This window comes from Bos grunniens, chromosome 8 (genome assembly GCF_055505025.1).
Source record: "Bos grunniens cultivar Pamir isolate PY7600 chromosome 8, Bosgru_T2T1.0, whole genome shotgun sequence".
NCBI lineage: Eukaryota > Metazoa > Chordata > Mammalia > Artiodactyla > Bovidae > Bos > Bos grunniens.
In genome coordinates, this window is record NC_141172.1 from 46,534,976 (window position 1) to 46,679,154 (window position 144,179).

The following is a 144,179-nucleotide window of genomic DNA, read 5'->3' on the forward strand; positions in this document are numbered from 1 at the left end:
CCTCCTGCCTTCAATCTTTACCAGCATCAGGGTCTTTTCAAATGAATCAGTTCTTCACATCAGGTGGCCATAGTATTGGAGCTGCAGCTTCAGCATCAGTCCTTCCAATCAGTCCTTCAGGACTGATTTCCTTGAGGATGGACTGGTTGGATCTCCTTGCAGTCCAAGGGACTCTCAAGAGTCTTCTCCAACACCACAGTTCAAAAGCATCAACTCTTTGACACTCAGCTTTCTTTATAGTCCAACTCTCACATGTATACATGACTATTGGAAAAACCATAGCTTTGACTAGACAGACTGTTGGCAAAGTAATGTCTCTGCTTTTTAATATGCTGTCTAGTTTGGTCATAACTTTTCTTCCAAGGAGCAAGCGTCTTTTGATTTCATGGCTAGAGTCACCATCTGAAGTGATTTTGGAGCCCCCCAAAATAAAAGTCTGTCACTGTTTCCATTCTTTCCCCATCTATTTGCCATGAAGTGATGGGACCAAGATTCTATTTCAATATAAGATCACATTTACAAGTCAAAATGACTTGGACAGATAGTTTGGGGCAATACTAAACAATGCTTATGAAAACATGAGAACAAGAATTCTCCCCCTGCTCCTCTTCTATTCTAGGAACTGTGCCAGGCACCAGAAATTCATAAATGAGTAAAATCCTTGCAGTCCCTGTCCTTGTGCTCATGGTCCATTCTTCACTTTCCCTACTGCCAATGCCATAATAGAATGGTCTCCTAATTTTTCTCCCAGCCTTAAGTCCAACTGATCCGTCAGATATGAAACAAAATTAGGCAAAAAAAAAAAAAAGAACCTATAATAGCAGAAACAGGCAGTAAGCATTGTATCTCAGTGTCTTATAACAATAAAACCTTGCGCCTTATTGATGTCTGTGACAAATAGCCAAGGGTCTTCTTTATGTCATTCTCACTCAAGGACCAAAATTCATGCTTCTAGGAGAGCTAAGGCCAGGACTCAATGGCAGATCAGATAGTGTCTCTTCCAGTTTCTGAAGACATGGCATATATTAGTATTGGTAAAAGTAAGTTATGTGCTCATACTTCAAAGGCAGACAAGGAAGTATAATCCTAATAGGGGCTTAGAAGTGGGAAGAACTGAAACTATTTGGTGAGTTGTTCGAATAACTACCACAATCATTTCTTCTGTTTAAATATTTTTAATGGATCTATCTCACCTAAAGACGCAAGTTTACACTCCTTAGTATGGCATTCCAGGCTCTATAGGGTGATCCCAATCTCAGTTTTCAGCCTCATTCTCCCTCCTTCACTGCCATATATGCTCCAGCTACCCTAAATTTCAGGGCTTCCCTGATAGCTCAGTTGGTAAAGAATCCACCTGTGTTGCAGGAGATCCCAGTTCGATTCCTGGGTCAGGAAGATCTGCTGGAGAAGGGATAGGCTACCCACTCCAGTATTCTTGGACTTCCCTTGTGGCTCAGCTGGTAAAGAATCCACCCACAATGCAGGAGACCTGGGTTGGGAAGATCCCTTGGAGAAGGAAAAGGCTACTCACTCCAGTATTCTGGCCTGAAGAATTCCATGGACTGTAGAGTCCATGGGGGTCACAAAAAGTCAGACATGACTGAGTGACTTGCACTTTCACACTAAATTTCACTACTCAAAATTCCCTGCTGTTCCCTGCTCTCTAGCCTCCAGGCCTTTGTTCTCACTGGTCCCTTTACCTGGAACAACCTTTAATTCACTTTCCAAGTTTTTTCTTAAAGTTCTCTTCTTCTTTGAAGTGGTCTCTAAGCTTAGGTATAATTAATCTCTCCAGCTGCCATCAGATTTCATTTTTACTTATCTCATTCCTTCACTGATTTATTTACTCAAGAAGCAAATCATATGCCAGGCAGTGTACTGCAATAAAAGAAAAGAGTACAGCTTTAGTCTCAGAACACTTACTACATACCAGAGGAGAAAGGAAAGTAACAGGCAATTACAATTCAGGTGTGCACGTGCCACTGTAGGAGAAGTATGAGGTGCTACGGGAGCCCCCGGCACAGTGACGGTTTCTCAGAGGATAAAATGGTTAAAATAAGATCAGAGGTAGTTAGCCAAGAAAAGGAGTGGGGAGGAGAAAGATGTGGTGGGTAGAGAGAAAAGTTTGTATGAACCTCAAGAGAGAACACGTGTTAAGTTTGGAGAACTGAAAATATGTACTTAAGAAATACAGGGGAAATATGTGGCATACACTGTAAAGCAAATTGGAGACTGAACCACAGTTCCTGAATTCAAGAGCAAATGAGTGCCTGTTTACTACTTCCATGATTCACCATAGGGACTGGTTCCTTAATTTGGCTTTCTTTATCTATCAACTTTTCTGAGATATTTATTTTTGTCCCTTAATGCTACCTCCTAACATTAAGTTTCCTTTTTTTTTCAATATATATTTTCTGCTTAATTTTCTGCAGTATTCTATTAATATTATTCAATATTAATATTGTTACATCAACTTTTTATACATAATTTTATTTTCTCTTTTCATTTGTAATTATTCCATAATATTTTGTGTAAAGCCTGACTATAAACAGCTTATATTTTATTTCTTTAACCAGATTTTTAATCCAATATTAGAAAAGTGAATTTAATCTGAAGCTAATTACTGTAATTATTGATACATTTGAATTTCTGCCATTTTACTCTATTTTATTTTTTGCTATTTATTTTTATTGGTTTTCTTTTTTCTCTCTTTTTTTTTTGTGGGTGTGGTGCTAGCTTTCATTAAATAGATTTCTCAAACTTTTCTTTTTACTTTCCAGTTTGGGAGTTATGCATTTTGTGCTTGATTTTTAGCAAGCATTTATAATATGATGACAAAGCCAATCAATCTCTCTTTTCTCTCCTGAAAAAGACAAGGACCTTAGCACTTAGCACCTTCCTCTACCTCATAACTTTCAAGTTAGCATGTGGTATTTTATTTCTAGTCTGTTTTCAAACACAAACACAAATATTGTTATGCCTGTTACTCTGTGGAAAGTATTTTTTAGAATTATATGTTTTACTGCTTCCTTTGTTCATCATCACTTCTTGTACCCCATAGCTTCACTTTACAATCATTTTTCTCTTTCCTGGAGTATGGTCTCCCTGACTATTCAGAGTAACACCCTCGGACCTGGGTATATGGCCCTGATGATGTGTGACCTAGCACTTTAAAGGGTCCCTCTGGCCTTCATCCAGGAGTTGAAGAAGATATAGCCATCTGGGCATGCACCTCTTGTCTTCTGGACCGTATTTCAAAGATTCAGGACCCTGGAATTTCCTGCCTGGATGGCAAGTGTTAGGGGCAGACTAAGTTTCTGGTTTAAATTTCTGGTTCCCTTGGAACTTTAGCTCCTGCTCTTTGATACTAGTTCCTTTCCAGTTCCAACCTGTATAAATTTTCCTGTATTCATTTTGAGTTCAGCTGTGTGTATATGTGTGTGCATGCATGCACACATGCACAAAACATGTTACTTAATAAAACTATATATTTTGAGTAGAAGGATTGTTGGGGGCAAGGAGACACTATTTTCCATGTGCTAAGCGCACTCTCTTAACCTTAACTTTACGTGTAAATTAAATGTAAAATTTAAGTGAAATAAAATTAACTGAATCACATTGATTAATTTTAAAATTAAATTACATGAAGTAAGCCTCTTACTGTGGCCCTTGGATTAGGTATAAGTAACTCCATGAGGTAAGGCAAATTACATCATCATTCTGAGCTACAATTTCTCTTTTAAAAAGGAGATTAATGTAAGCTGCCCATAGTGACTTCCATGCAAAAAGTACAGTATAGAGAGAGGGGACAAAGAGACAACTTTACAGCTGAGAAACCCGGCGAACACGACTTCTACCAGATGATAAAGATTACCACTTAATGTGATAAGTAAATGTAAATAATAGGCACTCTTGATATAATGTGATTAGAACGGTACTTTATCTCTGTGGTCTTCTTTTCCAAAACCCAATCTAATCATGAGGAAAATATCAGACTCCAATGAGGGATTCTACAAAATACCTGAGCAGTACAACTCAAAACAGTCAAAGTCATTAACAAAAAAAGGTCTGAGAAACTCTACAACCTGTAGGAGCCTAAGGAGACATGACTAATAAATTTAACATAGCATCCTAAATGGGATTCTAGAACCAATAAAGGTATTAGTTAAAAACTAAGATAATCTGAATAAAATATGAACTTTATTTGACTTATTATTTAATTAATTATAGCAGATATAATATACTAATAATGTAAGATATAATGTTAATAATGGGAAAAACTAGATGTGAGGTATATGGGAAATCTCTTCACAATTTTTCAATAAATCTAAAACTATTCTAAAATTAACAGTTCATTTTAAGAGTTTGTAAAACAAAATACAAAAGATTGGATGTGATAATACCATATGAATGATAAAGTAATTTTAGCCTGAATGTTCTGATATCAAAATACAAGATAATTAATTTCCAAAGTTAGCAAGAATAGAAAGAAAACCTCTTGTAAGAGGAAATTGGATCATGCAACTTCAACAATATTTTGTATCCATCAGTTCAGTTCAGTCATTCAGTCGTGTCGGACTCTGCGACCCCATGAATCCCAGCACTCCAGGCCTCCCTGTCCATCACCAACTCCCTGAGTTTGTATCCATAAAGGTTATCATTTCATATGTATCAATTTGTACCTTGTCTACCCAGCATTGCTGTTGCTGCTGCTAAGTCACTTCAGTCGTGTCCAACTCCGTGCGACCCCAGAGACGGCAGCCCACCAGGCTCCCCCGTCCCTGGGATTCTCCAGGCAAGAACCCTGGAGTGGGTTGCCATTTCCTTCTCCAATGCATGAAAGTGAAAAGTGAAAGTGAAGTTGTTCAGTCGTGTCCAACTCTTAGCAACCCCATGGACTGCAGCCTACCAGGCTCCTCCATCCATGGGATTTTCCAGGCAAGAATACTGGAGTGGGGTGCCATTGCCTTCTCTGCTACCCAGCATTAGGTTGTATCTATATTGATGCACTAAGACACAATTCATTCATTTTGACTGGAGTATGGTAGTCCCATGTATGAGTATAGTATTGATATGATGTATTTATGCAGTCCATCAATGATGAGTGTTCACATTCTTCCAATTTTTGACCCATATAAAAACAGCAGTAAGTATCTCTACATACCTCTTTTGCACACATGAACAGAAATTCATAGGCATATATATAATTAGGATAGCATACACACAAAGCTATTAGATATTTATTGCCAATTTGATCTCCAAAGTGTTTGTACCTGTATACTTTCCAGCCAACAGTGTTACCTAAAAAATTTATTTTTTCTACATATTCATGAACCCTTTGAATAATATTTCACTTTTTAATTGAATCCCCCCTAAATAATCATACAGTTAGACATCTTTTCATATATGTATTTGCTTCAGATTCCCTGTTCTGAGTTAGATATGATTAAAAACCTCCCTTGGTTTGCTTTTATTTTTCTTAATGATTTAGAGAAGTTCTTAGGTTTTTTATACCAATTCTTATTTGTTATACTTGTTAGAAATACCCTATCCACGTTTGTAATGTTTCTCTTGACTGCTTATTTTATCTGTTGTGACACAAAATTATTAAATTGTAATTTAGTAGAATTATTTTTTCATGTTTTGTATCTTTCATGTATTTAAGGTCATTCCAATATCAAAATTATATTCTTCTATATTTTCTCTAAATGCTTTATATATTTATTTATTGGCTGCACTGGATGGCTGTGGATTGAATCCCAGCCCATGGCAGTGAAAGCAGCGAGTCCTAACCACTGGACTTCCAGGGAATTCCCCGTCTAGAAGTTTTAATGGGTTTCCCTCGTGGCTCAGATGGTAAAGAATATGCCTGCAATGCAGGAGATCTGGGTTCAATCCCTGGGTTGGGAAGATCCCCTGGAGAAGGGAAAGGCTACCCACTCTAGTATTCTGGCCTGGAGAATTCCATGGACAGTTCTTGGGGGACACTACTGAGCAACTTTCACTTCACTTCAGAAGTTTTAATAGTTCTACTTTCTACATTTAAATATTCCAATTACATGGCCTTTATTTTTCTTCATACTATGAGGTAGGGATTTAACTGCATTTTTTTCTATGTGGAAAATCAACCTTTCTCACATGTATTGGATAGTGTATCCTTTACCCATTGGTTGTAATGCCATCTTTGTTACAAACCTGCTTCTGGGTTTTTTGGTTCACTTCACTGGTTAGGTTGCTTGTTTAAATGCAGACTTCTGGGTTTTAACCAAAGATTCTAATTCAACCCATTTAGAATGGAACCTACGAATCCACAGTTTTGACAGTAAACCGCATAGTTCTGATAGAAACGGCCCACAAACTACATTTTAAGAAGGATAATCCTGTACTTTGGGAAACAATAGATAATGGCAGAATCCATAACCAGGATTCCTCCATCTTTAAAACCTGTTCTTTTTCCGTGTTGTATCTGAAACTTTATCATTCATAACTCAACAGCCCATTTCAAGGCAGTTTGACTCACAGAAATCTAATCAGAGAGAAAGTCTAAACCCTCTTTATCTAGCTTTCAATTTAATACCAAGCAGGTGAGCACATCTAAATAGCTAACTTCCCCATAGTAATTAACAGTAAACTTACTTTCACTCTTGAACCACTGACAAAGGCTCTTTCCATGACCAAACTTGAGTCAGGCTCCTCTGGGTCTTTTTTCTGACGAGGTTCCTGACCTTGGGCTCTGTCCTCGGCCTTTTTAATCCAGTTTTAGCAACACTCCAATTTACTGAAAACTCCCCATCCTTAATATCTAATCAAATTTCTCATTCCCCTTCCCGACTCTTTAGTATTTCATCACCTGGGCCCAGCTTCAGCAAAACTCCTGTCAAGCCAGAATCCCCCAACCCCTGCTGCTTTTTCTTAGTCATTTTACATCCACCAGTTCCCACCCTGCTCCTTGGGTATAATTCTTCACATGTCCTTGTTATATTTGGAGTTGCACTCCATCTCTCTCCCCTACTGCAAAACTCCATTGTAATAGCCCCTTTGAATAAAGTCTGCCTTACCATCTTTAACAAGTGTCTTGAATATTTTTCCTTTAACATCATAGTCACCAGTGTAATATTCTCTTTGTAGCTCTCACCAAAATAATGATATTGGTTCAATGAATAAACTTTCAGACATATGAGAGCAAAACACACACACTAAGAAGGAGGGAAGGATTTGTTTAAAATAGTGTTATCTCACTAAGCAAACTCAGAAGTTCAATGACTGGATAGATTCAACTGGCTCTGACTGGTTAACTTAAGTACAGAGAGAGCTTAAGTAAAAAGTTAAAGAAAACCAGTGTAGAGTCATTCCTCTCTCTCCTCACCCTTTACTTCCAAGTCTTTCATTGGTTACCTTTATGCTTCATATTTATCATTTACCTTCTGTAAACAGATAAAATAAAGAACTAAATAAAATTTAAAGAAACTCTCGTTATTTTAATCTGATAGGTAGCTGCAATATAGGTGTTAAGTTGATAAATTAGAAGTTGACTACCCAACAGTTATACTTAATAGATTTTAAATGTAATATTTGTAGATACCATGTTAAAAATTTATAATTGAAATAAACTAACTCATTTCAAGGAATTGTAAGCAAGAGACAGAAAGCATAGATTATTGGTTTAATAAAACCATACACCCTCCAGCAAAAAAAAAAAAAAAAAAACCAATTTGGGGTTTGTATTATAATTGACCTTTTTCTTCTGGATAAAACTGCACAGGAAGCCCCTAATCCTCATGATTCCTAATCTTGTTTATATATCATCTATCTACTTGGATTCTTACCTAACCTTGTTGGCATATGTTTTCAATATAGAGCTGCAACAAAGGAAAGCTATAATTACCAAATCTCTTCCTTTCAGCTATTGAAATAAGGTGATTTACAGAAATGCAGGATACCATAAACAAAGGGGATTTTCCAGGGCTCACAGAGCACAGCTTCCAGGAAGATGTTGGAATAAATACACTTTTTTGTGGCCAAGACCCTGGGCCTGCAATCCAAATAGATTATATGTTTCAGAGCCAGGTAGAGTTACTCATCTAGTCTCCATGTTCTGAGAACATTGCTTAAGCAGGAGGAAAATCACAGTATTATCCATAACCTTCCTGAAGCTCATTGGAAGGGACTCCGTTCAAATACAACTATTCATATCCTGTAGATGGTAGTGACTCCATTACCTAATGAATGATTATCCGGTTTGTAAATTTTCCAGATTTGTAAACTTTCTCCAGGCTTCAATGGAATCAGCCTCATGTGCGGGTGAAGTATGTAGGAGGGCAAAATTGTCTTAAAAACCAACCAAATCAGTTAAAACTTCAAGCAACACACACTACTTTTAGCATTATAGGCACTGTGGGCAGATATGAAAATGGCTTTTTTGCCTGAGAAGGAATTTGTTTTAGACACATGAACCAGTCTGACTTTGAACTAGTTTACAAAGGGCCAAGGATGCTGAGGGTTGGACATGGAACATGTGAGCAATGATGGGGAATCAAAGGTACAAAGAGGGTTGGGAACATGGTCTCGCCCAGTGTGACAAGGCCATAGCAGTGGGCAGTGAAGAGGAGATGGAGGTGGAGTTGTGCTAGAAAGAAATGGGGTACCATAAACATAGTAAGATTTGTTGCCAAAGGCACTCACTTTCCAAGACCTCTAACTCAGCTTCAGCTCATCACATAAACCTTCCCTCTGAACCATTTCACTGCACAACAGCATTTTTCCTACTTGATAAGTAGGAGTGAAATGTGGATAAAGTATTGAAAAAGAATCAGAAATGAGTTTTTTGCATTTCATGTTAGTTTATGCTGAAAGGGATTAGAAGAGGCAAACCATTAACGATAGTTTTCACTCGTGAGAGTGCAGAGCAGGAAACTGCACACGCCAGCGACAGAGCAGGGTGCAGCCGCGTGTTTCCACTTCACAGTGGTCTTTCCACGTTTCATAGCTGGAGTCTGAACACAGCTGGTTTGCTGAGTTATGGTGCCAGTCCAAGGAAGGGCCTAAATGCAAACCTCATTCTGGATGCTCAAACCAACTCACTAAACAAGCACTGCCTGCCCTGGGGGCCTCTTTTCTAGATACAAACAACTGAGTACAGGAAGTGTGTTAAAACTAGGGCAGGGGCTTTCGTAATGAGTTCTCAGTGGTTCCCAAATCTCACATTATCTCTGAAGTTTGTTTAAAAAATACAGATTCCAGATTCCCAACAGCAGAAACTAACATAACATTGTAAATCAACAATATTCCAATAAAAATTAATTTTAAAAAATACAGATTCCCTAATCCTTAGTCCTCAAAAAAAAAAAAAAATCAATATGAGTGCTGCACTCAATATGTCAGCAAATTTGGAAAACTAAGCAATGGCCACAGGACTGGAAAAGGTCAGTTTTCATTACAATCCCACAGAAGGGCAATGCCAAAAACGTTCAAACTATAGTACAGTTGCGTTCATTTCACATGCAAGCAAGGTAATGCTCAAAATCCTTCAAGACAGACTTCAGCAGTACATGAACTAAGAACTTACAGATTTACAAGCTAGATTTAGAAAAGGCAGAGAAACCAGAGATCATTATCAACATTTGTTGAATCGTGGAGAAAGCATGGGAATTCCAGAAAAAAACTACTTCTGCTTCATTGACTATGCGAAAGCCTTTGACTGTGTGGATCACAACAAACTGTGGAAAATTCTTTAACAGATGGGAATACCAGACCACCTTACTTGTCTCCTGAGAAACCTGTATGCAGGTCAAGAAGCAACAGTTAGAACTGGACATGAAACGATGGAATGCTTCAAAATTGGGAAAGCAGTATGTCAAGGCTGTATGTTGTCACCTTGCTTATTTAACTTCTATGCAGAGTACATCATCAAAAATACTGGGCTAGATGAATTACAGGCTGGAATCGAGATTGCTGGGAGAAATATCAACAACCTCAGATATGCAGATGATACCACTCTAATGGCAGAAAGTGAAGAGGAACTTAAGAGCCTCTTGATGAGGGTGAAAGAGCAGAGTGAAAAAGCTGACTTAAAACTCAACATTCAGAAAACTAAGATCATGGCATCTGGTTCCATCACTTCATGGCAGATGGAAGGGGTTAAAGTGGGAGCAATGACAGATTTTATTTTCTTGGGCTCCAAAATCACTGCAGATGGTGACTGCAGCCATGAAAGTAAAAGAGCCTGCTCCTTGGAAGGAAAGCTATGACAAACATAGACAGTGTATTTAAAAGCAGAGACATCACTTTGCCAACAAAGATTTTTATACTCAAAGCTATGGTTTTCCCAGTAGTCATGTACGGATGTGAGAGTTGGACCATAAAGAAGACTGAGCACCAAAGAGTTGATGCTTTTGAACTGTGGTGCTGGAAAAGACTCTTGAGAGTTCCTTGGACTGCAAGAAGATTAAACCAGTCAATCCTAAAGGAAGTCAACCTTGAATATTCACTGGAAGGACTGATGCTGAAGCTAAAGTTTCAATACTTTGGACACCTGATGTGAAGAGCCCTGGAAAAGACTCTGATGCTAGGAAATATTGAAAGCAAAAGAAGGTGGCAGCAGAGGATGAGATAGTTGTATGGCATCACTGACTCAATGGACGTGAGTTTGAGCAAATTCTGGGAGATTGTGAAGTCAGGGAAGGCTGACTTGCAGTTCATAGGGTTGCCAAGAGTCGGACACAACTTAATGACTGACCAACAACAAACAGGACAACAATATTGACCTTTTCTGACCTCAGTCAACTAAAGCTTGGATTCGGTCTGCAGCCAAGCCCCTTCATGACTGTGCTTGTACCCTTAGCTTAAAACTTCAGTTTTGCTGTTCCAAGAGACACTGCTTTGGGAAAGACCCCTGGTGTTCTTCTTACTCATCACATGTAATAAATTTTCATTCTCCCAATCTGTAGCTTGGTTGTGTCCTTCAGCTTAATACCCAACAAGAGACAAACCTAGTTTTCAGATAACAAATTGTCTGGAAATCTGATTTTCTTTGTAAATAAAACATGTAGGTTTGTTGACTATTCTTAGTTGATCCCCTCTGTAATTTTACAAAACTGTTAGTGATTCCACTTAATAGATGAAAAGGCTGAGGATCAGGATTAGGAAACAGTTTGAAGAAACACAGCTGGTAAGAGCCTTAGTGGCATCAGATAAAACACCCACCATACCTTCAACAATGAACCCTATCAGACACGTCACTCTGTCTGGAATCCATTATTCACTGAGCTGTTTTCCTGAGAAGACTGCTACATGCATAATTTTGAAAGAGGCAACAAGTCCTGGCATGGTCTTTCCCCCGTCGGAACTCCCTTCTTCTCTCACCCATGTTGGAAGTAATGATGCCCCTTGTCTCCCAAGTTTGAAGATCTTAAATTCTCCCACATCAGAAACCTATCTGACCAAAGCCTTCCTCCCTCAGGAACTGGGTGTTATGATCAATGAAAGCTGGTGGGAGAAGGTGGAACAAGGTAAACCTTCTATGCCCTCCCAGAGAGTATATTACCCTCCTTCCTGGTAAGGACTCCTCAAATCCATCCAACCGTCTCCAAAACCTCTCCATGAAGCTCACGTATTAAGAGGCTTTTGTGTACAAAGCGACTTGCTTATATGAAATAATTCATTCTACCGTTAAAAAAAATAGACCTGCAATTGCCAATCAGCACTTTGATAAATGTGGGATAACTAGGATGAATACAGTTCCATCCAAAAGCAAAGAAACTTATGTTTTTGTTAGTCATGCAGCCTGATTGTAGCTTATTGTACATTTCCCTTTAGACTTCTTAAAATAATAAAAAGAACTTTCAAGGGTGGCTGGGATTTCTTTCTAGAAGTAATTTTAGTCAAAGGAATAATTCTAACAGTGAGAATTTCAGGCAGTGAAGAGACTTTATTACAGGCTCCAAACCTTTGCCCCAGAAACAACCACATACTGTGTTGTGCACCAGTTCTGCCCTGTATTAGTCACCAAACATTGTGGGGAAGACAGTGTAGATGGAGCTGTCAGAGTTTAAAAAAAAAAAAAAAAACACATTTGTTCAGCTGTATCCTCTATTAAAGGAAAAGAGAGAGAGCGATAACAGGGGCTTACTACTTGTTATGGGGTTCTCGAGTGTTAGTGCTCATAAGAAACACCTGGGGAGCTTGTTTTTATTGTTACTATTATATTTAATTTTTTGGCTGTGCTGTGCGGCATGTGGGGTTCCAGTTCCTCAACTAGGGATTGAACCAGTGCCCCCTGTACTGGAAGCTCAGACTCTCAATCACTGGACCGCCAGAGAAGTCCCCTGAGAAGCGTGTTATACAATTGTATTTCCAGCTGCAATTCCCAAGAATGCCAATTCTCCAGTCTGAGTTGGAGCCTGGGATTTTGCAGGTTCATCGAGTACCTCAGGTGATTCTGATGAAGATTTTTCCCTTAATTTTGTTTTAAAAATTCTCAAGCCTTAGGAAGTTTCCAAGAACAGTACAATGAACACCAGTATACTCTACACCAAGATCAAGGGTCAGCAAACTCTTTCAGTAAAGGAATACAGTTCAGACATACCTCAGAGATACTTCCAGTCTGGTTCCATATCACTGTGATAAAACAATATCACCATAAAGCAAGTCACACAAATTATTTTACTAGTGCATATAAAAGTTTACACTATACTGTTGTATATTAAGTGGGTAACAGCATTACTATGTTCACTTATTAATTTAAAAACTTTATTGCTAAAAAATGCTAATCAACATCTGAGGCTTCAGGGAGTACTGTAATCCTTTTCCAGTGGTAACATCAAAGATCACAGATCACAGATGATAAAAAATATAATTTGTTAGAAAAAGTTAGAAATGTTTCAAGAATTACCAAAATGTGAAACCCAAGTGAGTAAATGCTACTAGAAAAATGGTACCAATAGACTTGCTCCATGCAGTATTGCCACACACCTTCAATTTGTTAAAAAAAAAAAAAAAAAACATATATGGTAAATGCAATAAAGTGAAGCACAATAAAACAAGGCATGCCTGTAAATATTTTCAGCTTTGCAGGCCATGGTCTCTGGGCAACTACTCAAACATGCCATTGCCATATGCAAGCTATACTCAATATGTAACAAAATGAACATGACTGTCCTCCAATAAGACTTTATTAATGGATACCAAAATATAAATTATACATAATTTCACATCATAAAATATAACTCTTCTTTTGACTTTTTCTAATGTGTTATATTTGAAGATATGAAACCATTCTTAGCTCAAAATTAGTACAAAACCAGTCAAGGGGACAGGTTTGTTCGATAGGTTAGTTTTCCAGTTCTTGACTTACCAATTTTGATGAAAAAGTCTAAGCTTTTCTGAGGACAAATCTTAAATCTGTTATTACTTTCATAACCAGGCTAATTACAATGTTCATGTTAGAAAAAAATTTTAAATGAATCTATGAAGTTGTTTTCTGACCCACTATTTGCTGGATTTTCAGATATTGCTATGGCTGATATTTTTGGATGCCCTGTGGGGCACAGTTTCTCATTCAGAAATCTTCATAGTTCAATCAGTCATTCTTTAATTTTATCATATAAAAGCAGTGTTGTGTGCCCTTCCCTAAAACACCAAGGCCTAACTAGCATCCTTTTTTTCAGCTTCTCTCTCTTATCGAAGATAAATTTGAGTAAAACCTTCGGTCTTACAAATGATGCCAAGAATCCAGCAAGAAGTAAACAGCATTTTGTTATTTGTGAGCAAGGGGCTGGCGATGCCTTTTCTTAACTTTTTTCCCTCCCTTTTGTTGAAAATGAGCTCCAGTCCAGAGTTTGCACTCATATTTCTAAAAGTCTGGATTATTACTGAGTTAAGACTAACCATAAATATACAAATCTGTTACCCAATTACTCCCATTCATGGTGTTCACTTCTAGGGGAATTTCTCAGGTTATTAAACTTGATTTCACAAGTATCTGAAAGCCAAACAAGAATTCTGGAGGGTAAACTCCAACCACACATCATGAAATCAACAAACACTGTCACAATGGAATTTAAGTAGTTACCTACTACAACCAACTTAAAAACACACACACACACTTAAATTAAGTGCATACCTGCTTACTGAAATGCCTTTCAACTGGACTTATCCAAACATTACTTCATCCCTTAAGGAATGAAAACTTAAGTTATCTGAAGCATTCAAGCCTCTATCCATCACTGCATTGCTCACCCCTCCTCCAAACCAAATATTCCATCTAATGGTACAAGGATATGTTCTCTTCTGATGGAGCTGGAGAACAGAGGAGTCATAAACCTCCTCCCCACGCTCAGGTCTAAACATCAGTTTAGTGGCTGCTTTGGAGTCCTATTCTGTAAGACCATGAGCCTGCCTTTCATCTTCTCACAAGCACTCTCTTCCAGCCTCTGAAGATAATATACAACATGCTGATTCAGGTGGAGAGGGAGAAATCTCACAGGAAAGACTTAAAACCCAAGTCTGTCGATATATGAGAAGGCCCTGTGTTTCTCATCAGCTGGCCAATTCGTGGACGGCCACATTTCTGGAACTCAACCAACTGCCTCACCTGATGGAAAATGCTTATGAACTTATAAATCACCTTTGAACACATTTTCCCAGTAGAAATAAAACAGACTGCAAGCTCCCAACTGCCTGAAATGTGTATATCAGCTTTGATAACCAATTTAATAATCTGAGACAACTAAGGACTAAAAACGCTATCTGAAAGTTCAGACAACAGCAAAATGTTTTGTTTAGGGCTGGGAGTTCCATAAGCAATATAGGAATCACAAATAAAAATAGATAATTATTTTGTTTTTATCACACAAAAAATTATAGACTGAAGTTAAACAGTGGGCCTATTATATTAGTGCAGTGATACCTAACCCTGGCTACATGTTATTAGCATCACCCAGAGAGCTTTTAAAAAAATTCCAATGGCCAGGCTGCACCCCACACCAATTAAATGTGAAGCAGGAGCTGGAGTGGAGGGAACAGACCAGGCCATCATAGGTTTTAAAGCTCCCAAGCTTTCTCCAATGCGCAGCCAAAGTTAAGAACCTCTGCACCGGCCTTCTGAAGTTACTTAGTCTTACAAAATCTACCTAGTGGATGAAAATTTCTTCATTATTTCTGCCCATAGCTTCTTTACAGATGGGATATGGAATGGAAAAAAAAAAAATTTCTTGCTAGATAGATAGTCACACACATACATGAAAAAATACATGCACACATATTTTTATTTTATTTAAATTGGGCCCTGACCATTAGCATATAAATCAGAAAAACTGAGTGCTTTAGAACTTACATATCCTCTTCAAATCTTTAAAGAGCCAAACTCTAAAAATCACACATAAAAGATATTTGTCATTAAAAAAAACACACACACACAAACAAACTTTAATCACCTTGAGGAACCATGATCCAATAATATATTTAATAGGTAAGATTTCATTCATCAATGTACAAAAAAAACACCCCAAAACCTAAACTTTGATTAAGACACGTACTCTTTTAACAAGAGTACTTACAGTTAGAAAGGTTTATCGGTAGCACTTTGAGGTAGCATATTTTGTAAAGTAATGGAAATAGTCACAGAGCTGCTCTGCAGTTTCTTTTGGGCACAAAAGGACAGGCTGTTAGCTGTTGCTCTTGATAGAGAAGAGTGAATTTGTCTGTACTCATTGCCAAAGTCAGCCTGACCATATTCCTTGCTGTGGCCATCCCCACGTTACACTTCATACATTGTGGGTTTAGGAAAAGATAAAAGCGTTTCAACACCTCTTTCCTCTTGGTGTAGTGACATCCTGGCTTTGGCACCAATCTCCTTTAGCCACATGCAGTCCTCACTGACAGGAGATGCGCACACCCAGTAGGAAGAAAAATAGGGCATCACAGTGCCTTTTTTTCAGTGGGCTCTAATGATTTACTTAAGAGTGATGGACTCCTCTAAGGCTAAAAAGAGGTTTGTTTCTGAATATTCTCTCCTTGATTCTGGCCCTTAAAAGGTTCTCCTGTTTTTCCTCTCCCTGAGTACAATATTTTGGGGTATCATTAAGTTTTTTGCAATTGTCCTGCCAGGTTGGTGAGCAGAGAAGCTTTTTTAAAAAAATCCACACGGGTGCAGAAGTACTCCAAGAACAGACTTCCTCTGTGCAAGTTGAAATGACACAAGTTAATAGTTCAGGAAAATGGCCTGCTTCTTTTTTAAAAAAATGTAAATATTTAGCTCAGCTCTTGCATTTTAAATACAAATATACAGTCAAACAGGCTAAGGATTAAAGCTGCAAAAATGGTCCCACCAACATCAGACCAAGGTGCGGGTCCAATTTTTGCCCAATGGTCACAGATTAAAGGGATGTCGAACCCATAAAAGCCCTTTTTTTCCCAATAATACTTGCTGTTTTAAAGTTGAATCCTTAGAAGGAATCAATATACAAATGAATAAAAATAGCACATGTCCAAGCAAAAAAGGGCATGAGCTGGGCCTGAGTTGCCACTTAAAACTCCATCATTCAGTATCATACAAAATCCTCAAAGGCTGCCTGGAATCAGGGACCAAGGCATTCCTGAACATGCCAGCCACCCAGGTCAACTGCTGACCCAAAGTCAACGACACAAGTGAACATTAGACTTCAAGTATCCAAGGTGCTACAAGAGCTGGTCCTCTCAAGGACTCAGGCTGACTCTCAGAAGCTCCCCTTCCCTCACAACATCCCATTTTGTACAAAAGGTGAAGCACTGCTTATGGTCACTACAAAACACAGGAGTGGGATGTGAGGGATAAGAGAACTGATCTCTGAAATATACCAGCCTAACAAATACATATAAATTCTTTAACATTTTGTACAACTAGAAGGTGCATGAGCTGGTATTCAAGCAATCACTTTAAACTCTTACTTTTCTCCCCTTTCTGCCTCAAACAGGAAAATGGTTCCATTGGGTTAACAGTGTCATTTTAAAATGCCATAAATTAAATAAGTTAGTTCACATTTTATCCCCCAGCACTTAAGTTACAGTTCAATCTCTAATGTGCCTTTGAAGTTTGCTTCAACAGCTCCAGGTCTCTTCGGCGGATAGTGTCAGCTCTGTGACAACCATATTCGTCCAGCTGCAAAGGTATGAATTGTTCAAGCAGCCCGAGGCCCTGTCTAGCAGGGCTGGTATACAGCTTAGTCCAGGATGGTTTAAAGTTTCCATTGAATCCCAAAAATATGGTACTCCCTTTAAAAGAAAAAAAACAAAGTTCAATTTGTATCTCTACTAGTTTCAGGCAAGATAATGTGAAAGGTGAGGTGGAGGTGAGCGAAACAAAAAACAACAAAAAAACTATACTTCCTTACGTCAGAGAATGAACTCTTACCACCCACCTCCTGCCCCAAATAACAAACTACATCCCAACACACTTCCTCTAACACTGTCTCCTGATTTAGAAATTACTTCATAATACCCACCCCAGCCTAACAAGCTCATGAAAGCAGGCTGATACCTACACTCCACCATAAAAATGTATATGTTGCTGCTCTCCTAAAAACTTTTTATGGAAGAATACAGATACAAACCTTTGTTATAAAGATTGGCTGGCTTGGCTAATCCCAGAGGTACTAATGAATCCGAAATATTGAACTGCTTTATCTGTCCTCTTGTGCTCAACAGGACAACTGACCTGTAAAAGTTAGAAAATCAGAGCAAGTTTCAGTAATTCAGCATGTGTTCACTGAGTACCTTTCTGAAGTATATACTAGATAAAAGCAGAACTCAAAAAACAAAAAGCACTCCACATGCCTTTTCATCCTTGCTGTCACAAGGGTCCACTTCAATTCTGCACCTAGATCTTAACGTTTCTGTTACAAGGAGGTCTCTAAATACAGGGAAAACTAGTGAGAGTTGGACTGTGAAGAAAGCTGAGTGCCGAACAATTGATGCTTTTGAACTGTGGTGTTGGAGAAGACTCTTGAGAGTCCCTTGGACTGCAAGGAGATCCAACCAGTCCATTCGAAAGGAGATCAGCCCTGGGATTTCTTTGGAAGGAATGATGCTAAAGCTGAAACTCCAGTACTTTGGCCACCTCATGTGAAGAGTTGACTCACTGGAAAAGACCCTGATGCTAGGAGGGATTGGGGGCAGGAGGAGAAGGGGACGACAGAGGATGAGATGGCTGGATGGCATCACCGACTTGATGGACGTGAGTTTCAGTAAACTCCAGGAGTTGGTGATGGACAGGGAGGCCTGGCGTGCTGCAATTCATGGGGTTGCAAAGAGTCAGACATGACTGAGTGACTGAACTGAACTGAACATCTTTACAGTATTAACTTTTCCATCCAGAAGCAGGGAGAGCCTCTCCTTTTACTCTTATCATATATCCTTTAATAAAGCATTTCTTTTCTTAATATATTGGGTGCCTTGCATGACTATTGTGTTGCTCTAAACATCTGTAGTGAGCTTTATGTTCCAGATTGTTTTAGGTGAAGTGACTGTGTTTATTTTCCAACATTAGGGAAAAAAATCTTTAGATACATAAAGAAAATTGAGGCCTTGCAAAGTAAATACCTACAAATGTATTAAACCAGAAGATAGAGCTATATGTACACAAAGAATGCTACACTCAAAGAATATAATGACTTTACGGGACTTGTTGAGATCTGGTTCTTTAAAGTTTAAGGAGCGGAATTGACCAGATCAGTTGATGATGATTCAAAAGCTACATAGGACTTTGCGGGAAGCCTATGTTCCTCACTTTGGGGCTTCATTAAATGAAAGCCTGTGTGTAAATCAATGTCCGCAGCAAAGCAAAGGGGGCAGAAAGGGGACTGAATTTATCTTCTTGCCTCCAGTCAGGGTCTGCCTAACACAAATACAGCAAGGTGCACCTCTGTTCAGACACTAAGAACACTGGAGCGGGTTGTCATTTCCTTCTCCAGTGCAGGAAAGTGAAAAGTGAAAGTGAAGTCGTTCAGTCGTGCCTGACTCTTAGGGCTCTTAAAAAAGAGATCACACACTCATCTACTTAAAAAATCAATTTAGTCCTTTCCAGTCAATTCCAAGTGACCCAGATGGCAACTTCCTATACCAGAGTCATAGCCCAATGCTGTCCAAGGGTTCATCAGCAGGATAGACTGTTACAAAGGCAAAACTCAATAAAATTGTTTTAAAATGATACTGAGCCTTCTGAGAGAGTTGGGTACAATGTAGATCAGCTTAATACTAAGAAGTGGGATAGGAACGATCCAAAATGTTGAGCTTTTCCTCCTTCCAAGAACCTTCCCATCATTTGCAAACTCTTCTAACATCCAAGTCCTCACTTATCAATGATAAGCAACTTAGATCACACAGGCATCAACCTGAAACTGGGAAAAGAATGAGTATCCATCCTTCAAGAATCCTAAATACCCAGAGTAAAAAAGTAGACAAGCCAAAACTCAGAGTGAGCCAGGTGTCATCCTTAAGGTATCTTATCCCTTATACAGGGCAAGCTTCACCTACCTTGGAGGGATGCTTGTTTTTAAGTATTCTTCCATGCGACTGACATCAGTGAAAGAGAAAATCTTTTTTTCAGTCAACCGGAAGGGAACACTGCAGGCATCCACAATCAGGAGGAGGACGCCCACACTTCGTAAGGGAAAGTCGGTGCCGTTGATCTGAGAACACAAGATCGTCCTCTGCTGTCATTACCATTTCAGTATCTTTCCAGCCCCTTTCCCTCTGTCTTCTAAACCCAAGAATCAAAAGTAATAATTCCAAAATTCAAACTGCATGTTCCATCACTCTTCCTCTGCCAACATTTGAAATTGAGTCTGTGTTTTCATAGGCTTTTACCTTGACTGGTCTTTACTGATTGGATAAGATGCTCTAAGCAAGACATGGCAGCCTACACTCAGCTGAGTAGGATGACTCTGCAGGTTCAGGGCTTTCATTCTTATATACATACTCTATCACTGGGGTCAGTTTCCAACTCAGTGATCAGGTGACGGCCTCTATACTGAAGCTCAGATGTTGTCACATTGGTTCAGGAAAAAAATATATAACTGTATACAATAGGTATCTAGTCGTATAGGTAGGTAAGTAGAGAGATAGACTTCCTTAACCCACATAAACTCCCGCCCCGTCAGAGTTTAGGTTTGAAACATCAGAAGAGGCAGATAGTTTCATCTGCATTGTTCCATATATAGGTCTCCTTTAAAATCAAAATGGAAAACAGGAAATTTTACCAGGATTTAAGTCACGAGTAGTGATATCTTGTTCAAATAATTACTGTGAACTGAAAGTTCCAGTCGTTCTCTTTAAATTAATGGCTCGAGACATTTTCAAGAAAAAGGAATTCCAGATATACCCAAATCTCATAAATTCCTCAACCAAAAGAAAGAAAAAAATCTTGACTGAAAAATGATTTAACACTATGCCATAGGCACTGATTCTCTTTAAAATGTGTAAAATTATAAACTATGTTAAAAGTTAACAAAGGAGAGATGCTCTCTTCATTACACCTGTCCTCACTTGGAGAAGTTATACTTAAATTGTATTTCTAATCACTAATGATCTCACAGGAATTCAAAATGGCTATTTGCCTGTATTTAAACTGCTCTAGTCCAGAGAATAATTCTAGAAGTGCTTAATATATAGTGCCATTCTATATTTAGAAAGACTGAAAGTGACCCATTTTTTAAAATCCAAATACTTAGAACTGAGACACATTTGATTAAAAAAAAAAAAATCATGATCTTTAACACACTCAAACTGTCCGATTGAAAATTACCTCCAAAAACCTGCTGCTTAAAAGAAACACAAAATTTTCCATAAAAACTAAAGCAAGGCCACATCCAGCAAAGACTTTTCAGGTAATACATGTGAAAAGTAGTGGAGGTAAACATGACAAAACACAGTCCTCTGTGACCTCTTTTACGGTCCCAGACATGCAGTGACTCCAGCAATGGAGTCAAACAATGTCTGCACACCCAAAGGAATACCCTACCTGAGATGGTCTGGGCAATACCTTATCTTGTTTAATTACCTAGTAAGCTAGTAGAGCAGAGACTCAGCACCCAGTGGCATCCCTTTGCAACTGACACCCACCAGATTCCACACAAGGAGGCTGGGATGAGTTCCTCACACTGCTGACTTTATTGAGATGTTGAGCTAACAAACTTCCTACATCATGCTGCTGCTGCTAAGTCACTTCAGTCGTGTCCGACTCTGTGCGACCCCATAGAGGGCAGCCCACCAGGCTCTGCCGTCCCTGGGATTCTCCAGGCAAGATCACTGGAGTGGGTTGCCATTTCCTTCTCCAATGCATGAAAGTGAAAAGTGAAAGTGAAGTCGCTCAGTCGTGCCCGACTCTTAGCGACCCCATGGACTGCAGCCCACTAGGCTCCTCCATCATGAACATACTACAAAATGAAGACATGCTAACATAGAGCAATAGGTATATATATGTGAGAAACCTTGGAGTTATATTTAAGTAAGGATCTTTCTTTCTTTTCCTTTCTTCCCTCCTTTCTTTCTAATTGTGGTAAGAACACTAACATGAAATCCATTCTCTTAAATATTTTAAGTAGACAATATATTATTACTGATTACAGGGAAAATGCTGTAAAACAGATTTTGAGAGTTTATGTAGTATTTTACTCAACTGAAACTTTATGCCTGATGATTAATAACTCTGCGTTTCACCTTCCTCATCTTAAGTAGGGGTATTTTTAATTCAAAATTATTAAAAAGTTCTTAATTTAGAGTTAAGTTCTGGCGGTGGATAATGGTGATGGCCACACAATATTATGAATGTATTTCATACCACTGAACTATATACTTAAAAATGGTTAGGATGGTAAATTTTATGTTATGTGTACTTTAACATAATAAAAGAGATTGAGAGAGAAAAAAAAAAAAGATTTAAGTTTTCACATATATGTGAATTTGTAAATGTGTTGTCCACCACTTAAAAAAAAAAAAAAAAAAACAGCTCCCAAAGAGACCACATGAGACTAAGCCCAGGCCCTGGCTGGGTATCAGTCGGCTAGATACCTCCTACCCAAAGAGCCCTTTATACAGATGCACTCTGGTCAACTCAGTTTGGGACAGGCCACATGCCTAAAGTGGGCTTCCCTGAGAGCTAAGTTGGTAAAGAATCCGCCTGCAATGAAGGAGACCCCGTTTCAATTCCTGGGTTCCAAAGATCTGCTGGAGAAGGGATAGGCTACCCAGTCCAGTATTCTTGGGCTTCCCTGGTGGCTCAGCTGCTAAAGAATCCGCCTGCAATGCGAGAGACCTGGGTTTGATCCCTGGGTTCAGAAGATCCCCTGGAGAAGGGGATGGCTACCCACTCCAGCATTCTGGCCTGGAGAATTCCATGGACTGTATAGTCCATGGGGTCTCGAAGAGTCGGACACGACTGAGTGACTTTCACTTTCACTCCTAGAGCTGATTAACCTTGCTGGCAAACTTGGCTTTTAGGCCAAATTCCAATATTGACACTCAGGCTAACGTTTATACTTCCATTAACCTACTTAAAGACAGTTAACACTTTGCATTGTCACCTTCCTTATCTGAAAAACTGGGAGCCAAGCAATCTCAAAATGAGAGGCTGAATAAACCTGGGGAAGGATATGGCAACCCACTCCAGTATTCTTGCCTTGAGAATCCCATGGACAGAGGAGCCTGGCAGACTACAGTCCATGGGGTCACAAAAGTTGGACATGACTCAGTGACTAAAACACACATGACTATAAAATAAAATAATGCCATTAGCATTATATGTGAAAATCTGAGATCACAATTTGAATCATGGCTACTTAAACACTCCAAACTCCAACTTCCTCACCTATAAAATGGGGATAACAGTGATATCTCAAAAACTTATGGGAAGATTAAGTAAAAAATAGTAATTAAACCTATCACAATGGGAATAATGATCAATGACCTTTTCATTGGTGCAGGGAGGGGGCAGACAGTAAAAAGGAGCTATGAGATGTTAGAGTTAGCCCAGCCACAGTGAACCATCCTCTTTGTGTACTTCTCTTGTGGCTCTCAGACTATATGCTACTCTGCAGGTTGATCCAAACTCAGAATCCAGCTCTTCATTCTCTTTAGAAATTTTCCAAGTCCTCCTCTAAGTCTCCCTCACGGTATAATCTTTTCCTTCCTAAGTGAATTTTAACCTTGTACTCTCATTACACTTTTCCCGACCCTCTCTATCACTTAGTGTTCGAGTTGTTTCATGTATTGTTAACTACACTTCTCCCAAGTTTCATGTAATATAATTGGCTCATCTTTATGATAATAAGAATGCAGTGCAAGGCAAAAGGAGATTCTAAGGTGCTTGACTACTATATTTGGGAGCTTCACACCTGAAGAACATGGGATTAGCATTTTTAACAAACTCTCCAGAAATTTTATGTGTATGCTAAAGCTTAGAACTACTCATACAGGTGTTATTAATATGTCTTGAGTCAATCAATAATTGTATCTCTATGAAGATTTGTACATTTAAGATTTTGAGTAAAAATATTTAAAAGAAAAAAAAAATAAGAGGCTGAGGAGATTTTAAAATCTTCAACTTCCATATTTTAAACAAATAACTGGGGAGCTTCTTTAAGTTTCAAAAACTGAGGTTAAAAACAATTTTCTACATATTGATTACCAATGACTATTTTTTAAACCAAAAATACCTTTTCTCCTATAGAAAAGGAATCTGGGTCACCTGAATAATTTTAACATTTGCCTAAAAGTAATCAATAAACTTAACTGAGAAAAAAAATTTAATAAATTTCATTTATTTAAAAATACATATGTTTAGGAGTATTTATACCTCTGTTGTATAGCTCACTACAAACAATAAAAATGTGATTAGAAACAAGTGAATGTTGTCAGAGATAATTCATGTTACCAGGATAGAATGAAAAAGTGAGAGCTGAGGCAGTGCACACAGCAGATAGTACTCACAGAAATAACAGACGCATCTCCACGCTGAATCTCTGCTTGACTGGGTGACCGGAATTGCACAGGGAGGTAGCTTATATGAGGATCACTTGTGAACACCACCTACAAGGGGAAGAAGTTCCATATCTATGTTAACCTTCCAAAAAGATCCTTCAAAATAAACTCAACTATATCAAAGCCAGTGAATGGTTTTTTTGTTTTTTTTCCTCTGAACTTTCTGTACGTATTTCATGACCTGGAATTTTATTTTTTGATTTAAGCTTTAATAGGAGAATGGTTCAGTTCAGTTCAGTTCAGTCGCTCAGTCGTGTCCAACTCTTTGCGACCCCATGAATCGCAGCACGCCAGGCCTCCCTGTCCATCACCAACTCCCGGAGTTCACTCAGACTCACGTCCATCGAGTCAGTGATGCCATCCAGCCATCTCATCCTCTGTCGTCCCCTTCTCCTCCTGCCCCCAATCCCTCCCAGCTATCAGAGTCTTTTCCAATGAGTCAACTCTTCGCATGAGGTGGCCAAAGTAATGGAGTTTCAGCTTTAGCATCATTCCTTCCAAAAAAATCCCAGGGCTGATCTCCTTCAGAATGGACTGGTTGGATCTCCTTGCAGTCCAAGGGACTCTCAAGAGTCTTCTCCAACACTACAGTTCAAAAGCATCAATTCTTCAGCACTCAGCTTTCTTCACAGTCCAACTCTCACATCCATACATGAATGGTATGTTCCTCATTTTCTAGAGCAATCCCAGTTTCAAGTCATTGCAATCTTGTTAATAAGATAGCTCTCTAAATGACTATATAAATATGCTCTGTATCTAAATCTTTGTAAACATTTCATGCAAAAAAGTTACAAATCTTTTTGAAGGCTCTTTTCAAACCAGTTATCCTCAACTGTGACTCAGTCACTCCAGTATTGAGGAAAGAAGTATAGATGACAAGGATTACTCTGTTTAAAAACTTTTAGGGGCCTTGTACATCACCAATTTTATTTAAATTCCTCTACCTGACCTGCAAAATGTTCCACAAATAGAGCCACTATTCTATTCTATTTCCCACTATCCACATTCAACATGCAGGGCAGTTCTCTCAGTTTTCCATTCTTCTGCCACTTGCCTTTTCAGATGCTGTTCCTTCCCCAAGAACGCCCTTCCATTTTCCCTTCTACTTCAAACCACTTCCAGCCTCCAAATCCCACCATCTACCTCCTCCCTAAAGGCTATCTTCTCAATTAAAAGCACTCAACTCTTCACACAATTTAACACTTGAAAGTATATGTACCAAGGAATTCCCTGGCAGTCCAGTGGTTAGGACTTAACACTTTTACTACCTTGGACTGAGTTCAATTCCTGGTCAGGGAACTAAGATCCCACAAGCCATGTGGTACTGTCAAAAAATTAAAAAAAAAACCAAAACACTATATATATATATATATAGATATAGATATAGATATGTATATTCTTATAAATCAATGTCAGTAAGAATAAATAATCATGGCAAGAGCAGATAATCATTATATTAAGCATCCAGAAGCTGAACATTTGTTTGAAGTCTCAGGTCTGAAGTCAAAAATTCTTGTGAATTTTCCTACTTATCTCTAATTTACATGTGTTTTTGACATTAAAACAAAAATTCTCCTCAAATTTCCAAGTAAAAGTGGTGTCCATAGATGCTTCAAATACTTCTCAACTGCCAGGTCAGCAGTCAATACATTTTTAAGAAATGAATTCTGATCAATGTTTTAAGCCCAAAAATAAAGAATGCTAAACATCAATGCATGGAACCATTTAACAAGATAGGCCTAGAATAGTTTCGAAGATGATTAAGTTATCTTTACAAATTCTAGTATTTCTTATAACAAGTATAAATTATTTGAAGTCTTCTCAGTAATGAAGGACTTTCTTAACAAATTCAACTTGAGAATTAGGCTGGAAAATTTACTTCTCCACAAAGATTATCTGACAATTTCACTTTAACAGTCAAAACATTACACAGGACTCATATAAGCTTATTTATATACCTGGTTTATTTTTTGGTCTGTTGGTTAGTTTAGTTGAACTGGAGTATAGAGGTGGCTCAAGAGTATAAGAAACCAAGACCATGATAGTGAGTTGTCACCAGAAAAATAATCATCCTATATCACAACAGGAAGCATAAATCCCCCTTCCTTTCCCTGTTCTTACTGCCACCAACAGACAGAAACAAGAAAAATTAGAAATAAGAAATAAAAGAAATATTTAGAGGTTTTCTCCCTCTTATTAAAAGAGATCAGTCCTGGATGTTCTTTGGAAGGACTGATGGTAAAGCTGAAACTCCAATACTTTGGCCACCTCATGAGTTGACTCATTGGAAAAGACTCATTGGCCAATACTTTGGCCAACTCAAGAGTTGACTCATTGGAAAAGACTCTGATGCTGGGAGGGATTGGGGCAGGAGGAGAAGGGGACGACAGAGGATGAGATGGCTGGATGGCATCACCGACTCGATGGACATGAGTCTGGGTGAACTCTGGGAGTTGGTGATGGACAGGGAGGCCTGGCGTGCTGCAATTCATGGGGTCGCAAAGAGTTGGACACGACTGAGTGACTGAACTGAACTGAACTGATTACAGTATGCATTTCTGTGGCAGTAAGAACTTTTTTTAAAAACTCCTCCAGGCCCATGAAACTAAAATGTGAACATTTATCAGAATCACCTGCAGGGCCTGTTAAAGCAAAGACCATAAGCCCCACTCCTTAAGTTTCTGATTGTGTAGAACTGGGTGGGCCCCAAGAGTTCGAATTTTTCACAAGTTCCCAGGTGATGCTGATGCTGCTGGTCTGGGGACCACAAGTTGAGAACCATTCCTCTTGACCCATATTTGTTTATATATAGGTTAAATATTAATTAGGGCAATATTGATTCTGTACTTCTTTTTCTCCTGGAATCAATGTGACTTCCTATGGGGTTTCCCATGCCTGATTTTAGCTCATACTTTGGATTTACTTTCACTGCCAAGTTTTCTCAAGATCTAGAAGACTGTCTCATTAAGAATATGTCACAGGAAGCACTTCACTTCTGGCCAAAGTCAGTTTGTACTTTTAATTATAGGTAAACATAATAGCATATGCTTCAAATTAATAGTTTTTCATCTTAAAGGAAACAATCTTCATGAGTGCCTTTTCTGAAGATAAATTTCACACTGCCAAGAAAACAGATATTTCCACATCACTGACATGTATACATAATAGTGATAATGTACTGGAATCACAGCTGAGAAAGAAAAGATGACAACCAATAAATCCATAATGACCCAGGGCAAACTGATGTGTAAATACATTTTGATTGATTTTATTATAAATTTGGACCGGTTTGCTTCTTATGATCATTAAATTCTAGAGTGGGCCAAAATTCAGGAGAAACCATTCAATATTTATAAACTGGCAGCAAACATCATCAAAAAATTTATGATTTTACAAACAATAAATGCTGGAGAGGGTGTGGAGAAAAGGGAATCGTCTTGCATTGTTGTGCTGTGCTTAGCTACTCAGTTGTGTCCTACTCTTTGCAACCCCATGGACTGTAGCCCGCTAGGCTTCTCTGTCCATGGGGATTCCCCAGGCAAGAATTCTGGAGTGGGTTGCCATGCCCTTCTCCAGGGGATCTTCCCAATCCAGGGATCGAACCAAGGTCTCTTGCATTGCAGGCAGATGCTTTAACATCTGAGCCACAAAGGAAGCCCTGGTGCTTGCACTGCTGGTGAGAATGTAAACGATACAGCCACTATGGAGAACAGTATGCAGGTTCCTTAAAAAACTAGAAATAAAACTACCACATGACCCAACAATTCCACTACTGGGCATATACCCTGAGGAAACCATAACTGAAAAAGACACATGTTCTTTTTCACAATGTTCATTGCAGCACTATTTACAGTAACTAGGACACGGAAGCAACCTAGATGTCCATCAGCATGAATGGATAAAGAAGCTGTGGTACATATATACAATGGAATTTTAGTCATAAAAAGGAATGCATTTGAGTCAGTTCTAATGAGGTGGATGAACCTACAGCCTATTATACAGAATGAAGTCAGAAAGAGAAAAACAAATGTTGTATATTAATGCATATATATGGAACCTGGAAAGATGGTATTGATGAATCCATCTGCAGAGCAACAACGGAGATGCAGACATAGAAAAAAGATTTGTGGGCACTGTGGGGGAAGGAGGACAAATCGACAGTAGGATAGCAACATAAATTACCATACGTAAAATAGATAGCCAGTGGGAATTTGCTATATGATGTAGGTAGCTCAAATCAGGTGCTCTGTGACAACCTAGGGGGTGAGATGGGGTGAAAGGTGGGAGGGAGGTTCAGGAGGAAGGGGACATGTGTATACTTATGGCTGATTCACACTGATGTATGGCAGAAACCAACACAATATTGTAAAACAATTATCTTCCAATTAAAAATAAATTTAAAAAATAAAATAAATGGGCAGCATAGATGTTTCGGGGGTGGGGAGGGTGGAAATGTGCTGACTGCACAGAACCTTTTGACTTTTTCTCTTGGACCAAAGCCCACTTTTATTCCTTGTTTTACCTGACGGGTTCCACAGCCTTGACAGAGTCCTTTGAGCATGGACGGCATCGACTTGAGGGCTGATGGCTTTCTGTAATACCGGGGATATGCTTTGGCCATGCAGTTACTGATGTCTTTTGAGTCTGTTGCTGCCTGGATCTTGACTCTTTCGCATCCCTGAGATGAACAGTAACTGTGACCATCCCTATGGCTTTTGGCTTTAAGATACAGAAACAGCAACCTGCACAAAACAGACCAGTCCAAAGGGTATTAGATTTTGACTTTCAAAAACTTTTCAAATTAACTCATGGCCAGTGGGGATATTCCTCCAATAAAGTAATTTTTTTCTCAAAAGGAAAATAACTTATAAAACTAATAAAGTTGCTTCTCTTTCCTTTCTGTCCTCATAGGGTTCTAAGTCAAACACAATTCCACTTCAGAAAATATCATGAAAATCTGATTCCGTCATTATGGACAGTATCAAAGTAAATTTCTGGTTTGAATAACCTCAATAGGTAATTTGGGAAGATGGAATTTGGCTTGGCTCAAAAATTCCTTGGAAAACTAATACTTATGTTGAGTTTAGAATTTGGTAAATTAGGGTGGTTTATTCTTTCTTTCTTTTTCTTTTAGTTTATACATTATTCTGTTTTAAGGCACAAAACTGGAATAATAAAAATAGCAACTTTGAGACTGGTTTGTTTAAGGCCAAGATATGGTCTCAAATCAATTCCTGTGATGTATACTAAGAGCAGATGGGCCTGGAGTCCTTCTGTCTATACTTTGGCCAAAATCAAGTGAAATGATCAGTCCTACCCAGTCTGAATTCTCCTCCAAAATGAATGGAAAAGCAACTTCTAGGCAGCAGTCCAATGTCTTGTCAGCAAACCTAGGCCTTCTAAACCAAAGGAAGTCAAGATTCCAAAAATGACTTGATCAACTGTGATTGATTACTGGAGTTCACAAGTTCACATTTTAAAATGAAGTCAACAAACAATACAAAGTTGAGATTATGAGGTGAAAATCAGCCACTGTTCCAACATCTAGTAATTTTAACATATACATAAGGAATGACAGGGATCTAATTAGGCATGTGCCTTTTGATATATAATTAAAACCATCAAAATGAACAGAATTAAAAAGAATTTGAACCTCAAAGGCTGAAAGGTTCTAGAAATACCCAGATGAAGCAATATTTCCTATCATTGTACATATTAATCATTAATTTGTGATTACCAGACTGTCCTTACAAATTTGGGCCTTACATTTATTTTTGCAGAAAATCAACTGGGAATGTAGCTGTTCTGTCATCTATAGAATAAAACTCCAACTAGGTTTTTAAAGGTTAATTAGAAATTAAAAGTAAGAGAAAATGATACGAAAGGGTTTAAGCTAATCACACTGGCTGCTGCACCAGCCCTGGAGGGCAAATGAGTTGCTTCTTACCCAAAGGAACAAGACAATTGAGTGAACTCCAACCTCATTCCCCCACAGTCAGTCCTGCCACCCTTCTCTTCAGTCCAAAATTTTCTTTCCCCAAACATGTCATGCCATGTTTTTCATGCCTCCATGCATTTATCCATACTGTTCTTGGAACACTTACTCGTCTCCTCCTACTCACTCCTCAAGAGTTAGCCCCAGTGTCACCCTCGTGGGTGTCACTGACCACCCAAGGCTGAACTTGCGGATTATCTCAAAAGGCATGCTATAGGACTTACAGCATTTAAACCTTTCACCTTCTAACTACTTGCTTTACATGCCCACATCCTTCAGTGGACAGTGAATTTGCAGAAGAAATGCATCTTATTTACATGAGTATCTTTATAGTACCTAGACAATGGTATGGAGTAGAAATGTCAGCTTAAGGAATGGATATTGGAGGAGCATGCTACTTTCTGGAAGAGTACAGGAGATCAAGCCTACCATAACCCAAAGGCTGAGAGACTGTAACTGGATAAAAGCAGACAAAGCCAACAGGACCCCAGGTGAACAGGATTAGAATTAAAAAGTGGAAAGATGCAGCCTAGAGAAAGTTGAAAGCAAATATGCCATGGTTACACAGTGCTTTTTGTTTTTTTTTTAAACCAAGGTCAACTTGAGAGATAGCCTTAAAGGAAGAGAAAAATGAGCTTTTGCTAAAATATGAACTATATCATATGGAAATAATCATCTTTAGAGTTGTTATGGAAAACATTATTTTAATTTTCAACTGGGCCTACTGGTTCTTTATTGACAAGGATAATTTTTCTCTCTAAATTGCCTTAATAGGTATACGGCAAACATCTCACTCGATTCCTATTGCCAACTGTAATTATGAGTCATTCTAGTTCTTCTTAAACCTCTAATGGTGATAAGCAGAGAATTACCCACATCAGCTGCTTTTCTAACTAGCCGTCACATCACAGCCTATTCTTAGTTACACTGAAGAACTAGTAATTTCACCATTAAAGAAAAACAGCAAAAATTTTCGTTCCTGGGTTGCCCTGAATTACCCCGTGCTGGAGTCAAAATAGAATTTCCTCTCAGACTGCTGCTTCTGCAATTCCTCCAGCGAATGCACAGGCTCATACTCTTCCATTTTGGATAATGAGCCATTATGCCGCTGTAAAAAGCCAAAGGTAACCTGAAAACTTGTGTTTGGTGGATAGCAGAGACCAACTCGAATCCAGTCATTCCTATAAAGGAGAGACAATAAAAACACAAGTCCACATTTGAGCCAATATCTTTCGAGTATTACAGCATATGTAAATTTTAGCCATGATCTTCTCCTTCTTAAATTTCTACTGTGTATGGAGCCACTAACAATGAAAGTCCTGAACCCTAACACACATAAGTTATCCACCTTTCCACGTTACCCAGATTTCTCTCATCGTATATTTACAATGATACGGCTTAGAAAAATCTTGTTTGCAACAAGATTTCAGAGAATGTGAATAGATGTTGGATAAAATGTACTCAGATACTGTAAGCAGATAATAAAATTAAATGAGATGGTTGGGAATGGGTACACTAAGATGGAATAAACACTAATAGCCTGATTGTGGAAATGTACGCTGCTAAGTTTTCCAAAGGATTTTTTTATTCATAAATATATTTGTATCTTTTATAATAACACTAGGATAAATTCCTGGAGAAGGCAATGGCACCCCACTCCAGTACTCTTGCCTGGAAAATCCCATGGACGGAGGAGCCTGGTGGGCTGCTGTCCATGGGGTCGCTAAGAGTCGAACACGACTGAGCGACTTCACTTTCACTTTTCACTTTCCTGCATTGGAGAAGGAAATGGCAACCCACTCCAGTGTTCTTGCCTGGAGAATCCCAGGGACAGGGGAGCCTGATGGGCTGCCGTCTATGGGGTCACACAGAGTCGGACACGACTGAAGCAACTTAGCAGCAGCAAGATAAATTCCTAGTGGCAAAATTGCCAGTTGCTGTTTTTGTTATTGTTCAGTCACTAAGTTGTATCTGTAACCCACCAGGCTCCTCTGTTCGTGGGATTTTGCAGGCAAGAATACTGGAGTGGGTTGCCATTTCCTTCTCCAGAGGATCTTCCCAACCCAGGGATCAAACCCACATTTCCTGCTTGGTGGGCAGATTCTTTCCCACTGAGCCACCAGGGAAGCCTTAGAATTGTTAGAGACAAAGGATATGCATTTTTTAAGTCTTTGATAATATTACCAAATTGCAATAGTGTTTTTTCTTACCTAATGTTCTTGGATATAAAATTAATACTCTTCAAAAACCATTAAAAATATTTCTCCTTTTTTTATCATTTGCTTTTTTCTGATGTTCTTTAAATTGTGGTAAAATACAAAATTTGCCATGTTAGACATTTTTAACTTTACAGTTTAGTGGCATTACATACATTCACAAGGTTGTACAACCATCACCACTACTCATTTCCAGAACTTTTTAATCATTCTAAAGAATTTTACCACAATATGTAATGAGGGTTTAAAAGTGTTCACACAAATTTCATTCAGTAATCCCACTAAAGAATTAGAAACACAGACCAAAAATAATAAGAAAAATGTTCTATCCAGTATTATTTGTAATACTAAAAGGAGAGGAGGGACAGGAGAAAAACAATCTAAATGTTCATGGGGGAATGGAATAGTTAAACACATTTTGGTATGAGATATACTCAGAGAACCTTTGAGGGTGGAAAGAGACGAGAACCCTATACACATTTATAATGCCTTACTTTGATTAGAAGAATTATAGGTTATTGCAATTTTCTTTATGTTTTTCTGCATTTTCTTTGTGCAATAAGTATAGATTTATATCTTTTAAACTGTTATTTTCAAAAGTGCCACTATGACAAAATCCATGATCTCTCTGTAATTATCTTAAACATGGGGAAAAAAAACTTACATCTCCTCTTGCCTCTGCCCATGATATAATTTTTACAAACTTTTAGATGATTAAACAAGGAAAGTCTGACTGAATTTCAAGCCCATATGGAGTTTTGAAACTTCTGGCTCAGCCCTTTTTTCACTTTAAAATGTTTTTTACTTGCTCAGTATTTATTCAAAAAATTATGCTTGGTATGTACAGAACCCTGTTTACCTTTTGACTGTAATATCTCACCCTCAGATTCACAATCTGCCAGCTATAACTTTTTGGACTGCTGATCACTCTTTGGCATGTATCCCCCACCCTCTCTGACAATCATTTGTTCTTTCATTGACTTCTAGGTAGCTCACAGACGGGAGTGATATGATCAGACTGGCTTTTAAAAAGAACTACACCCTGGACACAATGTAGGCCAAGGATTGGAAGTGGGGGGAGACGGGGAGACCGAGTAGGAGGCTGCTGCAGGGATCTAGGTGAGATGACAATGACTCAGTCATAAGCAGTGAGGGTGGCAAGAGTGAAGAGATTTGAACAATATTAAGGAGACAGGACCAACCAGGCTTGGCCACTAATAGGATAGAGAAATGAGAGAAAATAAAGAGCCAAAGATGAGTCCTGAGAGTTTGTTTTCCTTTTCTGTCTTGGTTGACTTAGTAAGTGAAGGTGCAGTTCTTTGGCAGCAACAAGTATTACAGGAAAACAGTAGTAGTTCAGTTTAGAGCATATGCCAGAGGCCTAACATCTCAGAATAAGAGCATCTACCATATGTTCAGCCACTCTTTAAAGTGCCCTACTTAGAGGCGAATTCCTATATGATCTATGTCCATTTCTGTTCATTTCAGTTAGTACTTTAAGAGAGTTCTGACAAGTCAAGGTTTATGACCAATCAGGTAAACAAACCATTTCAATTTTTCAGGGACATATCTGAGCAGTTTCATGGAGTCCCATGGTTTAACCACCACACATATCTAGATAGTCCCAGCTCTGGTTTCTAGTCTCATCTCTGTCACTCCCCTAACCTAGGCTCCCACCACAATCAATAAATACATCAGTCTTTGAGCAGAACTAGCCCTTTACCGACTCTGCTGCTTTTGTAACAAAATGATCACTTACTGTCACTTCCTCAGTGTAGCCTGGCCCAACTCCCTTATGCAGAATAATTGCTCTTATCCTTTGTCCATTAAAAAAATAGTACTGGCTTATTTACTTAAATTTTATTCTACCTGTACACTGTGAGTTTCTAAAGGACAAGTATTTCTCTTGGTCATCCTTATATCAACTGGCACACAGTAAACATTTAAATTAATTAAATAAATAAACAGAGGTCTTGATTAAGTGATACTATAAAAAAAAAAAGTAATACTATGAGAGCAGACAATTGAGAAGTCAAGAGGGAATAGAAAGATGCTTTCACATACAGGCAGAGGTGCAAAATATCTGGCATTCATGCCACAATTTTCCACTCCGTGCCCACTGATGACATGAATAATCAATCATACCACTCTCTTCTGTCAAGTCTAAATTTGGCCTCAAAAACTTTTTTACTTTCTAGGTAACCAAGTGCTCAGCTGGAACACCAGATAAAAATGTCTTCCTATCCCAGCTATGGAGAATTAAAGTATTCAGCATACAGTATTAAAATCTACTGTTGGGGAATTCTCTGCCAGGCCAGTGGTTAAGACTGGTGCTCTCACCAGTGCTGAGGGCCCAGGTTTGGTCCCTGGGGAGGAACTAAGATCCACATTTCCACAGAAAAGCCACGTGGCACAGCAAAAAAAAAAAAAAAAAAACCTTTAATGGCTTTCTGCACAAAATACCTTGGCCATAGAGAAAAATACATGCTTTTAAAAGGAGAGGATTTAACCTATATAATCCCTTAAGTCCATCAATATAACATATATAGCCTTTCCACAGGAGGAACAAAGTACGTAAAACCGGCATTCTTTACTTGCTACAAAGGAGATCGGCTATTATTTCTCTCCATTAAATTACTACTTGCTCAACTATTTGAAATAACGGTAACAAAAGCATACTTGTTGAAGTTTATGAGGTATAGAAAAGCAATCTTGGGTGCTGGCCCATTCCAGTGGATGGTGTAGCCCTTCTCCAGCATGATCACAGGCTGGTACTGTGAGAAAGCTGCCTTCTGGTTAATTCCTCGGAGCACCATAGGGTAGTCTGGATACTCATCTCGTGTGATGGTCATAGTCAGATTCGGAGTGCTCCATGTCTGCACATAGACCTTCAAAAAATAATTAAGAATTAAAGAAAAGAGAATGAAAATTTAAATAGCTAAAAAAAAACATTTCCAGCAAAAGTCAAGTGTCTCTACTTTCAAAAGAGAGATTCTATGATCTGTGCCAGACAAAAATGAGTAGTAGCCAACTTCATCCTAAGCTCCACTTACAATGAAGCCTACTTAAACTGAAATGGTAAAAACAGACCATGTGTTCTACTAGCCAAGATCTTCATCATCTCTTCCACAACAGGCCAGCTTATTCATCAGAATATAAAACCTTTGTGGTTTACATAGCTTGTCAAAGAAATCCCTCAATCTGAAGTACACACATATAAAAAATTAGTAAATTAATGTGAAAACTGATACCCTCTAGTTAAATCTGAAAGGCTTTCCTCTGAAATAAGAGGTGGAAATTTAAAATATCTTAGAGCTTTGGCTTTCGATTTTCCATGACCTGCATCAACCCAAGAAGTCATTTTTCACCCATTAAAAAAAAAGTTATAAAGTGTTCTGCAAAAAAAATATGTTATGGAAAAACATATTAAACTGAGGCAAATTTGAAAGCTCTGGGTTTATTCCAGTGGCATTTGGGCCCTATGCTACACCAAAACAAAATCTTCCCCAAATGCATCCTCCAAGGAATAACCTCAGAACAATTTCCTAAAACAAATCTGCATCTGTAACAGAATTCCCCAGAAGTATCGAAACATCTGCAGAATGCTGCATTTAATCCACACAACTTCTCTGTTTTCTGTTTCTCTTTTCCACAGTTTTGTCCATAGTGATTCCTTAATTATAAACTCTTTGAGCCAGGAAGTCTTAACTTTGATTTGTGTTTGACTATTTTGATATAACTCTTCTCTAATGACACCATGTAAAGATTAAAATATAGATAGGAAATACATAGTTTGAGACTGATTGTCTTCATTTAAATATATATGTTTAATATATTATATTTATTTATTGTTTATTTAAATGTTTATATGTGACCTGTACTTCATTACATTGGGTTGACCAAAAAGTTCTTTCAGGGTTTTTTCATTATGTTGCAACAGAAAAACCCAAATGAACTTTTTCGCCAACCCAATAATAGGTTATATAAAGGTTATATATAAAATATAATAAAATACACACTCTACCCCAAATACATATCTATAACCTGCCTTCTTCCAAATCCAAAGATTTGAGGTGGCACATGCTCCTTATGAGGGCTTCCCTGATAGCTCAGCTGGTAAAGAATTCGCCTGCAATGCAGGAGACCCTGGTTCAATTTCTGGGTCAGGAAGATCCCCTGGAGAAAGGGCAGACTACCCACTCCAGTATTCTTGGGCTTCCCTGGTGGCTCAGTCAGTAAAGAATCTGCCTGCAATGTGGGAGACCCGGGTTCAATCCCTGCGTTGGGAAGATCCCCTGGAGAAGGGCATGGCAACCCATTCCAGTCTTCTTGCCTGGAGAATCCCCATGGACAGAGGTGCCTGGCGGGCTACAGTCCATGGGGTCGCAAAGAGTCGGACACGGCTGAGCGGCTAAGCACAGCACAGCACAGCATGCTCCTTATGATACCACCTTTCTTCTTGAGGACCTTTATCCTTGGGTCAGTGAAAAGCAGACATTCCATTAAAAATATTTACAAATAGCTAAATAATGATTATTCTATCTTGAGATCCAGTTGTTTCTAATTTTTGCTGAAAACGTACAGTATTATATATCATCCAAGGAACAACAAATGGCTGTAGATCTGGGCTCCCAGCCCAAATTTCAAATCCCCAGGAGAAAATTTCTATCTTACCATTCCCAGAGCCTCATGGGCAGGATTAAACAAACAAAAACAACAAAAAAATAGAATTACTGCTTTGCTTTGTAAGACAGAAGTATCAGGTTCACATTCTCAAGTATATCAAATTCAAATTACGGAGACATTTAAAATAAAATATAAAGTCTTCATTAGTGAGTACATACCAGGTTAAGAAAGACAAACAGATACATGTACCTTTGAATACACATGGCTAGCAATTTAACTACAACTGTAGCTATTAAAGAATTTAAAAGCTTCTTATTTTTGTTTTAATTCTCGAATTTCTACATCTTCTTAGGCATTAATGAGTCTACTTAATTTTAGAGGGCAAATCTGGTTAAGAATAAAATGAATGAAAAAATAAATCACATTTTTAACCACATTCTTTTCTTCTTTATTTTTTACTATAATTAATTCTCCATCCTTCCCTGGTCCTTCCTGGAACTCAGGCAAATATGATTCTTCTTGCTCCCATGGGGATGAGAAATCCCACAACAAAGAAGCTAGTATTCCATTAAAATAAACCAGAAAAATCTCTCTAATCTTTATCCCTCTTAAGCCCTTTGTCTTGTCTATTGATGAGAATCTTTTTGAAGCTGTTTTTTTATTTTTAAGAATCATAGCATTCTTTAACAATGATGATTCAAAGTCTGAAGAGTAATAAAGAAATCTGCTATAAGAAACTCCCACTAGAGAAGGCTTATTAAATGGCAGAAACCATAAGACTCCAGGGGCTCAAGAAATTGAAAAGCAGGAGCCACAAACACACACTTGATGGGTAAAGTAGCCAGAGTTCAGCAAAGGTACTCCATCACCAAACTGGTCCTTCCCCAGGAAAAACCCATCCTACAAATAAGAGAATTCAGCAGCACATCAGCAAGTGAGGCTTCTTTCTTGCCTTTGAGACTATCAGAGCCCAGTCTGCCTTGGAGAATACCTTGCTCTTCCTCTAATTCTCCTCCTCATGCTCCAGTTATCCTTTTCCTTTATTCTTTTATCTCCCTCAACATTTATAATTAAATATGACTATGTAATTGTCTAAAATATGGAAACAAAATTCTGCTCTCTTCAAAATTCTGGGCAACTGGTACCTTCATTCTGCAATCTTCTATCCATCCAAAATGTCACTATTAAAATCATCTTTGCAACTTAGAGCCCTGTTCTTCAAATAATACTAATTGCAGCAAGCACTTCACTATGTGCCAGGCCATGGGTGAAATGTATTATCAGTACTCATGCATTCTATCTTCACAACAGCCACATATGAAAGAAACTAATATTATCCTCACTGTGCAGAGGCACAGAGCAGCTAATTAACTTACACATCTCGTATTTAAGAAAATAACAGAGCCAGGATTCAAAGCCATGTGGTCTAGTTCCAGCATCTATTTTCTGAACATTATACCTCCCAAAGTATTCCATCCTCTTAAACTTGGCATCCAGTTAATAAATGCACACTAGCTTAATGTTTTCAAAGACATGTTTCCCAATCTATAGCATCTCCTTCATATTTTCATAGATACATTATGATTTGCAGAATTTCCTTGAATTCCTTCCTTGTCCACTTATTTCCAATTCCCAACTCTGTTTCTGAGAATATATCACTTTCCATGTGACCTACTGATATTCTGCCTCACAAGCTAGATTCCCTAATTTAGAGATAAATAGAGATAATAACTCTGAAGGGCTTCCCAGGTAGCACTCGTGGTAAAGAACCCACCTGCCAGTACAGGAGCTGTAAGAGACACGGGTTCAATCCCTAGGTTGAGAAGATCCCCTGGAGGAGAAAATGGCAACCCAATCCAATATTCTTGCCTGGAGAATCCCATGGACAGAGGAGCCTGATGGGCTACAGTCCATAGGGTCGCAAAGAGTTGGACACAACTGAGGCAACTTAGCATCAGTAACCCTAAAAGCAAAGAATAAAATGCCTTCTCAGGGGGCATAGCTGTAGCATGGCCAGAAAACCTGGCCTAAGACTCAGGAAATATGGTTTCTCACCCCAACTATCTCCCAACCATATTTAACCAAGTGCAAATTAATCCTACTTCTCTTGGGCTCACTTTTCCACTTTTAAATTGGTTTGTAGTGGGGGAACTTTAAATCAAATTCTATGAGTCTACGATTTCTAATGAAATTTTTCTTTTTTTTAACTGCTTTAAAAAAAAGAATATCATGCTTTGAGAAGTATCCATCAGCCAGAAGATCTGAAGAGTACTCCTCACAGAAACAGTGCTGTCAGGAGCTGGGGGGCGGGGATCAGACAATGCATTCTGGCCTACCTGGGCATAGCTCCCACTGCACACCACTGCATTCCATTTGGTCACATTTATACAGCTTGGATGGCGGATCAGGTAGTTGTCCATTCTTCCCACATAAGCATCCTTGTATCCCGTCACAGAGCCATCAATGTCGTGGAATATGGAGTTCTTATCACCATCTAGCTCACAGTCTTCAAACCAGGGACCAGGCTTTCCAAAGAATACATTAAGAGAGACCTAACAGCGATGAAAAACAAGGACATCCTACAATGAGGGCTGCTGCCATGGTACCCAGTGTCCCCTGCAAGAACCCAACTTCATATTCATTACAATTCATTACAAAACCTTAAAGACTATGCAGTTCTGAGACACAGCATAGTTGTCAACCAACATTTTTGATTAATTATGACTTGAACAGAAAAAAAAAACTTCCTGAAGCCTTAGTTTCTGCAGCAAGCTTTCAACTTCATCTTTGATGTTTTCCCTTTTTTCAACTTGATTACCTGATCCCCAGATAAAACGAATTCATGGTAACAGAAACCAGAATAGTTGTGGAAAGAGGAACTAGGTAGTCAAGGTATTTGTTAAAACTTAAAAACTTTTCACTTAAGATCTCTGCATGTCCCTGTATGCAAATTATACCTCAATTAAATTAAAATATATTACAAGTTCGATCTCCTGACTTAATCATTTCATTTTACTTCAAATGTTTTAGTTAACCTGTGAATGACTCCTGTCACCAAAAAATAAGTACAGTTCCAAACTGAAACAGTCTAAATGTTGTCTTGGTATGGTTGCCTGACCACTGGACTCATTAGAACCTGTTGAAAGGTGTCTGTTATTTTTTTCTCTCCTCAACACAGACTAAGTCCAGGTCAGTAATTTTCATGTCAGGTAACATTAATTCAATACCTTTATCAAACACATAGTACATAGCTAGCTACAAAGCAGGCTACAGGTTACATAAGTTATAATCTTTCAGTGTGTGCTAAGTTGCTTCAGTTGTGTCTGACTCTTTGCGACCCCATGGACTGTAGCCCACCAGGCTAATGTTATTCAAACCATGCAAATACACCTTATGATGCTTTTATGCACTCATTGCCCTGGCAAGTTTTAAAATCAACTGAACATCTAAATGATAAGCAACTCAATGGAAAGCCAGTGATGTGTGGGACAAATGGTTCTAAGTTCTTAGTTCTAGACTCTTTTCTCTCTTCACTTATACCTCCCATGGTTAAATCTTAAAGTCTAGGACATATTCTCCATCTTTTCAGGAAGAACAAATTTGCGGAACATACCCTTCACAAATGGTTCCAGAGCATCAGCACCTAGAAAATTCCAGGCTGATGAAACACTGGCCTTAAACAGCATGGATTCTCTTAGGCTGCGAGAACTCTAACTCTACAACAAATGCAACATCTAAAAACTGATTTTTAAGTATGACCATGTCAGTGATCACTAAACTCAATGTATGGAGAGAACATCCAGGCTGTAAGTGAGCTGCCAACCTCCACAATGGATAGGCAATCCAAGACCCACCCTATTTACATCCAGCCCTGTCCACAGTGTAGCTCTTCCTCTTCCCCTGGAGTTATGCAGTCTAGATGAGAACCAGTCAATCAGTTTGCCCCTGTGCCTCTGCTCCATGCCTCGTCTATTCACAAAAACCAGTTATAGACTTTGATAAACTAACCTAAGTTCTCTTTTAAACTGGGGAACCACAGAGTTTGCCTATGGACATGAACGACAAAACTATGAGTCACTTTACAATTGTGGCTGCCTGTGGGAGCAGAAAGCAAGATGGTCTGAGACTCAATCTCTACACCACTGTCATCTTTGAAGTGGCAAGATGGGAAGAGGCTGGGGGTATATAATCAGATTGGCCTATGTATTGATGGTAAGGAGGGTACTGGTGAAGCTACTGAGAAAACGATTTCTGTGGCCTGCTGCTCCTAAGTTGCTTCAGTCGTGTCTGACTCTGTGCGACCCCTTAGACGGAAGCCCACCAGGCTTCCCCGTCTCTGGGATTCTCCAGGCAAGAATACTGGAGTGGGTTGCCATTTCCTTCTCCAATGCATGAAAGTGAAAAGTGAAAGTGAAGTCACTCAGTCGTGTCCAACTCTTGGCGACCCCATGGACTGCAGCCCACCAGGCTCCTCCGTCCATGGGATTTTCCAGGCAAGAGTACTGGAGTGGGGTGCCATCGCCTTCTCTGGTTCTGTGGCCTACTGTATTGTAAACAGTTATTTCTAAGTCTTTTTTGCAATCTTCATAAAAATATTCCAATAGTTTATATCAGAAATAACCCAATTTGTTTCCTATCACCCCAGTATTTCTGTTCTTTCCCAATCTTTTGTTCTCCAGCTCCCCAGAAGAATAATCTCAGAAAAGTAAAATACCAGGTAAAACCCAAATCTCTTTATGGATTATTATACTGAATTCCCCAAAATCATACATCCTCTTATTCCTATGAAATTCTACAATTCCCACCAGTGATCATCACATTAAGTCATTCTCCCTTTGTTGATATCAAAAATACTCTAGGTTACATGGGACTTCTGTTCTCATCCTAAACTCAGCAGGACAGAGTACCTGAAATCAGGAGTTACTCTTGCATAGGATTCGCCTCTTAAGCCTAAAAACTCAGTGCAAATCCCATCTTTGTGTTTCTTTCTCTGGAAATGTGCCATCCCTCCACTTGGTACCATAGTCACTGTATAGGAACCATAAGAACGTACTTACATGTGGACCAAACTTCACGAAGGAGATGTTATTTCTAGGGGTTATCTGCCAGGAATTCTTCATGAGGAAGCCAATAGCACTGGTATATCTATCTAAAGTTGGCACATATTTTTGGAAAGTGCACCTGGTGAGATGAATGGGCCCATCATAGATCTGAAAGCCTCTAATTGGAAATGTCCTGTTGAAATACAAAATTTTGTTTAATGCATATGGGCCCATCTGTTTAACAGCATTTCACTTACATATTTGTTTCATAAATACTGTTAAATATCCCATATACACTGAGTACAATTCTAGGATACAGTGCTAATGAAGCAAGATCTCCAATCTAATGAAACCTATACTGCAGTGAGAAAGGCAAACAAAAACATAATGGGTAACTTCAGATAAGACCATAAGAAAACAAAAGACATAGGAACAGAATAGAATTGAGTAGGACAGAGATGCTATTTAGGATACAGTGAAGGCCTCTCCAAGAGGTGACTGCCTTCCTTGAAACAACTCAGTTAAGATCTTTTCTTTGATAAATCATACCATTTAGCTTTAATTCCGCAATCTCTAGCACAAGAAGACAAATCTGTGCTTAATCAGAGAGACCTCCTTTCAAGCCACTAAATGACAGTAATAAGGAGAAATGATATACTTAAAAGTACAAGTCTGCAAGGCTTACTATAGCTAGATTGAGAAATTCATTTTATTCATTTTACTCCTTTCTGTCCAAACATAAGCTCCTTAACTTACTAATCATATGTTATTAACCATAATTAATGTACAAAACCCATAATATTCTGGATCCCTTAGGTTTTTTCCCCTATTACGTTTTTTAATGGCATTGCAGAGGACTTCTATAGCAACTAATTAGTTTACGACTTGGCAGTGTTTTGCAATAAAAAATCATAAACACTCCCAAGAAAGTCAAATAATCTGGTTAAAAATCTATGCCTATCTTTGTGTATCCAAGAATATATAGCAAAATGGTCCTCTGCCATAGAAAAGGCTGCAAAGATACAGTAAAATAAAAATTAGGCCCATTGACCAACCAGCAATCTGTTTAAAAAATTCCTTGCTAGCACAGAAGCAACAGCATTTTGAAGTAAAATTGGAGGCCAATGTAAAATAAAAATAATGAAATTGAATTGCCCACCATTTTACTGCAGCCCATACCCAACTAATACAGCTTTTTTTTTCCCCTTTAATTTACATATTAGAAGAGACAGCTTTGGCTTAATTGTGAAGAGCAGAGCACTGAAGCCAAACTAACAGGTTTTGAGTCCCACATTAGCTACTTTTAGTAAGTTATTCATTTATAAAGCAGGATGATGACAACACCTACCTCACCAGGCTTACAAGGATTAACTGAATAATAAAATATTCAGAACAGGGCCTGATACATAATAAACATTTAATAAATGTTAACTATTAAAAATCCATGAAGTTCCTTTCCTAGTGGCTTCCATGGTCTGACTAAAAGAAGTTCTACACGTAGTGTAGCATGTAGTAAAGATGTTTAGTATTTCCCAACAATAAGCACAGGATAGGGCCAAGGATAGGCTGCCCTTTGCTAGAAGCTAGTTAAGCCCTTTGGCCAATATTCACCACCTGTCCCTTAAAGTCACCTGTCTGTCTGCCTTACCCCGCTGACCTGTCCTAGCCCAATATCCAGACACAGTGGATAGCTTTAAGGGGACTGATGCTTAATGAAATCTGACATTAGCTCTGATGTAAGGACTTTAGAACACTAATTTTTCTCTACCTGGTTTTCTTACAAGTAAAATGACGACAACTCTAAACTGTGTCTCAAAGCTGACTAATTAGGTAATAGTTTCCCAAAAGTTCTGAAGAATCTTTATAGTGCTAAGTACTAGTTTAATGACTGTGATTATTTTGACAGAAAACATGCCAAAAGTCTACCCCATACCCTTTCAACATCTGAAATATTGTTAATTATACAGCTAGTTAGGTTTTAAGTCAGCCTTGGCATCTATCAACTGATTTTCTAGGACTCTTTTCAATAAGTAATTTCTTTTTTCCAGTGGCTATTTCTTAAGACTAACATCACCATATTAAGGAAAAACTGATTTGATGTCCATAGTTTATGGTTTGGTGACTTTCTGTGGCTCAAGAAAGGAAAAAAAAAAAACAACTACCAGCTTACATAAGACTTTATCCAAAAAGGATAAACAGGATAGTTTCCTTCATTATAAAACTGATGTGGTGGTTTAGTTGCTACGTCATGTCCGACTCTTGCAACCCCATGGACCATAGCCGGTCAGGCTTCTCTGTCCAAGGAATTTCCAGGGAAGGAATACTGGAGTGGGTAGCTACTCCCTTCTTCAGGGGATCTTCCTGATCCAGGGATCAAACCCAGGGCTTTCACATTGCAGGTGGATTCTTTACCACTGAGGGAAGCCCCATAAAATTGATAATGACATCTACATATAATGTTTAATAGTTAATGCTCCAGAATCCCAGAGGATAATACATACAATAGAAATAGCAATAATAACATGAATCATTTTAATAATAATAAATATGGTGGGAAAAGTGTTACAGTGGGAATCCATTCAGGATTATTATGGAAACTTTTTTAAGGGTTAGAGCTTCATTTATTGTTTAAAGGTAACATTCCTCTGATACAGCAATGCTCACCTGTTCCTAGGTAATGTCCGAGGCTTCAGGTCTATCCCTCCAGTGCCTACATACTTGTTCTGACCACCCTGAAAGCCGTAATTCCTGCTCTCCCCAACAAAGAGAGATTCAGATACCTCTTGGCTGGAACCTTCATCACTTGGGAAGCTTCCATCACTGTTAAAATAAGAATAATCATTAATCACACAGGAAGGCAAGCTATAACTTTAAAAACCTAAAAATTTGCAAAGTTGCCAGCAGCTTCTTAAATACATATTAGCGAGTCATCAAAAGGTGCCTCTAAATTGTGAATATACCTCTTATAAATTAATATGTGGTTTGGAAATTAGACTTAAACAAATGAGATTTAATTTAGCAGCAACAACTAATTATTTTAGTCTCAAGCAACAATATTGCAAATGAGGAGAATAAACTTGCCCTGAATACAAGGAGATGACAAACATGTTTAAGATGGGCATGAGAGTAACTGTTATCTGGGGAAAAATATGTAACATAAAAAGTTCAGTTCTTAAGGACCATTGTGAAATGAGACCAACTTTTAAGAAAGAAAATATTTAATCTGCTGCCAACTTTTACTCCTTTCCTCTTTATTCCCTTGCTTTTTAAGATCTTTAATCGAAAGCTCAAGGGTTTTCTTCTAAGCAAAAAATGTGATGGGCCTATCCTTCTGTGCAATTCCAGCTAGAGCAACCTACTTTGGTGTGAATTCAATTAATCAATAAAAATGTATTTTTGGCCCTCTAGTGGCATCAAGAAGTGAGTGCTATTTTTTTAATGTTAATAAATGATACAGCATTCCTGTGCTATTCAAAAAAAAAAATCAAGGTTATTTTACCTTACAACTTTAAAATAAACAGATAAATATTTTTTAAGTAATTACAAACCTGGCAAAGGTCAGTCCTATTCCATTGTCTGCAAATCTAAAGAGAATGAAGGAACATTTTAATTTATCACATCATGTAAGAAGTAATTCTCTCAATATTTAATTGTCATAAAATCCAAGAAGTTCCAATAATATTTATTCTCCAAGACCACACAAAAATTTCACTTTCCAATGACTAAAAGCATAGTCTCCACGGTAAAGGCACCTGGTTTGAATCTCAGCTTTGCCAATTACTAGCTGTGTGACCTTGGGCAAGTTACTTGTGTGTCCCTCAGTTTTCTCACCTAAAGGCTGAAATAACACTATAAGCTTCCTCATAGGATATCTGAGCATTAAAATGCTAATTCATTTCAACTATTTAGAACAGCGTCTGGCACAGAGTAAAGAGCACATGAAAAGTGAAAGTGTTAGCCACTCAGTCATGTCCGACTCTTTGCAACCTCATGGACTATAGCCCACCAGGCTCCTCTGTCCATGGAATTTTCCAGGCAAGAATACTGAAGTGGGTAGACATCCTTTCTCCAGGGGATCTTCCCAATCCAGGGATCAAACCCAGGTCTCCTGCATTACAGGCAGATTCTTTACCGTCTGAGCCACCAGAGAAGCCCAAAGAGAATATGTGTTAAAAACCTATATTTACAATTTTTATCATTAGGTTGGCTCCCATATCTGTGTGTTCTGTACCCACAGATTCAACCAACTGTGGATAAGAAATATTTTTTTAAATCCCAGAAAACTCCAAAAAGCAAAATTTTTTCTAGTGCTGGAAACTATTTACATAGCATTTACATTGTATTTACAACTATTTAGGTAGCATTTACAGTCTTGAGTATAATAAGTACTCTAGAGATGATTTAAAGTGTACAGAAGGATGTGTATAGGCTATATGCAAATACTGAATACTATGACATTTTATATAAGGATCTTGAGCGTCAAGATTTTAGTACCCATTGGGGTCCTGAAACTGATCCCCCATGAATACCAAGGAATGACTAATTTTTATCAATTAGATCATAGTATTCTCTTCAAAACTTTTCAATATTAATTCCAAATTATTTCTACAGATTTTATACAGTGTCAGTTTTTTCGTGATAAATGTCAAGCAACTAATATCAGTATCAGCCAGAAAAAAACATTTTTCTAAACTCCTGAACACCGAATCTTAGCTCGACATACCTCAGGCTTCTCCTAAAAGTATACAAATGGAAAAGAAGTGAGAGGCTTACTGCCTCAAGTCATGTTAAAACATAAGTCAACAGACTTATTAAGGTGGAATTCAACTTTTGTTTTGAATGGCAGTGGAAGAACATCATGAAACTGAGTTTCCAAGAGGAAGGAAAAAAGTGAAGGCAGTTTCGAAATCTTTATTTAGTTCTCTGACATAGACCGTGTTTGTTATATAAAGTCCCAGTTTCTGTTTAATCTCATCAAAAAGCTCTCATGTCACCAGACAAGTTTAGTTCCAATAACAGCAGCAGAATGAGACGATTCCAAACATTTGCAGTCGGTTAATATACTTCCTCAGAGCTTGTCCTGTCTATTAGTAATGATACTATGACTCCAGAAACCACCACTGTACTTTCGGTCTACTGAGTTTTTAAAAATAGTCTTAAAATAAATACATCAGTGTCATCAGATAATAACTTCATAGAGAATACCCACGCTGAATTCTGAACAACAATGTCTCCTCCTCTAACCCAAGCTCCGTTGTCATTATTTTTAAAAGCAATGAGCCTGTCAATTAAAGCAGCAACACGTGGCTTTTCAGGGTCTCCATCCTGATGAGGCCGAAACCTTAGGGTTGGGAGAAAAAAAAAAAAAAAGACACTTTTAAAGAGTAATGAAAAGGCAATGGGAATCAGCTATTTAAAATTATAAGCTTAAGGGTCAAAAAACAAGATTCAAGATTTTGTCTTGACCAAAACAAGACAAAAAAACCAAGATACAACTTAATATCTACATTTAAAATACTGAAAAAAAAATCACAAATTTGCAGAAAACTGATTTCGTATTTGTTTTTCATCAATTTATCTTATAGAGTGGACATTACAGAATATTCCAAGCACTAAAAGCATTTCAAAAATAAACAAAAACCTCAAAGTAAGAAATACAGCATGTTTTCACAAATTTTTAAGTTACATGACATTAAAATAAACTTACTGAGTAAATTAATCATATATTCCAACATACATATCTGTGAACCAGAGTATTATTTGAGTTGTATGCTGGTGAAATGTTTTAGATATAGAGGGAAATCTGAGTTCAATGTCTATAAAATGCCTAAATTTAAAAGAGATTATATTTATAGAATATTACTCAGCCATAAAAAATGAAATTTCGCCATCTGTGATGTGGATGGACCTAGAAGGTATTGTGCTTAGTGAAATATGTCAGACAAAGAAAGACAAATAAATGCTCCACATTATCACTTATATGTGTAATCTAAAAAATAAAACGAATGTAACAAAAAAGAAAGAGATTCACAGATACAGAGAACAAAGGAGTAGTTATCAGAATAGTTACCAGTGTGGAGAGAAGGGAGGAGGGAGCAGATAGTGGTATGGGATTAAGAGATATAAACTACTATGTATAAAATAAACAGGGCTTCCCAAGTGGTGCTAGTGGTAAAGAACCCACATGCCAATGCAGGGGACATAAGCAACACAGGTTCGATCCCTGGGTGGGGAAGATCCTCTGGAGGAGGAAATGGCAACCCAAGCAACAAGGATATACCATACAGCACAGGGAAATGAAGCCATTATTTTATAATAACTTTAAATGAAGTATAATCTATAAAAACACTGAATCATTGTTGTACATTTGACACTGCTGCTGCTGCTAAGTCACTTCAGTCGTGTCCTACTCTGTGCGACCCCATAAACGGCAGCCCACCAGGCTCCCCCGTCCCTGGGATTCTCCAGGCAAGAACACTGGAGTGGGTTGCCATTTCCTTCTCCAGTGCATGAAAGTGAAAAGTGAAAGTGAAGTCGCTCAGTCGTCTCTGACTCTTAGCGACCCCATGGACTATAGCCTACCAGGCTCCTCTGCCCATGGGATTTTCCAGGCAAGAGTACTGGAGTGGGTTGCCATTGCCTTCTCCAACATTTGACACTAATATACTGTAAATCTATTATTATAAAAATATAAAAAGTAAAATATCAGCACTTTAAAAAGTAGACTGTATTTCATCGACTTATTAGTTATAAAGACAATTTTACTTTTTCTTTCTCTTCCTAAAATGTTTACAAGGATGTTAATGAAAAGACCAAGGAAAAAAAACTGGCGTTAAAAACTGTTAAGTGTAACAGCTCAAATAATTCCAGAATGCCTCCTAACTTAAAATAAGATCACTTCCATCATAATCTTACAAAGCTGGGGAGGTGGAGAGAGAAAAACTAGAAAGTTTTACAAAAACCCATTCAGCAAGTTGAGATGCTTCAACCATATAACCATGAAGTATCATTCGCACAAATGCTATTTTGAAAGTTGCTGGGACATGGCAGTACCCACCAAAGACGTATGTTACAATGGGAGAAGCAGCTATGCAGAAAAAGCAGCAAGTGCAAAGGCATGAGCGAGCTTGGCATGTTCAAGAACAACAAGCAGGTTGGCTGGTAAGTACAAAGCAAGAGGAAGAGGACAGAGAGGAAGGCATGTTTCAGGCAAGGATGTGGTTCTTTATTCTAAATGCAATGGGAAAAGTAGAATGGCGGTGCCAGGGGCTGGAGGGAGGAGGAAATGGGGAGGTGATGGTCAAAGGTATACAAGCTTTAGTTTTATAAGATAAATAAATTCTAGACAGCTAGTCTATAGGTCTTTTGACAAAAAAAACTAATTTTTTACTTCATAAAATAATGTCCATAAAGGAGACAGAAGGAAACTTTGCCCTTGATGGTTCATAGGTGTGTACTTATTTCCAAACTTACTGAGTTCTTGATACTATATATGCACAGCTTTTTACATGTCAATCATACCTGAATAAAGTAGGTGGATCAATAAGTGTGATGGAAAGTTGTCAGAAACATGGAGTCAGAGCAATGATACAACCGAATTTCACTTTTTAACTGGTCACTAGCTGCTATTTGGTGACAGGATCATGGAGAACAGATAATAAGGACAGCACTCTAGAAAGCACTCCACAAGATTGTGTATGTGACCCCTTACACTAAATAGCTCTGACCTAAGGGGTAAAAAGACTGAGCCGTGGCCCACTCTTTTGGCATTGTAGCTGCTGCAAAACAGATCTGCGGTCATTTCATAATATCAAGCAGATGGAACAGTTCTGGAAAGGAAACTACACAATGTTCTAAAAGAAAGCCAAAAAAAAGTACAATAAAGCAACATCTAATTTTCTGCTGTAGCCATCTCATTTTTTATGAAATTCCTATCCATATAAATCGTTGACCACTTGCTTAAATGCCCTTTATTTTTCATCCTCCTTTCCACTTAGTCTGTAGAAAATGCAGCTAATTTTCCATCCCCTTCAACTTATGAGCCTTCAGCACACTCCCCGACTCTCACTTGTCTTCTGCTTTAAATGTACTAGTCAGTTTTCATGTTCTTTTACTCTCTTAGATGAAATTTCCCTGTCTTAACCTGAGAGCTTTCTGGAGTTAAAATATTCTTATCTTTGGATTCCTGTAGTTTCACATCTTGAAGATATAAGGAAAGACTCATCTGATTAACTATTAAGTCAGCTTCCCCTTTGATGAACACATTAAATACCTTCTGAATCCCATGAACTGGATGTTTAATTCATGGGCTGACTTATTACTCATTTGTGTTTGAGTTTCATCATTTTTAGTCATGTCTGGACTGCATGAATGCATGTGGGCATATTTTATTCATCAGTTTATACAAAATTAAATGTATATACTAGTTGCCAAATGTCTTGTTACTCTTCTACAATCAGTTCTTTTCAATAACAACTTCCAAATGGAGTCTAACTCCTTACCAACCTGTATGCTTTATAAACTAGTGAGAAAAGTATAGAGAGCACAGAAAAGATCATCATTATCATGATATCAGACATGCATACACAGGCTAAGGAGCTTCTTAAACCATTATGAGTAGGTTTGTTTTATTGTCAAGTATAATGAAAACATCAACAGATTCTGAAATACATTCTCTTCATTCATCCCTTCATATACACACATATAATTTTTAAGGCAGATAAGAGAGTCGATTGTGTTTTATGTAAAGATTTTTTGGTTAATACTATTAATACCTTAGCAAAGCACACATTACTAGTTCTACCAGTTATAACAAACTCTCAAAAAACAGTAGTAATCTTCTAGCAAGATTCCTTTGTTTTGTCAGTTAATATTCTCTTTTTGGTTCATAATTTATTGCCATCTATATGCTCCTTTTTCATCTCAAGTTTATCTCCTCTTTTTCTACGTCATATCTTGCTCAGCTATTAAGTGTCTACCACTCTGCGTTTTATTTAAACAATACTCACAATTTCTCCACTTCTCAAACATCATCTGAGCATTGCTTTAATATTTTTCAGGCTTAACTTGATCTTTCATAATGAGTAGTTTTACTAACTTATTTCCCCAGTTTTACTGTGTCACAAGTAAAACTGCTTCACTGACCTAAAGTGTGGCTCCTACTTTATTCCCTTGTGAACAACACCTGGCATCCTTTTCTTTAAGTGCCACCCATAGTGGCTCAAATGGTAAAGAATTTGCCTGCATTGCAAGAGACCTGGGTTCAGTCCCTGGGTTGGGAAGATCCTCTGGAGAAGGGAATGGCAATCCACTTCAGTATTCTTGCTTGGAGAATTCCATGGACACGGGAGCCTGGCGGGCTACAGTCCATGGGGTTACAAAAAGTCGGACATGACTGAGTGACTAACATATTCAGGTTTTCTCTTTTATTACTGTGTCACAGTGATTCTGCTTCACCTACCTACAGAGTGGCTCCTACTTTATTCCTTTGTGAACAACAGCACCTGGCATCCTTTTATAAATGACTGCAAACAGAGTCTATTAAACCTAGCTCCTTTTCAAATCCTTTAGTTGGTCAATCCATCTGAAGTATAGAAAAATAACATACACACAGCTTCTACTGAATATGACCTTAAGTTGCCATCTTTTCCAGAAAATTTTGTTTCCATTGGAGACATTTTATTTATTTTGGCTCATATCATGCTCATGCTCAGTCACTCAGTTATGTCTGACTCTTGCAACCTCATGGACTGTAGCTCACCAGGCTCATCTCTCCATGGGATTTCCCAGGAAAGAATACTGGAGTAGGTTGCCATTTCCTCTTCCAAGGGATCTTTCTGACTCAGGGATCGAACCCATGTCTCCTACGTCTCCTGCGTTGGCAGGCAGATTCTTTACCACTGAGCCACCTGGAAAATGACTGGGATATAGATTAGCATTTCAACAAATTTTTTTTTTAACATGAAGTATATGAGCCAAAATAAATTAAATGTCTCCAATAGAAACAAAATTTCCCAGAAAAAAATGGCAACTTAAGGTCATACACAGTTTCTACTGAGTATGACCTTAGGTTGCCATCTTCCGGAAAATTTTGTTTCCATTGGAGACATCTTATTTATTTTGGCTCATTTACAGGATGTTCAGAAAAAAAGAAAAACTTTGTTGAAATGCTGATCCATATACCAATTACATTTTGTGGTTATAAAGGAGAGTAACAAAGAGCCCAGCTATGATGTGAATCTGAGACTACAAACAACTGAACCAGAACTAGCTTGATCAAGTTTGAGACTTTTCCCTTTGAAATAGATTTAATGCAATATTCCATTTTGACCACTAACAATAAATTACATATTCCTTGGTTTTCAGGGATTATACTAAAACGTCTTAGCTTATTTTTTGATGAATCATATTCTACTGTAGGCCAAATTTGGACCCTTTTTCAACATATCTCTCTTTATTTCTCTTTCTACAACTCTTTCTAACATCAATTTGCAACTGTCAAAAAGAGAAGAAGCATCAATTTCTTTGGCATCTAACTAAGATAAAAAGCCCAGCCACAGTACCCAGAACAGCAAAATAAATGTTTTTTCAAAACCCTCCTACAAACCTAGAAAACTTCAGTTTAACTATGTTACTGGAGAAGAGGGCAATGGCTCAACTCAGAAAGTTTTACTTTGGCAAGATACGGCTCGAGTGTGACTTAAAAGGACCAGTTCTACCTTGCACTGTTATCCAAACAGAGGTACTCCCTCGGGTCAGCAGCACTAGCATTGGTTGTTTTGACACCTTTGTCAATAAATAAGCCAGCCTGGAAAACATAATCATGGACTGAAATGAATATAAATCCCACGTTATAATGACATATAGGATACATGAAAATAAGTTTTAGCTTATCACATCTACCAAAAAAGGAGGGAGAAGAGGTAAATAGCCAAAAAAAGTATTACAAAAATGGCTACTTTATTGTTGTGTTTTTTTTTTAATAATTTTATGCATTTGGTCAAACCTTTCTTTAGTGCCCACCTTGGGGGTCACCAAGAATTATACGTCACCCAGAAAATCATGGTCTTTGCTGTTACTCCATAAACGAGGAGGAAGATACGCAATTAAATAAACAATTACAAAACAATATAGTAAGCATATAACGAAGAAAATAGATGATGCTTTGGCAGCACATAAGAAAGGCACCAAGATGAGACCTTCTATGAAGGCAGGAGAGAGAATTCAGAGAATGTCCTGAATTCGAAAGCTGACACTTGAAGGAACCAGCCACACAGAAGACCAGGTCAGAGACTGAAGGGCAGGGAGTGGGTGGGAAACATCTAAAGAACCCAGAGGAAAGCACTCCAGGGAATCATTTGTACAAAACCTCTGGGGATGAGAGAAAGCATGGCACATCTGAGGGGAAAAAAAATCTTAGATGGATTATCAGGAAATATATGGAGGGAGGAAGGTAAGAAAGAAGACCAAAGAGAAGCAAATGCCAGATGATGCAGAGTCAGTATGCTTAAGAATCCAGACAACAGGATTTTAATAAAGGTTATGTAATCAACTGCATTTTAAGAAAGAATACTGTAGTCTCCAATTTAACAAATTTAAATTTAAAATCTAATAATCCACCCTTTATTCAGATCTAATATCTTTTATTTTGAATTGATATAGTAGAATATTATATTTCCTCATGGTACATGATATTACAAAATTAATTAGAATGAGGTTTTTTTTGTAATACCACCAATAATTTTAAAATTTTGAGGACTTCTACTTTGAAGCACTGTTTTCAATAATTGCCACTCTTAATCAACTATTCAGTTCATAAATATCACAATTCTGTGTAAAGTTTTTTCCTCTCTTGTCTTCATCAAGTGATTCTAAGTTCTTCAAATTATATCACACTTAGGTTTTTAAAGGAGGATCCTCTGAGTTTCATAAAGGGAAATTATTAATTGAACTTTGATGTGGATCACATCAGAGGAAAGAATCTGGGTACTGTATCACATGATAAAAATATCAAGATGCCTCAAGAGTACAAAATGAACCAGATGTGTTTATCACCGAGGAGGTTAAGTGTCAAATACCATGAAAATTAGAGTTCCTAAATGGCCTTTCATCTATTTGACCTACATATCATTTTAAATTAGGTCAAATACTCTCAAACAGTATTTCACTGTTTAACTATATTAAATGTCCAATAGGACATTCCATCAGCACTGAGAGAAGAGAGAAAATATGCTTTTTAAGCCCCAAAAGCATATAATACACTAATGTGTACGTCCTTAGAAACATGCAATGATATTAAAGATTGGAAGGAAAGTGAGCGGAAGGAAAGAGGATGAAGACTCATGGTTCAAGTCCATTATTATAATTATTCAGAGTGCATGCACATGTGTGCCACAGCATTTATTTCTGTGTGTATATAAACAGAAAGCTGTCTATACATCCTGAATGGGGCAGGATTAAGAGTCAGCTTTTTTAATCACAAATTACTTTCTCTGATGACAAGTTCTAACTAGTATTAACATCTCTCAGTAGTCCATCCTTTATCCTGTAAATTATACATACTGATTGCTAAAACTTAGGAACCTACCTTAAAACTTGAATGGACCCTGTTGTTATAAAATATTCCCAGTGGAGTGAGTTCTGGTTTTGCTAAGAGCTGCAATCCACTCGATTCCCCCGTAGGCTCCTTGTGGAATAAATACCATATTCCAGCATCCTATAATTAAAAGGGCAAGGTCATTAAAGGCATCCTTTTATAAAACCACTCTATGAAACACCCTCACGTAAACTAAGCATTTCACAAACAAGTTTAATCTTTTTAACACGAATTGTTCATTGTTTCAGCTTCAGCGCTGACTCTAAAAAGTTGTGTACTCATGTAACCAACTCTCAAAGCAGTGTATCAGGTTTGATTTTTTTAAAAGCTAATTTACTTTTGCTTTTAAGATGGGACAAAAGATAGAACTGGCTGATACCAAAATTTTATTCAAAATAACTTTCCTATCATTAGCTTTAAAAAGTCATGCAGAACTAGAACCAAACAAGCCTCCCTTCCTTTCACATGACCAGGACAGGATAGCCTTTTAGCAATATGGGGTTTTTTTCCTATTTACCTCCAAACCTGATCAATAGATGAGTCATACCTATTAAACAACTATCCATCAACACACAGAGATCACTGACTTCTTTCAAACAACTCCAGTGCCCTTCCTATCCTGAGGCAAATTTTTGCCAAAGAGAAAAAACCACCACATGCATGAATCAGGATGCTGTCTCAGTCTGGGTCCTGTCTGTTCAATCTCAGTGTTAAGAGTTTGAAATTTTCTGACACTCAAAATAGGATATAAAATGAAATGAAATGCTCTTAATCTCTGTGACATTTTTTTACTTTACAATTTAATTAAAAATCAGCCCAATGTGAAGGACAACTTCACATCAAGGAACACTGATTAAGCAGATTGCTAAAACTCAAATATATAGTCCAAAAGTACAGTATCGATTCAAATTTAGCAGACATACATTTAGTGCCAGGTATACAATAGCCTATTCTCAAAGAATTCATAGTCTCATGGGAAACACAGAGACAACTAAAGTATAGCTAATAAGTACTATACTAGTTTTGACAAAGTCCTTTAGGAACATAGATGAATTGTGAAAAACATATCAGCAAAATGAAAGCAGTATTTGGCATTTTTCCATGATAAAACTTTACAGATAGGTCTCAGTAAAAACAAACTCCTCTGAAGAATGTGTCTGCCACCTCTGTGCTTTTGGGCACAAAACAGACTCAGAGGGCTATGAAGAAGGCTCCACACCATAGCCTTATAAACTAAGGGCAGTGAACCCTCCCAAGACGCAGTAGAGTTTGGGGCTGAGGGATGGAAAAAGGGGGATAAGGAGGTAGCAGCTGTTTCCTGTTAAAACACTGTGGTGTCAAGACAGGTAAAGGGAGCTTTGTAAAAGGCAGTGGAAAGGTACAAGAAAAAAGGGTTTGATTTACTTTGGGAGGAAAACCCTTGCCAAAACATGAGCTTTACAGGAGCAGTTTTTCTAAAGAGAAAAAAAAGAACTCACAGAATGAAAAGGGAGAGGAACATATAAGAGATGGAAAAAGATAGACACCTGCTTTCTTCTTTTCTCAAATGAGCCCTCATAAGGATGTCTGGCAACCACAACTTACATTTTTCATGGACTCTTTGCAATTTACTTTGATCTACAACCCATGATTTCTGAAAATAGCTGAAAGGAGTCTCTGCTCTGTGTTCATTTGTAATGTAATGTAGATCAGATGATCCTGGGGTAAGACTGCACATCAAATCCTTGGCCACCTCTACTCAAAATCTCATCTCAGTATAAATCCTATATGTGCTCAAGAAATATTTGATGAAACATGAATGAATAGAAGACTGAAATGATTGAATGCCCAGGTCTCTGCCCTGTCAAGGCAGAATCTTATGCTTTATGTTTTTAAGAAAAACCACAGAGTCTGCGCTGCACCCCGAACCGCAGCCATGGCTGCCTACAAGCTGGTGCTGATCCGGCACGGTGAGAGCACATGGAACCTGGAGAACCATTTCAGCGGCTGGTAGGACGCGGACCTGAGCCCAGCCGGGCTCACGAGGCAGGCAGGCACTGAGAGATGCTGGCTATGAGTTTGACATCTGCTTCACCTCAGTGCAGAAGAGAGCAATCCAGACCCTCTGGACAGTGCTGGATGCCATTGACCAAATGTGGCTGCCAGTGGTGAGGACTTGGCGCCTTAATGAGCGACACTACGGGGGTCTGACTGGCCTCAATAAGGCAGAAACTGCTGCCAAGCATGGTGAGGCCCAGGTAAAGATCTGGAGGTGCTCCTATGATGTCCCGCCACCTCCCATGGAGCCCGACCATCCCTTCTATAGCAACATCAGTAAGGATCACAGGTACGCAGACCTCACTGAAGACCAGCTGCCCTCCTGTGAGAGTCTGAAGGACACAATTGCCAGAGCTCTGCCCTTTTGGAATGAAGAAATTGTCCCCCAGATCAAGGAGGGGAAAAGGGTACTAACTGTAGCCCATGGCAACAGCCTTTGGCGCGTCGTCAAGCATCTGGAGGGTCTCTCTGAAGAGGCTATCATGGAGCTGAACCTGCCAACTGGCATTCCCATGGTCTATGAGTTGGACAAGAACTTGAAGCCCATCAAGCCCATGCAGTTCCTGAGGCATGAGGAGACCATGCGTAAAGCCATAGAGGCTGTGGCTGCCCAGGGCAAGGCCAAGAAGTGAGGGCAAGCAGCAGATTACTTTCCCAAGGATTACCCTCCTCCCCTGCCCTGGCCCACCCTATTCCTCTGCACCTCTCCCTGGCACATGTCCCACTGATGACATCTATAGGCATTGTAAGTTGTAGCTACAGGTGAGGACCAGCGGCTCCCAATTCCACATTAGCCATTTTATCTCTTGCTCCCACTCCCTTCATACAGTCTAGTCAGAATGGCACGTCTGGGGCATGGTCCTCAGTCCAAGCCGAGGGAAGACTTATCCAGAAGTGTTGAGAGGTCATCACTGGGGGGTTTGATGGTGGTTTATTACTAAGGAGCTGCTTGAGTAGGGGACAGGGAGAAAACCATGCTGAGGTGTGACCAATGAGGAGAAGTAAGAGCCTGTTCGTGTCCCCAGAGGCCAGCCGGGCACAGTTGTTAGGTGACTCGGGGCTCCAGTCATTCCAGTGGAAGGTGAATGTAACCTGCATGGTGACTCAATCAAATATTCCTCCCTGACTCTAAAAGGCTGGATCAATCCTGAATGTTTTTGTGTTGCATTTACTTTAAAAAATATATATATAAATACAAAAAAAAAAAACCCTTCTGGGGTTTTTAGTGGCGGTTGAAATATTCCCACATGTGGTCATCAGCAAATAAGTCATTCCTTATACCATCATGGGATAAGCTCCTTGACTTCTAAGGTGTAGGAGTTCATCCTGCTGTGTGTTTTAAAATCCCTCCCCTGCCGTACTGTTTTGTGGCAGCGGAATGCCTCTTGATCATGTCCAAGTGTGTCTCTCACTGTGCCTGACTTCTGAATCATGTTACAATTGCTTGGCCCAGCACGTGGGCCCAGTACTCATTTGAGCATAACTGTACTAAAAATATCTTTTTTCCAGGTCAGTATAAAATAAAGGAGTGATGTGCAATAAAAAAAAAAAGAAAAACCACAGATGTAAATTCTACCATCACCCAGTGATACCTGTTTTCTGGCTATCTTGAAGAAATACTCCCTCCAGGTAATTTTTTCCTTTATTCTGGAAAACAATGATAGGTATTCCTTTCCTTTTTAAAGTGTTAATAGCCATGATGTATGTATATGAATATTCAGGTTTTGCTGGAAAGCTCATGTTTCTGTGCTATACAGTTTTCAGCATAGATATAATCATAATAGTATTATGTCTTAAAGATTCATTTGTACATTATAAATTAGCAGCTGCATTATAAAAACACTCAATTACAGATGTAAATTTCTCCGAGTTTATCCAGGAGACATTTCTGTCATCCAAAAATAGTTAATTTATTCTCTTAAATTATCCCTGAGTATATGTGAAACAATATAAGGCTCATAACTAGTACATGGCACACAGCTGAAGTTCCCAGGTGGTGCAGTGGCTAAGAATCCTCCCGCCAATGCAGAGGTCACAGGTTCGACCCCTCATTCAGGAAGATTCCACACATCTCAGAGCAATTAAGCCTGTGTGCCACAACGACTGAGTCTGTGCTCTACAGTCCCACGCCCACATGGAGCAACTACCGAAACCCGTGTGTCTGGTGCCTGTGCTCCACAACAAGAGTTAAGCCACCACAATGAGAAGCCCACTCACCACGATGAAGAGTAGCCCCCGCTTGCTGCAACTAGAAAAAGCCGTAGAAAAGCAACGAGGACCCAGTGCAGCCAAAAATAAATAAATAAGTTAAATAAAGGCACACAGTTGAATCCTTGCTTTACTAAGGAGGTGGAATTTCCAAGTGTATAAAATCCCTGTATTTAACAAAAAGGATATGCCCTTTGACCAGAATGACCATTGTCATAATATTCTACAGAATAACCCAGTCTCATAGGGCTTTTTTTACTCATGAACATATGACTGAAATAGGAGAAGCCAAAAGGATTGTACATAATACACTAAAAATACACTCTGGAGATGACATGATAACCCGATATACTAGCCCCCTCTTTTCTTCCATTTAGCATCTGTCTTTGTACACTCATAAATACTAACTGGCACAAATGATGTGAAGAAACAGAAGAACCATCTCAACCACAGCCTGCTCTGAGAGCTGGCTAAAATAAGCAGTACCAGAAAGCAAGGTGCTTGAGTTAGACTACCACACACTCTGTTGCATATACACATAAACCAGGACACTTACAAACAAGAATGCAAAAACACAGATGCACTTTAGTGTTATTTACCTGTGAGCCTGCAGCTGCATTATTAATCAGATTATTGTTGGGATGAGCAATCCAGAAAGTTGAAACAGCCCTGAAAGACATTTTTTTTAAGGTGATTTAAATATTCATCAGGAAAAATCCCATCTTCTAAAAACCTCCCACTAAACATATCCCCAAAAGCCAACAGGCCTTGGCCATCACACGTGAGCTTTTCACTCCACCAATTACTCACATACAGTCAGTGGCAGGCACAGGGATATAATTTCCAAATACTTTTTCCCGCATGGTGATACACATGGAGTTATTCCGATCCGTGGGAAGGAGTGTGCCTGGTTTGGTGAGGAGTCCCAGATTGTGGAACAAAGTATTTCTCTGTTCAATACCATCTTCCAGAAAGAAACAATGACCCAGTGTGTCAAATCCGACGGTGTCTTTTATCTGCCAAAATACAAGTGTATAATGTCGTTGGTAACAAGACTGGCTGTGGTTGACAAGTGCTATTCATGAGGCATGCTGAGTACAAAAGCAAAAAATTTTCATCTTAGCTGATGGGGCAAAGTCAAATGTCAGGGTTCACTGATCTCTTAAGAGAACAGAGAAAAACAGCAGAATTCTCAGGAAAGCAGGATAGAGTAAGACTTGTGGCCCAACGGCTTACTTGTATAAAATTAACAAGTCATGGGAATGAAGGAGAGGTGACTGTTTTCATAAAATCTATCAACACAATATGAGGTTACTTACCAGCAAGCCATTTGTCCCATGCACAGTGATGCACCTGGAGAAGCTGTGATGAATAGACAGGCCATCCACAAATGTTGCATGTCTGTACCCTCCTTTGTAATCCACATCTCCACACAGATGAAAATGAACAGGGTACCGCCCCAGGTGCTGCTGACCCATGTGTTTCAATTCCACATGAGAAAGATGGACTGAAGTAAAATTTTTCTTTATCTATAAGATAACCAAAAATCAAACTAACACATAAGCAAAGTAGCTTAGGGTAAAGTAGCTCAGAAGCAAAGTAACAAAATACACTGTTTTTTTTTAAAAATATTTATTTGGCTGTATCAGGTCTTAGTTGCAGCGTGCAGGATATTTGTTGGGTGCATGGGTTCTCTAGTTGCCCTGTGGTATGTGGGATCTTAGTTCCCTGAGCAGGGATCGAACCTGAGTCCCCTGCATTCGAAGGCGGACTCTCAACCACTGGATCACCAAGGAAATTCCCCCAAAATATTGTTTTAATAGAAAATATCTGAAGGAGACCAGAAATGAAAGCATCTTTCTTTTACATCCTGTTTTCCTGGATCTCCAGCTCAGAATTTAGCAAATGCTTCTTTACATAAATGAATACTTTAAAGAGTAATAAAAAATAGCCTCTTATTAGGAATCAAGGAAAGGTAACCAGGAAGGCTACAAAAATGATTTTTGTATATATGTGTGGGTTTGTTCAAATATTTTGGTCATTTCCTATCTAGTCTTGTTTTTTCATTTCTATAATCTCCACTGAAGTTTGATAAATAATTATTTCTAAATCCTCCCTCAATGATTTAGTTAGCATATAATGTTGTTTACTTCTGTTTTTTTTTAAAAATGCCTCTATGATCCACAACTTAGGCAGTCTCAATATTTATAAACTCTGGATTTTCAATCACACTACTAAAAACAAAGTCATGACACTGACCAACATTTCAGAAATCAGCATAACAGAAACATAGCCAAAAATAATATCCTACTCACACAAAACTGATTTTAAGACACATGTAGCCAAAATGCAGCCCAGGAGTCAAATAGATTAGTAGTACACAGAGCAACATTTAGTACATAAGTGCTCAGTACTTTTACAGAATAAAAAATCTGCATATAAAAAATATCTTTACAGAAACATATCTTGAATATGTACATCACTACTGCTTACCCTTTCATAATATCATGTTTAAAAAAAAAAAAAACCTGATCCTTTCAGAGATTGCATGCATGATACTGAGATTATTTGGTTTTTTTTGTCTTTATAACTGATTCTTCCCAATATAAATTGATTTCCTTCTTCACAGGACAATTCTTAAATGATTTAACTAAGAGTCCAGATCAACTACATGAAGATATAATGTTATCTTTTAATCATCTAAAATCTCCTTGTCATTGAAAAGAGAAATAAAATGTGATTTTAATAGCCATAAAGATGCCATTCCAAAACTTGAAAGCTTTGTCAAACATGTACTTAGCAGTCACAGTTTCAAAGAATTCATTAAATCCTTTTGCCTACCATGACATGTCCTCCAAAGGTATCATAATCAAAGAACTGACACTGATTTTCAGCATAGCATGAGTCTTCCATTTCTCCTCGGATAACAATATTCTGGGTAAGAATTCCAACCTCAGCTCTCATGTCTACACCATCTATAATCTCACCCATGTGCAGGAACTGAGGCATTTCTGGTCGATGAGGGCAAGGCAAAAATAACATCAGAACAAAGAAAACATAAAACTTATATCAAAAAGACAGTAATGTTTATCTTGTAACTTCAAGACATTATTAAATTTATTGTTTGTTTCCATTCTTCGATACCTCAGAACAAAAGAATCCCAGGAAGCAGAGATTTTATGGATTTTCTGCTCCAATCACCCACACTCAATGCCCTTAACCCTCACTCCCAACTATCAAACCCACACACAGAGAGCTTACTCCTCCCTAAAGTACTGGGTCAGCCAAAAAGTTCCATTTGGGTTTTTCCAGAAGATGTTACATAAAAAATCAAACGAACTTTTTGGCAAAGCCAATAGTTCAGTCTTCTCTTGAACAGCACCAATAATCTGGAAGCTAGCTAAGAATCCATGCTGTCTCTGCTTCCTGTCCATGTGCTCTTGTTCTACTCCCCTGAGGATACATGAATACTCCAGTGCATGCCGTACCTAGGAAAACTAATGATTTTGTAGATGTTGATAATAGGGTGGAAAGTTTTTTTTGCTTCTCCTTCAAAGCTAAAGTAACCTGCATTTGGACATTAACAGTCCAGAAATAACGACCTTTTCTTTCCACTTCTTATGCACATTTAAATCCCCACCTTTACTAAAAACTTAGAAACACTTTACCAATGAGCTTTTATCTGATCTTAACTATACAAACTCAGGAAGGAAAAACACAAATAAACCAAATAATGGAGATTCATTATCATGTATACTTGTTAGGAACAATGGGAATTTCCAAACTAAATTAATGCCAGATGGTATGATGATTTTTTAGTTTTCAGTTTTCTGCTTATGGCCTGTATGGTCAAGAAGGAAGAGTACAACACTGAGTGAAGCAGGAAAAAACTGCCAAGTGAGTCAATTTCATTTTTTTTAAAGCAAAAAAGTTTCCTTTAACCTTGAAAGTTCTAAAGTACCCACTGAGTGAGTACTTATTAAATAGTTACTCTAAATTCTTTTGTTTTGTATCATAAATGTATAATGCATAATTTGTATTACAGAAGCATGGAAAGCAATATAATGAATGAATGCACAATGAATTCCATAACTGAGGCAATGAAGGAAGAAGCTTTGCCTATCACCAGCCTCAAAATAAGTAACTGGTAAATGTCAGTCATCCTTTCTAAACAGAGATTACAGTAAGGATCCCACTGTATATTGCTCTCTCTCAAAAAATACATTCGTCAAGATTATGATAGGAAATGTAGTTTTATGAAAGTATCTTTTCGGTTTCATTTTAAATATTTGTGAGATCTACTTCTGGCCAAGAAAGCAGACACTCAAAGACTGTGAGTTTCATTTTTTTACATAAAAAAGAGACACTTCTATTTAAAAAATAAACCTAGTTTACTATTATCTAATAGCAGAAATTTAATAAAAAAGAAGTTTGAAAGCATCTTCAAAGAAAAAATTCAATCCATCTAGTTTGCACCTCTTTTTTTTTAAACATAGAAACTGGCATAAAAACACTGATTTGTCTATGATACATCATTAACAGCAACATTATTGCTTGATGACTACTTTTATCCAACATCCTCTGGGACTCTAGTGTTCAAAGCTCCCCACTGCTAAGACCTTCAATATTGATGACAATGATGGTGACAATGACGACTCAAGGAAAAACAAAGAATCCCAAGAATCATATCTCAAGAAGAGTGTTTCCCAAGAAGCCTTCTGAGCAGTCTGATACCTTTGACTTTGACCTGGAAGCGGCTGCACTCAGGACAGGGGAGAAGAGTAAACTCCTCTGCTTGGTACATGGAATAGTCCGTGCTTGCGACCACAATCTGATCTCCGGGTTCCCAACTACTAACATCATCCAGCAGGTGCAGTTTTACTCCATCTATGGCCTCTACCCAGAAACCTGAAAAAGAAATACCTAGACCAAAAAGCAAGAAACAAAGTGATTTTTTTTTCTAAAATCAACCCCTTCAACTGATTCACAAATCGAAAGATAAATGTAAGCCAGCAATGCTTCAGTCTGACCCATGCACAGGAAATGATAGGACATGAACACACAGAATCTTAACATTAAATATAAAAGCTGGCCTTAGGTGATTTCTCACTTCTAGACCTCTGCTCATCATTTAGTCTCTGTCTACAGTGTCCATCCACTCTTAATTTACCAACCAAGATACTATTCATCTTATAAAGTTCAGGCAAACCTTTCTGGACTTCCCAAACATCCTCTTGGAAGTAACCATTCCTCCAGTATTCTTATTCTGTTATTTGACTCTGGTATGATTAGTATCATTCCAATGGGAAGACAGCTCACCTCCCTGGAAGCGACATCAGTGAAGGGGGCAAAGCACCATGTATTCACTGCTCTGTCTCACAGTGCAGACTCATCAAATGTCTACTGAAGGGATGAGTGTCCCCACGATCATCTGCAAAGGGACCTAAAGGCCACGTGATAGTGCCCCAGGCCAACTCAGCACCTTTCCTGGGGTAACATCAGACATGCAATCCAGAAACTACTAATCACTGATCTTTCCTGAGACCCCCTTCTGAAATTCAGAGTTGGTTCCCAACTAGGCAGATGGAAACTGAAAAGCTGACCCAACATCTCTCTAACTTGCACTCTTTAACATGCAACCAAGTGCAGAAGCTTCTGCACTGCTTCTACACTGTTCCCTGCTTCTCAAAGTGTCCATGATACAACCTGTCATGGTCCCAAACCTGATTTAATGCAAATGAATATGGAATAGATGGAAGCTATGGAAAATATGGAAATGTGGGGAAACACCATATTTCAAAGATATCTGTTTACTATCTGTATTTCAGTATCACCTTTCCAATTAATTGACAAACTACTCTGGGGCTACTTGAAGATACTGACCCTAAAAGTCAATGAGGTACTTCCCTGATGGTCCAGTGGCTAAGACTCCAAGTTTGCAGTGCTTGGGGACCCAGATTCCATCCCTGGTCGGGATAATATATCCTGCATGCCATAACTAAAGTCCCGCATGCCACAACTAAGAGTTGGTGCAGCCAAATAAATAAATTTTTTTTTAATTTAAAAAAATATAATAGTCAATAATAGGAATAAAAAAACTCATTTACTTAAGTTAGAGGAATCAAAATGCAGGATATTTAGGCAAGACACAAAGAATAATACAAATATCCTTACAGTCTTAGGGATACCTGATAATACCTAACCTGAGCAAGTTCTGAAATCTGCTCCATTAGACTGATCTACCATGCTTTCCTGTGTCTACAAAGCACCAAAACAAAACAGAAAAAAAAAGGAAGGAACCTAAAAATGTAAAGTGTCTTTTCTTTATGTTTCTTTCACATAAATACTAAAGCCCATAATGGAATTTTGTCTAAATAAAGATAATAACTATCAATGACAGTTAACAATTATTGGGATTTCACATACATAATAACCTTTCATCAAAACAACTTTGAGATAGAGGAACTATTATATGCATTAGAGATAAAAGAAGCAAAGGCCAGGGAGTCTGACTAATAGCTGAAAAAAGAGCCCACAATGAATGCTAATTTAATTCCAGAGTCCAATTTTCCTAACCTCTATATCATTCTTCCTTCCTAAGAACTAAAACAGGCAGGTTAAGAGTAAAGATAAGCCAAAATATCATGGTAGCAATGATAATCACTACCCAAAATTTCAGATTTAACCAAAAAGATTTATCTAAAAAAGGGAAACTAAGAAATATTAACTTTTTTTCATAAAAAATTTCAATGATGTTTTTAAAAAATTTTTTCTAGATAAATAAGTTTTAACTTAAAAGATCATTAGAATTTGTTTCTGTTAAAAAAAAAGCAAGGTTACATAGAGAAAAATCTGTATTATTCAACAATTCTTCACTTTTTTCTGGATGTAGAAGAAAATCCTTCCTGAGATATCTCCTACTGGCACTAGAACTGGAAGTATGAAAGAAAATACGTTCATCATCCTAGCTTCCTGGAGTGACTTGCTACCTCTTCCAGAAAACAGGAAACACTGAGAACACAGAACACAAACAATATCCTACAATAGATAGCCAGAATGTATACTTTCCCAGAAAAGAGCAGTCATTGGTAATGTGAAAATGTAAGCAAAAGTTCTCACAAAGGAAATGTTGACTCCAAGTTTGTCGTCCTCTGCCTGGAATCTTACTGAAAGAAGTTCCACTAAACTCTTCATGCAAGTCCAAATTCCTGCTCAGAAATATTTCTCATCTACCTATGTTTTTTGCCAGAGGCCAACCATGATGTGGTTGAAAGAACAATAGTCTTGGAGGCAGAGAACTTAGCCTTGATTCCAGTCTCATCCATAAATAGATACCATCTCCTCACCTCAAACTCAGAAGGCTCCTTAAATGGAGCATGTGGAAGTCCCATTATATACCAGGAACTGTTTATCTGTTTGTTTTAAAGCAAAAGACTCTTTTTTTAATTACAAGGACACAAAATACAGTTATATCCCAAGTCATGTTTGCATTACTGTTAAAACGCTAACCTTTATTGAGTGCTTACTATATACTCTGTGCTAAAAATGTCATATTCTTCATGTTTGATATTCACAGCAGCCCTATGTGGTAGTTCCATTATTATCCCCACTTTCAGATGAAGAAACTAAGGGTTAGGAAGTTAAAGTTATATGCCATCATCATACAGTAAGCAAAAGAGCTGGGACATGAACCTAGGCATTCTGTCTCCAGAAATCCATTTCAGTGAATACTTTGCTACAGTACTGCTAAAAACAGAGGTATGTGGCCAGCCTAAAATAAACCTTTCTGGGTAATTACAGATGTAATAAAGCACCTTTTAATTACTCATTTGACATTAATTTTGGTATAATACTGGCTTGGAAAAGAAAGGTAGTGGGCAAGCACAGACAGGAGACTGCCAATTCACCTGGAGCCAAAAAAATCTAGCAGCAAAATATAGAAATTCTTCAGTGAATTTCCATTAAAAAAAAAAGTCAGAGTATCATTGTTAGACATGATAGTTCTTCTGAAAGGTGGATTCTAATTTTCAAAATATGCTCAAGAAAAGTAAAGACCTAAGATAACTTTATAATATATTATTTAAGGAAAGGAAAGCAGGTTAAGACAAAATGAACACTAGGGGAGGGAACATAGATTTTAAATGCTAATTAACTCTGAATGATAGGGTGAAACATTAATTTTAATTTTGTACTTTTCTCCGTTTTCCAGTTTGTCTATAAGATAAACGTAGTAGCTGAATTATCATGAAAACATTGCTAAGAAAATGAGTAATTTGTTTACACAGCGTGTGTTTAAAGGTAATATTTGTCCATACAGCTATATAACAATAAGATCCAAAGTACAAAACCAGTTCACTATCACAGAACATAATAAAAGACAGCTCACATCCAGATTGGTTCGACTGATACTAAATCTAGGAAACAAATCCATTAACCACACCTAATGACTCAAGAATGAAGAACAATGTCCAACTGAGGATGCCTAAACTAGATCATTTTCTAATCCAGAAAAAAAAAGTTTTGTTTCAGCCTAAAAGATCAACTATAGTTGGAAAACTACAGGTTTCTTCTTCAACCAGTTGAGAAATCGAAATAGACTGTCATTTGAATACAATGTCACTTTAAAAAACGTCTGTCACAATACTTACCAACGTATTAACAAGAGTATAAACTGCTCGCCTACCTTCCTTCCATTCACTATAAGCTGTCACAGAGAACTTCTGACCATCCACAGTATAAAATTCTCTTTGGGCGAGAGCCTTCCCTCCACTACTATGATTCTCATAGTTTCTTACAGACTCATTGCAAGAAGTACTGCCACCATCAATGACACCAACCAAAGCCCAAGCTTGCCTAGAAGGAAAAAGAGCAGGTGCAACTGATTATTTGTTATGGTACTGACCCAAATCCCCAACACAGATGTTATGACAGGTGCTATTAATTCTATTTCATTTTTGTCAATCCCTCCAACTCTTTTTCCACATGTGGTTGCAAGTACAAACTTGACTGAAAAAACTGACATCACAGAAGGAAATGCACCTGGATTTTAAATCCCTGTTTGTCCAGTTCTGTAACAGGTGAAACACTGATTACTATGATTTCAATTAATCATTGACTTCCTCAATGCACACTCTTTTCATTCACATTATTTTTTTTTTACTATTTTTTCTAATCTTCTGGCCACTCAACATGTGGGGTGTCAGTTTCCAACCAGATATGAAACCTGCATCCCTTGCATTAGAGGATAGATTCTTAACCACTGGATCACCAGTGTGTGTTAGTTACTCAGTGTGTCCAACTCTCTGTGACCCCAAGGACTGTAGCCCACCAGGTTCCTCTGTCCATGGAATGCTCCAGGCAAGAATACTGGAATGGATTGCAACTCCCTTCTCCAGGGGATCTTCCCAACCCAGGGACTGAACCCAGGTCTCCTGCATTGCAAGCAAATTCTTTACCATCTGAGCCACCAGGGAAGCCCCCATTTCTTTTTAAATGATTATTGTCTGGTCTCTTTTCCACTCTTATCTCTGCAATGTTCTCAAAGCTAACTACATAACAGAATCATATGGGAGCTTTAGAAACATATCCAAGCTTAGACCCAGCCCACACCAATGCAACCAACATCTCTACAGGTGGGGCCTACCATTAGTCTGTTTTAAACTTCCCCAGATGCTCTGACTGTGCAGCCACACTGGAAAACCACCAAGTTAGAGCAGGAGTTCTCAAACCTCATTGGTATCAGAATTAAATGTAAGGCTTGTTAAACCAGACTGCTGGGCCCCACCTTCTGATTGTTTGATGTGGGGCCATAGAATTACTGACAAGTTCCCAGGTGATGCTGATGCTGCTGGTCTGGGAACCACACTGAGAACCTGAGTCACAGGTCAGAGGTTAGAGCAGTAAGTGTCATCTTTGACTGCACACACTGCCAGTGGGGAGCGGGGAGGATGTCCTATGCTTCAGAGATCTGATGTAAATGATGTACAGTGGGCCCTGGGCATGGGACTTTTTAAGATCTCAGATGTGAAAACAAAGCTGAGACCACTGGGTTATTAGTTTAATATTATTAAAGCTATAGAATCACTATTCAACAGGTTTTTAATTTTATATGCTTTATAACTATTTGTTGAAAGCATACACTTGAAAAACACCATTTTATTACTGTGATACTGTGATAAACATTCCAGGGACTTTGCTCAAGCTTATGATCAAAGTCAATTCAAAAAAAAGAAAGAAAGAAAGAACAAAGACAAAACATCAGAAAATTAGCCTTAAGACTCCTGGTTTAAAACATGAAAAGAAAAATCTCAACTTCCTATTGTAGGGGGAAAAAATGCCAAATATAATCTATGCTAGACAGATGGCTGGATATTCACAGATGAAAGTTAACCAATGCATGCCTACATCCTTACAAATCCCACACCCGCCCCTGCATGGATTAGCTACTCTTTGGCTGACTGTGCTTTATAGCTCTATTTATATTCTTTGATACAGCAGAAAGAATCAAATGAAGAATGCTTCAATTTATTATCTCCTATATGAGGGAAGGAGAGGAAGACTATCAGAGGCTTCCTTTATTTACCAGAACTGCCTCAGCAACTATTAAACAATGTTCTATTCTACTGACACTATCTCCAAAACACTCCTACTTCCCTCCTCCACTTGAGGAAAATTTCAACGTGCCAGAACATTATCTTCAAAGGGGCATGTTTATGTACCCTGGAGATAATGGCAATGCAAAGGAACATTGGCAAAGGATCACAATTCTAATTTCTCCGTCAAATCAGCCACAATATTTTAAAAGGAATTTGAAAACAATAGGGAGAAGATTACCCCAAAAGTTAAACAAAACATTCAGAGCTAATGATCACACAAATCTAGAACAATAATGACATAAAGAAACAAAAGTTACTATCTCTGGTACTACTGGATAATGAAATAGAGTGGGTATCTGAGCAGACCATGCTTTCACTCCTAGGTCTATCAATTACAGAAATACCTGCACATGAGCATGAAGAGAAGCTCCAGTACTTTGGCCACCTGATGCAAAGAGTCGACTCATTAGAAAAGACTGTTGCTGGCAAAGACCGGGGGCAAGAAAAGAAGGGGGCGACAGAAGATGAGATGGTTGGATGACATCACTGACTCACTGGACATGAGTTTGAGCAAACTCCGGGAGATAGTGAAGGACAAGGAAGCCTGCATACTGCAGTTCATGGGACCGCAGAGTGGGACATGACTTAGCGACAGAACAACAACAAATATTCCCTGTGTGAGTAAAAAGAGTTTTAAAACCATTACAGACCCTTTTTCTTCACTAATTTTTGTCTTAACTTTCTCTACAACTTCTACAGATAATATTCCATTCCAACACTAACCAAAGGAAAAAATAATAACTAGATAAATCAACCATCAAAGGAAAAAAAGAGAAACTAGATCATTTCAACATGCCAGTTTTGAAGTTCTCTAACTTTTCACTGCAGATATCCCCTGACTTTATTGTGAATAGTAAGCAGAAAACTTCTGCTTTGTAAATGTTGAGCCAGCTACTTCCCCAGAACTGCATTAAGAAATCATGATTAACCAGAATATGGCACAAGAAGACAAGAATAAATTATAGGAATGAATACTACTATTTGGATGAACTTCCTAGCCCTCCAACTTGTGCCAGGGTCTCATAGGACAGTGCCAATCAAACAAGACTCAAATTAAAGGATTCAAAAAACAAAAGAAAAAAAGAGAAAGAAAGAAAAGAAAAAGAAACCTGTGCATGTTCCACCCCTCTTCATGCTTTTAAGACAACTTTTACACCTTAGCTCAGAATGGGGCCCTAAGCCCTGCCGTCCCTGGGATTCTCCAGGCAAGAACACTGGAGTGGGTTGCCATTTCCTCCTCCAATGCATGAAAGTGAAAAGTGAAAGTGAAGTTGCTCAGTTGTGTCCGACTCTTAGCGACCCCATGGACTGCAGCCTACCAGGCTCCTCCGACCATGGGATTTTCCAGGCAAGAGTACTGGAGTGGGGTGCCATTGCCTTCTCCCTTCCAACTCATAAGGTGCCTCAATTAGCCTGAATTTCATATGATCTTCAGAAGATACTATAAGAAGGAAGTCAATTTCCTTAAACTGATTGTTTTTCAGAACCACACTCCTGTTCTTAATTTTTCACAAGTTCAATGCTAAGATTCACAAAGTGTTTCGTAAATCAAAGCTTTGAAAAGAGCTTTGTAACCAGTATTCTGTCCTCCAATTCAAAGCAAGAGGCAACCAGACTTCCAAATTGTAGAGGCCATTCTGACACCTGACTTTCTCCATCACACTCTCCTCTCACACAGACACAGATTCAAATATGCAGGGGGAAGGAAAGTAAAAAAAAGATATGTATGGGGCTTCCCTGGTAGTCCAGTGGTTTGGAGTCCACCTACCAATGAGGGGAACATGGGTTTGATCCCTGGTCCAGGAGGATCCCACCAGCCAAAGGGCAACTGGGCCCTCAAGCCTCGACTACTGAGCCTGAGGGCCCTAGAGTCTGTGCTCCGCAACGAGAGAAGCCACCACAATGAGAAACCCAAGCACCACAGCTAGAGAGCAGCCTCGGCTCGCCACAACTAGAGAAAGCCCTTGCAGCAAGGAAGACCCAGCACAGTCAAAATTAAATAAATAAAAAATTGTAAAATATATCTTCATGCTAAAAAAAAAAAAAAAGATATGCATGCCTACCTGTAGCCCAGCCCTTGGATCAGCTTACTTCCCAGCCGGTCCTGGATCATTTGTATGGTTCCTTGTAAGAGGCTTTTAACAGCTGAATCTCCAACAGCTATGGCAACAATCCGTCCTGGATCCTGGTCTCTCAGGAATTTCTGAAGTCGCCTACTTTCATTTTGGAATTCATGGGTATCAAATCTCTCAATTTCCAAAATTTTGGCTGTGTCTTGATCAATGACCCTCACATTGAGGCCCCTGGAAAAGTCCTTTTTAAAGGCATAGGAGCCAAAGGTCAAGCCTGAAGAATTCAGAGTTCTCACCAACAATGTCCATGATGCCTTCTGTGTCCCATGTAATTCCAGTGTCCCGCCGGCTTCCACACCAATAAATTTTTTGCCAAATGTTGGCATACTTTCACCTTCATCTGACTTGCCATACAAGGCAATTGTCGCTTTGGATTTATAGCGGCATTTTTCTGCTCCAATATGAAGCGCCCCACCATCCTTGATCAGGATGTAATGAGTCCTCAAAGTAATATTTCTGGATCCATCTTTATCATCCCCAAATACAAGCAGTCCTGCAGGGAATAACACTAAGTAAGCCAGTTTCTGAAATATCTTTCTAAGATACAGAAAAATAGCTTTCATCTTAAGAGGGGAAAAAAGCACTTGCGCAGTTAAGTTGGGAAAAAGAATTTACTAAAAGTCTGCTTAGAAAATTGAATCTGTTTTAAAAACAAAGAAGTGGAGAATTCATATCTCAACACGCTAAACATGCCCATGTGTAAGAATTTCAATCCATTCACTTTAAAGGTAAATCATTTCTAGAAAAATATCTAAGACTCTACACATCTGAATCTCATTTTTACCTATATTAACCTACATTAATTCTCTCATCACTCTCCATAGTTGTAACAAAGATTTAGCTATGAGAAATGACCTTCTGGAGCTCTTTCTTTCTGTATAAATCAACGGTTTTGACTTGAGTGATTTCTAAGGCCCTTCTCACTGTTGAATTCTACGGTTCTAACTTAGGAATCTTTCCTGTCTCCACAGTTAGAGTGACACCACATTCTAAATGCCAATGATAGTTTTCTACATAAAGAACATCAAGTGTTGCTGTTCCCATAGACAGGGACCGTTACTTACCTCCATCCTGAATAACTATAGAATTCACTGTGGCATCTGAGGTCAGACGAAACATATCTCCTTCCTTGATAACAACTTGTTTTGCAGAATCTTGTCCTGGATCCCAGTTCCTGAGACGGGGGTTTTGATCTGGGCAATTCTCTATAAAACAAAGCAACATCAATACCCCATTAAACCAACAAGACACAAAAATACCTTTAGCCAAATTCAAGTACTGCTGTTGTTTATTGCAATTTTCAAGTAATGGGCTGACATATTTTCATTTCTTTCCATAACGATGGAATTCCTACCCCATCCCACCAAGCAGAGCTATGTCAAATCCTTTACTTCCTCAAAACATAAAAAAGGTTTCACCACAAAACCAAGTTGCTGCCATCTAGTTTGGGTCAGAGTCCAGTAAAAACAGAGTTCCTCTGAACTATCTACTCTGGAAACAAATCAACAGTAAGAGGTAAAACTCTGAATTGTGTTTAGAAAAGAAAAGAAGTTCACAACACAGTGATAGATTAAAAAAAAAAAAAAAACAGGAAAATTGCTAAGCAATATGTATATTAGGTCTTCCCAGGTTCCTTCCTATGCATGGTGAATCATAAAGCAGGTGATAATGGGACTTCCTTTATCACAAAGGCAGCTGCTGATAAATAGCGGTATCTTCAGACACGTACATTTCCCCAACAAAACTGCAAGAGGCAAATGGTCAAAAACATGACTTCTCATTTTCAGAGATGAGGAAACTACAGATTAGAGAAGCCAAACCCAAGACTACTCAGCAAGTTGAGTGATATGAAAGTTCCCCTTTAAGAAATGAGGTTTACTTTCCTTGCAGTGTTCCTTTGCTACAATTTGCCTCTTGAATACATGATTGATGAAAATCAAAAAGTATTTTGCATTGCCAAAGCCATTTAATGCATGAGACCTTTCATTTCTGCTATAATTTGGAAGAGGGAGGAAAAAATATCACACCAATTTTTTAAAATTTATTTTTAATGTTAGGATAATTACAATATTGTGTTGATTTCTCCCATACATCAACTTGGATCAGCCACAGATATATATATGTCCTCTTCCTCTGGAGCCTGCCTCCCACCTCTCACCCTATCCTACTCCTCTAGATTGTCACAGAGTCCTGGTTTGAGTTTCCTGAATCATATAACAAATTCCCACTGACTATTTTACATATGTTAGTGTATATGTTTGGAGAAGGCACTGGCGACCCACTCCAGTACTCTTGCCTGGAAAATCCCATGGATGGAGGAGCCTGGTAGGCTTCAGTCCATGGGGTCGCCAAGAGTGGGACACGACTGAGCGACTTCACTTTCACTTTTCACTTTCATGCATTGGAGAAGGAAATGGCAACCCACTCCAGTGTTCTTGCCTGGAGAATCTCAGGGACGGGAGCCTCGTGGGCTGCTGTCTATGGGGTTGCACAGAGTCAGACACGACTGAAGCGACTTAGCAGCAGCATTAGCAGTATATATGTTTTCATGCTACTCTCTCCATTATCACATCAATTTTGACCAATTAATGACCAAGTATAGTTATGGAGGACCAATTTGTCCACTCTGGACTAGACAGTGTAAAATTCATAAAGTTTATAATACATAAAATTTAGAATGAGCTCACAGCCCTTAGAGTTTTGTATGAAATAATACTGAAAAATATGGTAGTTTCTTTAGATGCAAAAAAGCTCAGAGAAAGGAGAGGTGGTGCTAGAGTAACTGAGAGAGCTTCAATAGAGCAGACCTAGATCCCCAAAGAGTGGACAGAATTTAAATAAGAGGAGCATGAAGGGGAGATATGAATACTAGAGATGCAAATATCCCTTGTGGTCCAAGTCCATTTGGTTGCTCATTTAGAATAGCCAGATGTCACCTACATTTAAACTAAGCAAAGATTAGAAAGGACAGGATACACTTGTATGAAGGTGGAAGGTATATACTACAGGATAATGTGAGAAAAAGTAGAGATACTTCATACATCACAAAGACACAGTTTTTTATAGGAAGTAAATTGTGATTCCTCATTTTGAACTTGTACACCACCAATGCAAACATCTATTTCTAAGCATTCATGTTGGTTTATGCTTTCTCTTTGAGGTGATAGTAACCACTACCATTAAAACTAGTCCTACTAGGTAAGACCTTGGCAATTACTTCATGGAATTAATTTTGTCCTAGCAGCTTCATAATCATTGATATTTAATTCTGATAAATCAATGATCATCACTAATATACTAAGAATAGTCAAACTTTTCAAAGAAACAAGAAATGTCTTGAATTCATTCTGACTTAATATTGAGGATTTCTTGAGCTTTTCTTGTACCTCCCTCTCTACCCATAAAACATTTAACTGGAATTCTCCATCATATCACAAGCAAATGTAGGTCCCAAGAAACAAGCAATGGACCCAGTTAGAGAAGAAAATTCAGAAGGAATCTAATCTCAAAAGATCTAAAGCCTACTATAATAATTATATAATTCCCCTTAATTGTTTATAAATATTTATAATATTTATATTATATTCACTAAAAATTTTTTATCACCCAAAATTCCAATCTGTTTTTTTCCAGTAAAGTACATTTAATGAGAAAACATGTAGTCTGCAGAAAGCATCGAAAAATAGCTTAGCCAGCCCCACCTTCTTGGCTACCCACTTATTGAATAGTGGGATCCATTATTAAAGTTATGTAACAGCAGTAACCACAGTAGGGCTGATTCTGAAATATTTCAGCACCAGATCTTTCCATTGATATTCTGCCCTTATGCTGCCAAAATGTGAAACTAAAAAATATTGAGTCAAGGAACCACATCACCAATTCACTGTCTTAGCTGGAATATGAAAATGTCAATTAAAGCCACAGATTTTAGCTCTGGTTTTCCATAATCTAGCATCCATTTACTGCAGATTGCTTGGAAAGAATGAATCAACAGCAGTGAACATAGTTATTTCTCTGGAGAAAAGAGGAAAGAAGTCAATGGTATGTGCAATGAAAAGCAATGTTGCAAGTTCTTTATGTGGTCCACTGGCTTGGCCAACAAAGATGTTGAGAGACACCTCAACATCACTCTATCATACTGAATGAAGTATAAGTCAGAAAGAGAAAAACAAATATTTTATATTAACACAAAACATAGAATCTAGAAAAAATGGCATAGAGGAACTTATTTGCAAAGCAGAAATAGAGACATATCAAGGCAGCAAGGTAGGGTGGGATGGACTGGGAGACTGGGATTGACATACATACATTACAGTGTATAAAATAGATAACTAATGAGAACCAACTGTATAGCAAAAGGAACTCTACTTAATGCTCTATGGTGACCTAAATGGGAAGGAAATCCAAGGAAGAGGGGAATACATGTATACACATGGCTGATTCACTTTGCTGTATAGCAGCAACTAATAACTAACACATTATAAAGCAACTACACTCAAAAAAAAAAAAAAAAAAACCACATATACATTAAAAAAATAAAAAGTCAAATGAACATCTCTCTTACTTCAGGTCTACTTTTTCACAAGTATTGACATTATCTCCCCCTAAACCTTAAAGTCTTTAAGACCCTTAAATCACCCATGAAAACTAAATAGACTAATGTTTCTAAAGTCTTATAACCAGTAAGTCAAAGTGTACTAGTGACTCAGTAATGTTCAACTCTTTGCAACCCCATGGACTCTATCCCACCAAGATCCTCTGTCCATGGAATTCTCCAGGCAAGAATACTGGAGTGGGTAGCCATTCACTTCTCCAGGGGATCTTCTCAACCCAGGGATCAAACCCAGGTCTCCTGCATAGCAAGCAGATTCTTTACCATCTGATTCATTCCAGGGAAGCCTATAACCAGTAAAGGAAAGTAAAGGAAAGTGAAGTCGCTCAGTCGTGTCCAACTGTTTGTGACCCCAGGGACTATAGCTACCAAGCTCCTCGGTCCATGGGATTTTCCAGGCAATAGTACTGGAGTGGATTGCCATTTTTCTCAAATGTTATATCCATTTAAGAAGGCACTAATTCACCTAGAGCCAGACGTCCTGGAGTGTGAAGTCAACTGGGCCTTAGAAAGCATCGCTATGAACAAAGTTAGTGGAGGTGATGGAATTCCAGTTGAGCTATTCCAAATCCTGAAAGATGATGCTGTGAAAGTGCTGTACTCAATATGCCAGCAAATTTGGAAAATTCAGCACAGGCCACAGGATTGGAAAAGGTCAGTTTTCATTCCAATCCCAAAGAAAGACAATGCCAATGAATGCTCAAACTACCACACAATTGCACTCATCTCACACGCTAGTAAAGTAATGCGCAAAATTCTCCAAGCCAGGCTTCAGCAATACGTGAACCATGAACTTCCAGATGTTCAAGCTGGTTTTAGAAAAGGCAGAGGAAACAGAGATCAAATTGCCAACATCCGCTGGATCATGCAAAAAGCAAGAGAGTTCCAGAAAAATATCTATTTCTGCTTTATTGACTATGCCAAAGCCTTTGACTGTGTGGATCACAAGAAACTGTGGAAAGTTCTGAAAGAGATGGGAATACAAGACCACTTGACCTGCCTCTTGAGAAACCTATATGCAGGTCAGGAAGCAACAGTTAGAACTGGACATGGAACAACAGACTGGTTCCAAATAGGAAAAGGAGAACGTCAAGGCTGTATATTGTCACCCTGCTTATTTAACTTCTATGCAGAGTACATCATGAGAAACGCTGGGCTGGAAGAAGCACAAGCTGGAATCAAGATTGCCGGGAGAAATCTCAATAACCTCAGATATGCAGATGACACCACCCTTATGGCAGAAAGTAAAGAGGAACTAAAAAGCCTCTTGATGAAGGTGAAAGAGGAGAGTGAAAAAGTTGGCTTAAAACTCAACATTCAGAAAACTAAGATCATGGCATCTGGTCCCATCACTTCATGGGAAATAGAGGGGGAAACAGTAGAAACAGTGTCAGACTTTATTTTTCTGGGCTCCAAAACCACTGCAGATGGTGACTGCAGCCATGAAAATTAAAAGACGTTTACTCTTTGGAAGGAAAGTTACGACCGACCTAGATAGCATATTCAAAAGCAGAGACATTACTTTGCCAACAAAGGTCCGTCTAGTCAAGGCTATGGTTTTTCCAGTGGTCATGTATGGATGTGAGAGTTGGACTGTGAAGAAAGCTGAGCACAGAAGAATTGATGCTTTTGAACTGTGGTGTTGGAGAAGAGTCTTGAGAGTCCCTTGGACTGCAAGGAGATCCAACCAGTCCATTTTAAAGGAGATCAGTCCTGAGTGTTCATCAGAAGGACTGATGCTAAAGCTGAAACTCCAATACTTTGGCCACCTCATGCAAAGAGTTGACTCACTGGAAAAGACTCTGATGCTGGGAGGGATTGGGGGGGGCAGGAGGAGAAGGGGACGACAGAGGATGAGATGGCTGGATGGCATCACTGACTTGATGGACGTGAGTTTGAGTAAACTCCGGGAGTTGGTGATGGACAGGAAGGCCTGGTGTGCTGCGATTCATGGGATCACAAAGAGTCAGACACGACTGAGTGACTGAACTGAACTGAATTCAACAAAAATCTGTTGTAGACGATTAAAAAATGCAGACCAATATGGTGCTAATCCTGGTGGCCTAGTCTGCTTTCTCCACAGCTTTGAGCCCTTTGATTTTTAGAGATGGATGGGATGTATTATAAGGCCAGTCTTTATTGCTACTGGGGTTTCCCAGGTGGCTCAAAGGCAAATAATTTGCCTGCCAATGAAGGAGACGTTGGAGATGTAGGTTCGATCCCTGGGTTGGGAAGATCCCTGAAGGAGGAAATGTCAACCCACTCCATTATTCTTGCCTGGGAAATCTCATGGACAGAGAAGCCTGGCGGGCTACAGTCCATAGGGTTGTAAAGAGTCAGGCACGACTAAGCACACACACATTTTAGCAACACAATATTGAGACTGGCTGACAATATCATTCAAAGTACTGCTATGTTACCAACTCAAAAAGCAAAAACCATTTAAGAAATTAAAATCTTCCTAAATGAAGTTTAACTATGAAGCCAAGTGTATCAGAACTTATACCTACTAATGGATATTTTCCTTTAAGGATACACGTTATTCCTCAAAAAATACTGGGAGCTTCTTTTGGAACTGTCCCCTCAACTGGTTTCAAATGGCAGAACACAAATCCTATTGCTTTCACTTTTTTCCCCCAATTAAATGTACTTTATCCCTGCATTTAGTAATTCTTAAGACTTCCCTGGTAGCTCAGATGGTAAAGCGTCTGTCTACAATGTGGGAGACCTGACTTCGATCCCTGGGTCGGGAAGTTCCCTGGAGAAGGAAATGGCAACCCACTCCAGTACTCTTGCCTAGAAAATCCCATGGACTGAGTAGCCTGGTGTCCATGGGATTGCAAAGAGTCGGACACGACTGAGCAACTTCACTTTCCCTTTTAGTAATTCTTATTACTAAAAACTTGTGGCAATCTGAAAATTTACTACAAAAGATAAAATTGTGCCACCACAAGATTTCAGTAAAGACTCTTAATATTACTGTTTTGAAAAGAAATGTTCCAAGAAGGTCTTGAGCCCTGGGGCAAAGTGGCAAAATGGAAAGGAAGAGCAATCTTTTTATCATTTTCAATGGATTCCTTTAACAATTGCTCTCATTCATAAGAAGTTATAGCTCCTATTACCTAGTTATATATAAGTTAGCTAGAGCCAAGTTAAGATAACAAAAGATTTTTCAGAGTTTATTCTATTTCCTTCCCTTCTTTCTTCTCCTATATGCACTCACCATCTGGAGCATATTTTGAGGATATTCCTAAAATGACTGCAAGTGCAACAAAAAATGAAAAACTAGTAATAGCAAAGCAAATGAAAGTATTTTTGTGCCTCTTCTGCTTTTGGCGCTCTCTCTGGACTTGCTGTTCCTCAGATGAAAAACCAAAGCTGGCCTGGGCTTCCTGTCGGATGGAGGTAAATTTGGCTGAAGCTTGGCTCTTTGGAGGAGGAGGGGGACGCAGTGGGACAACCTTCCCTGGAACATAGCCAGATGAATGATGGCTGTTTCCATTCTGAGGTTGCAGGAAAGCAGGGGAGTGTCCCCTGGAATTAGTGGCATGCATGATACACTGTCACTGTGAAAAGAAACAGAAAAAAAAAAAATTTAGGCTCAGAAATGTGAGAACTGTAATGCCTTTGTTTTTAGTGTGGTAAAATATATATAACACGAAACTTAGCATTTTAACCATTTATAAATGTATAATCCAGCGGCATTAAGCACATTCACAATGTTGTACAACCATCACAATCATCCATTTCCAGGGCATTTTCATCATCCCAAACAGAAACTCTGTACCCATGAAGCAAAAACATCTCCCTCCTTCTCCCCAGTCACCACTGTAATGACTTTTTTGAAAATATCAAGTCAGCTTACATCCTGATATATTAAACTATGTCAACAATCACCTTCAGTGATCTACTTCTAACACCACTGCTTCTCCACTCTACACACTATAATCACCTGATAATGTTAATGCCCAGTGCCACACCCCAAATATTGTCAGGAGGCAAGCCACCATAGCTTTTAAATGACACAGATTTTCTAATGGGCATCTTGGTTGAAAACCACTGTTCTAGGGCAGCTTTTCTCAACTGTGCATAAGATTCACAAGGGAAGCTTGTTAAAGAAGTATATTCCTAGGCTCTCCACCCCACTGATTCTGGCTCAGTGGGTGGAAAGTGGGCCCTGGAGTTTATATTTTTAAAATGTACCTTGGTGACACTGAATCAGGTGTTCACCCTTGAGTATAATTACTGTAAAGCTCTTCAAACGGAAGTTAAAGTCCATCTGTCAAAGGACCACAAGGTGGAACCACAAGTTCCAACAGGCAAGCATACATGTTTCAGTTCAGTTCAGTTCAGTCACTCAGTGGTGTCTAACTCTTTGCAACGCCATGGACTGCAGCACACTAGGCCTCCTTGTCCATCACCAACTCCTGGATGGAGCTTGCTCAAACTCATGTCCATTGAGTCAGTGATGCCATCCAACCATCTCATCCTCTGTCATCCCGTTCTCCTCCTGCCTTCAATCTTTCCCAACATCAGGGTCTTTTCAAATGAGTCAGTTCTTCTCATCAGGTGGCCATAGTAATGGAGTTTCAGCTTCAGCATCAGTCCTTTTAATAAATATTCAGGACTGATTTCCTTTAGGAAGGACTGGTTGGATCTCCTTGCAGTCCAAGGGACTCTCAAGAGTCTTCTCCAAAACCACAGTTGAAGAGCATCAATTCTTCTCTGCTCAGCTTTCTTTATGGTCCAGCTCTCACATCCATACATGACTACTGGAAAAACCAAAGCTTTGACCAGACGGACATCTGTTGGCAAAGTAATGTCTCTGCTTTTTAATACACTTTCTAGGTTGGTCATAACTTTTCTTCCAAAGAGCAAGCGTCTTTTAATGTCATGGCTATAGTCACCATCTGCAGTGATTTTGGAGCCCCCCATAATAAAGTCTGTCACTGTTTCTATTGTTTCCCCATCTATTTGCCATGAAGTGATGGGACTGGATGCCATGATCTTCCTTAATGTTGAGTTTTAAGTCAGCTTTTTCACTTCTTCTTTTACCTTTATTGAGAGGCTGTTTAGTTCCTCTTCACTTTCTGCCATAAGGGTGGTGTCATCTGCATATCTGAGGTTATTGATATTTCTTTCTGCAATCTTGATTCCAGCTTGTGCTTCATCTAGCCCGGCATTTTGCATAATATACTCTGCATGCTGCTGCTGCTTCAGTCGTGTCCAACTCTGTGCGACGCCATAGACGGCAGCCACCAGGCTCCCCCATCCCTGGGATTCTCCAGCTAAGAATACTGGAGTGGCTTGCCATTTCCTTCTCCAATGCATGAAAGTGAAAAGTGAAAATGAAGTCGCTCAGTTGTGTCCGACTCTTCGCGACCCCATGGACTGCAGCCTACCAGGCTCCTCCATCCATGGGATTTTCCAGGCAAGAGTCCTGGCGTGGGGTGCCATTGCATAGAAGTTAAATAAGCAGGGTGATACTATACAGCCTTGACATATTCCTTTCCCAATTTGGAACCAGTCGTTGTTCCATTTTCCATTCTAACTATTGCTTCTTGACCTGCATACACATTTCTCAGGAGGCAAGTAATGTGGTCTGGTATTCCCATCTCTTTCAGAATTTTCCATAGTTTGTTGTGATCCACACAGTCAAAGGCTTTGGCATAGTCAATAAAGCAGAAATAGATGTTTTTCTGGAATCCTCTTGCTTTTTCTATGATCCAGTGGATGTTGGCAATTTGATCTCTGTTTCCTCTGCCTTTTCTAAATCCAGCTTGGATATTTGGAAGTTCACAATTCACGTACTGTTGAAGCCTGGCTTGGAGAATTTTGAGCATTATTTTACTAGTGTGTGAGATGAGTGCAACTGTGCGGTAGTTTGAGCATTCTTTGGCATTGTCTTTCTTTGAGAATGGAATGAAAACTGACCTTTTCCAGTCCTGTGGCTACTGCTGAGTTTTCCAAATTTGCTGGCCAATTGAGTGCAGCACTTTAACAGCATCATCTTTTAGGATTTGAAGTAGCTCTGCTGGAATTCCATCACCTCCACTAGTTTTGTTCATAGTGATACTTCCTAAGGCCTACTTGACTTAACACTGCAGGATGTCTGGCTTTAGGTGAGTGATCACACTCTTGTTGTTATCTTGGTAATATAACTTATTTTTAACCATGCTATCACTTAATAGCCTGTGAATTCACTTAATGAGAAAGTCTATACTATCTTTTTAAATACTGAAATTTTGTTTTAAAAAATAGCAGGCATTCAAATATCATGTTTAAGATGGTTTTAAAAAATAGTGAACTCCGGGAGTTGGTGATGGACAGGGAGGCCTGGCGTGCTGTGATTCATGGGGTCACAAAGAGTCAGACACAACTAAGCGACTGAACTGAATTGAACTGAACATTGCTAGAGCACTTCCTACCTGGTCCTGTTCTAAACACCTTACATGTGTTAACTCACCTAACACATTTAATACAACAAATCTATGAATAGGTGCAATTATCCCCATTTTACACACCAGAAACTGAGGACTAGAAAAGTTAATTAGCTAGTTTACAGAGAACCAGGACTTGAACCTAAGAATGTTGACTAACAATTACACTAAGGTGTCTTCCAAAACACTTGAGAGACAGTAATTTCAAAGAATCCATTCTGCAAGGGTATAACCAAAACTGTGTTGAGTCTGAAAGGGCACTTTAGTATTCTCAGAACTTCTTCATGCAGAAGTCTACCAGACTATATATAATTCTTTCTAATCTAAGAGAACCTGACACAAACGCAAAAAGGCAGTCCTTTTTACTTTCTATATTCTTTATATTAAGCATTTAGTTTTTGAATAAAAGAATAAGTTTTAAATGAAACCTGACTCCAATTTTGTCAAATGAAACAGAAGGGGGCCAGGAGGGAGAAAAAGAGAAAGAATGGAAGAAGGGAGGGAGGGGGAGAAAGCGAAAGAAGCCTTGTCATTTAATGTTCTTACTGCAACAGCTGTGGATAAATAAGAAACATGATGTTCACTACTTCCCCTCCTTAACAACTGTAGCATCTCAGAGTCACCTGACTTCATTCAATACTCTTACAATTAATCCCCCTCATCCCCTGCCAAAACAACAAAAAAGGGTACCTCTAAACTGCTCTAAACTACAGCAAATCCACTAAACACAAAATGTGACCAATTAAAGAAGCCACAAATAAGTGTTCCCAGGACCCAAACGACCTGGAAATTAATGGGGACAGAAAGGGAATCTAATCAGGAATTGATGCTGATTTTACATGGGGCAAAGAACATTCTGAGAGTCAGTGTGTCTGTCAAAAGCACTTGGTTTGTGGAGTTTGATTTCTGAACAAAAGTAATTATTTAGATGAAGCTTAAGCTCCATAACAAAGGGAAAACAACATGATTCAAGGTGCTATTGAAGAAACTGCTGCATGTGCCAAGCAGCAGAACAAAATAATGGATACACCCTGCTGAAACAAATGAGAAAGTATGACAAAGACCCCTTTATGATCATCCATTAACAAAGAAAGGACTAAACTAGATATTCTTGAGTGCCAGGCTCACCAGGGTGAGAGGGGAATCAGACTATAATCTCCTCTGAAAGAGAGTGGGACTCTTTTATTTGAAGCTGCAATCATCTGAAACTTTATTGTTTCAGGGTGAGAAAGGCTGTTATTACTTAACAGGCTGGAGGCCCCTTTTGTGGGAGATAATGTCTCCAGATGTACCCACAACAACAACAAAAAAGGCACTGAGAGGCTCAATGAAATCACCATCCCACTTGGAAAAAATTTTGTCTTCACATTCACAAAATGGTATCCTAACATGAAATTTCACATGGTGTTAATCACAAACTGACACGATCAATAAATCAGAAATAATCATGATGTGTTTTCCCTATAAATCTCCTCCAAAACAATATATATTTTTTCTATATATTCTGAGCCCATTAGCTCTATTTTACTGAAAAACATGAAAATACATAGTAATAAATACAATCATTATTTTCTTAAATTATAAATTATTGCAACTATATTTAAGAGTAAATTTACAAGAAAATAATATTATATGCAGATTATAATCTCTATTATGATTTTACAATATATAAGACAAATACATTGCTTTAGGATTTCACTTTACATTTACGAGTTTAGTTTAGGATTGGTATTATAAATTAATTACTTTAAAATATATTAATTGCTAGTTATAGATTTCAATAATTCATGGGAAAAAATGACATTTCACTCATTCAATAAATAATTGTGAGCTCTTGCTGTCATTAGAGAATTGTGGTAGAACTATGGGTGAAAAGACAAAAGATATACAGCATCCCCAAGAAATGCAATTCCTAAAATCAATTTTATTTATTTACTTTTAAAAATTATCCCAAGTATTTATTTTGAGTATTTGCACAAGTGAAACAGTATAAAATTTTAAACACTATTATACATAGAGTCCTAAATCCAATTTTTAAATCCCTTGCTTGAAGGAAGAGTGAAATTGACCAAGGAAATATTGTAAAATACTGTGAGAGGTACTCAGGCTGTTCAATCCGAAAGGTTGTTACCTTTGGTTGCATTAGTTTGAGTCTGATGTCCCCAAAACAGAGACCTAATAGAGGAAAGAGGATGAAGAGTTTCCCCCAGTCTTTCACGCTTTACTCAAGGTGAGCATTAGGTGTCACTTTAAAATTTTTACTACAGCCTGAAGTTTCTACTTAATACACTGTTCATTTGTTTATATCACCTGTCATTTTTAAAAGGACTGTATTTCTAGTGGAAAGCGCACAGAATACAGAAGGAACACACCAAGATTTTAAGAGTTATTACAGACTGTGTTAAACCTCTAAATGCAGAAAATCCATAATGAACAATAATCCAAGTCATTCATATCAAATTTGGAAATACACTTTAAAAAGGTTCTGAAACATAACTTTTGGTATTTGGATGTTCCTTGGAAGAATTATCTCGTGAGTATTTATTTCCTGGATGATTAAAAAACTTAGTAGCCCAAAAAGCTTGGTAGTACTTAATTAAAAATAAAATCATGCAATTAAAAATCTGCACAGGGGATTTAGGCAAAATTTAAAGTAGATAATGAAAGAAATTATTAAAAATATGAAAAAATCATATCAACCTAAAGATCTGTAAATGCTGAGAAAAAAGGGAAGTATTTTAAAACCTAGTACTTCTGTCAAATTCTCGGTTGTCCTCACACACACACACACACAATCTTAAAAATTTGCTGTTATTTAAAATAAAATTCTTTTCTTGTACAAAAAGAGTATACCCTCAAACAGAAACTGCAGGAGGGGCTTATGCAGTTGGTAAGAGAATTCAACTAATTTATTTAGTATAAATTAAAATAATCTCAGAAAGTAATTAATTTTGAAATTTCAATAACATTCAGTTCAGTTCAGTTCAGTCACTCAGTCATGTCCAACTCTTTGCGACCCCATGAATTGCAGCATGCCAGGCCTCCCTGTCCAGGAGATCATAGTTTTGGGTTTATATGATTTATTAAAAAGGTGCATGATGTTAAGAAAATTGAAATATCCCCCTATAAAATTTTCAAACATTGTGCTATTTCATTCATGACACCTTCTCAGGATTCCACAATAAGCTCCCTGCTTGTTCTTCCCTGTACTCTGTTTAAAACTCTTACTGAATCACCTTGCTTTTATCTTATGTTTCAATTGATGTAAGTACATATCACTCTCCTGCAGTTGACCAGAAGCCCCATAAGAGCAGGTACAACATCTTACTTTTCTTGGCATTCTCATGGGAACTTACACACAGTAGGAACTCAGTTAAGTGCTTACTGAACTTAGAACTTAAAAGTTTTCCTCTCTCTCTTTCTCTCTCTCTCATACACACACACACACACACAGATTGGAATTTCCCATTGACTCCTTTTTCAACATCCCTGAAGCTCTGGGAAATCTGTCTAATCTCTGTATTAGTTGCCCTAATTTGACGAAAGCTGAGAACATTTCAAGCAAAAAAGCCAGCACATTAATTTTTATAAAATGTAACCCTAATATGCAACCCAGTGGGTGACTAAAAGGTATTATTAACAAATGCAAATGGGAATTCTAAAGATAAAGAGCAGCCAACTATCTAGACAAGCTCAACCTTTCACAATATTTTGTAAGTTTTAACCACACACTATAAAATGCAGTAGGTACTTAGGAAAAAGGAAATGTTCCATTTCACTTTATATTGTTAGGCTGACAGCAAGTAAGCTTTTATCAGAGGAAACGTCTTCTCAATACAGAGATAGCAGCAATTTAATTGAAAATTCCTTCTTTAAAAAGGTTGAGTTTTCATTTTCTTTCTACTGCTGAGCTGTTAATACAGAAGACCAATTGCCTACCACAAGTGCTCATCACTCAGTGGTTAAGTACGGTTGCCCCATAGTCAGCAAAATCATCCAGCCCCTCCAAGCCAATGCTGAGGGAGTCCCAAAGCCCACTGCTATGCCACACATACTGGCCCCATCACATGTCCATGTGTGCCAAGTCGCTTCAGTCGGGTCTGACTCTGGGCAGCCTTATGAACTGTAGCCCACCAGGCTCCTCTTTCCATGGAATTCTCCAGACAAGAATGCTGGAGTGGGTTGCCATGCCCTCCTCCAAGTGATCTTCCCCACCCAGGGATCAAACATGAGTCTCTTACGTCTCCTGCATTGGCAGGTGTGTTCTTAATCACTAGCACCACTTGGGAAGCCCTTAGCCCCAACATACTAAACTCCTAATGAAAATGCAGTACTTTTGACTCATTTAAGCTCTCCTAAATCCTGCCTACACTTGATATGAAAGCTTATTTTTGAATGGAAAATTCAGGCTTGTAGGAACAGTCGAGAAGCTGGCATGATCTCCTCAAGCATATCTTTCTTGGAGCAAGTACATAACTCTTGAAACAGTATCCAAGCTAAAGGTCAGTTTTACAAGTGAGTCTACTTTCCAGCAGTTTCAGTACAATTGGCCAAAACCTGGTTAAGGAAACTTTTCCTTTTATTAATATCTTAGTACGTCTTTGTAACACATTGACTGGTATGCTCAGTCACGGAAAAAAGTAAAAGTAAACACGCCAGGAAAGAGAGGTGTTCATAAATTATCATGAAAACAAATGATAATTTTGTTTATAATTACTAGTAATGACGGGGAATGACCCTGATGCTGGAAAAGAAGAAGAGGGTGACAGAGGATGAGATGGCTGGATGGCATCACCGATGCAATGGACATGAACTTGGGCAAACTCCCGGAGATGGTGATGGACAGGGAGGCCTGGCGTCCTGCAGTCCATGGGGTCGCAGAGAGTTGGACATGACTGAGCAACTGAAGAACAAGGAATCATGACCTAATAAAATTCTTAACTATCTTCTAATGGCTTTGAGCTTTCAATTAATAGTTCTAACTTCCAATCTCCTATTTATAGGAAAAGGACAAAAAATAATAATATCAAGGTGATTTTCAGGTTTGGGCTCTGCGTGGGAGAAGTAGGATGTTCCATCCAGTTTTGTTTTAGATTCAGGTTATGTCACTGATAAACAATGAGCTCAATACCTCAATCATATAAAAACTATTCAGTAAGAAACAAACTTAGCAAAGCTGACTTTTAGGATCTTTAATTTCACAAACTGTCAAATTTTAAGTGCTATCAATATTCTCATATAAAGATTTTCAAATGCAAAGAACAAAGCAAAGGAAGTTTCAGAAGGGGGAATTCTCTTATACATAGTTTAGCGGAATATACTTTATTTCATGGTTTCTTATCAGAGCACACAAGATAAAATACCCTTTTCTACAACAAACACTGTGAAGGAATTCAGCATAAATGCTAGGTCTATTCCTACAACTATTTGAGAGAAAACAGACAGAAGGTGGGAAAAAATTAAGTTCACTTTCATTCAGAGATCTGCTTGGTTTTATGTGAGCAGAATCTAAAAGAACTGAATACTCTGAGATGTCTAAACAAGAGCCTTCACTCTGTCACATTCACATTCTCCCTTCCTGCCCAGCACTTGCCACAGCCCTTCTGTCTTTTTCCTTCAACTCTCAAAATCAGGATGAGTCACTATCACCTGGTACATTCCCAAGAAATAAGACACTGTGCACAGTTAATTTACCTGCACTGGTTCCTGTTCATTTTGCTAATTACCCAAATCAATGCTCAGAAGCAGAAGAGGAATGCACTAAACCTTAATGATAAATAGCTTCCTACGAAGTAAAAGGATAAGGGACTGAGACTCTTTAATGCTATTCTTTCTGCACTTGGTCAATTTAGACACACACGATGAATGATATACTCAAAAGTTAACCTACTATGTAAATATCAAAAGACACTTGCCTTCTACTTTGGCATCCTATATTGCTCACATCTCTCCCCTCAAAGGGAAATAACTCTCTATTTAATACATTTCAAATGTATAGCCCTAAAAAGACTAAATTTACTTTAAAAAATGTTTTGCCACAAGCATTTGCATTGGAACAATTATTATTTAAAGTTAGAAGACATTTTTTTCCCTGTTTAGAAATTTACTTTTCATTTAAGCTATACTCTCTTTGTTAGAAAACTGTAGTCAAGAAACAGTAAATCCCTGGAAAGGAAAAATTAACTACAAATACCAAGAATTTGCTTACATGGAAAACAAGAAAACAATATATGCTTATGGGGCCTTTACTTAAGGATTTTAGATTAGCTCATTAGTTACAATTTCATGTCTATATCCTTGGCAAATTCTATTGGAATCTCTTGTTAAAATATGAATCTCTCAAAACAAAGAGTATTTATATTATCTAATGCCCAAAGTAAACCCAGTGAACACTTTCCCACTCTAAAGCTAAGTTGAGTGGCCCTTTAAGAAATAGTTTAATTCATTATTTCACTCCTCTCATTTATGCAAAACATAGGAGGCAGATGTCTGATTTGTCTGCCACCAAATATACTCATTAATCCTGTCTTTTTTCAAATCTGTTAGTCTATCCATGAAAAGCAAGGCTTGACCCTAAAGCCAAGATGGCTGATAGAGTGAAAAGGCTGGAGAATTATCCCGGGAAACAAAAGAGAAGCAAAGGGAGCAAAAAATACAGATTTACACACCAAGGCGGAAGAAAGGGTGACAAGTGAGGAATACCGAACATTCCTCGCCCAATCAAAAATAAAATTTAAAAAAAAAGCAAAGTACATAGGCCTCTGGTTGGCAGTAAAAGAAAAAAAAACTAAACTAAAGGATAAAACTAGAGGATGACTGTTTTTCAACTTGGAAAATTGAAGACAGAATGAGAGTGTCATTTTACCTACCAGTCCTCCGCTCCTCACTTCTGTTTCCTTTCTTCTGCTTATTATTTCTCAGATTCCTCTTTCTCCTTAATTCTTTCTCCTGAAAAGCTGTTCTCTTTTCTTCTCCCTCTCAAGTCTTTAGACCATCCCCCTTCACTCTTGTGGAGAGACTCCCAACCTGCTGACAGTGAAGGATGGCCCTGCAGAGGCACACAATGGCAGGCGCAGGCATGTCATCAGCCTTGCAGCTGGCCTTTGAAAAAAAGAACCAAAGCCTAAGCCTGACCTGAGGGAGGCCGATTTAATTAAGATCACAGCAAAGGGCAGAGCTGCCTGTGGGCTGCAGGGACGAAGCTTTAAGATGCTCTTCCAGAAGAAAAATGCAAGAAAGTCGTGGTGGTAGAACATTGAAAGGTGGGACAAAAAGAAAAGACAATACAGATGTGTTTGAAAAATAAGCATAACTGTACCAAAAGTTTATAATCCAGTGATATACAGACATCAAAATGCAATGTCAGTAGGAAGCATGTAACAAGTATGTTTTGACATGCCTTTCAAACTAAGAAATATTCCAGATGAATAATGCGATGACCAGACTGAAGAGATCCAGGCTACTCAATTCAGCAACAAAGCAAATTTTCTATTAACGATAGGGCTAGGACCATAATCCAAATGTGTAATTTTTTTACCTATACAACATAGTCTATTTTTAACACAGTATATCTAAGAGAAAAGCCTTTTCAAACAGGGAATGTGTACGGGCTTGGGCATCACTTATGAGACAGATTTTGTGAAGATTAGGACCCAGTAATACAAAAAATATACATGATCTCTACCTTAGAGAAGCTCATAGTCTAGTGTTGGAGGTGGGGAGTGAAGGAGCTCAAAGTCTAGTGTTGGAGGTGGGGGTCGGGGCTAACACAGGTAAACAAGTAATAATAATACACATTGAAGCAAAGACACTGGGCTGGTGTGTCTAAAGAGGTGATAGCTTGATTTTATTTAATTCCAAACTCACTTACCCAAATGTATACCATCAGACTACTACTAATAGCTTCCTTTGTATGTGTGAATAAAATTTACCACTGAATTTTGCCCCTAAAATGACAACACATTGTCCAGCAATAACCAACATAGGGAGAAAACAACAAACTCATAAGGTCTTTCATTATTCTCTGACAGGCTGCCTGGTGGGTGTCATCCACAGGTGAGTTCCTGGCCAAAATATTAATACAAAGGAATTACAGTCCCTGTCCTCCTAGGGCTTGTGAAAACTAGGCCTACTATAGGGACCATATTACACCTCCTCCACAGTCTCTCTGACATTCGTCAAATTCAAGAGTACCAGAGAGTCAAAAGGTAGGACCTCCACTGAACAAGCAATTACTCAGAGCTAGAGCAGAGACTAGACTCTGCATGGCTGAACAGGGACAGAATACAGCCAGCAGAAGGAGGCAAACAGGGGCTGAGTGATGAGCTCACATGCCACACACACAGTTTGGGAACAAGAAGAAATACTTTAAGGCTAAGCCCAAGCTCAGATGACATGGCAACCAGGCAGCTGGGGAAAGTTATCCAAGAACTGACCATATATTGTGAAGTGTGGCCATATCCTAAGGGCAGTGTCTAAATCAGCAGGCACTTGGGAAAACAGCAACGAACATCCATCGAAAGATGTCATTAATCATGTAGAGAAGATGATTCATCTCTCATTTGGCCTTTTCTCCTATACCTTCAAACACAGCCCACTGCCTACCAAATTGCTAGCTTCTCAGCATTACTGCGGAGAAGGCAATGGCACCCCACTCCAGTACTCTTGCTTGGAAAATCCCATGGACAGAGGAGCCTGGTAGGCTGCAGACCATGGGGTCGCTAAGAGTCGGACACAACTGAGCAACTTCACTTTCACCTTTCACTTTCATGCATTGGAGAAGGAAATGGCAACCCACTCCAGTGTTCCTGCCTGGAGAATCCCAGGGATGGCGGAGTCTGGCGGGCTGGCGTCTATGGGGTCGCACAGAGTCGGACACGACTGAAGCGACTTAACAGCAGCAGCAGCAGCAGCATTACTGGCACTTCATTCTATGACATTGGATGGTTAGGGGATGGCTATGACTAAGCACCTATTAAACAATTAAAGCCATATCTTTTGCATTAATGAAGTATAATATTTTTTAAATCCTATGCATGTATGTTCAGTTGTGTCTGACTCTTTGCGGCCCCATGGACTGTAGCCCACCAGGCTCCTCTGTCCATGGGATTCTCCAGGCAAGAGGACTTGCCATGCCCTCCTCCAGGGGATCCTCCCAACCCAGGGATAGGTCTCTTGCATTGCAGGCAGATTCTTTTACCACTGAGCCACCAGGGAAGCAAAAACGATGTTATATGTGTGGGGTTTTTTTTTTTAGCCACATTTTTTTTTAATGACTCATTTTTTTCATTCCTTCTGAAACAGGAATCAGGCATGTGTCCTTATGCTACACTTAATTTTTCCAATCCCTCAAATATTAAAATGAACTTTCTAACTTCGATGTGTGTTTAAAAAAAAAAAAGCTCATTTATTCTTCAGGAAAATGAGTCACTATAAACAGAAACCATTATGATAAGAGAAGGCTTGTAGTCTTAAGTTACAAACCAGTAATTAGGCAAGAGCCCCCAAATCAATAATAATTTTATTCTTCAGAGACACTTAGTATTCAGACATGACTAGGACATCTAGTTTGTGGAGAATATGCCTATATTTGAATACTTACATCAAACTCAGAGTCAATGAGGACAATTCTTTTCTTGGTTGCTCCATATGGATTGTCTCAAACTGCAACCTTTTCAGGCAACAACAATGTTGCTTCCAGCCACACTTCTAAATGCAATGTTAAAGTCAAAAGGAGCCTGGTGGGCTACAGTCCATGGGGTCGCAAAGAGTTGGACACGACTGAGCGAGTAAGCACAGCAAAGCTAAGATCACCACAAGCTCTCCTAGGCAAACTTTTCATAATATAAAATCTCATCAAATGCTGCCAAGTTTTTATTTATAGTCCAAATGAAGATGAAGCACTGATAAATGTAAAAGATTAATCACTTGTCATCGTGTAATGAAAAGAAATATCTTGTTATAAGCCTGATTAGTCTAATAATAATTTCAGAGCAGATTTGCCTACTAGATCAAGGACTCATTTATTGGGAGATAGGAATTCTATGCTTCAGGTCATACACAGCTTCGAGTCTGTTTCACTTTTTGTAAAGAGACATTTTAATAAAGACCCTATGCCTCACACATCTTTGTATCATTGACAGCAACTTGCCAGTGCCTTGAACATCTTAGGAATGTAATCAGACATTTGCTGAACATAGTTTCTAACAAGCAGCATTAAAGTCTTCTCAAAGCAAGTACAGGGAAAACCAAAGAACACGCAAACCTGTTTCTAACATGTTTTTATCATATGATTCAAACACAAAGCTGAATAATGTTCCCAGGAACTTGCTTCTTTTTAAAAATGTGCACTTCAACAATACTTTAAGTTGGTATACTATTTATGGAAAATGCAAGTAAAGTTAACATACTTTTACACTTAGTTCCTTATTTGACAAATTTATTACAAGTTAGCTTCACCCCCTCTGTGCACCATACCACATCTAGATTCTCGCAAATGAAACAGAAGGTATAGTGTCTGCCTTAAACTTGGGTGCAATGGGTTCCTAAGCCCAAATCCAAGTTATTTCACTATTAAAACATTAAAATAACTAAGTTCTAACAAAACCAAACAGGAGCATAATAGAATATATTGGAGAAAAAGAAAAAATGCTGGCTGAAAATAGGGACAAAGGGGTTCTTGTCCCCACTCAGCCATTAATTTACTACATGACCTTACCTAATTAGTTAGCCTCTGTGGGTCTCAACTTCCTCATTTTAATATTATTTTTGAAGCCCATTAAACTGCATGTCAAGACTCAGCATGTAACTGTCCTGAGAACTGATTAATAGTCATGCCACCCTTCCCCCTAAAAAGTCACATGTAACATGGCAGTTTTAAATAGCTGAGTATGGATTTCTATCAAAGGCAATTTATTAAAATGTCAGATGAGCTTAAGTCTATTTCAAGTGGAGAATTAAGGCACATATATTAAAGCAAGTACTGTTTACAGATTCAAGTTTCACCTAGACAGCAGCTGTTGCTATTGAGAGCACAGTCTTTAACAGGGTAGTTGAAAATTATACCTCTTTACAAATGGAGAAAACTATTAAGGGTGATTTTCATGGTCTCAGAAACACAGATGCACAGCTTTTTGTTAGGATCAAGAAAAGGAGAAAAACAAGCCTGGCTTGGGAGGCAGGGAGGAGAGCACGGAAGTTACAGTACACACCCAGACAAGCCCCTCTCATCTGATGTACTGTACTAGACAGCTTTTACTTCTAATTAGCGTTCACAACCCAAATGCAATGAAAAGATTTCCTATGGCTGAGATGAAGATGATGGGAACAGTGAGCTTCACCATATGACAACAGCTGAAGACTTACACTCAAGATGGGATTCAGATCCCTCAGGAAAGGGCCAATAAAATAGACATCTGTGACTGAGACCAATTACACTAAGATATAAACTGTATCTATTTACAGCTGTTAAAAAAAAAGAACATATTTTGAGAGTACCAAACAGCACTAGCTTATATGGTAAGTAAGTAAAGTCGCTCAGTCGTCTCCGACTCTTTGCGACCCCATGAATTGTAGCCTACCAGGATTCTCCGTCCATTGGATTTTCCAGGCAAGAGTACTGGAGTGGGTTGCCATTTCCTTCTCCAGGGGATCTTCCCGACCCAGGGATCGAACCCCGGTCTCCCGCGTTGTAGGCAGACACTTTACCGTCTGAGCCACCAGGGATCATATATATAGCAAATTAAATCAAAGTTAATCCTCAAAGAATTCCATAAAGTCATTTTACAGATGAAGAAACAATTATGTGAAGAATCAGGGGACTTGCCCAATAAACAAATGGTTAACTGTAAGAGCCTTGTTTTCAACTAAAATCTGACTTCTCCAATCTTTATATTTCAAAATGGTACTCTAACATCAGTTTCCAGCCCCTACTATTTTGTCTGATTTGGCAAATTTTATTTTTTCACTAAATTGCTTCCCCCTCGCATTCCCGTTCGGATCCTCCTCTGGGTTCCTAAAGCATTCTATGCATAATTCTCCACTTACTGGGCCTTCTAATTGTTCACTTCCTTTTGCCCCTGAATAGACTCATTTCTTCAACAGCAGAGATTGTTTTATCTTTCTTTATAGATGGAGGCCACCACAGACTATCTTTGCTCCTCGTGACCTCTCAAATTTCAACCATTGCATCTAACTCCCTCTCTCTACCAAAAAGAACACCCCACCAAGAGAGTGGGCAATCAGATTGCTTCCAGACAGCCTGACACACAATAGGTGGTTAACAGTTGTTAGCTGAAGGGATGGTGGGTGGGTGGATGGAGGATGATGCAATACTTATAAGTATTTTACAGCACTTTACAGATATGCATTTACATACATACAGCATCTCCTGTGAGTCTAAAACTGTTAATTTGATAATGAAAATTTAAGTTTTCTTACCCGACATCCGGTTCATCATTCTCAATTGCAGAAACCTGCCCAGAGGCACCTAGCTAGTAAGTAGTAACTTTTCAACTTCAGAAATTGCCCACAAGCCTACCTCACTCTCTTGCTTTGTTTCCTTTTCATTTCAAACATAGCTGAGAACAGGCTTGATTATGTCTATTGGAACATGAATAAGGTGTTGTCCCATTCTGGTTTCCTGTTGTGAAATCTGAGACTTTTGTAAATTTGAAGGGTTGGTTACCAGCCAGATCAAGAAAAGAGACTTTACTCAGACAATTAGCTGTGACAAAGGAAATATAAACAAGTACCATGTAAGAATTTATTGATTCAAATCTCCTGTCCACGTACACAGTGCCCAGTCCTCAGCCTGCTTGCTCATTCACAGACTGTTAATGAGTCTGTGACTGTTAATGAGGTGGTGACTCAGAACTCACTTTTAACATTACTTTTCTGGGCCTCTCAACACATTAAGGTAAAACAGCATCAAGTGGACTGAACTGAAAAAACTACAAGACTTTAAGTTACACACACACACACTCATCCTGTAGAGTTGAGAGGTGTGATTTTAGGATAAAGCACCAGAAGGCGCTACCCAACCTTTACTACAAAAGTGAGTGAGTGAGTGTTGTGTCCGACTGTTTGCGACCCCATGGACTATACAGTCCATGAAGATAAGCCCTTACTAAGAGAAGCCCATACTAAGCAGAAGAAATGCACTATCTTCTATTTCGCCCAGAAATGCAAATTCTTTTGGAACTTTGAGTAGCTAATCAAAGACACAACCAAAGTGTGATGCCCGACCAATTCTGAAAATAGCAAGCTTCCTTCAAGGGTCAAACAAACATTAAAAGCTTCATTCTAGCCAACCAAAGAACCATAAGGCTAACGTTTTAAAGGTACTGGTTTTTAAAACAGAGATGTTTCCAACAGGTAAGCAGGCTGTTTTGAGGATTCAGTCCTCCTTCAGCTCAGGTGAAACTTCCCTTCATCCCCCTTCCTCTGAATCATTCTCACTTTGTTCTGGGAAGAGCTACAGAAGGTAGCATCTGCACACTCTCAACACATGAAATTATGCAATATCGCATCACAATCACACTTAAAGAAGGGGAGTGAATACAAACCAGTGAGTGGCTCCTGTGCAGAATGAAAGTTCTTAAAATTATGAAGCACTCTATTCGTAACCCCTAGTGCTGATGAAAGGAGACATATATCAAAGTCTGTTTTCCTAACCTAATGCGGAGAATTTAAGTGAGTGGCTTCCGCTCCACGGGAAATCTGGTGACACAAATCAACCCTCAGCAAAGAGCATCCAGGGACGTCAGAGCCTTAGTTTTATTGCAAGGAGTGCAGCAATCAGCATTAACTGCAGCACTCAGGGGTCCTCGCAGAACCAGATCCCCTTCTTTTGCCAAGACCTCCCAACTTTGCACTGGAAAGCTAGAAGTGGAGGATCCAGTGCTAAGCCTTTCCCCAGCTCTAAAGAAAGCTGCACGAGATCTTAAAGAATCGCCCCACCTTAACTAACAGAAACTGGGGTGGGGGACAACGGGGGTGGGAACCAACCCAGCGGAATAGAGACAAAGATCACCCCAAACGCGTACGCGCGCGCGCACTGAAGCCGAAAGTCTGCAATGCACATTCCACCAATCTTTCACTGTAGTCTGCTTCCTGTGGGGTTTATTCCCCCAATCCAGCCCTTTCCAAAAAGTTTAAGGCTGTTCCCACCGACTTTCAAAGGTCCATTGTTTCCTTCCCCGTAAAAGTAATGAAAAGAGAGAGGGAGAAAAAGAAATCAAGACTCGGTTCCCAAAGACCCTTTCTTATGGAGAGGACTTACTCTGGAGAGCCTTGTTACTCCTAATCCAAAGAGGGGAAAGGCGGTGCGCGGGGGCAGGGCGGGAGGGTGCTGTTGGGGGGCGGGAGGATGTTTGCCGCTTCAATAGAAAGGCCCAGATGCGACTATTGGGAGCCAGGAAGGACCGGAGGACCACGGTCCGCGTCCTCGCAGTGGCCCCCAGCGGGGAGCAAGGGAGACCAGGCAGGGAGAGGGGGCTGGTGACCCAGTTGCTTCTTACCTTCCCCTCCCCCGCTTAGCGTTGGCTAATTCAGGTGCCTACACAGCAGTCCAAAGACACTGAGCAGAGCTCCTGGCGTCCCCGGGTCCGGATCTTCCCTCCATGGCCAGGGAGCCCGTCCAGCCCCGGAGCCCGCTGCCGCCGCCGCCGCCGCTGCTGCTTTTACGCAACTGGCAGCCGCAGCCTCTGCCTGGAGGTGAAACACTCTCCTCCCGGGAGTGACGCGCACTTCCCTCCGCCTCCGCCTCCTCCTTCTCCAGTCCCGAGCCTCCGGGGCAAGGGCCTCGGCTCTCTCTCTCCAGTGCAGCCGCTCCGCTTTCGCCGTCCCTTCCCCTTCGGGAGGAAGAGGAGGAGAATCGTGGCTCCGGCCGGAGCGTCCCAGCAAAAACAGGGAGGGGGCGGCCGCGCGGGGGCAGAGCGGGGTCCCGGGAGTCGGGCTCGTCCCTGGTCGGCGGGCGCCGCGGCTCGCTAAAGTCGCGCTCAGCCTCCGCCGGCCAGACAAGCAGCCCGGCTCTGCGGTGCCGAGGGCTACGGATTGGGCGCGCGGGCGGGCTAGACGAAGAAGGCGGGGGGAGAGGAGGAGCCTGCGGCCGGAGGAGGTGGTGGCCGCGCAGGGATCCGCCCGCTGTTGCAGCTTCGCTCCAGCTGCGGACAGCAGCACTTAGCGCCTCTCGCTGCGGCGCCCAGGAACAGCACCTGACCTCCCGGTAGCCGGTGCAGCCCTCCCAACCAGCGCCCCCCGCTGAGGCACGCATCACCTCCAGGGTTAAGCCTAACCTGAGCCCCCACTGGGTCTCAGCTAAGCTTGACTCTGCACCTCCATTACATCCCCATTGAGCCTGACAACAGCACCCCGTTACTCCCAGCTGAACCCGACACTTAGCCACCCATCACTCCACGGCTGACCTGGACATTTTACCCCTATCACCTCCCGGCTGAGCCTGACTTTGCGGCCCAGCCTCTCAAGGCTGAGCCGGACAGGCTCCTTCATCGCTCCTGGCTGAGCCAAACTGCGCCTAGCATCCCCGAAGGGACTTCCACAACTCCCGAAAATTTTCTGTGCGCTCCGCCACTGCACCAAGGCTGCCCCCACCTGGCCAATCCCTGGTGCTGGTTTCTTAGCCTTTTCGGGAGAACTCAGGACAGCTCCTCCGGCGGCAGAGTGACTTCGGCATCCAGTTCAGTATAAATATACCTACGTCTCCCCCACTCCCCTTGCCTGCACCACTCAGGAGCGGCTGTCGCTTGCGGGAGTGGCGCTGAAAACCACTCTCTGGCCCACCCCAACTACGCTGTACCTCTCTTATGGACACCCATACCAAGGCTGGGATACCCTGAGGCCACAACAGCTGGGGCTGCTCCCATCGAGGAAAGCCTTGGCTCCCGCTGAGGGCGCGGCCAGCGCTTGATCAGTCAGACCCACGAGGTTCCGGGCTAATGACAGCAGTAGGACTGCCAAATCCAGGCTGTCGTCATCCGCCACTTAATTCGGAAGTGGAAGTTTTCCCTCTAGGGAACTCTTTCAGTGGATACTGTACAGATAGGACCGTTCAGTTTTCAGGCTTGCCTTTTTTTTTCTTCCGCCCCTTTAATAAAAACTCAGTCATGTAACTGTGACATCCAGAAGGCGGGAAAGGGAATTCCCAATTTCGAGGGTTTTGGTTCAGAACTTCGTTGGAATTAATCTTTCTAAATTTTTTCTGGTAAAATTCCCAAAAGGCACTGAAAATTTTGGATTCCGGGACCTAGCACCACCTACTGAATTAGAGGTGCCAGGAATGTGCAAGTTTGAGAAAAAGTGCTAGAGGGCATCCTGGAATTAAATAAAACCTTGGAAAGATGCCTCTAAAATAGTAACACGGTCTAATGCTGAGACTTTAAAGAAACCACCCAACTTTGATGCCCACGGTCCTTTCTGTCAAAGGGTAAGTGAAAGTCGCTCAGTCAATCGTGTCCGACTCCCTGGAGTGGGTAGCCATTTCCTTCTCCAGAGGATCTTCCCAACCCAGGAACTGAATCCAGGTCTCCCACATTGCAGGAAGATTCTTTACCAGCTGAGCCACCACGGAAACCAGAGGGAGGAAGGTTCTTAAAATAAGGCAGATGGTTTCCAAGGAAAAACTGGGGGGAACAAACGACAATTGTAGTTGTCTATGGTTTTTCCAGTAGTCATGTATGCATGGATGTGAGAGTTGGACTATAAAGAAAGCTGAGCGCCAAAGAATTGATGCTTTTGAACTGTGGTGTTGGAGAAGACTCTTGAGAGTCCCTTGTACTGCAAGGAGATCCAACCAGCCCATCCTCAAGGAAATCAGTCCTGAATATTCATTGGAAGGACTGATGCTGAAGCTGAAACTCCAATAATCTGGCCACCTAATGCGATGAGCTGACTCATTTGAAAAGACCCTGATGCTGGGAAAGATTGAAGGCAGGAGGAGTAGGGGAAAACAGAGGATGAGATGGTTGGATAGCATCACCGACTTGATAGACATGAGTTTGAGTAAACTCTGGGAGTTGGTGATGGACAGGGAAGCCTGGCATGCTGCAGTCCATGGGGGTCGCAAAGAGTCGGACATGACTGAGCAACTGAACTGAACTGAAAAGTAAAATGTCCAGAACCATGCCTTGAAAAGACAGGACAGGAACTGTGTCACCCTGTGTGGTAGGCTAAAAAATGGTCCCCCAAAAAAATCAGATTTAAATTACTAGAACCTAGCAATGTCCCCTTATATAGAAACAGAGTCTATACACATTAAGGATCCTGAGTTTAAAAGATTATCCTGGGTTTTCAGGGTAAGCCCTAGCTGCAATCACATGTATCCTTACAAAAGGAAGGCAGAGAGGAAGAGGCAATGTGACCAGGAAGGCGGGGATTGGAGTGATGCAGTCAAGGAATGCCAGCAGTAACCAGAATCTGGAAGAGACAAGGAAGGATTCTCCCCTGGAGCCTCCAGAGGAATAGCAGTTCTGCTCTCACCTTGATTTCAGACTTTTGGCCTCCAGGAGCCTCAGAGAATAAACTTCTGTTGTCTTAAGCCCCCACATTTGTAGTAATATATTACAGCAGCCACAGGGAACAAATATACCCAGTGCCAACTTTACATTAAAATGTCCATTCTCTGAATCTTTATTATGTGCCGAGCACTTTGTTTAAAGTTGGGACATCTCATATAATCCTCCCAATTCTAGAGATGAAGATACTGAGACTCAAAGTTTAAGGAGCCTGCCAAGTTCACACAGCAAGAGCCTATTGGAATAAAGTCAGCCAACAACTCAAAAATCAAAAATAGTTATTAAAAGTTTACATAAACCATTGTAATGAAAGCTTTGGTTTTAAAGAGATCATATTTCTATAACCTATGTATGCATGCACGCTCAGTTGCTCAGTCGTGTCCAATTCTTTGCGACACTATGGACTGTAGCCCACCAGACTCCTTTGTCCATGGTATTCTCCAGGCAAGAATACTGAAATGGGTTACCATGCTCTCCTCCAGGGGATCTTCCAGATCCAGGGAGCCAACCCGCATCCCTTACATCTCTCCTGCAATTGCAGGCAGGTTCTTTACCACTACTGTCACCTGGGAAGCCCCTCTATAACCTATATATATTGCCAAAACCAAAGAAAATGGATGTTGACAATAGGGGAGGCTGTGCATGTGAAAGAAAGGCAAGGGATATAGGGGGACTCATGGCATTTTCTGCTTTGTGTTGTGAGCCTAATGCTGCTCTAAATAAATTCAATTAACAAAAACAAAAAAGGGGGGGGAGCAGGTTAAATCTTTGTGTAACCTACCTTTGAGAATTTTATTAACTTTTGTTCTTGGATATTTATCTGAAATATGAAAAATCAAAGGTCCTTAAAAAACAGAAAAAAAAAAAAAAAGGATGGTTTTGAAACTAATGTGAAAGGACGTTACAAAGGAGACAAAGTGAGGGGTAACAGAATGGAATTGATGTTGTCACCGATTGGGTCCCCAGGGAAGCAGGCTCTGAGACAGAGTGGCAGGACGATCATTAAGGAGTGCCCATGGGGTTGACACCTGTGGAGGGTGGAACAGGAAGCAGGATGGAACAAAGGGAGAAGTGGAGCGTCAACGTAAACCCAACAACAGGCTCAGCAGACCTCAGAGGCCCTGCAGCTAGCCTGACTCATAGGAGGTATTGGACCTACATGTCTGGACTTTCTACAGCCTTCTGAATTAGTCATTGGATCTGGTACATCCTGGGGAGTAGCATGACCTCAAGAAGGCGACTCAGCAGCTGAGGCAGTCCCTGAAAGGCCCAGCTGTTGACAGCACTCAGAGCTGGACAGCATGTCCTCTCTTGAAGGCAGATCTGGCTGGTGAACCCCATGTCACCCACTCACACAGTGGTGACACCCTCATTCTCACCGTTGTGCTCTCCTTCCCATGTGAGGAGGGAAAGCCCCAGGATGAGTGGGATGATACTTATCTGATATTTTTTGATTCCTGGTGGTGGCAGTGCTCACAGTCATGAGAAAGGGTAACACACTGGCTAAGCCTTGAGGCCCTGCAGTCAGATTGTCTGGGTTAGAAGCAGAGTGCATAGCTCAACTGAACATGATGCCTCTGTGCCTCAGTTTCTTTATTTAAAAACGGGAATAGAAAGAGGACGAGATCATTGGATGACATCACTGACTCAATGGACATGAGCACAAGCAAACTCTGGGAGATAGTGAAGGACAGGGAAGCCTGGCATGCTGCAGTCCACAGGGTCGCAGTGAGTGGGACACGACTTAGCGACTGAACAAATAGTACCTAGCCCATAGAATCATTAGGAGAATTAAATCTGGTAATGCTCGAAAGAGTTTAGCTGCACACCTCACAAGTGTTCAGCAAATTGCTTTATGGGTGTCTTTGGTCATTTCTTCTTTAGCCTTCCATGATTTGCTAAATTGGAATCTTATATCACAACCTGCAGTTAGGAAACTGAGTGCTCTTGGATCCAGGCTGGAGGTGAAGGCCATGAGATACGTGCAATGAACATTACCTAAAGCAGTGGTCCCCAACCTCAGCAGCAGCCTTAGATTAGAAATAAAGCACACAATAAATGTAATGCACTTGAATCATCCCCAAAACATCCCTCCCACCCCATGGTGCCAAAAAGATTGGCACGGCTGACCTAAACGACATTACAACTTTCTTTTAAATGATGAGAAATAGCAGTCAGACTCCAAATACGTCTTTTTCTTGCAAATCTCTCTGGCTTCCCTCTTCACATATCTCTGGAATGCCAGTTCTCCTATTCTGTATCTTGACTTCCATGGGATTTTTCAGGCATTTCCTTCTCCAGGGGATCTTCCTGACCCAGGGATTGAACCCAGGTTTCCTGCAGGAGGTCTTCTGCATTGCAGGCAGATTCTTTACCAACTGAGCCACCTGGGAAGCTAGCCCCTTGACTGGCCCAACCTTTTACTATACTTGCCGCTATCCTTTTCCCTCTCCTGAGTTGTAGCAAATGTTACCCTCTCTGAGAACATTCTAGAGTCACCAGTGAGGGCCTCCTCTCAGCTCCAATGGCTCTGCACACTCATTTGCTACAACCATTACCACAATGCACTGTGATTATTACACAAGACTCCCTCCCAGCTATTCCCATCCCACCTATTCCCTTACAGCTGCTAAACTGGGGACCTGAAGACTGAGATATTTGAGATTGATCTTTATTCATTTTTAAATCCTCAGGGCATCAGTTGTTGAGTGACACTGCTCACTGAGTGGATGACGAAGTTCACAGAGCCCTTGGAGAGAGGGCAGGAGAGCAGAGGACCAAATACCATGATTTGGAAACAGTCTGTTCAGCTTCATGCTCAGCATTTCAGTGCCTCTTCTTGCTCTGTATTTTCCAGCTCCAAACCCTTTTAAGACAGAACCTCTCTTGACTATCACCCACTCTTTCCCTTTCTGTTTTCCCCAAGGCTGTAGAAACTAATTCCTACAAACAGCCTTTCATTCTATGAGGGTCTGAACAGATCTTTTTTAAACCATGTTTTTCTGTCCATACTTGTTCCCAGTTACATTTTGGTGGAAGATATGGAAATGATTCTCCAGATGACTCATGCTTCACTAGGAAGGCATTGATATGCTGTTTGCCATCCTCACAGTAATTAAAAGTCTTAGAGGAACTTTCCCCGCAGTGACCCAGTGCAATAACATTACAGAATATTAGTGTAACCTTTCTCTGCTCTAATACAGCTGAGTGTCTACAAAACCATCTTTTCTTTCTTTATGTCCTTCCATCGAGCCAACCTCATTCTCACACTTCATCAGCTTGTTATGAGGACTGTATATATTTTCAGTTCAACTCTCTGGATACCTGCTTTATTTCCCCCTCTTTTTGTTGGCCACACCATGCCGTATGTAAGATCTTAGTTCAACAACCAGGAATTGCATCTGAGTTCCCTGCAGAGTCCTGACCACTGGACTGGATTGCCAGGGAATTCCCCTAGATTCTTACTTTAAAGTATCAATATGATGTAAGCAATTCAGATATAGCTAAAATTCTGACAGTCATTTCAGAGAAAGGAAAAAAAAATATTTATTTTCTTTTAAGCCTCTAAATTCTGTTAACTAAGTAGGAATTACTTATCTTTTCTTTTTTCTATTAAATAACATGACTTTTTACTCTGGAAAAAAGTGATATCCCATCCTGATTCCTTCAGATTTTGTACAAAACCCTCTTACATTATATGCCCTTAGTATTTTTCTATTTTAAGGCCTTTACAGACATCTTTATATAAGTGATATTGCTTTGCTGCTGGCACCCAAACCCAAGAACTAGAATGGACATTTCCCCAATTGTCTTATTTCACAATTGAGGACACTGTCCCTAAGAAAGGAAATGAGTAGCCTGAGGTCACTCAGCTAGAATGAAGTTGCTAAAACTGTAAGAGTTGCTACTGTTGGGACTTTCCTGGTGGTCAGGTGGCTAAGACTCCACACTCCCAATGCAGGGGACCTGGGTTTGATTCCTGGTCAGGGAATTAGAGCCCATATGCCATACTAAGATCCCAAACTAAAGGCCACAACTAAGGAGCCCGCACACTACAACAAAAATCAAAAGATCTTATGTGCCCTAACTAAGACCTGGCCCACCCAAATAAAGAAAGAAATTTGTTTTTAAAAAGGGTTGCTACTGCTGTTTTGGATTAAAATTTTCTTATATAATGTCTAAAATACATACAGTATTGGTACCACTATCTTATGTTTGCTGTATGAGGATTGTATGATATAAGTAAACTGAAAAATACACCTGAGAAATATAACACCTTTTAATTATATTCGTATATAGATGTATACTGATAGATCTTAAATAGTGGATTTGTGTAAGAATTGAGAAAGTTGGTTATGTATATAGATTTTCATGTGAAATAATACCAATACCCTGAAATCATGCATTGTCTCCTGGGTTTTATCCCTTCTTTCCTGTTCTTCCCTTCCAGGCAACCAGCAAAGATGCATAAACTCACTCTACACTGAAAGATCAAGAATCCTGTGAACTCTTCAAAGGAATAGAATTAGAAAGAAAAAGCATGATTAAGAGCACCTTATCTGCATAAATTTGTAGCTGCCAAATTCCCCAAAGTATATTGTGTAAAAGCTCTCTATGTTTCCCATAGTTATTATTAAAGGCTAAATAAAGTACAAGGAAAAAAAAATAAATTCCTATAGTTTCAACTGGATAAAAAAAAAGTCCTCTTCAGGAAACTTGAAATCACCAGTGACTTGAAAATCCACAATTAACAACTTGCCAGAAGTTACCATCAGTCCAGTTCAACTCCACAAATCTCTTTTGCAACATGTCTATATTCCACTGTAAAGAAATGAATATGAGACTGTTCTGAAAGATAATCAAGATTACTTGAAATATTTATTATTCTAAGCTAACAAAATTAATCAAATGTTTCCCAATTTCTAAGAGTACAATGAAAAATGGCCAAAATGACAGAAGTTGAAAAATCTGATTTTATGTTCCATTCAGATATAAAAATTTACAACACGTCTTTAAACTGAGGCATTATTTTCAGAAAAACACTGTTAAAATGTACAATGTGCTTCAAAATGGAAGAAAGAATTTCAACCCTCTCCATGGTCATATCACCACAGGGTCTTTTGTGAAATGAGCTGAACACAGCCTAGAAAATTCAGTTATTTATTCAACAAATATTAATGCCTATTGTTGGCCTGTGTGGCAAACACTGATAGACTTTGGAAGTGAACAAGATAGCAATGCCAAAGCACTTCAGTATGGATTTCTCTCACTAATACAAAGAAACAGACAAGTCAATAAGCAAATGATAATATAAAGAAAAGTGAAAATGAAGTCGCTCAGTTGTGTCCGACTCTGCGACCTCACGGACTGTAGCCTACCAGGCTCCGCTGTCCATGGGATTTTCCAGGCAATAGTCCTGGAGTGGATTGCCATTTCCTTCTCCAGGGGATCTGCCCAACCCAGGGATCGAACCCAGGTCTCCTGCATTGTAGACAGACGCTTTACCATCTGAGCCATCAGCGAAAGGTTATGATAAATTCTCTGAGGGAAATAAACAAAATTATGAACAATGAGTGTGATAGAAGTTACATCAATAATCCTCAATGAACCACATCTCCTGGTATTCATGTCCTTGCAAGGTCCGCTTCCATAATAACTCTGAACTTGGCCATGTGGCTTGCTTTGGCCAATGCAACATGGAAGAACAATGTCAGCAGAGGCTTCAAAAGTGCTCGTGCAAGTTGTTGGAGGTGAGGTGGGGGGGAGGTATTAATATTTAAGATAATATAGTCACAGAATACAGGGAACCCTGGAACAACACAGGTTTGAACTGTGCAGATCCAGTTATAGGTGGATTTTTTTTTTCTTCCAATAAATACATACTACAGTACTACATGGGCTTCCTCAATCGCTTAGCAGTAAAGAATCTTCCAGCAATGCAGGAGATGCAGGCTCAATCCCTGGATCAGGAAGATCCCTGGAGAAGGAAATGGCAATTCATTCCAGTATTCTTACCTGGGAAATCCCATGGACAAAGGAGCCTGGCAGGCTATAGTTCATGGGGTGCCAAAAGAGTCAGATACAACGGAGCAACTAATCAACAACAGTACTACATTATCCAAGGTTGGTTGTATCCATGGATGCAGAACCTTGGGGTACTGAGGGCCAACTGCAAAGTTATATCAGAATTTTCAACTGCATGTAGGGTGGGCATCCCTAACCTCTGAGCTGTTCAAGGGCCAACTGAATGCAGGAAGTGATAGTTAAATCAAGACCTAAGGATGTTAACCCTAAGAACAGAAATTTCAGAAGGAAGATGAGTTACAATGCTGAAAAAGGAAGGACTAGAGCAAGCTTAGCCCTGAGGACCAGGGAATCTAGGCTTGGAATTTATGGACTCAGGAGAAATTTTTGCATAATTTCTGCTTGGACTGGCCTTATCCAGATACCAAACAAATAAAAAGAAATTATTAAGGTCTAAGAATTTTCTAGACAGATTCTTCACTTTATATAGAAATATAGAAAATTGCTTAGTTGAACATAAGCAACAATTTTAAAAAGGTCTGACAGCTTTTACCTTTGTGTCCCTGGAATCCTTGGCTGCTATATAAAAATCTGTTTACCCTGCTGGAGAAGCCACATAGAAAGAGTGCTCTACTTTCAATTTTTCATTATACTGAGAGACCATGTGTGGGGTAAAAGGATGAGAGATGATCTTATAGAGAGAGAAGACCCAGCCACCTCAGTATCCCAGCTGAGGCCAGCCCCACCTACCTCACCAAATAAACACAGCCATATGAATGACCACTGGCAAGAACAGCAGAGGAACTGCCCAACTGAGCCCAATCTAGATTTCAGAATCATTAGCAAATCAACTAGTTGTTATTTTAAGCCATTAAGTTTAATAAAAAATATTAATAAGTAATAAAAAAATATCTCGGACTTCTGTGGTGGTCCAGTTGTTAAGAATCCACCTGCCAGTGCAGGCAACATTTGTGCCCTGGTCCAGGAAGATGTCACATGCTGCAAGGCAACTAAGCCTGTGTGCCACAACTACTGAGCCCAACTCTAGAGCCTGCAATTTGCTACTACCGTTCCCCCACACAGCAACTGCTGACGCCCATGTGCCCTAGAGCCTGTGCTCCACAGCAGGAGATTAGCCCCGACTCTCAGCAACTAGAAAAAGCCCCCAGGCAGCAACAAAGACCCAGCACAGCCAAAAATAAATAAAATTTTAAAAAAACCTTCAACCAGTGGGTCTTGCCAAAGGGAAATTTTGTCCCCCAGTAGATATCTGGCAATATCCAGAAGCAATTTTCACTGCCACCCTGGAGGGAGAGGTACTATAGGCATCCAGTGGGTGAGTAGAGGCCAGGCCTGCTGCTAAATATCCTGCAATGTCCAGAATAAGAATTCTCTGTTCCCAAATATCAATAATGCCCAGGCTGAGAAACTCTGACTTCAAAAAGGGTATATGCATTTATGATTTTATAGGTAATTGTCAGACTATTTCATAGAAGCTATGCCAATGTATTTTTCCAGGAGCAATGTATGAGAATACCTATTTCCCTATTACCTCACTGGCAGTATCACTATATATATATATGTAGATATACATATAGATGTAGAAATATGTACCCATCTTTGCCATAGGAACAATATCATAACTTTAACGTATATTTACCTAATAATTACCATGGATTATTGCTCAAACTACCACACAATTGCACTCATCTCACATGCTAGTAAAGTAATGCTCAAAATTCTCCAAGCCAGGCTTCAGCAATATGTGAACTGTGAAATTCCAGATGTTCAAGCTGGTTTTAGAAAAGGCAGACGAACCAGAGATCAAATTGCCAACATCTGCTGGATCATGGAGAAAGCAAGAGAGTTCCAGAAAAACATCTATTTCTACTTTATTGACTATGCCAAAGCCTTTGACTGTGTGGCTCACAATAAACTGTGGAAAACTCTGAAAGAGATGGGAATACAAGACCACTTGACCTGCCTCTTGAGAAACCTATATGCAGGTCAGGAAGCAACAGTTAGAACTGGACATGGAACAACAGACTGGTTCCAAATAGGAAAAGGAGAACGTCAAGGCTGTATATTGTCACCCTGCTTATTTAACTTCTATGCAGAGTACATCATGAGAAACGCTGGGCTGGAAAAAGCACAAGCTGGAATCAAGATTGCCGGGAGAAATATCAATAGCCTCAGAGATGCAGATGACACCACCCTTATGGCAGAAAGTGAAGAGGAACTAAAAAGCCTCTTGATGAAGGTGAAAGAGGAGAGTGAAAAAGTTGGCTTAAAGCTCAACATTCAGAAAACTAAGATCATGGCATCTGGTCCCATCACTTCATGGGAAATAGATGGGGAAACAATGGAAACAGTGTGAGACTTTATTTTTGGGGGCTCCAACATGACTGCAGATGGTGACTCCACCCATGAAATTAAAAGACGTTTACTCCTTGGAAGGAAAGTTATGACCAACCTAGATAGCATATTCAAAAACAGAGATATTACTTTGCCAACAAAGATCCGTCTAGTCAAGGCTATGGTATTTCCAGTGGTCAGGTATGGATGTGAGAGTTGGACTGTGAAGAAAGCTGAGCACCGAAGAATTGATGCTTTTGAACTGTGGTGTTGGAGAAGAGTCTTGAGAGTCCCTTGGACTGCAAGGAGATCCAACCAGTCCATTCTAAAGGAGATCAGTCCTGGGTGTTCTTTGGAAGGACTGATGCTAAAGCTGAAACTCCAATACTTTGGCCACCTCATGCGAAGAGTTGACTCATTGGAAAAGACTCTGATGCTGGGAGGGATTGGGGGCAGGAGGAGAAGGGGATGACAGAGGATGAGATGGCTGGATAGCATCACTGACTCAATGGACGTGAGTCTGAGTGAACTCCGGGAGTTGGTGATGGACAGGGAGGCCTGGCGTGCTGTGATTCATGGGGTCGCAAAGAGTCAGACATGACTGAGCGACTGAACTGGACTGAACTGAACTGAACCATGGATTTGGGAAGATCCCCTGGAGAAGGGAAAGGTTACCCACTCCAGTATTCTGGCCTAGAGAATTCCCTGGATCCATGGGGTCTCAAAGAGTCGGACATGGCTGAGCGACTTTCACTGCGCTTCACTTCAACCATGGATTAGTGTCTTTTCACATATATGAGAGCCATTTGTAGTTCCTTGTCTGTGACTTTTATGTTCATATCCTTTGCTTATTTTTCTCTTTAGCTGTTTCTCTTATTGTCATTAATTTGTAAAAGCTCTATAAGTATTAAGGAAATTATCCTTTTGTTTGCTATTTGAGTTGAAACTATGATTTCCCAGTTTAGTAGACTAATTTAGAGATGGTAAATAGCTAAAAACCAAACAATACCAAAAAACCACACTTAAGTGAAAAAATATGTTTGTAAGCTGCAGTTTAACCAGTGTAAGAAACTAACAAATGATGTGTTGAGGAAAGAAAAGTACCATTTGCTGCCAAGAACCACACAATGGGGCACAGAAGAACCAGCACATGTGAGCAGGGGGCTGAATGGACAGGGATCTGCATTCAGGGAAGGAGGGAGCCTCCTCTGAGGCTAGACTGTGAATCCAAGACTAAATTTCAAATTCTAAGCAATCACTTAAAAAGGTAGATGATACCACAAGTCAAAGATCAGTTCAGTCTCAGCTCCACTTCACCTTCTGGACCATTTGACTCTTGTCCCTCTCCCAGCCCCTCACAATTTAAAAATAGCTACCGACCAAGGACCCTTAAACAAGGGTCTGGAGTCATACTGTTTCAGATCCTTAGCGATACCACTTACGAGCTGTTTGGACAAGGTATTGAAGCTCTCTGTGCCTGTTTCCTTGTCTGTAAAATGGGAATAATCACATCCACCCCACAGAGCTGTTACGACAGTAAATGAGATAATAAATGTGAAGCATTTAGAAGAGTACCTGCATATAGGCATACCGTTAAAGTTATTTAATGCTATTAATATGTACTAATATACACACACAATCTATTTCAGATAAGTAACACAATATCTTAAAATTTCAGTCACCTTTTGTGGATAATTATCTTCATTTCACAAATAAGGAAACTGAGGCTTGGACAAAGTAAATAAGACCCACTTTTCTCATCACCTTTGAATCACCTTCCAATATTAAAGAAAGCAGTATCTTTACAAGGAAACGTGGAGGGAAAAAGTCTTAGTTACACAAACAACTGGAAAACTATCTTCAAGTATATGAAGGGTTACTGTAGGGACCAGAAATTAACATTGTTTTGCTGCTCTAGAGGGGAAAGTGATATATCAACAGGTAGAAAGTCAAGGGATGCAGAATCTGGTCCAGTCTTATGAAGAAACTGCTGTCCTGACTTTCCATTGTATCCCTAGTCCCTAGCTGGTTGGCAACAGCTCTCAATAAATATTTATAAATAAATAAATGAATAAAATAATAAGTGTATCCAGAATGAAAGAGGCTACCTCAGAAGCACTCCATTCTGGTCACATGTAAGAAGAAGCTACAGCTAAGCATCTGATGGAGAGTTAGAATAACCTATTGGTATCTAATTATCCTGGGTTTCCCTGATAGTTCAGCTGGTAAAGAATTCTCCTGCAATGCAGGAAACTCCAGTTCTATTCCTGGGTCAGGAAGTTCCCCTGGAGAAGGGATAGGCTACCCACTCCAGTATTCTTGGGCTTCTCTGGTAGCTCAGATGGTAAAGAATCTGCCTGCAATGCGGGAGGCCTGGGTTTGATTCCTGGGGCTGGGAATATCCCTTGGAGCGGGGCTTGGCAAACTATTCCAGTATTCTTGCCTGGAGAATCCCCATGGACAGAAGAGCCTGGCAGGTCTCAGTCCATGGGATCAAAAAGAGTTGGACACAACTGAGCAACTAAGCATAGCACAGCACATCTAATTATTCTAGCTGAATCTTCAGAAAGAAAAATGACCCTAGTTCAAATAAAGAATATTTTCAGAACCACTAAGGGACTGACTTTTGACTTTAAAACTTTTTGTACAACAGAAGAAACCAACTTGAAAAGGGATTCTTGTCAAATACTTCTCTATCTGGTGAGTCATTGTCTCTGTGGACACTGGTGACTGGAGCAGGACTATGCTACTGATATTTCATTTAGGTAAAACTTAGTAAGGAAGGCGTGCATGCTCAGTCACTTCAGTTCAGTTCAGTTCAGTCGCTCAGTCGTGTCCGACTCTTTGCGATCCCATGAACCGCAGCACACCGGGCCTCCCTGTCCATCACCAACTCCTGGAGTCCACTCAAACCCATGTCCATTAAGTCGGTGATGCCATCACTTCAGTCATGTCCAACTCTTTGCGACCCTATGGACTGTAGCTCTCCAGGCTCCTCAGTCCATGGGATTCTCCACAAGAGTACTAGAGTGGGTTGCCATTCTCTTCTCTAGGGTATCTTCCCCACCCAAAGATAGAACCCTGGGTCTCCTGCATTACAGGCAAATTCTTTACCACTGAGCCACCAGGGAAGCCTAAAGAAGGCACAACGTGGTAAATCAACTCTATTTCAGTTGAAACAAAAGGGGTGGCAAACAAAGAAACCTAGTAAAGTAGATGTTGTAAGCAGCCTACCTCAGCAAGGAAAAAAAAAAAAAGAGGGAAAGAATGGTTCAAACATATAAAGTATTAATGTAACTTAACAATGATAATTCCTATCATTTGAGAACTTAAAAACCAGAGTCTTAATGGGAAAAGGGCAGTTACCTTCCAATAATTAAAGATATTGAAGCCTCTAAGAGGCCCAAGTTCAAATTCTGACAGGATCATTGTTTAACTCTGGGCAAATTTCTTAAACCCTCTATACTTCAGTTTAGTCATATATAAAGCAGTAAAATGAGGATAAAAAATTCCACAGGAATTCCACAGTACGTTTGGGGTACTACCTTTCTCTTCCTCCCCCCACAATATAAGGAGCTTGTACATGATAGTTGGAATAGACCAACAATTAAATGACTTGCTTCATGAAGTAGGGAGTTCTCCATCCCTGGAGGTGTTTGTACAGAGGCTGGACAGCTTCATATAAATTGTTAACACATATAATGCTTCCTATGAGCCAGGAACTTCTGTGTATGTTTTACAGGTATAGATAGATAGAGATAGAGATAGATCAGATCAGATCAGTCGCTCGGTCGTGTCTGACTCTTTGCGACCCCATGAATCGCAGCACGCCAGGCTTCCCTGTCCATCACCAACTCCCGGAGTTCAGTGATGCCATCCAGCCATCTCATCCTCTGTCGTCCCCTTCTCCTCCTGCCCCCAATCCCTCCCAGCATCAGAGTCTTTTCCAATGAGTCAACTCTTCATATGAGGTGGCCAAAATAGATAGAGATAAATTCAGCTGATCTTCATATAAGAACCCTAGGTAAATGCTATTATTATCCACACTTTACAGATGAAATGACTAAGAGCAACTCAGTAATTTGTGTGAGTATACAGCTAGTAGGTGCCAGGAGTTTGAACTCAGGAAGTCTTGCTCTTCCAACCTTAAGTATACACAAGCAATCGTATGATGGACCTTTAACTATTAATTGGGTGGGTGCTGGCATCAATGACCTTGACGTTCCTTCCATCACAGAGATCCCAGGAGCTCCTAATATTAGTATGGGGTGAGCAGCTAAAGGGAGTCAACCTGGACAGACAGGAGAAAGGAGTGTAAAATGAGAAGCAGTGGATGCCCACCCAGTGGTGGGGGCCAAAGGCAGCATATATCTTCCAAGCTCGGGAGAGCACGCCAATCACTCTGGCTCAGGCTTTAGGAGACAGGGCAGTGAACCTAGAATGTTTCCTAAAGCCAAACCCTAGGTGTTATCGTGTGACAGGGCGACCATCCATCCTTCCACTCTTCTGCACTTTTCAGTTCACACAGGAAAATAACACTGTCAGCAGCGCTGTGGCTCCTGCTTGCGCTGCGGGGCGCTGACGCACGCAGGGCGGAAAGGAAAGGGAGTAGGTGAGAGAGAGGCGGTTTGTGCCGACACGATTCAGTTGCATCTCTCTTCCAGTCCGGGGCCACCTCTGCCGGCTGCTCCTACAAGGCTCGGGCTGTTTGGAGGGGAAGTTGGGGTGCCCACATTACATATTTGAAACTATGGTTTGAAGAGTTATTTTCATGGATTTAGATTTGGGGTTTGGATTCTGAAAGGATAAGGAAACAGGAGGATTAATGGGTCATAAGAGGACTTTTCTTCTTTTTTTCTCCTCTGCCTGTGGCAGCATTTAGAATTAATGTCTCCTGTTAACTCTCAAGTTAAAAAGTCATTATGCTGGATAAAATAATAATGATAATAATCCGGACTTACATGCACATGCTTGTGAAAAAAAATGCTTTCACAAACTCTGTCTTGTTTGATCCTCACCACACCTATGGAATAGACATGACAAGGATTATCATCCCAATTATATAGATGAGAAAAGTGAGGTTCAAATATTAGACTACTCAAATCAGTAATCAGTTTGTCTCTAAGAAACAAAAACATCACCTGTTTGTTTGTTTTTTAATTAAATTCATCTCTATGATTAGCCCATATTGTATACAAAGACAGCCTTATTCAAACTTCTTAATTAACACTCCCCCCCAAGATTATCTCTGCTGGACACAAGAGGAAAAAGATTACAACGCAGAGCAAGAAAAGAAACAGTTATAGATTAAAAGAGACTTAAATAATAAGCAAGTGTAATGACTGGATTCTGATTTGAACAAATCAGTGAAAGACACATTTGGGAGTAAATGAGAAAATCTGAATATGGACTAGAGATTAGGTGATATTTATTGCTAACTTTGTTAGGTGTGTTAGTGGTGCTGTAGTTATAAAGAAAATTTTTTTATTTTTAGAGTCTCTCACTGAAGATTAGGCATTAAATGTTAAGACATCTCTTAAAAATTTAGCAAAAAATAATAAGGAAGCACATGTGACACTATAGTTATAATTGTTCTCTCTAGCTTATGGATTTATAGGTGTTTATTTCACTTATTCTATTTTTCTATGGACTTACATTTTCGTAGTGAAAGAAAAACTGTTGAGGAAAAGTGACACGTTCTCCTTTACATGTAAATATCTTTTTAAAGAGTATTTTTGTGCTTTTACCTTTTCCTTGGCTCCCTTTCAGTGTATAAAAACTGTGTGATACCTGAATGGAGGAAAAAGCCTGACCTCATATTTGACTGAAATTTTACAGTTATAACTGTCTTTGGACACATCCCACCCTGCAGAATTCCAGATTACAACTGGGAGCTTAATACATTGAATGTGAAAAAGATTTCTCAGAAAAGAAAAAAAAAAGATCCTCTAAAGGGTTGTTTTTTTCTTTCTTGCTTTTCATTTTTAATTTCAAATTTACAGGAGTTACAAGAATGCTAGGAACCACCCCTGCGTATTCTTCATTTATGTTCATCAGTTATGAACACTTTGCCACATTCCTTCATCTCTCTATCTACAGATTACCTGTATTTTTTCTGAACCTTTTGAAATAAATGATGTGTTGTCATGCCCTTTTACCCCTAACTACTTCATTGTATATCTCACGGAAACAGAGACTTTTTTTTACAGAACAACAGTGTAATGATCAAATTCAGAAATTTTGGCATCAGTTCAGTTTAGTTCAGTTGCTCAGTCGTGTCCAACTCTTTGCAACCCCATGGACTCTGGCATGCTAGGCTTCCCTGTCCATCACCAACTCCCGGAGTGTGTTCAAACTCATGTCCATTGAATCGGTGATGCCATCCAGCCATCTCATCTTCTGTTGTCCCCTTCTCCTCCTGCCTTCCTTCAATCTTTCCCAGCATCAGGGTCTTTTCCAACGAGTCAGTTCTTCACATCAAGTGGCCACAGTATTGGAGTTTCAGCTTCAGAATCAGTCCTTCCAATGAATATTCAGGACTGATTTCCTTGAGGATGGACTGGTTGGATCTTCTTGCAGTCCGAGGGACTCTCAAGAGTCTTCTTTTCCAACACCACAGTTTGAAATTTTGGCGTACAGTCTGTATGCTAATTTCTCCAGCTAGGCAAACAATGTCATGTACAGAACTCCACCCCGCCCCCCAGTCTGAATCCAGGATCCAGTCTAGAATCATCCATAGCCTGTCCTTGCCACTGGTTTCTTTAGTTTCTCCTACTCTGGAGCAGTCCCTTAGTCTTTCATTCCTCTTTCTGGATATGAACAACGAAGAGTACAGGTGAGTTGTTTTGTATAATCTCCCTTAATATAGGCAAAATAATAATAATGATAACTCTCATTGACTGATACCAAGTATTTTATCAATTCAATCTCTATCTTCTCCAGGAAAAGCTAGAATTACATTTATAAGAGAAGAGAAAGTTTTAACTGTTAAACCTTGAAAGTATATATAATGAGCATTATTCTTTGACAGACGGTTCAGAGAGGCTCCACTGGTGAATAAATTTATTTAAATAAATTTGCATTGCAATAGGGACTTTCCTGGTGATCCAGTGGCTAAGACTCCACTCCCAATGCTCTGGTCCTGGTTTGATCCCTGATCAGGGCTGCCTAGGTGGTGCAGTGGTAAAGAATCTGTTTGCCAATGCAGGAGACCTGGGTTCAATCCCTGGGTCAGAAAGATCCTCTGGAGGAGGAAAAGACAGCCTATTCCAGTATTCTTGCCCAGGAAAATCCCATGGACAGAGGAGCCTGGCAGGTTACAGTCCATGGGGTAGCAAAGAGTTCAACACAACTGAGCAGCTCAGCACAATAAAATACCATACAAGATGGGGAACTAGATCCCACATGCCACAACTAGGAGTTCACATGCCTCACCAAAGTTCGAAGATCCTGCATGACATGACCAAGGCCTGGTGCAGCCAGATAAATAAAGTAGTATTTTTTAAAATTTTACATGGTAATATCAGGTTTAAACTAGGCAAAAAGATAACCAATGACTATAATAATTAAGCACTAAAACATATTACTAAGGGAATTTCTAGTGATCTCTAAATGTTGAGGTTTCTTTTCTTTTAATTGAATCAATTTTAATTATCTTACTTTTAAAAATAGTGGAAATATTTCCTTACCTGATATGTGTAAGAAATGTTTATGGAAAAGCAAGAAATCACATTATAACTTAAGATATTTTTCAGAATATGAATTCTTAAAAAGAACCTTAGATATCATCCAATTCCGCTTCTTGTTTTACAGAAAAGGAGACTAAAACCCAAAACTACATCCAACAGAAATAATCAGACAGGTGCACATGGGTATCTTACAAGGATATGCATCCAGCACTGTTTAGAATAAGGAGAATGCTGGGAAGGAAATGATCTCAATGTCTATCAATGAGGAGTTGTTTTTTTAAAATTATTTTGTCAATACGTTAGATTCTTTCTAGCTATTAAATAATAATGCAAATATATATTTAATGGAAGATGGCCATCATATATGAAATGGAAAAGCAAACTCTAAAATAGTATGTGTAGTATATTTCCAGTTTTGTAAAAGTAAATGTGTATGTGTGTGTTTCTGAGAGAGTTGAAAATGTCTGGAAATAAATATACCAGAATATCACTAGTGATGGCCTCTAAGGAAGACTAGAACTGATTTCAACTGACTTTTTCATATTTAGTAAAGTGTGGCTATTTGCAAAATAAAGTTATTTTCATTGCAGGAAGAAGCAAATATCTTTTTTCATTTTCGCTTTTACTAGTGAACATTCACCACCAGCAAAAGTGTGTTGAACAATGTTACAAACTTCTTACTGGAGCCATTATTCTTAATGTCCAAGATCAGAAAAGATAGCAGGGAAGAAAGTCGTACCAATAGTGTATTTGAAAATGGAATTATGTCATTAGGGTTAGAATCTGAAGAGAAAACAGAATGTGTCTGTATCAATTGAGAAATGACATGCCATTTGGAAATTTTGGATGGATGGACTTCAACATGTATAAATGTGCATGGAATATTATTCCATAAAGAACTAGAGGTCAGTGGGAGGACAGATGGACTGCTAGATTTGATCCTAGGCTTTTAGACTTTAGTATTTATAGCCAACTTTACAGTCACTCACCCTGCTTATTTAACTTGTACGCAGAGTACATCAGGAGAAATGCTGGGCTGGATGAAGTACAAGCTGGAATCAAAATTACAGGGAGAAATATCAATAACCTCAGAGATGCAGATGACACCACCCTTATGGCAGAAAGTGAAGAAGAACTAAAGCGCCTCTTGATAAAAATGAAAGAGGAGAGTGAAAAAGTTGACTTAAAACTCAACATTCAAAAAACTAATTTCATGGCATCTGGTCCCATTATTTCATGGCAAATAGATGGGGAAACAATGGAAACTGTGACAGACTTTATTTTGGGGGGCTCCAAAATCACTGCAGATGGTGACTTCAGCCATGAAATTAAAAGACACTTGCTCTTTGGAAGACAAGTTATGACCAACCTAGACAGCATATTAAAAAGCAGAGATATTACTTTGCCAACAAAGGTCCATCTAGTCAAAGCTATGGTTTTTCCAGTAGTCATGTATGGATGTGAGAGTTGGACTATAAAGAAAGCTGAGCACCAAAGAATTGGTGCTTTTAAACCATGGTGTTGGAGAAGACTCTTGAGAGTCCCTTGGGCTGCAAGGAGATCCAACCAGCCCATCCTCAAGGAAATCAGTCCTGAATATTCATTGGAAAGACTGATGCTGAAGCTGAAACTCCAATACTTTGGCCACCTGATGTGAAGAACTGACTCGTTTGAAAAGACCCTGATGTTGGGAAAGATTGAAGGCAGGAGGAGAAGGGGACGACAGAGGATCAGATGGTTGTATGGCATCACTGACTCAATGGACATGAGTTTGAGTAAACTCCAGAAGTTGGTGATGTACAGGGAAGCCTGGTGTGCTGCAGTCCATGGGGTCGCAAAGAGTTGGACATGACTGAGCGACTGAACTGAACTGAACTGATACTCTCTTTGGGCTTCCCAGGTGGCACTAGTGGTAAAGAACCTGTCTGACGATGCAGGAGACAAAAGAAACACAAGTTCGATCCCTGGGTTGGCAAGATCCCCTGGTGTAGGAAATGGCAACCCACTCCAATATTCTTGCATGGAAAATCCCATGGACAGAGGAACCTTGTGGACTACAGTACACGGCAAGCTACATGTCCACAAAGAGTCAGACTCGACTGAAGCAACTTAGCATGTATGCACGCATACTCTCCTTAGGAAGAAAAGAGAGAAATTCAGGCCTCTGCTATTCCTCAAGCCTCTGCCCAAGCAATAGTCCTATATTGGCAACAGAGAGTGGATAAAGGCATGGTGTATGGTGATAACTGTCATGATATGAGGAATTCTTAATCTCTGTATGAGGCATTAGATCTCCCTTAAAATCCAGAAAGATGCACACACAATTCTGACTTAACTCCAGGAGATTCTTGAGTCCCTAGAATCCCATCCATTAATTTAATCAAAGTTCAGCAACTCCATGTGAAGAGTCCCTTATCCAAGTTGTAGCAGGAGGTGACCAGACCTGGTAAGAATAGGCAGAATTGACAGTAAAACTTTGGAGGTCAAGCCCTTGTTTCTGTTTGGAATAGGGGATCTTGGTTGTTTTAAATGTAGCCAGAGCAACTGGACCTTAAAATTAAAAAGGAAGAAAATGGAAGTTTATACATTTTTCTGGTTAATATTTTGAGTTAAAATGATGCCTTTCAGAATAAATAATTCAGCATAGTCCCAAGTGGTGAATTAAGGACAAGAGTTCATGATTCCTTACAAAGAAAAAGAAAGAAAACTGAAGATGCATTCATTTATTCAACAAATCTATATTGAGTTCCCACTATATGCTAGGCCTTGTTCCAAGAGCTGGAGACATAACAAAATAGAAAAAGTGTCTGCCACATGGAACTAGCTTTCTTGTGGAGGTGGGGGAAGGAGACGATAAACAAGTAAACAAACAATTACATGCTATAATGTCACACTGTGCTAAGTACCAGAAAGAAAAACTGCAGCAAAAGAAAGAAAGCAGTGGGGAGGCTGTTTAGCAGACGGCAGTGAGGGAAGGCTGAGAAAGCAACACTTGAACAAGTGCCAGGGTGGAGTGAAGGAGCAAGCCACACAAGCATCTGGGGAGTTTTCCAGGAAAACAGAACAGGAAATGCAAAGGCTCCAAACAGGAATGCACTCCATGTGTTTGAGAAACAGCTTGGAGGCCACTGTGAGGTGAGTAAGGGAGGGAGCAGTGGGAGGTCCGGGAGGCATCCTGGAGTCAAACCTCATAAAGGCTCGGAGGCCACAGGAGGGGCTTTGAGTTGCGTCCTAAAAGTTGTGGGAAGCCACCATCGAAAGGTTTTCAGGAAGGCAGTATCATGATTTGACTTAGTTTATGATATGTCACTCCAGCTGCTATGTGGAAAAGAAAAAGTAGGAGGATGAGTGTGAAGGCAGAGAAGAGGAAAGGAAATGCTTATTTTCCAATTCCACACGGTACCCAGGGTTTTATTTTGGGCCTAGGAATAGAACATAGGTACAAAGATTATTGGGATCAAACTGTATTCTTTATGTGCTAAATTGCTTTGATTGTGCCTGACTCTTTGCAACCCTATGGACTGTAGGCTGCCAGGCTCCTCTGTCCATGGGATTCTCCAGGCAGGAATACTGGAGTGGGTTGCCATGCCCTCCTCGAGAGGATCATCCTGACCCACATCTCTTGTGTCTCTTGCATTGGCAGACGGATTTTTTACCACTAGCGTCACCTGGGAAGCGCCCAGTTCCTTCTACCCAGTATGTCACTAACATCTAGCTGGTGGGTCCTAGGAGAGAGACAGGAATCACCCACCTAACATTAGCTGTGATATTATGATTTATAATAAAAAATAAATATTTGGTCTTCATCCCCATGCCTGGCATACAGTTCCAAAAACCCTTAGAGTTCCTAAGTGATGAGAGTTAAGTATCTTTTGTTGTGTTAATGAGCTGCCTTTGGGACCAAGCCTGAGGAGAGCCAACCACAAGATTAGAGGATTGAAACTTCCCTGTCTTGGGGAAGGGAAGAGGGGCTGGAGGTTGAATCTGTTATCAATGACTAATGCTTTAATCAACCATGTCTGTGTAATGAAGCCTCCATAAGAACAGACAGGGATCAGATTTGTGAACACATGGGGATTCAGGGAGCATGGTCAGCTCAGGGGGGAGCATGGTCAGCTCGGGGAGAGCATGGGAGCTCTGCACCCCTTCCTCACACCTTCCTTATGCATTTCTTGCATCTCGCTGTTCCTGAATAGCATACTTTTTTATAATAAGTTAGTAACCTAGTAAGTAGAATATTTTCTGTGAGTCCTGTGAACCCCTCTAACGAATTAACCCAACCGAAGGGGGTTGTTTTGGGAACCTCGCATCTATAGCTGGACTGAAGCTCTGAAGACAAACTGGACCTGCCATTAGCATCTGAAGTGGAGGGTGTGGAGCAGTCTTTTTAATGCTTTTTAAAAGAAATATATTTTTATTTGTTTATTTATTTGGCAGTGCCAGGTCTTGTTGCAGCATATAGGATCTTTAGTTGCAACATGTGGGATCAAGTTCCCTGATCAGGGATCAAACCTGGGCCCCCTGCTTTGGGAGTGCACAGTCTTAACCACTTGATCACCAGGGAGGTCCCAGGGGATGGGCAGTCTTGTAGGACTGCACCTTTAACCTGTGGAATATGACATTATCTTTAGGTAGATAGTGTCAGAGTTGAGTTGACTTGCAGAACACCCACGTCAGCATGTCTGAAGAGTGCTTGGTACTATGTGAGAAACCACTCCTGACATTGGTTACCAGAACACTGTTAGCTTTATGCAAATAATGCCTTGTCTTTGCCTCAGTCTTCCCTTGTACAGGGCTTCCCTTGTGGCTCAGCTAGTAAAGAATCTACCCGCAATGCAGGAGACCTGGGTTCAATCCCTGAGTTGGGAAGATTCCCTGGAGGAGAGAAAGGCTACCCACTCCAGTATTCTGGCCTGGAGAATTCCATGGATATATAGAGTCCATGGGGTCTCAAAGAGTTGGACACAACTCAGCGACTTGCACTTCCCACTGCAAGGGAGATACGGTAGCTAAGACACAGCATCCAAAGTCCTGGACTTGGGATCAGAAGACCTGGGTGCAACACTTCATAGGACCTGCATAGTTTAGGTAAGTCACATAATCTCTCTAGACCTCAGATTCTTCATCTGTGAGATGAGAGTAACACTAGCTTCTTCACAAAGCAGTTATGAGAAGTAAAATTCCAAAATGTATTTGAAAGGGCTTTGTGAATCCTAGGCAAATGTAAGGAATTATTTTTAAAACCTTACTCCTCTCCAATTCAGTTTTAACCCAGCTCAGACTTAGAAGCCACTAAAAGAAGGACGTGACAAAACAAAGAAATGGTTCTTGGATTCCACTCTTGGAGATGGGGGAGGGGGTTTGGGGCATGGAGAGGGGTGTGGGAGGACAGGTTAGGATTTTACAGAGTAAGAAGAAAAGAGAAAAAGTGAATGGAAGAGAGAAGCTTGCAGGCAGTGCATGAAGAAAGGTGAGTCTGTGTAGCAGAGAGTCATTGCTCAGATTTTCCTTCATGTCTGGCAATCAGCAGACACAGCCTCTGCATATCAGTCCCTCTGGGTCTGCCTTGGCTGCAGAGAGCCTTAACTGAGGGGCTCCTTATCTGAGGGGCAGCTTGCATCTGGTGACTGACAGACAAGTGTTATAAAGGCCTACGCATTTTTGCTCACTGATGGACAACTGTAACAGTAACTTACTCCAACATTGCCAGCTGAGTTGCTGGAAACTTTGTCAGGCCCACATCAAAGATAAATTTCTCCCTCTGCTTCCCCTTCCTTACAAAAGTGTTAACCGCAACAAATATCTTGCAGGCCAAACTGTCTCAGCATCTGCTTCCGGAGAACCTGGGCTGTACCAGAAAAGTTCGGAAAGAACAGATGATAAAATGGGATTTAGAGCCAGATCACTCACTGCCCAGACTGGAGATAAGGACTCCATCATTGGAGCACAGATAATCTCTGTCATAAACTTTCACCGGTAGTGAATCGAGAAAGGAACGCACTAGCAGACGTGATGAACCAGGCATATGAGACATATGGAGGAAGTAGAAGCTGTAAGGGTAGCCATATTGAAAAGCTATTGCTAAAAACTATTGTTCTATAGAAAGACAGAATAACTGAAGGTAAGAAACAAGGCATTGGAAGTCAGATGTGAAAGGAGTAGGGCCTCTTGCAGAGAAGTTCTTATCTCCTGAAGCTGGAAAGTATAGAAAGTCAAGGTCCAAGCGTCGGTCTTAATAGAGTGCTTGAACATCAGAGATGATTAAAAGCCTAACCAAGGAAACTCTGTTACACTAAGGTCAGAGCTCTGTTTGGGGAACTAGGGACTCTGACACATGAGCTGGAACATCTGGGCAGACATCCCCCAAAATTTTGATTCCTTAGATTTCTTTGAACTTCCTCAGGCTGCAGATGTTGCCTATATCCTGTTATTAAGAAACAAACAATATTGCATCTTGGGCTTCCCTGGTGGCTCAGACAGTAAAGAAGCTGCCTGCAATGCAGGAGACCCGCATTAGATCTCTGGGTCAGGAATATCCCCTGGAGAAGGGAATGACAACCCACTCCAGTATTCTTGCCTGAAGAATTCCACGGACAGAGGAGCCTGGTGGGCTACACTCCATGGGGTCGCAAAAAGTCATACACCACTGTGCTATATTGCATCTTAGGACCTACAGTACTTAAGGATTGTAGTCTTTATCACATTTCATTAATTCACTGGTCTGTCACTTGCAGAATGGATCCAGTAGGATAATTGTAGACCACTAACAACTCAACTAAATAATAGTCTAATCACAGATGCCAGGCCAGATGTGATAGTTTTGATTGAGGAGATAATATGGCCTCAGGAATATAGACTGAAGAGGACCTATCAATAGATTTTGGTAGACACTTCTGTTGGACACATGTACTCAGCAATATCAATTGTGAGCACAGATGATGATCTAGCTTGACGCTGAGACAAGACCTTTGAGGTCTAAACCAATAAAACCTTACTTTGGAATGACAGCTGAGTCAGCAGCTAAAGTCTCTTTTTCTCCCTCTAGTCTGGAAGAATATCAAAATATCTTTGTGTGGATCAAGCTTAAGTGCTTGATTGTTTTTGTATTACTTTCATAAATATTCCTGTCCACATTTTACTTCAGTGTTGGCTGTGGTTACCAAGTATCCATAACCCTTGAATTTCTAGACAGTATCATCCTTTTCCAAGACAGCTGTATACCCAAAAACTTGTGCTAGAGTGTATAACATCTGTACACATGTTATATTGGCTATCTGCAAATATCCCAGAGAAAAACACTACTTGTGAGATTTCCCTGGTGGTTCAATGTCTAAGACTCCTTGCTCCCAATGAAAGAGGGTTGGGTTCAATCCCTGGTCAGGGAACGATATTCCACATGCCACAATTAAGAGTCTGTATTCCACAAAAAAGATCAAAGATCCTGAGGGCCACAACTAACACGTGGCACAGCCAAATAAATAAACGGGGGACTTCCCTGGTGATCCAGTGGTTAAGGATATTCCTTGCAATTCAGGGGACACAGGTTTGGTCTCTGGTCAGGGAACTAAGACCCCACATACTGCAGGGCACCTAAGCCCTAATGCCTCAACTAAGACCCAACAGAGCCAAATAAATAAGTGTTTAAAAAACATTTCTATGTACATTACTGTAAGCTTCTTCAATAGTTGGGACAATGGCAATTCAGAAATTGACTTTGACTTTGCAAATGTATTTTTTTCTCTCAATCAGAAAAGAAGAAACAGAAAGTTTCAATTCTCATGTAATAGGCAAAAATACATATATTCAGTTTCTCCCCAGGGATATATTAACTCTCCTTCCGTTACAATATAGTCCAAAGGAATCTGGAGAACCTGGGCATCTCACAGAACAACACATTGATCCATTATTACTGGTGATGATGTGTTGATTGAACTGGGTGAGCGAGAAATGGCTAGCACTTCAGAGGGCTTTGTAAGATATGTGTGTTCCAGAGAAAGAAACCCTGTGAAGATTCAGGGCTTGCCATATCTACAAAATTTCAAGGAGCCCAATTGTAAGGGATATGTCAGAATCTCCCTCCAAATTGAAAAGATTAATCATTGCATCTTCTCTCCTACCACTGGCTGTTAAGTGTCTCTTCTGTAGATTCTCTCTGGTAGATGCTAACATTTGATACACTTCATGCCCGCTCCTATGTCTATCCATATGCCCTACTCCAGACCTCTTTGTCTGCAAGCTTCCTAACTTATTTATCATTCCATCCAGATCACTGGCCAACTGGCCACACTATTTGCCACTGCCCTTGAGTTCATATATATTCTAACCTCAGATTACTTTTCTTTCTGTATAAAATGAATGTTCAAGTGTACCACTCTGCACTCCATGTACTGGAGGATTTTCTATTTACATTGTCTTTCAAGGCCACTTCTGAGGGAACTACAGAGAAGCCACCTTCCATTTCCAGCTTGCATTCACATATGCAAAGCAAACCCAGACTCTTTTCTCCTCCTTCAGTTGGTCATGCCAAATCCCCCATACAGCTTCATGTGTGAGCTACAAGGCAGTATGGAAGCAACAGTGGGAGGTACCATGGGGATGTTCAGGCTACTGTTCATGCAGCTTGCTTGTGCCCTCTGGTCTTGCTTATGCTCAATCCTGGATGTAGCACCTTTTTTTGTGAGGTATTGCTTCTCTTATGACTTGGTTGATCAGCTGCAGTGCATGATAAGATGTTTCACTATGTCACTTAGTGACCGCTGACAGACTTTCTGTCTTTACTAGGGCCTGAAAGCATGGCAGGATACTTTTTTAAAGGCATGTGATTCTCTACTGCAAATAACATGGCCTTGCTCCCAATTCCCAAGGCTCTGAATTGTGATTCTTTGCCACAAAATCCATACAGCATCTTTTCCTGCTGCTGATAGATCCAAAACCACGGAGACTGTAGGGTCCTGGGGCTCAAGTGACAAGGCTGCTCACACCTCAGCCTGGACCTGCTGCAAAGTGATTTATTGCACAAGGTCCCCAAAGCCCAACATACACATCACCGAGCATATGAGCTGGAGAGGTAACTAACACATACATATGCCTTCAAGCATTCATCTGTTTTTGATAAACATGACAGTGAAAGTAGTTGAACACCAGGGGACCCAGCAGAACAATTTCAATTTGTATATAGGAAGCCAGCCAGAGTAGGTAAAAACTACAGAATACAACCCCAAGGTCATCTAGGACCTTTTTTTTTTCCTTCCCAAGACATGCAAAAATCAAACTTTCTAGTTGATTAGCCAGGTGTGAAAGGTCTACCTTGACAAGAAAAAAGTACATCCTGTTGTCTTCATTTTTTTTTATCACAAATGGGGTCTTGTCAGATACTAATACATTACAATTCTTTAAACACAGGAAGTGGCAAGAACAAATTTTCTCAAAGGCTCAGAATGGTACAGTGTTGTTCCTCCCCTGTCCCTAACACACAAAAGATATCTGAGAATATACCTGTCTGTTATGTGTAAATTTTCATTGACTCAAGTCTGCTAGAAGGGTCTAAGCAGTATATAGCATTGTTCTATTATAAATAAAAGCTCAGGACTTATTTGCAGTTATTTTAGGGGCATTCACTTTGGAAAGTATTCATAAAGTTCAAGAGTAGTTAGTGCCAGTCCTTGGTACCAAAAAAGTTGGAGATCAGTGTTCTATACTATGTCTTTTAACTTTTTTCTGTATTCAGGCACTATTATCCATTTTTAAATATATTTTGCATTTTCAAACTTTTATTTTTAAATACTATTTTACTTCTATATTTAAAATATTTATATTTAATTTTTATACTTAAGCTATCAAGTCATTAAAAATGTGGAAATCTTAAACACACATTATTAAATGGAAGAAGCCAATATGAAAGGCTATGTCCTATATGACTCCAATTATATGACATTATATGACATTCTTGCCTGGAAAATCCCACGGATGGAGGAGCCTGGTAGGCTGCAGTCCATGGGGTCGCGAAGAGTTGGACACGACTGAGCAACTTCACTTTCACTTTTCACTTTCATGCATTGGAGAAGGAAATGGCAAGCCACTCCAGTGTTCTTGCCTGGAGAATCCCAGGGACGGAGGAGCCTGGTGGGCTGCCGTCTATGAGGTCGCACAGAGTTGGACACGACTGAAGCGAATTAGCAGCAGCAGCATATGACATTCATGGAAATAGTAAAAAAGATCAGTGGTTGCCAAAGGTTAAGGGAGATGGAGGGATGAAAAGGCAGAACAAAGAGAATTTTTATGGCAGGGAAACTAATTTGTATGACACTACAAAGGTGAATAGGTGTCATTATACCTTTGTCCAAACTCATGGAATGTACAGCAGCAAGAGCTAACAACAGTGACTTTTGAGTGATAATGATGTATCAGTGTAGGTTCATTAATTATAACAAATGTATCACTCTGGTTGGGGATGTTGATAATGTTGGAGGCTATGAACATGTAGGGACAGAGGGTATATCAGAAACCTCTGTACATGCTACTCAATTTGACTGTGAACCTAAAACTGCTCTAAAAAAATAAGGTCTACTATATATACTCTAAAGAACAATCAGTGAGTGAATGCATGCTTAATGAATATGTTATATCAATAAACTAGTTATAAATTTTAAAAATGATATATGAAAGAAAAGTAAGGAAATTCAGTTATGCGGTTTTGTTTGCTAGTTTCTTTGCTTCTTTGTTTTTATTTTCTTCTATGAAAAAAAGTACCAAGTAGAGGCACCAAAAAGAAAGTTCCCAGATTGGGAATCTTTTACTGCTTTCCATTAAAATGTCTTTGCTACTTTTCAGTAGAGGAAAAAGAAAGAGAGGTAATGGATCAAAACCTGTGTATGAGAGGCAACTCTCTTTCAGTTTCACCACAGGACTGAAGGAGTCACCCTCTGAGTCATAGCACACTAAGTGCTTACAGGACCAACAAACATTTGACTTTAGTAGCTTCACATGGGAAAAATCCCTGACACGGCTCTCAGGTTGAAATGAATGAAGAAATAACATACAAAAGACACAAAAATAAGGTCACCTGTAAGAGCCCTCAGGTTGAAATGAAGAAATAACATACAAAAGACACAAAAATAAGGTTACCTATAAGAACTGTTTCATGGCTATTAAAGCACAAATACAAAAGGATAAACATATTATCTTTTTTAAAAAAGTTCAATCTACCCTTACTTCCTTTTACAGTGCAAAGAAACTACTTTGTAGCACGGTCTACACAGTACATCCTGAAAGATTCTTGCATTTGATTTGCATGGCAGAAAAAGATGTTCTCATAGAGCATTATTTACACAACAGTACAACAAAATATTTGATCAATTAACCAATCCAAATAAAATCAGAGCCCATTCACGATTCATCTCAGTCTCACTTGTTTCCCATCAAATTATAGAAGCTTTGTATAAATGAAATCAAGTTTACACTTAAGGAAGGAAGTCAGTGGTTATTTCAACCACCTCTTAGCCCCTATGTCCTTCCTTTTGTCTCCCCAAACAATGCTTTTATAACCAACATCCTGCTGTAAGTCTCACTGAAAATTTCAGCTTCTTAATTTACAAATGAAGTGAGCTTTAGCAAGTCACTTTAACTTTCTGGGACTTAGTTTCTTCATCTGTAAAATGGGGATAAGAGTAATACTTGTCTCATGACATGGCTGTAAGGATTAAATAATACAGTGCGTGTTAAGCTTTCAGCATACTTCTTAGCATATAAAAAATGCTCAGTAAGTTTTGTTTTTCATTGTTGTCATAAGGGCCATTCAGTGATAGATGACAATCCTTTTTGAACTGTGTGTAATCTATTAGGACAGATGTTTTTTGTTTCTTTTTAACCAAGAGCATTTATGCAATGCTAGCATCATTCTTATCTATGGAGCCTGGATATTGAGAAAGTCATGGGGAAAACCATGTGACACCTTTGGTGCCAAATGTCTGGAGTATTGGGATCCACCTGGGACTTTTCCAGTGCTCATGGGTGACAGCTGAATGTCACAGGATGCCAGGAAACAAGGAGACTAAACACCAGTTGAGATCCTGGAAATAATTTTGGAACTAGGAATGGGGGTTCCATTTGCTGGCACTTTCTTACAAGCTTTCCTGATAAAACTTTTGCTTATTTGTCAAGTGGGTTGCTACGGTGATGGGATGATGGGAAGGAGTTGTGCAATGGACAGTCCTAATCTATTTAAACTTTTCTAACGTATATTCCTTAGAGGTGAAACTGTGACAGCACATACCTAGCTGCCAAAATTTTGGTGAGCATCCTGAGACTACACTTGCCTCTATCTCTCCTTCCTTTCCTTGTGACCCAGGAAGGCCACGACTCAGGCCCCCTAGAAGGGTTCAGTGAGGGGTGATGGGTGTTGGCAGCAGTAAGAGTTTCCTTATGAAAGTCTCTAGCTTTTTATTGTGAGAATCACTTCACAATGTATATAAATATCAAATCATTGTGTTGTACAACTAAAACTAATATATGTCAATTATATCTCAAGTTTAAAAAAGCAATCCAGGGAGATACCTGGTAGTCCAGTGGTTAGGACTCTGTGATTTTACTACCACGGCCCAATTTCAGTCCTTGGTTGGGAACTAAAATCTCTCAAGTGACGTGGCAAAAAAAAAAAAAAGGAATCTAGAACCTTTTACTCTAAGGTTGTAGAAAGAGCTTGAGGTTTGGAGTCACAAAAATTAGGAGTTGAAAGCTTGCCTCTACCTCTTAATAGCTCTGTGTCCTCGCATTTGTTAGCTTACCTCTGGAACCTTGTAAAACAGGTCAATAGTGTCTATTTTCGGAGAAGGCAATGGCACGCGACTCCAGTACTCTTGCCTGGAAAATCTCATGGACAGAGGAGCCTGGTAGGCTGCAGTCCATGGGGTCGCTGAGGGTCGGACACGACTGAGCGACTTCACTTTCACTTTTCACCTTCATGCATTGGAGAAGGAAATGGCAACCCACTCCAGTGTTCTTGCCTGGAGAATCCCAGGGACGGGGGAGCCTGGTGGGCTGCCGTCTATGGGGTCACACAGAGTCGGACACGACTGAAGTGACTTAGCAGCAGTGTCTATTTTCACTACTTTAGAGTTGTTAAGAGAATCAAATGAATCAACAAATGTGGAAACATAAACTGTCACACATTATAATAATATTACAGCACTATCTAAATGACAGCCTTAGAGTGAAGTTTATTGCAGTCTTTTCAGAGAAGGGAATTTTCTGCCTCCCAGAATGAGCTGAGTGAACTGAGTTAGAAGATGACACTCCCTAAACAATCCCCCAATTTATGAGCACCCTAAATGAGAATGCTGGAAAAGTACTACATTCAGTATAATTTCTTTTAAACCTGTTATTTACCTCTTATCAAAAATTTCTCAGTAGCAAACATTACATTCGAAATTAAACTATAGAAATTAAAGTTCACCTGAAAGAATTCTCTGGAAGTCCAATGATTAAGACTCCACTGCAGGGGACAAGGTTCATTGCTGCTTGGGGAACTAGGATCCCATATGCTTCATGGTATGGCCAAAAAACTTAATAATAATAAATAAATAAAAATTAGAAGTTCACTTAATGTTTAAAATTAGTCACAGTGTGGCCATTTCTTTGTTAAAAAAATAAAACAGATTGAAATGAGTACAAGTCCCTTCATATCTTACCTCAACAGAAAGAATCAAGCTGTGAAATTTAGTGACAGTTTGAAATAGGATTTGTAGGAATAATAGTAGTATCTGTAAACCCTTAGACTTACCTCTGTGAAAGGGAAATATAGGTAAAGTTACTAAATATTTTTTTCAAGCTGATTTTTTTAAAGGTTTGACAGGCTATGCCTCAGTCTTTTCGCAGTACATGTTTCAAGTTGTTAACAGGCAAAGCTCAAGAGTTTTGTACTTGGGCTTTCAATTTTTAATAACATTAATAATTTTTAAAATGACATTAATAATTTTTGGTAACATGTCAATAGCTTTGAGATTTTTTTCAAATTAGGATATTAGGGGCTTCCCTAGTGGTTCAGGTGGTAAAGAATCTGCCTGCTATGTAGGAGACCCAGGTTTGATCCCTGGGTCGGGAAAATCTCCTGGAGAAGGGAACGGCAACCTATGCCAATAGTCTTGCCTAGAAAATCCCATGGTCAGAGGAACCTGGCTGGCTACGGTCCATGGGGTCACAAAGAGTCAGACATGACTGAGAGACTAACACTTTCGCTTAGGACAGAGAGACTTATTTTTATTAATATTATTAGTGGCTTGTCTTTGAATATTTATTCAACCATGTGAGATATTTGCCTGAGCACTTTAACAAGAGTAGAGCAAGCCAAATTTCAGCATACGTGATACTTGTAGTTGCCTCAGATCATTTTTTTAAACATATGCTTCCATTTTCTATCTGTTCTATTTTTGAAGATACCACATTCTTTGTACAGAGCATAAAGAAAATATAATGCGTGGCATATTTCCATCACTGTAAAATATTTTTTACTTCATTGACACCTAATATATAGACTTGTAAGATTGTTAGTGCCTATATTAAGCTTTAATCTTTTTTAAAAATTTTTTTCATTGAAAAGAAACAGTATTTTTCATCATATGCTATATTTTACAAGGCTTGCAACATTTTGCTTATTTATTAAAAATGTTCTGGGGAAATCAAACTATTTTACTGAGGTGCTTTGGGGGAGAGTTGAAGGACTTGGAGGGGAATGAGATCTGAAAGTGAAGACAATGAGATCCAAAAACAGAAACAACATTTTTAAAAGAATTTTCTTCTCAGAGTGAATAGCCTTTTTTCTTCTTAATTATGCAATACATAGAACTATACAAAAGAAGCCATTAGTATAAAAATACAGGGCAATATAAAAGCCTTTTGTTTTCTCTTGCTTTAGGGAAATTCAATATAGTGTTTCAGCAAGGTTGGCAGGGGTGCCAATAGACAGGGCGCCTTGCCCCAGTTCCATGTGTTTGAAACTGCATTTTCTTTCTAGGCCATCTACTATTGTGGCAGGTAGGCCCTTGAATTAGAATATTTTACTAGATAAAGAGAATCCTTGCTTATGGAAATGTTTCATGACATGTATGGGAAATTAAAAAATAAGATGGAAGCAATTCTTCCCACACAGCGACATCAGGCTACTTGCTGCAAATTCTTCATGTCTCAAAATGCGGTAGTCCTCAGTGGTGGGCTGTGGGATCATGGCAGGCCTCTGTTGGCAATGATATCATGAAAGGAAAGTACAAAGTGGGTATGGTTATTTTGCTGCAGTCTAGTCATGAATGGCATGCAGATTGCCTCTTCAAATCCGGTTCTTTGTCAAATGACTCATCAACTTTGGCTATTATGCTAATACATGTCTATACCAGCACAAAAGAGCTAGGTATTCATCATGATTAAGAACAGAATAGTTTAATTTATAAAATAGCAAATGGCATCTATTTTTTTGTGTAGAATACAGTTTGAGTTGTTGCATCTTAATTTGTAGCATCATTCAGTTTACTCTGTAAATAACTGCAGGTTCAGAAGCTAGCGTTGTATAGGTGGTCAACTAATAACTCAAGGTAAAGCAGGAGATTTTTCCTCTCTGAAAGAGCTGTCTGGGGTGCCTGTTGCCCTAGCATCAGAAGAGTCTGTTGGTCCACTGGGTGTACTAATATACGTCATTAATATTGTTTGGGAGGAAGAACACTTTATTTTCTCCTTCTAGATTCTTCTAACTAGTCTAAGAATTAATTAAATTGACATGAGACAGATTAACAAAAGAAAATAAAATTTAATTTTGTACATATGGGAATCCAACATACATAAGAGTCAGAGACTTCCACACATGAGAGTTTTTAGACAGAAAGGTAAAATGAAGTATATATGCCATCCTGAGCCAAGGAATGGAATAGGGGCTTGGGGCTTCCAAGGCCAGGAAGATCATGCACGGGATGATAAGGCAAGATGGGAACTTCCCTGGTGGCCCAGTGGTTAAGACTCTGCCCTTCCAATGCAGTGAGGCACAGCTTTGATCCCTAGTTGGGAAACTAAGATCCCACATGCCACTTGGCCAAAAAAAGAGCATGTATTTGGTAATTAGATGTTTACCTTGCCATGTAGCTGGGGCCACTTAGATAAAATGCATTTCTGATAACATTTTTTCTGGAAAAACCCCCAATTAAATTAAGAGCAGTAGTTTCTCTTGAGTTCACAGAGTCTTCTTTGCCTTTAGCTCAAAATAATCCACATGCCAAGGTGGCACATCTTGGGGAGGCCTGTTCCAAATGCCTACAGTATCTTATAAAAGAACTAATAAAACATTACAAGAATGGATACCTTCCTTTTAAATATGTGAAGAGATCGAACATGCATGAATATGTAAGATTTCCCAGCAATCATCCTGAAAGTTACCACTTTTTTTTTTTTTTTTTTTGTCTGCTTGGCTTGTAGGATTTTAGTTTTCCTGACCAGGGATAGAATCCCGGACCACTGCAATGGAAGCCTGAGGTCCTAATCATCGCACTGCCAGGGAAGTCCCCCCAAAGCTACTATTCTCCCATGTAGAATAACTTTTAAAAACACATTGACATAGATCTTAAGAATTACTCATATTTTTGATAGGAGTGCTGAATAATTACAAACAGTATGATGCATTTGAAAAGAAAATATAAAGAAGCTGGAGGAATAGACCTGTATTTTGGAGGTAATGACCCTCTTAACAGATACACACCAGCATTTGTCCTGCACAAAGGAATAGAGGGTGGAGTCTAGCACATGTGGATGGTTTCACCTTTCCAGCAGCATCCCTCAACTAGTTTTGTATATGATGAAGATGCTGTTTTAGAACTGAGTTAAAACTGTAAACTGCCGAAAGGTTTAATGCATGTACAATAAACTTGTGGATCCACCATACATATGAAAGAAAGAATTTGAAGGGGATTGGAGCAAACTTCTGCTTGAATAAGCAGAATACTTTTTATAAGAAGTAGATGAAGTTCAGAGAGGCAGTGTGATGAAACACGGTGGATTTCTAAAATTGTCATTTTTAAAAATCCAATATCCATATGTTAAACAAATGCTTATTTAGAATGTATCTATTTTACACTAGTATTTATGAGTTGGCTTTCATGACTGATCAGACATTTATTATACATTGTTGTTACTATTGTTTAGCCACTAAGTTATGTCTGACTCTTGGTGACTCCATGGACTGTAGCCTGTCAGGCTCCTCTGTCCATGGGATTTCCCAGGTAAGAATACTGGAGTGGGTTGCTATTTCCTTCTCCAGGGGATCTTCCTGACCCAGGGATCGAGCCTGAGTCTCCTGCGTTGGCAGGTGGATTTTTTACCACTGAGACACCAGGGAAGCCCTTATCATAAACAAATATCTTAATTACAAATAAATGCTATTACACATATGTTAGAGACTATGAAAAAGCACAGAAGTGAAATATCTGAAGTATAATAAAATTTAAAAGTCACTTTAAAGGTACAAATTCTGTACCTCAAATACTATTTAAGATATAACTCCAGTGACATAATTTATTAGGTGTATAATTTTTAATTATATGAAGACACTCCAAGCCTTTCAGGTATTAACTATTACTGCAGACTTTTGGAATGAATCTTTACATTTTCTGTGCATTATATGCAAACTTTTTCTACACAGTTGCTTTAGTCATCTTTCTACAATGGCATTTGGACATTGAATATATTGTTGGTAAGGGAAATCTGAAGATAGTACCTGAAAGTATAGTTTATGTCTTTTTGAAAAGTATAGTGTGTATTTGGCTTCATCTTCTTCTTTAGCAATTTTTTTTTTTAGTTCTACCAGTTTATTGCCACCAACCCATCTCCTTCCACCCTCATGCACGCAAGCTCAGTCATGTGCATGGACTGCAGCCCACAGACACCTCTGTCCATGGACTTTTCCAGGCAAGAATACTGGAGTGGGTTGCTATTTCCTTCTCCAATAGCATTTTTAAAAGAAATGTGTCCCTAATATAAATAGCTTGGTTTTTATGAGCTTTATACTAACATCACACTAAGCAAATTCTTCTGAAGAAATTTATGATTATTGTTAAACTTCATAATGATTAACTTTATTCCTTTTCTATGTTGAAAAATGTCTAAAAGGATAATATGATGAAGTATACATAAAAGGAATATTGTAAATTATTTTAGACTGCTATAGAAATTTGCATTTTAAATTACAAATATAAGTATATTGCTTTCCACCTAACTCAAATAAAATTCATAATAAATACAGAGGCAGGTGGAAGATCTTAGGTGCTATAGAATGATTTATTTGAGTACCCAAAGCCATCAGCAGTCAGATTCTCTATCCCCTTTCTGGAAATGCTCTGCTCTGCCAGGAGAGGGCACCATTGCCTATCAGGCAAAGAGAGCCAAAGGCTTATCATTCAGTACTTCTGCTTCTAGCTCTTGGTTTCTTTCTCTCTGAAGTAATAACCCAGCCAGTGTGGGTATGATTGAGGGTAGGTTGCTACAGCACCTGTGTGGAACTTTAAGCTTTTCTAAAAATGCCCCTGATCTTTTCAACACCCAGAAGATCCTAAGTTCAGCCTTATCCCTACTGAGAAAACAGAATATAATTATAATTGAATTACTGTTTTTAGGGGCTGCTGACAAAATGGATAAAGAGTGAGAGTTGAGGACATATCTTTGAAGTAGATCACACAACAAAAGTCAGACAAGGCCTGGGGGTCAAGAGACCTGGTTCTCTTTTCAAGCTAGACCAATTCCTGAGTAACTTTGTACAAGTGAGGGAACCAAGTTCTATATACTAGAAGCTTTGCCTTGGCTTTTAATATTCATGCTCAATATGAGGACTCATATTTTTTTTTACTTTGCTGTTATAATTATGAAAATTTGTATTTATATCATTTAAATATTCATTAAATATTTGATCTGGAAGAATACATTCATACTTTTTATATTCATAGTATATTTAAAGACTTAACTACAGCTACCATTCACAATGTAATATTAATATAATACAGAATTACCTAACTGATTTTTAATCTGGCAGAAGACAGATAGCAATGGCTGAATATTACAGAAATTTGCAAACTTGTGCATATTCGATTCAATATTTCTTTGAGACTCTCCTAAAAATAGGCATGCAATGCCTCAAGATAAAAATGCTCATATTTCCAGAGGCAGAATTTTATATAAAGGGGAAAAAAACCACATTGTTGAATTGTTCAAGATATTAGACAAAATGTATATGAAAGGGCTGGTACATAATAAAGGATTTCCTTCCTATTTATTCATAACATTATTTTATGAGTGGTGGCTGCAATTGAAGTAACTCTCTCTAGCTCGTAAGTCTAACCTGAAAACAAAGGGACCATCTCCTGTCCTGGTTCATTACACTGTCATGTCTAAAAGAAAGACCAATCCTGCTCCAGCGAGCAACCAAGAGTTATATAGATCTTAACTCTGGGTCTCATTGCACAACACAGAGCAAAACTTTACAAACATTTTCCTTGGTAAACACCCACCTATTCTTTCCTTTTCCCCAGTGTCAGTTGCTTTAACTTCTTGAATCATTGTCCTTAAAACAATCACCATTCCAGCCTTCCTTCTCAATTCTCCTCTTCCCTATTTTTTCTTTCTTTGGGTAGTTCCCTGTGCTTGCTTCTATAGCAATAATTCAGTTTTTTCTTCAGCATTGCATCTTTTCCATTCCCTCTCTCAGCAAAAGATGTCCCTTGGGAACTGAAGAAAAGGGAAAGACTGTATTTCTATCTATACCACCTAAGAAGTGATGGGGGATTCCTTGGTAGTCCAGTGGTTAGGACTCTGTGCTTCCACTACAGGGAATATGAAGACTCATATTTCTTTTACTTTGCTGTTATAATTATGGGGCATGGGTTCGATCCATGGTTGGGGACCTAAGATCCAACAAGCTGCTTGGTGCAGCAAAAAAAAAAAAAGTGATGGAAATAGCATACTGCCAAAAAGAGAAGGGAAAGAACAGAAGAAAAAGAAACTACTTCTATAAAGAGATACTTTGCAAAATGATGTTTGCTTTAGTTAGATTTGACATCAGCCAAATTTGGTACCACCTGGCTAAACTGCTTTATCAAAATCACAAATAGAGTCAGGAACTCCTTGACATGAAAGAGATCAATAAGTCCAATCCAACATTTTACAGATCAGAAACTGAGACTCAGTATTGGGTTGTCCAAAATTCCCTCACTGGTCATAAAGGTGGGATGAGAATTCAGATCCATTGATCCCTCCCTCTTTTGTCCATTTCAACATATTTTCTTCAGCTAAGGGTTTAGGTGAAGAATTGCCAACATTCGCTGGATTATAGAGAAAGCAAAGGAATTTCAGAAAAACATCTATCTATATTTCATCAATATATGATGAAAGCCTATGCTAAAGCCTTTGGCTGTGTGGATCATGACAAACTGTGGAAAGCTCTTAGACAGATGGGAATACCAGACCATCTTACCTGTCTCCTGAGAAACCTGTATGCACGTCAAGAAGCAACAGTTAGAACCCTATATGGAACAACTGACTGGTTGAAGAGAAAGGAGTACAACAGGGCTGTTTGCTGTCACTCTGTTTGTTTAACCTACATCCTGAGCACATCATGGGAAATGCCGGGCTGGATGAGTTACAAGCTGAAATCAGTATAGGCAGGAGAAACATCAACAACCTCAGATATGTGAATGAGTGAATGATACTATTCTAATGGCAGAAAGCGAAGAGGAACTAAAGAGCCTCTTGATAAGGGTGAAGGAGGGGAGCGAAAGAGCCAGATTAAGACTAAATATTAAAAAATCTAAGATTATGGCATCCAACCTCATTATTGCATGGCAAATAGAAGGGGAAAAGGTGGAAGTAGTGACAGATTTCCTCTTCTTGGACTCCAAAATCACTGTGGACAGTGACTGCAGCCATGAAATCAGAAGACGATTGGAAAGTGACTACAAACCTAGACAGTATGTTGAAAAGAAGAGACATCAATCACTCTGTTGACAAAGGTCTGTATATCAAGACGATGATCTTCCCCCTGGTCACATACGGTTGTGAGAGCTGGACTGTAAAAAAGGCAGAATGCCAAAATATTGATGCCTTTGAACTGTGGTGCTGGAGAAGGCTCCTGAAAGTCCCTTGGACAGCAAGGAGATCAAACCAGTCAATCTTAAGGGATATCAACCCTGAATATTCACTGGAATGACTGATGCTGAAGCTGAAGCTCCAGTATTTTGGGTATCTGATGCAAACCGATGACTAATTGGAAAAGTCCCTGATGCTGGGAAAGATTGAGGGCAGAAGGAGAAGAGGGCATCAGAGGATGAAGTGGCCAGATGGCATCACTGATGCAATGAACATGAACTTGGGCAAACTCTGGGAGGTGGTGAGGGACAGGGAGGCCTGGTGAGCTGCAGTCCATCAGGTCGCAAAGAGTCGGACACGACTGAGTGACTGAAGAACAACAACAACAAAGTGTTTAGCTACAGCATTTGTATTATAGTGAGATCTTCCATAACACGAGAAAAGCCAAATTCTTAAAACAAATAAAATCATCTTTCTTAGGATTTTCTCCCCTTGTTGCAAGTATAGAAAAACTTTTCTATCTATACAGAGAATAAACATTCAATATTAAATAAAGTATTTATTAATTGCAAACATTTTTCATCCAAGTGAAAAACTATAAATGCTTTGGAAATATAGTGCATATATTTTTATAAAAGATGATTTTGCAAATACTGGGGAAGCCAAAGGTAGCTAACATTACATGAGTTTACTTAAAATAAAATTTTAATTTAATCGTCTCCTTTTCTTTGATATACAATAAACTTTTTTTCTCCTTTACCATTGATGGTTTTGTTTTCAGATCAAGTACCAGCTTTCATGAGAAGTAGTGAATTCTGAGAACATGTTTTCCAGCACTAGGAATATGAAGATGAGTATGTCATTCTCTTGAGCACAACAACCTAGCCATATTTACTCCTGACTATTGAAACCTCCAACCAACCAGAATGACTTGTTCCTCTCTAACAACTTATAAATAATTCCACAAAAATGTTTCAAGTTTTTCTTCCCAGAAAGTGAAAAAAAAGTCTACTCCAACAATACCTCTACTGTATGAAACATTTCATTCTTATCAAACTATTGCTACACAGAATTTACCCTGACTTTACTGGCAGCCTACTTATCATACTCATGAAATAAATATTTGTTGGAATATCCTTATCATAACTGCAAAAGGCAGAATAACCACTTTTCTTCTCCAAAAAAAGAAAAAGATATAAAACTTTATCTACTCCAAGATGAGTATTATTAGCTGCAAGCTGAAAAACTGAGTCTGGGATGGCATCATGACTTTTGTGCAAGGAACAAGAAAAAAAATTATGCATATAGAAGTGGCTCAGCTATGATTGTCTCTGGGAACAAACCTGACTGTGTATGAGTCTTTGTAACTTTTGTTGTTGTTTAGTGATTGAGTTGTGTCTGACTCTTTTGCGACACCATAGACGGTAGCGCCTAAACTCCTCTGTCCATGGGATTTCCCAGGTAAGAATACTGGAGTGAGTTGCCATTTCCTTCTCCAGGGGATCTTCCCAACCCAGGGATCAAATTTACATCTCCTTCATTATTAGTAGGCAGATTCTTTACCACTGAGCCACCAGGGAAGCCCTCTTTGTAAATTTAGCTTGGTTTAAATTAAGGAAATGTATTGTGGTCAACTACCCATATTTAAGTGTAAAGGTGAAACGCTAACATTTTGCACTTATCATATCGGCAAAGATTGTACAAGCTAACTCCCTGTGTTAGTCGCAACACTGAAAAACTGGCTCTCTAATACACCATTGGTGGGAATGTAAATTGGCATAACCTTGCTGGAAGGCAATTCAGCAGTAGATAGCAAAGCTTTAAAACTAGAAACTAGTCGTGCTATGATTCAACAACTGTGCTTTAAAGACTCTGCTTTTGAATACAGTCACAGTTAAGGTTTATCACCACATTACATTAAAAAAAAAAAGCTAAAGAGCATTTAAATACCCAGCAATAGAGTTATCAGCATAAAATGACTATGCAAAACTGCTAAAAACAGTGTTAAATAAGATTTAATGGTATACAAAAATGTTTATGATGTATTTTAAGAAAAAAGAACATAATATTACATGTAGAATCCATATATATATGTTTTAAAATCTGTAAAGAATATATATAATATGGAATTCCCTGGCAATCCAGTAGTTAGGGCTGTGTACTCTCATTGCCAAGGGCCTGGTTTCAATCCCTGATTGAGGAACTAAGATCTCACAAACTGTGTGGTGTGACCAAAAATAAATAAATAAATTACATTTTAAAAAAGCACTTCCTGATTATTCCCCTGGAATAATAATCTAATAGTTGGCATTTATTTTCTTCTTTGTATTTGTCTACACTTTCTAAATTTTCTATAATGATAAAGATGTAGTACTTTTGTAATTCAGAAAAAAATTGTCTCTTTTCTTTAAAGTCTGGTCTTTCTCAGTTGGTTGTCCCAATGTGGTGACATGTATTTAGGAGAAAGTTTGCAACAGTGTGCAATTCTGTTCAGATCATAACTTCCTGTTGCACATTCATGCGAGCCATTTGTCACCCCTGGCTCTGGAGCTCAACACAGAATTTCCTTTCCTTTAGCAACATGTGATCAATCCGAGGAGCAGGAGTGCCTCAGTGGACTGGCCCTGAGCCACGTAGCCTTCCAAAACCCTGTTGGAGGAGTAGAAATGGAAATTCCCCCCCTAACAAGCAGATGGTGAAACATCCTCTTGGCTCTTGTAAATCCAGCCATCTTGGTTCAGACACAGCTGGAAAAAAGGCAAGCAAGTTCTCCAAGGCCAGGCAAAATTAGTTCTCTCTCAAAGGAGTTTTGTTTCATGCCAGCTGGCATTTCCTGCTATGCCCTCAGCTTTTTTCAAGAATGGACAATGGGCAAAATGTAGAGGTCATAAACTTGAGACCTGAGCATCTCAGCTGCTCAGGAGATAGGCATTGAATACACTGTCAGGCAGCAAATGATTCATATTGCAACAAAGTAGAAAGAGCTCTGGATTGCTTAGGCGCCCTGGGTGCTAGTCACCGCTTCCTTATTCCACTCTTCAAATTTCAGTTCCTTTTATAAAGTAGTAGGGTGGGAGGTAGATAGATTAAATGAGCTAGAAAGTTGCTTCTAGCCTAAAAACCTTTACAATGATTTGTAATGTGGTTATACAATATATTTCATTCAATAAAAATTTACTCAATGCCTATTATACCAGGCAAGCGGGAGCCAAAGTAAAAAAAAAAAACCAACAAATTGCCTACCCTTGGGGTTCACAGTCCAGAGCATTGACAAATTTCCCAGTTCTGATATGTACAGTTATTCACTATACCATTTATTTTAGAGAATATTTTTCAGAAAGATTGAATTTTCTCTGTTGCTAATATAGTTCCAACCTGTCAATCCTAAAGGAAATCAGTCCAGAATAGTCATTAGAAGGACTGATACTGAAGCTGAAACTCCCATACTTTGACCACCTGAGTTTGAACCAACTCGTTGGAAAAGACCCTGATGCTGGGAAAGATTGAAGGTATGAGGAAGGGGAAGACAGAGGATGAGATGGTTGGATGGCATCACCGAGTCAATGGACACGAGTTTGAGTAGGCTCCAGTAGTTGGTAATGGACAGGGAAGCCTGGTGTGCTGCAGTCCATGGGGTCGCAAAGAGTGGGACATGACTGAGCGACTGAACTATACCGAATATAGTTTCACTGTCGATAAGCAATGTGTTTACTATATACTAGCAGTCAATATAGACGTGGGTTAAAAGCATGAGCTAGAATCAGAATTCCAGTTAAATCTAAGCTTTACCTTTTGCTAACTGGATGACCTTGGAAAATAACTTAAATACTCTCTTCAGCTTCTCAAGAAGAAAACTACTACTTTCCCCAAATTTTTAGAATTTTAGATTAAAGGCGACCTTCAGTCAGTTCAGTTCAGTTCAGTCGCTCAGTCGTGTCCGACTCCTTGTGACCCCATGAATCACAACACACCAGGCCTCCCTGTCCATCACCGTTTCCCAGAGTTCCCTCAAACTCACGTCCATCCAGTCGGTGATGCCGTCCAGCCATCTCATCCTCTGTCGTCCCCTTTTCCTCTTGCCCCCAATCCCTCCCAGCATCAGAGTCTTTTCCAATGAATCAACTCTTCGCATGTGGTGGCCAAAGTACTGGAGTTTCAGCTTCAGCATTATTCCTTCCAAAGAAATCCCAGGGCTGATCTCTTTAGAATGGACCGGTTGGATCTCCTTGCAGTCCAAGGGACTCTCAAGAGTCTTTTCCAACTCCACAGTTCAAAACCATCAATTCTTCAGCGCTCAGCTTTCTTCACAGTCCAACTCTCACATCCATACATGACCACTGGAAAAACCATAGCCTTGACTAGAAGGATCTTTGTTGGCAAAGTAATGTCTCTGCTTTTCAATATGCTATCTAGATTGGTCATAACTTTTCTTCCAAGGAGTAAGCATCTTTTAATTTCATGGCTGCAGTCACCATCTGCAGTGATTTTGGAGAAGTAATCAATTTCATTTCAATTCTCTCATTTTACAGTAACTCAAAGAAGTTGAGTAGGGCTCTCGGACCTGTTACTCTCTTTATACATCTCACAAATTATTTAAGAAATATAAGTTTCCTAAATTATGCAGAAATTATTTCTATAATTTCTATTATTTTGAATCTTCCATTTGCCGCTTACTGAAATTCAACTGCTGTTTCAGAAAGTCTTTCCAAAAAGAATTTGGCATTTTGGCTTAATAGCTCACTTGATCCTTGCCCCAGCTTCTCCAGGTAAACTTAGAATCTCCCTCTGTATGTGTTTTGATGCAGCCTGTTTTCTCTCTTGGTTTTTCTAGCCACTCTTTACTAGTTAGAGAAAAACAATTTCAGGTTTAGATAAGCCAAGTTTGTTTAATTGACTCCAATCAGACAAAAAGACCTTCTCTGGAAACCAAGTCTCTGGATATTCAACAGTGTCTGCAGGACAATAAGATAAAAGAAAAGGGAGCTGATAGAAAATAGAGAAAACAAGATAACATTTATCCCATGCTTTCCATGCAGCCAGGGATTCACTTAATCCTCACAACAACCTTATGAATTAGGTATTACTATCCCCAGTGCAGGTGAAAAATCTGAAGGCCAGAAAGCAACTTGCGTGAAGTCACTCAGACAGGAAATAATGGAGTCTGAATTTGAACCGAGGCCAGTCTGTTTCCAAACTCTTTCCAGTAAAGCAACCACATTCTCTCCTATCCCTGATCTTTATGACATGCAATTGATAGAGTATTTCTTAATGCAAACAATAAAAATAAATAAATAAAGGATCTCTGCAAGATGGTATAGTCACATATTTGGGAGAAAGAGATCCACTAAAAGTATGTTTAAGGTCTAGAAGCTGTTACTAAGGCATTGTACTTCAATCACTAAGACTTATCCGAAGTCTGAATGACTCTTTGGTCTTTCCTAATAAGATGTGCTCGTATTATGTATATGATTCTAATAGTATAAGGAAAGACTTAATGGGTAAAGACATAGAATTGTATATATTTTATTTCTATAACGTTTTTTCTCTAAATTCAATCTCCAATTGATTGAATCATTTTCCACGGCCTTTTGAAGGCAAAGGTTTTGTGTTTTCCTTCACCTCCCTCTCTGGCTTTTTTTCAAAGCATTTTCCCAGTCCACTTACAGTTCAGAACAGATGTAGATGCTGGCCTGCTCCCAGAACTTTGCTGCTGTATCATGACTCCACCATTCCCTGTGGACGTAGTTGTGCCAAAGTAGAAAATGACTTCAACCCATAGCAGTATCTGTGTTGCAGGCAATCCAGTATAAGGCCAAAGGAATTGATTCTGTTTGCAGTTGTTTTTTTTTTAATTTTTCATTTCAGTTTATGCTGAGAATATGTAGTACATTGCATTTTGATGATTTATAGAGTACTTTCCCCATCCCCTACCCCATCCCAACATTGTCATTTGTTAATTCTTCAGACTGAAGAGAAGCAAAAAAGACAAAAAAGTGTTCAGAAAATCTGAGACAAGCAGATAAACAGGAACTTGACAAGAAAATAAGAAAATAACTGCAAATTATTTAAAATGTGAATAGAGTATATGCACCAAAAGACTAATACGATATAGCTTTGAGTTACTTGATGTATACTAATGTTAGCAGTAACATTTTCCCAACACTGACAAGTATAGGGAACTGTATAATGTTGACAAAGACAAGATGACTGTCAGTAATTCAGCCTTTTATTACAGCAAAACTACTCTAGAAAACCCTGACTCAAAAATTATAGTGTGCAACAAACAGCAGGAACACAAAGGGACCAAAAAATATTGCTACCACCTTCAATTCCAGAAACATTTGGAGAATATCCAATTGAAAAGCCCTGTGCTGGTTACAACTGATCATCTTTATTATAGATCAAGCAGAATCATCAAGTGGCTTCCAAACGGGAAAAATTTGAACCTCAAAGAACCTGTCTCTCAGAGGTGCCTTCATTTGCCTCAATATATTTAGGTTCTTTAAATTCTGACATTCCCCGCAATGAGCTTATTTACCTCATTCACTTATCCATTCACCAAATATTTGCTGAGCTCCTACTAGGTTTGTTACAACAGGCAGGTAGATAGATATGAGGAGAGAAAGGGGCGCAGGGGCCAGGTGGCAGAAAATTATACATCTTGTGGACAGCAGGGGTCCCTGGACAGAAAGAGGAAAGCAGGAACCAAGTGGCAGACAGAGAAAGGTGGGAAAGGTGGGAATATCCTGTGTCCAAATGTAATCCATTGTTCATTATGCTCTCATTGCAATAAAATTAGTCTTACGGATAACAAGTACCCATCAGGCACCAATGCCATGAGACTTCTGATCTAAGCTGAATAAGGACAAAGATCCCTCCTCTCCTCAAGAAATGGCAGCTGAGATGAAAAATTAG

The 144,179-nt window shown here is 39.3% G+C and overlaps 2 protein-coding genes across 2 annotated transcripts; one reads left to right on the forward strand and one right to left on the reverse strand.

The window, feature by feature from the left end:
- Window positions 1-16,865: 16,865 nt before the first annotated feature.
- On the reverse strand, window positions 16,866-95,113 carry CEMIP2 (cell migration inducing hyaluronidase 2). The gene is given in 25 exon segments (XM_086414338.1): window positions 16,866-17,067; window positions 17,069-17,247; window positions 17,586-17,689; window positions 19,507-19,661; window positions 23,959-24,057; window positions 28,532-28,751; window positions 31,003-31,185; window positions 34,900-35,108; window positions 39,183-39,398; window positions 41,904-42,081; window positions 44,553-44,708; window positions 45,437-45,472; window positions 47,098-47,229; window positions 52,607-52,695; window positions 54,475-54,603; window positions 59,328-59,397; window positions 59,539-59,744; window positions 60,048-60,257; window positions 61,570-61,739; window positions 63,463-63,651; window positions 67,412-67,581; window positions 71,447-72,008; window positions 72,580-72,720; window positions 79,351-79,693; window positions 95,006-95,113. Coding segments are annotated over 24 exon segments (4,158 nt in total). The 5' UTR covers window positions 79,682-79,693; window positions 95,006-95,113; the 3' UTR covers window positions 16,866-17,043.
- LOC147367016 (phosphoglycerate mutase 1-like) lies at window positions 56,264-57,278 on the forward strand. Its single transcript, XM_086414339.1, is given in 2 exon segments — window positions 56,264-56,499; window positions 56,501-57,278. Coding segments are annotated over 2 exon segments (810 nt in total). The 5' UTR covers window positions 56,264-56,341; the 3' UTR covers window positions 57,153-57,278.
- Window positions 95,114-144,179: the final 49,066 nt, after the last annotated feature.